The sequence below is a fragment of the Mytilus trossulus genome, chromosome 8 (genome assembly GCF_036588685.1).
Source record: "Mytilus trossulus isolate FHL-02 chromosome 8, PNRI_Mtr1.1.1.hap1, whole genome shotgun sequence".
Lineage (NCBI taxonomy): Eukaryota > Metazoa > Mollusca > Bivalvia > Mytilida > Mytilidae > Mytilus > Mytilus trossulus.
In genome coordinates, this window is record NC_086380.1 from 11,376,543 (window position 1) to 11,505,093 (window position 128,551).

The 128,551-nt window shown below is 31.8% G+C and overlaps 2 protein-coding genes and 1 long non-coding RNA gene across 3 annotated transcripts; all 3 read right to left on the reverse strand.

Annotated features, from left to right (window-relative positions):
• Positions 1-20,483: 20,483 nt before the first annotated feature.
• LOC134727335 (uncharacterized) lies at positions 20,484-22,266 on the reverse strand. The gene is made up of 2 exons (XM_063591713.1): positions 21,865-22,266; positions 20,484-20,926 (listed from the first exon to the last, which is right to left on the reverse strand). The coding sequence occupies exons 1-2, from the start codon at positions 22,244-22,246 to the stop codon at positions 20,484-20,486; spliced, it is 825 nt and encodes a 274-aa protein (XP_063447783.1). The 5' UTR covers positions 22,247-22,266.
• A 7,718-nt stretch (positions 22,267-29,984) lies between these two features.
• On the reverse strand, positions 29,985-31,437 carry LOC134681651 (uncharacterized). The gene is made up of 3 exons (XR_010100652.1): positions 31,305-31,437; positions 30,655-30,834; positions 29,985-30,353 (listed from the first exon to the last, which is right to left on the reverse strand). It is a non-coding gene; the product is annotated as an uncharacterized LOC134681651 (long non-coding RNA).
• Positions 31,438-64,289: 32,852 nt separating this feature from the next.
• Positions 64,290-121,568, reverse strand: LOC134727336 (nitric oxide synthase, inducible-like). Its single transcript, XM_063591714.1, has 23 exons — positions 121,023-121,568; positions 102,568-102,701; positions 100,241-100,403; positions 99,186-99,277; positions 98,508-98,649; positions 96,620-96,759; positions 94,889-95,063; positions 93,294-93,395; positions 92,559-92,753; positions 91,648-91,739; positions 90,649-90,793; positions 87,818-87,922; positions 87,347-87,396; positions 86,405-86,633; positions 85,689-85,833; positions 82,043-82,212; positions 80,698-80,929; positions 79,983-80,064; positions 79,381-79,514; positions 78,468-78,619; positions 76,831-77,022; positions 75,630-75,707; positions 64,290-64,502 (listed from the first exon to the last, which is right to left on the reverse strand). Exons 1-23 carry the CDS (start codon positions 121,566-121,568, stop codon positions 64,290-64,292), a joined length of 3,708 nt encoding a protein of 1,235 aa, XP_063447784.1.
• Positions 121,569-128,551: the final 6,983 nt, after the last annotated feature.

Sequence of the window (128,551 nt, forward strand, 5' to 3'; positions counted from 1 at the left end):
TAATATGAGAATTCTGTCACAACAATATTTAAAAAAAATTATAACAAATGAACTCCTAAACACAACATGAAGAATATATTATCAAGTTAATGATTTTGTTTGTTTTGATTCTGTCGATCAAACTACATTTTAAGTCTGGCTTAAAATAGACCTATAAGTAGTAAACTATATTTGGTGTATGAATAATTGTAAGGTGAGCATGTCTGTCTGGCAAACCTTATCTTACCCTAATCTTATTTGCATCTTTCATTGATCAATGTATCAATTTTCAAATACGTTACACATACAGAAACGAAAGTCATTAATTCTCAAAGATAAAAGTGTCAATAGGAACAATGAATTATTAACTGGTAGGGGATTGTGTCATGAAATACTCTCAGATGCTTGTTTATCCACATTTACATGGTTCAATGACAGACATGAATATTTTAAAAGTTTCTTAAATTTCTGTAAATTCCTATCTAAATTAGAATCTCAAGCTATTTAAGTTTGATGTATGTAGTTTGACCTTGAACTCACAAACCTTCAAATTTAATATTCACTCCTTATCATTTGTCAGGTGTTGCACTTTTGTTCATTAATATTATTACTCTCTTTATGCATAACCATTGTTTACTTATATGTTAAAAACTGTTAACAAATGTTGTAAATAATAAGTCTTCTTATGTTTGTTGACATTTGTTATCATGTTAGGCTAATGTAACAGATGTATGGCTCCTTTTAGCCTCTAGCCCTTCTTTTCCCTATAAAACCTTAGGAGCATTTGATTCCCTGCTTCTTTTGTGCACCTGAATTGCAAACAATAGAACATAAATATTTAATTCTTATAAAAGCTTTCCTTAAATTATTATGTATGTAACACCTTTGTAACCAATGTTAATCGTAAAAAAAATTACTGTAAAGAAAATGGCTTCATAGTAACATGAAATCTTTCTGGGTCGAAAAGGGCCTTATAGCTATGAAATAAACAACAAAACTCAAAATTATTTTTATGACCCACCTAAGATAGTAGAGGGGCATTATGTTTTCTGGTCTGTGTGTCCGTTCGTACGTCCGTCTATCCCGCTTCAGGTTAAAGTTTTTGGTCAAGGTAGTTTTTGATGAAGTTCCAATCAACTTCAAACTGAGAACGCATGTTCCCCATGATATGATTTTTAAAATTTTAATACCAAATTAAAGTTTTTACGATCCACTGAACATAGAAAATGATAGATGCGAGTGGGGCATTCGTATATTGGGGAGACATTCTTGTTCTGCTTTAGTCCATTTCTCAAATACTAAAAGCGGAAGAGAATGAAGAGAGTATTAAGCAACCATTTTAAATTACTTTACAAGTTTTCAAATGTTTACATGACATCACATATAAAATTGAATTAATAGTGTTGCAAATTGTCTTTCTAATGTGAACTTTAAAAATAAAACCTACTAAAAGCATTAATTCCTAATAGATAAAACAGCTTGATTCACACGAGTCCCACTTGATAATTAGAATATCTGATACTTTCACAACATATTTATGGATAAATAATTTAAATTAGCTTACACCTTAATGATTTTGATTGCAACTAGCGTTGAAGGATTACTAGACATCAAATAAACAATATAAAATTGAATATCATCATACCAATACTATCTTCTCTTGTACTCAATATTTAATAACATTCTTTTTACAATACCTAGATATTGCACATAAAGAGTTAGCACGCAATATAATATAAGCGCACATGTTGAATAGTTGTCAAAAGTACCAGGATTATACTGAAATGTCTCCCTTACTTTGCTGACCATTAATTTTATGTTGATTATCCTAAATATAATGTATACTACAAGAATCCCCTAAACATAAACACGATCAACGAAAATGAGGTCAAGGTCATATAAATCAAGCCGGAAATACATTTACACCTTACAATCATTCCATATTTCGAATATGATTGTCCTTTTTCTTATAGAAACATAACAAATCATTAAAACTATATTGACAAATGAATCATTAAAATGCTGTCAGACAGACAGTATCTTTTATATATTCCGGAGTTTAGTATGGCATCCATTATCACTGAACTAGTTTATATTTTTGTTTAGGGGCCACATTGAAATCATTCCTTGCATCAAATAAATTCGAAAAAAATGCTTATATTATTTTGGAAACAAACTTTATCAGGAAGATTAACATTGACCAATGAACCACGAAAAATAAAGTAAAGGTTAGATGACAATGTCAGAAAGACATATGCATTTACAATCATTGCATACAACAAATTTAGTTGACATATTGCTAATAGTTTAAGAAATACCGACCAAAACACACAAAACTTATCTTTGAGCAAAGCACTATGAAAGCGAGGCCAATGTCAAATATAATTTCCAGTATAGTCCAGTCAAACTAAGATTCAACCTCAAACTAATTGCAACAGAAAATGTTTTAGTTCTAATCTATAGTATTATGCCCTTTATATACACAGAAAAAAGTCCCATAAAATCTAACTTGAGGAAAACTCAAAATGAGCATTTTAAATTTCCTATGGAAATTAACATTGGGAGGGGAGATAACTCTTGCTAAAATTAGTCTTTTTTTGGTCAGTTTTTGGTTGTTTTTCTTGAAATTTATGTATAGTATGATACTTTGATGGGGTTATAAGTTTGTATTTGACTAAATTATTATATTTTCTGTTCATGAAATGTACAAAACCGAAGTGTTAATGGGTAGTTTTATTTTTTTCGTACATTTTTCATTAAAGAAATTGCAAATTTGAAGCTTTGTAACCATTTTGAAAAAATAATATGAACATTTGGTATTATTTATATCTGTATATTATATTTTTTCAGCAAGTTACTTATCTTAAGAAACTTTAAACCACAAAAAGAAGAATACATGCTTAATTATTTTTATTAAATTTGAGATTCTTTACCTTGACATGTTGAAAAATTCAATAAATGGTCAACTAATAAATTAAGAAATCTAGATTATAGCTTGATAAAATATATGAAAACACCTTAAGAGTTGTTTGTTATACTCTAAAGACCGCTAAAAAATCAAGAATCAATACATTCTGATGAATAGAAGCGGAAAAGTTATAATTTTGTATCAATTTTTATTGATATTTCTGCCTTTTTTGCAAGAGTTATTTCCCTTTTCAATGCAAATCTCCATAGGAATTTTAAATGGTAATTTTTTTAGTTTTCCTCAAGTTTGATTTTATGGGACTTTTTTCTTTGTATATTTGGGGTAAAATGCTTAAGATTAAAACTTAAAAATCTTCTGTTGCAATTACTTTCAGGTTAGGGTCAAATTTATGCTAGATTGACTGGACTAGTACTGACATGTACATCTTAAAATAGAAATAATTGATCTATTGTATTGAGTATTAGGAAAAAAGTAAAAATTCAATAATCCGGTTAAAAATTTTACTTTTTCCTCTGAACCCTGTGAATGAAGTCAACAAAGGTGACACCTGCCACTTGGACATACGCACCTTACAATCCTTTCATACACTAACATAAAGTAGATCTATTGATAATAGTACCTGATATTAGGACTTAACTTGGTTACTGATCAATGAAATGAGTACTAGGTCAAGTGAAAACTATCATGGGGACCATGCAAGGAAGACACATACCAGATATAATTGTCCTGTACTAACAATAAGAGAGAAATTAACATTACCAAAAAAAAGGTTTTTTTTCCATGTAGAAAAAGAACCATAAAAATGAGGTCAAGGACAATGGACGGACGGAAACTTCTTATTGTAAGGCTTGTACATACAAAATATGGCATATACCCTATTTCCATTCTCAATGTTATGCATAATACCTCTGAAACATTAAGCTTTAAAGTCGTTTGTTTGAACTGTGTCTGTCATATATCTATCCATATTCCTCGCTTTATGTTATAGGTGTCACTGGCTTGACAAAATAAAAAAGGGTGATGGTTTATATATAAAGCATTGATTCCTAATAGATAAAACAGCTTGCTTCACACGAGTCCCACTTGATAATTAGAATACCAATATCTGATACTTTCTGATACTATGTTTTTCTGTTTGTCTTTTTCATTTTTAGCCATGGCGTTGTCAGTTTGTTTTAGATTTACGAGTTTGACTGTCCCTTTGGTATCTTTCGTCCCTCTTTTTTCACAACATATTCATGGATTTATAATTTAAAATAGCTTACACCTTAATGATTTTTAATTGCAACTAGCGTTGAAGTAAGAAATTATTAGCAACCGTTACAAAACAAAATTGAGAATGGAAATGGGGAGTGTGCCAAAAAGACAACAACCCGACCATAGAAAAACAACAGCAGAAGGTCACCAACAGGTCTTCAGTGTAGATAGAAATTCCCGCACCCGGATGCGTCCTTCAGCTGGTTTGCTTCGCGTATAATCGCCATGTTTACTTTAGGAATGAGAATGTGTAAATTTGTAATTATAAACCATATTATGAAAGTCAAACTTTGTTTTAACAACTGAAATTAACTAATACACAGATATATTATTAACACTAGAAACTGTACAATATTTATTCTTTATTTTTCGAAAATATTGCAAATAAACCTATGTAGATTATATCTGCAAACATATTCCTATTGTTTTTAATCCTCTAATCAGGTCTATACGTACAGGTGTCACAATATATTCCAAGACAGATATATTATAAAAAAAAATACAATAGTTCTTTGTAATAAAAAAAAAATATCGTGTACATCTCCTGGCAAATTCCTAAATCCCCAGTCTGATGAAAATAAATCGAGCGTTTTCTTTTTTTCTTGTCTAACACTTGACCTAAACCAGAAAATGCTTCGAATTTGTTTCCTTCCTCCTGTAGCAAAGAAAAGTCACATTTAAAAAAATGAACTGGATTTGGATCATTGCTTATTTGTACAGTTTAGATTGTCAACAGAAATATAAATGCAAGAATTTGTATGTTTCAGTAACTGATTTTTCGTTTATTGTTTTTTTTAAATACCGTTTAAATCAGGCCGTCGATTTAATCGTTTGCATCATTTGCATTATGTCATGATTGGGACTGTTATAGCTTTATATACAGTATAATATGTTGCTTTATAGTAAACAAGAATCTCTCCCCACAATTTTCTATTTTCAGTGGACCGTGAAAATTTGAGAAAATCTCTACTTTGGCATTAAAATTAGAAAGATCATATCATAGGGAACATGTGTACCAAGTTTAAAATTGATTGGACTTCAACTTCATCAAAAACTACCTCGAACAAAAACTTTAACCTGAAAACTGTAACCTGAACCGAGAGAGACGAACGAACAGACGGACGCACAGACAAGCAAACATAATGCCCGTAAATGGGTCATAAAAATTGTTATTCATGTAAGTCAATTATAGAAATTTTTTAATTCTGAAATTACCAGACCTAAATCATATACAGTGTAGCATCTACAGTAGTTGCGTTGCAAAAATTAAACAATTATACCTATAACTTGAAGTTTCAGGCCATTTCTATAAGAAGCTTTGAAATTTCTTGTACAATTTATATTTAAAACAGTAATCATTAAAGCATAAGTGTATCCTGTATTTCTGTTATTATACGAGATTTGAATTAAAAAAATGTGAGTTATAATATATGTATCAATTATACTAAAACCCGAAAAGACATTGAAATAGAAACCCGTTACCTCGAGTTCTTATAAATGATATGGTGTCATTCTTATGTTTATAATTCGGGATTCCTCTGAAATAAAAAAAAAACCCACCAGAATAAATGTGAATGCAACAACTATTGTCCGTTTGACTTCTATATATTTGCAGAAAAAAATTCTTAAAAATTCATTTTTAAAAATTAATAATTTTTTTCTGGATTTGTGTTGATATATAATACATACGAACTCTGACTATTAATTTCATAATTTTTTGTCGATAAATAAAAAAGTTTCCCATTAGGTCTCTATGTTAATTTAATTTTTTGAAGTGTTGATTACCTGATGGAGTAATTATAAGTAGTGTAACGGCCTTCCAACCAAAACAAAAACAACATACATCTGCTTTTAAAGTTTGTTTATTTGTACCTTGTGACTATACCAATTTAAATATTAAAGTACACCAAATGAAAATAATCATCACTTTAGATTATTGATTTTATATCATTATATAAGTTGACTATTAACTTTACACAAACTTTTCATGCTTTTAGCATGGTGAGTTGCATAAAAAGACAAAGAGGCTATGAGAAGTGTTATTTAAAAACAGACTAAAGTTAATATACATTAAGGTATTCATTAATGTGCAAAATGCACATCTAGGAAGCAAACAATTTAGGAATATATTTTTTTTTTATAGTTGATAAATTCTGTTTTATTAACATAACATATGAAGGTAAACATATAAAACAATATTCATTTTCATATCCTCTGCCTATAATGTACTGTTTTACAAGTTTGTACTATTTCTAATGTTTTTTAAAACAGAAAATGGAAAATGCAGAATCTATCATACATGTCATATAAAGAACAATCACATGACATGAAATCTTATTTTGTTTGTTGGTCAGTGCAGGTCATCTTTATATTCAAATATACAAAGTCACATGGTACAAATAAACACTTTAAAAGCACATGTATGTTGTTTTTGTTTTGATTGGAAGGCCGTTACACCACTTATACTTACTTTTATTTAAACTAGTTTTTATAGCGCTAAACCTCTCACTTGTATCGCATCAAATTCCAAATAAAACATTATAATAACTAACTACAGTCATTGGACAAAAGTGAGTTCCCACTCAACAAATGTCCTATCGTTTCAACTAAAATCAGTAGTTTTTAAAACATTATTACCATGTAACTACATGACTGATTTATATCAAATAAAAACCTTAAAATGTAGAAATGTTTAAAGTTTTATATTTTTTTTAAGCCATGATATTATTCATGCTCATTTTTATTTTTCTGATGAGGTGTACACAAAGAAAATTATTTTCTTGAAAAGTTTGCTATGTATTTTAACCAAATTAAAATAGTAAAATTTTGCCTTTGTGTTTCAGATAATGAAAACAAACCTCACAAAATTTAAGGCCAAATAAACAATAAAACGTAATACATTTCTGCATCTTATGGTTTTTATAATATAAAAATCGCCCATAGGATATTTGGAAATAATGTTTTGAAAAATATCGATTTTAGTTGAAATGATAGGACATTTTTGAGTGGGAACTCACTTTTGTCCAATGACTGTATATAATATAATATACTACAACAGTCTTGTTTATCTGTATATTTCAACTATATAATTACACTTTGAGTTTTAATTGTATTTTTATGGTAACTACTTTAAATGTCTTATCTAGATATTTTACGTGACTACTCATCTGTTTTTGAATACTTTACATGCTTTATTCAACAGAGAAGCAAAAGGTGTTTGTATTTAACCAAAAAATTTAGTTTTTTTAATATTGTTATGTTTTTTTTTTTCGAGAGCAACGGTGAAACCGTCAGGTTTTATTAAACAGATTGTCTGGGTTTTGTAATAGTATTTTAATAAAAACAAAAGGTATTCTTGACTTTATTATTTATTTATTATTTTTTTACTGTTATTTGGTGAAGATCAGTATTCCCAATAAGCCAATAAAAACAAATAAAATTGTTATACATTGAGGGATAGGTGCGATGGATAAAAACCCCGACGGACGGAGGCGAGACGGTTATACATGAAGACACACCGTACGATGAAGTGTAAAATTATCTTACACCCGATATGCTAAACCCCATATTTGTTTATATTGAATATCAAATGACAAAGAATGGATAATCTTTTTATTGACATTACCGTATCAAATCATGATCAATAGGAATTTTATTATTTTAAATGAAAACCCACTAGTAACCTTACTTTGACATTTCATTCAGTGAGTTGCATCTTCATTCAGTGAGTTGATTTTACAAAAGTCAAAGTTGACGTTTTGCATATTGCCGTTTAATCTATGTGCTATTATGGATCATCAGGTTAAGGTTTGCTGTATCGTGCATTCTTACCAAAAACAATACTTCATACTCATGTATGTAGTTGTCAATACGGACGGGTATAGAACGGACGACATTTTGAGTCATTCGTTGGATTTGGAAGAAGATACTGAAGACAACGTTAATTCAATATTTATAACCCAAGGTGTTTACATGTATCAGTTTAATAAAGGTAATCATACATGTAATTTACATGTTACTGTTGTATAAAAAAGATCCACCCTCTTTTCAACATTTAACAAAAAAGAGGCATACGTGCGTTTGGATAAGGAATTCGACGACCGGACATGCTTAACATACAAAAATACATATTGCATGCATATGTAGGAATCCACCTTTTAGGGGGCAATCCAAGGGGATTGGGGTCCTGGGGCTGAAAACCCCCTTTTTACGATCAATGTTGCCGAATGGGGACATATAAATGAAAACCCCTTTTTATCTTTGGTTGGCTACCCCTTTAAAAAATGTCTGGATCCGTCCCTGGGTGCCATCATTAGTCTTCAACAATCCAAACTTTATATTTATTTTATCATTACGACTTAGTTCGAATAAAATGCGTTGAATGTATAATTCAAATGAAAGTTCTTTATATATAATTAAAAAACAATTGTTCAGAGAACCATTGGTGGTCTTTCCACCAGTAAGGATCTTTTTTAAATAAAAATATTAAAATTCTTTTTTTTTTTAATTTTTTTTTAAATTAATAAATATTTGTAAAAAAAAAAAACGTATTGTAATAAATTTTCTTGTCAAAACCTCATTTAACGGCCTTTTAATGGTCAAAGAATCCAGCGCTTGTCGTGATCTTTGATTTTTAATGAGATACCGGTCACGTGATCGTGATGACGTCAGTGGATACAAGCCGAGAACATGTCTCAATAAGGACAAAGTCGATCATATTTCTGCATAATTAAACAATGGTCAGTGTTGACATCAGTTTTCAAGGCAACTCTCAAACTTTAGATATTCGACCGTATCAGTGTGAGCCGTTACTTGTAGAAAAAATCAAGTAGAAGATATAAATTCGTCATCCGACATTGACGATCTTTCAAGCAATGCCGATATAATATATCAATAATAATTTCACAAAAAATAAAGATACATTTCTTAAAAATGTTTGAGTTAAACAGGTAATTGAATTACATTTAATAAGAGAAAAAGACAGGTCATAAAGAATGTAGGACAAAGGTCACAGGACAAAAAGTCACAGCAAAAAAGTCACGGACAAAAAGTCACAGTACAAAAAGTCTCAATTTATTTTCGAAATTATTTTTCTAATAACAAGAAAAAAAATATTTGGAAAAATACAAAATTCTTGATTTATTATATATGAAGTAACTTTGTTACTAAAAATTATTCAATAGTTATCAATAATTAAATAATTAAAAAAATAACATGCCAAAGTGGCTTCGTATCTATAAATGGCTTCATTTTGGCATCTGACAGTTATTTGCATGATTAAAATTTAATATTTTTTTCATTAATCAAGCTTCATGAAAAATTTCATAAACTAGCAAATGAATAAATATAATAAAATAAAATATTTCAAGATCATTGTCTTATAATTTAAAAACAATTTTCAACAACCGTCATAAATTACCTATCACCTTACCAAGTATGACGGGTGTAAAATTTGAATTACTAAAGCTGTCACCAATAAATGTGTAATAGGGGTATTAAAAGTTATATTTTAAGAAGTTTAAAACAGTGAAATATCCATATGTCTTTTTCTCCTCCATAATAATCCCATTGAAAATGTTCTATCGAGTACTGACTTATTTTGTTTGATATTTTTTCTGTGTGGTATATCTTCAGTCTATAAATTGTTTTGTATTTTGTGACTAGTCTCTAACTTCGACAAAGTTTGGCTTAGGGGCCTTATATGTAAAATGAAAGCTAATGGTATCGACGAAAAATTATTGAATTGGTTTCAGGACTATCCACACGACAGAAAACAGAGAGCAGTAATGGATAACAGAAATTAAAAAAAAACAAACGATAGGCCATTATGTAAAATAGAAAGGTCTCATTTGTACGGCCCAATAACGCAATTGAGATGTTCCCCTTCATTCTTAAACAATGATCTATTTAGAGCTAATATTATAAATGATCCTTCTTGTCATTGTGGGTCATATATTGAGGATGTCTACCATTACTTCTTTGTTTGTCCAAAATACACATTATGTAGAAAAACCTTATTCAATAGTCTTAACTGGCTATCTGAAAGCATTGTTTTAGATACAAAACTATTAATTTGCGGACACATAGAACTTTCGAATGAACAAAATATTCAGATTTTCAAACATGTTCAAAATTTCATAAAATGGTCATATATCATATGACTTTTCAAACTTTCTTTTTTCTCTTTTTTACGTATGAAGGCTAGTATTATTCTATAAACTGTTTGCCTTATATGTATGTCCATTATATCATACCATTATAATTGTAATTTTATATTGTATTATGGAGAATACTTCATAAGTATGATTTACTTGTGTCTAATCCATTTTGCTTTAATTCAGCAAATAAAATATGTTTCAACTAGCTCAGTCTGTAATTATACATTATCTACTACTCCCAGGTCTGTATCAACTGGATTTATTTGCATTATTTAAGTTAAAACTATGTTATTCAGCGTCATGTCTTATGCAATATAAAGACTTGCATACATTCACTAGCCAAAATATTTGTTTCTCATTCAAGTCACCTTTTGCATTTAATTTTTCACCACAATAACCCTGCATCAATGGTCTGTCATTTTAAAAGCATCACTTGGCATCTCTTCACAATTATTTTTCATTAAGAAATAAAATGATTTTTAATAAATAAATAAAATAATAAGGGTAAATACTATTTAATTCTCTATTTATTTTGCTTATTTACTTATTATTATTATACTCTATTCTTTACAAAAATTCACAAACCCATTATTTTCTATCCGCCCCCTTTTTTAAGTTGCACTGTCAGTCCTTTTTTCTCTATTCTGTAAAACCCCATATCCGACATTTAGGTATTGACTATTGTTTATTCAAACAAGTTAAACATATATACATTAAGTAATTTATATCCGTAACAATTTCCAACCTCACCTGTGAACCCAGTAGGTGATCATGGATGTACACAGATTCGTCGCATGTTACGCAATAGTGCGTATTGCTGATGTCTTATATATCACCACCCGGGGGCATGACACCTACAGCTTTCAACTTCAAAGGTAAACAAAGCATTACAGAGAACGTGTGCCGCATACCTGTAACTTCTGATCGATGTTGATGACTTTTAATTTATTATGTCCAATTTCAGTGTACACACCTGCACACGTGAACAGGTAGTGAGGTACACACAGGAGGTACACAATACCAAATTTCAACATTGCGATATATTTGGCTATACAATTGTACACAAATATGACTAAACTAGATATATATTATTATAAAGGGACGCAAAAAAAAATTGCGAAGAATTTTTTTTTATTTTCTTCGGCTTTTCTCCGCTTCTCATAAGCTCCCTGCGTAGGTATAGGTGGCCTGGGCTTAGCTGTTGTTAGTTGTGTCAATGGAATGTCAGGTACTGCATTTGGACGGAGTTTTTGCTTCATGGTAGGACATTCCTCGAGATTCTTCCTAACTTCTGGGTCACAATCGTAACAAACATTTGTAAAGTGGGCGGAACAAAGTCTATGACTAGTGCTTGGTAGGAAGTCCTATCTCTTCCTGGGACTAGCCTGCGGGTTACTCAGAAAACGAAAAAAAAATATCAAACTGTCCTTATGCCTATTATTTTTTTGTTGCATCCACTAGCAGCACACAGAACCATTTTTAATCACTGTCATGGTTTTTTTGGAAGATATTCGAAAATGAAATTGCGCTAATTATGCCTATACACCCGTCAGTCAAATATGATTGATGTAACCACTGACGTCACAGCCTCGTTCTGAGTGACTTCCGGGATTGAAATATGCATAATTAGTAGGACGACAGATGGATACATTTAAATTCATTATTTATCCATTTACACGATAATTATATTGCTTTCGATGTTTTTTTGGGGGTAATTATGTATAAATAAATATTTTTTTACAAAAAAAAAAAAAAAAAAAAAAAATCATGTCATATCTCCTTTAAATGTCAATTTTAGCGTCAAAAGACAGCTTATTGAACGCTGATTCAAAACATAAATGGCTTCTATACAAAAAAGATATAAATACGGTTTGAAAGATTTTACTTCCGGTATGTTTTGATAGTTTACTTGACGCTGATTCCAAAAATAGATGTTTTTGTATACTTTTACTTTAAATTAGTACAAAAAATGGCTACTTCCGGTTTACAAAAGGTCACTTCCGGTTGGCATTTCAAAGGTCACTTTGCTTGCAACCTATTACAAAAAGTCCTATGGCTTTATCATGTATATATAAGAGCAAAGAGTAAAGATCAAAATCTAGAACGTTGAATTTACCTATGACCTTCAGCTCAATTCCAAGGTCATCAACCAAGGACGTCAAATCAAAAGACTCTAGACCTCTACTTCATATTGGTAATGTGTTATATTACCATACAACTAATATTAGGTATAAAAGGGTAGAAAACTCGCATTAAATGTTACGTACCCTTTTAAGTAAAATTTACGTGTAACGACATGTCGCAACTAACAATTGTCTGAAAATATTTTGTCGATATCTTGTATGATTTCTGAAAATAAGAGATAACAATCAAAAATCAAAACTTTGAACATGACCTTGACCTTTGACCTTGACCGTATTTTCATTTTTTTGGACCAAGGACCTCAAATCGAAAGACCCTAGGCCTCTATCACTTATGATTTTCCAGTTACAAATTTATTTCATTTATTTCAGTATAAAAGGGGAAATGACTCTCATATGGAGTCTTCGTAAAGCTTCGGTCAAAATAAAAACTAACATCCTTTAGAAAAAAATTATTTCAAATGGGATAGGACATCCTTATTTTTACGGAGATTCTGATTACCATGTCCAGAATTTAGAACCGGACCTGGTACCCTTATTATTAATTCTTTAATAAACATATTGTAAACGGTGATCAATTCAACATTGTAATTAGATCATTGTATATTGTGTTTATCCATACTAATATTGATTTTGTTATCAGTAAATTAAAATCAAAGCATATATCATTGTTATATACATATACACATTCATGGATCTACAATTTGTTGATACCTGTATCATGCCATTGCGCAAGGTCATGTTTTACTTTGACTGTTTATGGCGTCTTTACACTGAATCTATTGTATGTTGGATGTGTACTGATTGATAATTTAGTCTTACTTGAATGTCTATTTTTAAGGTTGTTAGCTCTTTGAACAACTGTCAGTAACTGCGAATACTCTCAGATCTGTACTTAGTGTCTTTTTGTTGTTGGGATATACAAGTACCTGTTTACGTCCACTCCGTGTATTTGTTAGCTGTGTTTTTATTTGTTTACATCTGATAAGTTAAGCCTTTTTCAACTGATTTTTATAGTTCGTTCTTATGTTGTAATGTTATGCGAAGGTCGGGACCTCGCTGACATGTTTAAACCCAACACAGTATGTATGTTTCTGTATGTCCGAGTTCAGGCGCCTGTAATTCAGTGGTTGTTGTGTGTTGCTGTGTTACATAGAAAAGAGGGGGCCAAATATATCTGATTGAAATTCTCATAAAATAAACTGAAAACGCCATAGCTAAAAATGAAAAAGGCAAACTGACATACAATAGTACTATGAGTACGCAAAACTTCAAATAGCGAAATAAAGACTATTTTTTTCCGCTTATTTATTTTGTAAATTAATTGGGCTGTTAGTTTTCACGTTTTTTGTTCTGAGGTCTTTCATAGCTGATTAAACAGTATGTTCTTTGCTCATTGTTGAAGCCCGTACGGTGGCACATAGTTGATTATTTCGGTGTCATTTAGTCTCATGTGAAGAGTTGTCTCATTGGCAATTACTATTATTTTTTATATATACCTTAATTAATTGGACTAATGCGTGTATATTAGTAAAAAATAGTTCAATAAGTCCAAGATATAAATAAAGTCAACAGTATTAATGAGCTGTTAAATTGTCATTAATCTATTCAGCGAAAACCAATTCAAGTCACAAACCAATACCAAGGAAATCACATCACCTTTAAGTGGGAAAAAGTGAAAAAAGAATCACATTATTTCTAAATTAACAAATAAGGGTAGGAACACTGTCTCAGAGGTTTGTCAATGATGACAAAATAGACAATCTCTTAAACAATACAAGGAATTTTTAGTCAATAAGCCAGCCGGTAAACGACGATCGTGCATCCTTAGTGCTGATTATATTCCCATGCGGTACGTATGTTGAACTGGTTCGTACGAATACAACATCCCCCTGGACAAGTACTAAGACAACAGTAAACGAAGACGACCTCCATTCATTTGTTAATGACGCATCGACGAAGAAAGATCCTTGAATGTTGGCATTTTTCACGAGTTCAAACGATGCATAGTGATGACCCATTGTTATGCTAGTTGCAAACGCATAAAGACCGCCTTGTGGTGCCGTAAAGAGACCAGAAAAGGGGTTGTAGCCATTTCCAACGTTGGTTTTCTGAATATCAAAGATGATTGTATGATGCTTTCCAGGATTGTCTTCGTTTTGACCTAAATAGGCGTAAAACCCTATCTTTGTACTTTGCATCACAGTGGGTTGGACTAGAAGTCGTTTTCCTACTAAAAGAAAAAAGCTAGAATATATTTTATTCTAATGAGAATAACCTTCGGAAACAGATAATGAAAACATCAACTAGGCAGCAACATAAATTTGTCATTGTTTGTTGCGTTTCAGGAATGGTTTGAGGACTGTTCCAGAACATATAGCCATAAGAAGTTTGAGTTAGTTTTAAATTATCACATCATTAATTGAAGTATTACACATTGTTGCTTGAACATTTTGTTTTATACCTGTACACAGTAAACTTTTATAGTTTTTAGCTCACCTTACCCGAAGGGCCAAGTGAGTTTTTCCCATCACTTTGCGTCCGTCGGTCGTCGTCCGTCGTCCGTCGTCCGTCGTTGTTAACTTTTACAAAAACCTTCTTCTCTGAAACTACTGGGCCAAATTAAACCAAACTTGGCCACAATCGTCATTGGGGTATCTAGTTTATAAACTGTGTCCCGTGACCCAGCTAACCATCCAAGATGGCCACCATGGCTAAAAATAAAATATAGGGATAAAATGCAGTTTTTGGCTTATAACTCAAAAACCAAAGCAATGAGGGCAAAACTGACCGGGATCGAATTGTTTATCAGGTCAAGATCTATATGCCCTGAAATTTTCACATGAATTGGACAGCCCGTATTGGGTTGCTGCCCCTGAATTGGTTATTATAAGGAAATTTTGCTGTGGTTGGTTATTATCTTGAATAATATTATAGATAAAGATAAACTGTAAACAGCAATAATGTTCAGCAAAGTAAGATTTACAAATATGTCAACATTACCGAAATGGTCAGTTGACCCCCTTTAGGAGTTATTGCTCTTTATAGTCAATTTTAAACAATATTTCATAAATCTTAGTAATCTTTTACAAAAATCTATTTGCAACTCCTGGGCCAAATTAATCCAAGCTTGGCAAAATCATCTTTTGGGTATGTTGTTTAAAAAATATGTCCAGTGACCTTGCCATCTAATTAAGATGGCCACCAAGGCTAAAAATAGAACAGAGGGGTAAAATGCAGTTTTGGGCTTATAACTCAAACCCAAAGCATTTAGGGCAAATCTAACCTGGGGGTCAATTTGTTTATCAGGTCAAGATATAACTGCCCTGAAATTTTCAGATCAATCTGACAATTTATTATTAGGTTGCTGCCCCTCAATTGGCAATTTTAAGGAAATTTTGCTGTTTTTGGCTATTGTCTTTAAAATTATTATAGATAGAGATAAACTGTAAACAGCAATAATGTTTAGCAAAGATAGATTAACAAATAAGTCAACATGACCGAAATGATCAATTGACCCCCCTAAGGAGTTGTTGTCCTTTATAGTAAATTTTTAACAATTTTCATAAAATTTGTAAATTTTTCTCACATTTTCCACTGACACTACTGGGCCAAGTTCATTATAGATAGAGATAATTGTAAGCAGCAAGAATGTTCAGTAAAGTAAGATGTACAAACACATCACCATGATCACCAAAACGAAATTTTGTCATGAATCCATCTGCTTCTTTTGTTTAAAATTCACATTATTATGTCATAGACCAAGTTTTTTTTATTATATTTATTAATTTTGAAAGGTCACTATTTATAGAATTATTGCACATTTATTATGTATTAAAAAGTTCTTATGTTGTAATGTAAGAACACTGTTCCATGTTATAAAGAGAGTTAGGATCCGGCTAGCATGTTTAACCACTCCACAATCTGTATCTATGTGCCTGTGTTACATATTTCATTTCCATTTTTGTACATACACCAGTCCGTTATTTTCTTGTTTACATTGTTTAACATTTGCTTTTTTATAGCTCACTAAGCGATATGGGCCTTGTTAATTATTGAATGCCGTACGGTGACCAATAGATGTTTATTTCTGTGCCATTTTGGCACTTGTAGAGAGATGTCTCATTGGTATACCACATCATTTTTTTCTATAAGTAAGTAAGTAAAGTAAGTAAATTATTCATTATAGTGACATGTGTTTTTTACAAATTTATAATACATTGAGATATAAAAACAATAATTAGAACACCCGACCCTTTGGGTCTATAAGTCACTTTAAACATAAATGTCAATGGTACGACGAACAAAAATAAATAAAATGTTATTGAAAATGTTCATATAAAAAGTTTTTTCTCTTATTGAAAGCTTGCAATAGATATTTAGCAGTTTTTCTCGGATTTTGACATAGTAAATATCTTAACTGTTTTTCATTTGATAATATACATAAATTGTCTATTTGAGAGAAATGTTGCAGTCGCAAATTGTTATAAAAGTTACAGTTGATAAGGAAATGAAATTCGTTTTCCACACAGTTATCGCTACACATTTTACATAAACATGTCACATTCGTCTTCACCTACAAAACGACCAGTTTCTAACCTGAGTGGAAGAATACCACACCTGAGTTGCGCTATTATGGATCTTTCAGTACGGTTAAGATTAAGTTCAATGTATTGTCCACAGCGGTATTCAGATTTTATGAGCCTGTATGTTCGTAGTTTCGGAAAGTTTGTTAAACCTTTCTGCCAATCTGCGGAGCATTTATCTTTGAGCAATGTTTTAATCATCAGTGAATCACAAGTGTTTTTTTTAATAAAATTGCTCTCTAGTCCTATAACTGACATAATGATTTTCACTTCGGATGACCAATTATTCTTGCAAATTTCGTAGTCCCAATTGAAGACGCGTTTACATATACGAGTATCGTCCATTGATATAAAATTGTTCCAATACCTTATCATATTGCACCATCGTTTATAAATTAAAAACAATACCGACCTTTATGGAAAATTTAAAATCAAAAGAGTTATGTAAGACAATAACAATATAAACCAAGGAGTAACAAAAGACTTACAAAACCAAAGGACATTTACACCAACAGTTCTATATAATAAATAAGAAACAACTTGAACTCCACCAAAAACCGGGAATGAAATCAGGTGCTCCAGAAGGGTAAGCATTTCCTGCACCGTATACGACACCCGTCGTGTTATTTCTTTGTTCAGTTCGGTAATGATTGATGGTCATTATGACTGAGGAAGAATATCAGATATGATTTCTGACACACTTTTGTCATAATGGTCAATCAGCTCATAGAGGCGACCGTAAAATGTCTTGAGTGATGACCTTACTTTGAATGATTCATGGTCCTATCTTAGCAACTTTTGAGAAAGCAGTATTCCTCGTTCAACGAAATCAACGTACTTTGAGCTAGTTCTATAGTAACGGTCTCCACGCGGCTGCTTTTAACCAATCATATTCTTAGAAATGTATAGGTAATAAGATAATATAATTTATTCATTTCTCTCTGAAAAGACATTTCTATTACCTGTATTAACATTATATATATTTCTCCTAACTGGTTCATTTCCCAGAACAATATGTCTGTCCTTCAATGTGCTATCTGTATTCTGGATAACGGAATGTCTCACCTGCAAACCAAGCTCCTTAAGGTTCCACCAATTCGCCTTATTAAATTTCTGGTCATTTTTCGTCAATTTAGTCTCCATGTTATTTACTCTCTCAGTCAAACGTTTGATATGCACTTCTTGTTCGTGAATAGTGTTTTCCATATCAGAGATTCGCGTGTTCTGATTTTCGACTATTTTCACAAGTTTCAAAAATTGTTCCTCTGAAATTGATTCGTATCCTGGAAGGAGCAAACAGGATAGAGCAATCGAATTCATAAACAGAACAAGGAAATAATGCATGCTGACTTAAATGTATAGACGCATTTAAATGGTCTTATTGAAAGACAACAGAGATAAGATTATCAATGTAGTTCACATAGATAGATAGTAAATATTTCATGCAGGAAAAGACATATTTTAATGTCTTGTAAAGTGATTCCACTAGAAATAATGGTCTACACACACAATAACCTAAGTACTACATATCTTTTAACGTTTTCATTTGAATTTGGTTTTTCATTTTTTTTTAAAGAAATATATGTCTCATATATTGCTGAGGGTTATCACCAGCACAGTGGTCAGCACTTTTTGAATTGTCGTTGATATGGTCTAAGTTTGAGATTAATTCTTTACAAAACTTAATTCTTTTCAAAATACTAGTGAGTTTGTTTCCAAGTTTTAGGTAACATTAGCTGCATTTGGTTTACATTTTGAAATTTTGGGTCCTTAATACTTTTTTATTTTCGTACTTTATACGGCCATTGCACTTTTTCGGGCGTAACTGGTGTGTCGTTTGTACACGAATCTCGTGTCTGCAATACGACATTTTAATCCTGGTATCTATGGTTATTTTATGCAATATCAGTAGATGCTGAAGTACTTCTATTATTCTCCTTTTAAATTTTCTTTAAGGATAAAAAAAGTTCTTTGATGAAGGTTTATTTTTACCTTTTAAAATTCATCTTCATCAAAATGTAAAAAAAATATCACAAAGATGATGATGGCAAACGATGCACATTTATCTAATATTAAAAACTACTATCGGACAGAAGTGAAATTCTCCGGTAAACATGAAATCATTTAAAATATTGTAATATTGTAATGTAACATCAATTTACTTTTATTAGATATTCTCCCTGGAAACCTAATAACTAATATATCAGGGATACTTTGTGCAATGCTGTACACTAAGTAAATTGTTAACAGCAATAGAGTGCAAGTATATTATCCACGTTAAAAAAAAATTCCACGGGTTTGTGGCCTCCAACATGTTAGTGATCCAATGCATCGTTTCCACAATCGCTTCAATGTTCATATCAGCGATATCTATAGAAAAGGGACAAAAGACACCAGAGGGATAAAGTTGATAAAATTGATTTCAACTTCACCATTTGGGACTCTTGGTTTCATAGCTTCCTTGGTAGCAGCAATGCTCTATCAAGTAAATCATCATAGGAAATACAAGCCCGGAAATATCGTATCAATTGGGAGACATATACTCCGTATGCAGGCGCTGCTGGAATGTTGCTACATAGATCACAATTGGGAAGCTGAAATGGTCTCTTTTGCCGTAAAGTTTTGTTTTCAACCGACACTAATTATCAATTTCTAGATGAAAGTCAAGATATGAGGCAGACTTAACTGTATCTGTAGTATCCCTCTAGTTCGATCGAAAAACATAGTCACCAAATTTGTATTATTTATCATATATATATAGCGGAACGAAAAGTTAAAGGATATTGCTAACTTCTTATCTTTTTTCCTAAGAAGTTCCTGTATGAATTCAGCTTCATAATAATTAGGAAACAAGACGGCAAAAAGGGTAGCACAATTGGTTCCCATTGAATACCGTTAGTCTGTAAAAAAGCACGTCCTCCAAACGTATACCTCCGCCGGTATTCAGACAGCCGGATCAGACACATTTGGAAACGCTTCCAGATTAGTCCAACGTTGTTTCATAAAAAAGGATAACGAAGAAGCGAATATATTGCTTTAGGAAAGGAAAAATCATAAATCATACAGTGTGGAAAATACTCAATCTTTTTCAAACAAAACGCTCTCTAGAACTTATATCATCATGATACTTGATGTTTTGATTGACATTATGTTGTATGTTACGTTTAGGGGACGTGTTTTTCAACAGATGATCGGTATTAATAGTGTGTCTTTCTTCTGATTGACTTGTTCCTTTATCGATTCAATTTTCTAAACAGCTTTAAATATAATGAAATTGCTCAAGAAATGTATATAATGATAACTAATATCTTTATCATTCTTATATATTATTGTTTAGTGTATATGAGTTTCAAATACGGTAAAATCATAATTATTTGCGGTCTTTTTATTTTTGAAAAAAAAATGTATAACGGGACAAAGACAGATAGATTTTTTATTGAATAAGCCAGCCGGTAAATGACGATCTTGCATCCTTAGAGCTGTGTATATCCCCATGAGGTACGTATGTTGTACTGGTTCGGACGAATACTACATCCCCTTTGACTAGTGCTAAGACAATAATCGATGAAGAAGACCTAAATTCACTTTCTCCTGACGCATCAACGAAGAATGATCCTTGTACGTCGGCGTTTTTTACGAGTTCAAACGATGCATAATGATGAATCATTGTAATACTGGTTGCAAACGTATAGAGACCGTCTTGTGGAGATGTGAAGAGACCAGAAAAGGGATTGTAGCCATTTCCAACGTTGGTTTTCTGAACATCGAAAATTAGAGTATGATGCTTACTTAGACTGTTTTCGTTTTGACTCATATACGCATAAAACCCTATTTGTGAACTTTGCATCATAGTAGGTTGGAGGAGAAGTCGTTTTCCTACAAAAATAATAACATTGAACGAAACTGAATTATACTAGAGGCCTGAAATCTAAAAAAAATAAAAAATAAAGTACGACGCAACATACAGTTTTCATTGTTTGTTGATTTTAATGAATCAATGTTTGAAAATAAAATCCAAGTTATACAGTCACTGTTATTGAGTGAAGTTTTGAATAATTCAACTAAACTTTTGAAATTATTAATTGAAATTATTTTAACTATTTCTTGCTTATTATACCTATACAAAGTTACTATTTAAGTGTTTTAAGACGTTTATTGATTTGTCATTATAACTGTGTTTTTTTTATATTTCAACATTGGTTTTGCAATTTCATATACTGTTTAAACTGTTGAAACAGTATTTATTGGTTATTTATATCATTGAGAACGATATACAAAAACGTTCGTATTGTTGTTAATCACGTTGTAGGTAATTGACATGTCCAATTTGAATGAGTAATACAAAGATTTGAATATAGATAAAGTCCTTTGTTGTTTTAATGTATTTTGAGCAAAAAAATTAACAGATTGAACAGAATCGTTATCTGTTTCGGTTTACATGAAACGTTGTACGATGTAGGTTACCACATATTCAATTGTTTAAACCCGCTGCATTCGTTTGCTCATGTTCTAATTCATGATCAAAAACCTGTTGTTCAGTGGATGTAGTTTGTGGTTCATACGTGTTTCTCGTTTAACGTTTTATTTATATAGATAAGACCGTTGGTTTGTCTGTTTGAATGGTTATACACCGTCATAGCTTACAGTTCGGTGTGAGTCAATGGTCCGTGTTGACGGCCCTACTTTGCTTATCATTTGTTTCTTTTTAAACATTGGAACTTGGATAGAGAGTTGTCGCATTGGCACTTACACCAATTTTTTCTACCAATGTTTGGAATATTTAAACTTGTATTTCATTGCAATATTAAACTTACTTGTATTAACATCATATTTATTCCTCACAACTGGTTCGGTTTGTTCATTATTGTGTTTTTCCTTTATTTTGTTGTCGTTATTCTGGTTAACTGAATGTCTCACCGGGAAACCAAGCGCCTTACAGCTACATAAATCGGGTTTATAACAGTTCAGTTTATGTTTCTTCAGTTTAGTCTCCAGATGTTTAAATCGCCCATTCATTAGTTTAATATGCACTTCTTGTTCGTTAATTATGTTTTCCATATCGGAGATTCGCGAATTCTGATTTTCGACTATTTTCTCAAGTTTCAAAAATCTTTCCTCTGAAATCGATTCACATCCTTCAAGAAATAAACAGACTAAAACAATCGAATTTATAAACATAACAACGACACAACCCATATTGAATCTGTAGACGTATAGAAATGTTCTAATTGAACGACAACAGAGATAAGATTATTAATGTGGTCCATATAATACATAGATAGTAAATGTTTCAGACAGGGATAATCATATTCTAAGTTCTTGTGATCATGAACGCCATACTATACTATAAATTATACACAAAAATGTTGTTGGTTTACACACACAAGAACACCACAGATCTATTACCTATAACTTTCTGGGTTTCTCTTTTATTTAATTTTTTGAAACAAACAATCGTGACATGCTCTCCGATGACAGCACTAGCCTATATATCTAGAGGTCAACACTTTCGCACTAATATGAATTTTAGTAAATATTATCATAACGGAATTAGTTTGTATTAAATCTTAATAAACATGATAAACCAAAACTTTAAAATTTTCGAAATACTAGGAATAACCTCCCTTAGGATAGATAACCGTAGCTATATTTGGCAAATCATTTGGGAATTTGTGTTATTAATGATTGTCAACCTCGTATATTATTTTGCCATCTGAACCATTTTCATCCGAGAGTAACTGATGAGTCTTTTGTAGACGAGACGTGTGTCTGACGTACATAATTTTACTCCTTCTATCTATGATTATCTGATAAACAATGTCAGCAGGTGTACTTCAGTCTGTAAATCTTCTTTTAAATGTTGTTACGGATTATAAAACCGTGCATTGATAAATTTTCAAATTTACTTTGAATATTATTCACAATATTATATAACTCATAAGGACTGTGGCCACAAATATGATGATGAGTCAAGCAACCGTCTATCCCAGAAGCCACTGTTCTAAGTTAGCCATGACCAGCAGTCAGACAGTCGAATCAATAAAGTGAAGATTTTAAGCGCATGACAGACCTTGTTATTGCACATTTATTGAGTTATTCTAAGCTAAGAAGTCGGGACAGCTACTGGATACAGGAACTAAATGTCCTTCATCTTAATGTAATCAAAAACAATTCCTAAACAAATATATATATATGTAGAACTCAAATCTATGGTGGGTTCCAAATATATGGCAGATTCCTAATCTATGGTAAATATGACGTCATGCCATCCCAAATCTATGGCAGATTTTTTTAAATCCTAATCTATGGCAAGTGTTGTCCTTTCCTAATCTATGGCGGATTTTATTGTTTCCAAATCTTTGGCATTTTTTTGCAAATGCAAAACAATACAGTACTTATGCGATCGACGACTTAGAAATATACGACAACGAGACCATGTCTATAAACATTTGTGAAATAAATGTTCCATAATGGTCAACCAAAAAAGTCATAAATTATACATTCATATACCTTAATACAGACTTCAAGATGTGCTCTTTAAAAAATAAACATTTTTTCATCTGTGTAACCCATTCATTAAACCAACTTATAAGTCCTTCAACAGACAAGAAGACCGCTTTTTATAAAAAAAATAAAAAATAAAAAAGTAACAAGTCATATTTCAATTATTTCAGCGAAATTGTTAACTCATCTTTATAATTTGATGTAGATTTAAACAAATATTATCCGGTAATTTGATCTTTCACTTTATAAACATTGCCAACCGTAGACTACTACCAAAACTATTTTTCAAAAATATGCGATACTGAAAACAGCGGTGCCCTTTTTCATCGCGGGCATTGACCGGTACAGCATATATTGTCCCATTTCAGAATAGTAGGTCACATCTTCCTTTAAACCACCGGCAAATTTTTGTCAGAATAATAACTTTATCTTGAATGGTGTTCAAATCTATGGGTTCTGCCATCGTTAGCGGCGGCGAAGATGTAATATAACGGTATTCAATTGTGACGTTATATGTTACTCTTTCCCCCAAGATCTGCCATAGATTTAGAGAAAACAAAAATCTGCCATAGATTTGAGTTGTTTGGCGTTTGTAACGTTACATTTACCATAAATTAGAAATCTGCCATAGATTTGGAACCCGCCGTAGATTTGGGTCCTACATATATACTAGTTCAGTAATAATGAACACCATACTAAACTCCAAATTGTACACAAGATACTAAAATTAAAAAAAAGTAATACAATACTAACAAAGGCAGGAGGCTTCTGACTTGGGATAGGCGCAAAAATGCGGCGGAGTATATATTTGAACAAACTACTGCATTTTGACAATTTATGATATAGACTCGCAGCTACTCTAAAGAGCTTTGTTTTATTTTCTTCATCCTGGCTCTTAACCGGGAAAATGTTTGAAAAAATAAGTCCAACATTGCTTCATAAAATAATGGCCATTGAAGATGCAAATACCTTGATGTACGAAAGGATGAACAATTAATCGTAGAATGTGAAGATTGCGCAATCAGAGATCCGACTTATTACGTCGTGCTGCTTGATGTTTTGAAAGACAAAATGGTATATGTTAAGTTTTCAGGACGTTTTGTTTTCAACAGCTGACTATCGGCATTAATATCTAAACCAATTGTAACCCACTTGATCGACGTGTCTCTTTCGTATGAGGTCGACTTTACGCCACGCACTACTTTTGTAACTTAATAATCCGCTATAAAGATCGTTACCTCTTATATTTAATACATGTAATTCACTATGTGGTAACCATATTGATCACATTTACAAATATACCTCTGTGAACTTGGAATGAAGATACCAAAAGACATATTTTAGTTTGCTTCGTGTTTCAAAATTGATTTTATTAGTATGGCGTTCATTATTACTGAACAAGTATATACTTGTTTAGGGGCCAGCTGAAGGACGCCTCCGGGTGCGGGAATTTCTCGCTACATTGAAGACCTGTTGGTGACCTTCTGCTGTTGTTTTTTTTATTTGGTCGGGTTGTTGTCTCTTTGACACATTCACCATTTCCATTTTCAATTTTATTAAATATATGTACATATACGCAAAAGTCAATGCTTGGACTCCCTAGCAAAACAACTTAAATTTTACAGTAAGAAGTTATCTAATGTACCAGGCTTATAATTTGATACGCCAGTCGTGCCTTTATACAATTTTGCTATACATCTACGTATTATACGAAAGTGATTATTTGAATAAATTAAAGATTCGTCATTTTTTTTTGGGAACAAATACAAAACAGAAAGAAATTGTCCTTCTCCATACTAAGTAACTTTACCTCGCAAAATATTCATTTAATAAATAATCTTTCCGTATAATGTTTGTGTGTTGTATATTTGATACAATTGTTTCCCATTCGTTTGATGTATTTGAAGTTTTGATCAAAGTAAACGTACCAGCTTTGGTTTAATGTTCATTGTTTGATTTCTTCTATCTTGTGAATATTACTATCAATTTCTTTAGGATAAAAGAATAATACCTTCAAATCACATAATTTGTTTGGAGAAAAGGTTACATAATTAAACCCAAAAGACAATTTGAAACTGAAAATCCATAAACAAATGGGAAAATCAAAAGCACAAACACATCAAACATATGGAAGCATAAGTTCAAAGCGGAGTTATACAACATCAACAGTATTTTATGGTATATGATAATTTTATGGAAAGTCATTTTCTATTTTGTGGAGATTTTAATTTTCGTTTATTTGTTCACGTAGGTTTTTAGTGTTTTATTTGAGTGGTATCATATCTTAGTATACCAGGTAGATTATTTTTTAATTATAATTCTGACTGAGCTTAATACAAATTGCAAATATGAATAGATAAAAATGTTAATTATAAGACTTAATGTGAACGGATCTGTCATGTCCCTGGCTTGATACTCGCTATTTGATATGACTTTGGAATATCGTGACTGCTGATATATGCATAGTTTGGCTTAATTTGCATAGTAACGGGTATCATTCCTTATTTGACTTGATTAATTTTTCTTGTTTAAACCATTATGTTTGATTTCATAGTACTAAAAACCAACTTTTTTTGTGCACATCCTCTTTCGGGATTCGGTTTATATTGCTATTTTGCAGTGATTATTTTTTTACTTTTTGTTTTACTGAAATCAGAAAAGAAAATCTTTATCATCCTTAATTGATCGATCCCTTGCAAAAGAGGCCATATAATGTTTATAATAATAATGTATAAAAGGGTGTCACTACTTGATCACGAACTGTTGACCTGTTCGGATCAATCCTGAGATCTCTCATGGTTTTAAAAAGTTTGACGAAAATTTCCCATGTATAAGGACTTTTATATAATTTCAAAAGATCGACAAACAGGAAGTGTCTGCACGGTCGATTTGAAAACTGCTTACAAGCTACAACTCATCATTATCAAGCTGCAAACATAAATCAAACCATCGTAAACGGTTATTAGAACTAATTTCGCCTGCAGCCAAGCAGGTAAACATGCAGGATTTCAACAAAGCCTTAAGGGTATACGATACAGTTTTTATCCCGTGTTTACAGTTTGAAGAAAAATTCTATATAGGCTTTTTTGCCTGATTAAATCAAATATGTAATAAAATATATACCTTTATGTTATACTTTTTGAGTTAAATGAGGTCGAAATTTTGTATATTTGTTCAAAACTCGGATTTGTGGCCGTATTTTCCCTTTCGAAAGAAAGCTATAACATTTTTGTTTTAAAAGATAAACACAAATTGTTTTTTTGTTAAATAATTTGTAATATTTGTATCATATAATTAGTATTCTAAAAATTTGTTAATGTTTATTCAGAAATAGCTACTATTTATCAAATGGTCATGATTTTTTTGCTGTATATTTATCAAAATTAAAAAAAATCACTATTTACATTTTTTTATATAATCTTTCTGCAAAATGAAACAAAATCTCGTTTTAAAAAATAGGGGTCCATGCACTTGTTTTCAAATTAAATTAGTTTAAATGATAAAAATCAATCGAAAATGCATCTTTTCCCGATATGTCATAATTTGACGCCGCGAAAATAACATTTTACGTTAGCAATGTCATTACCTCCCCTGTAACTGTATCATATGCCCTTTACTAGCAATATCGACAGAATTTTAGACCATAACTAGTATTTAATTAAGGAGATGTGGTATGCTTGCCAATGAGACAACTATCCACAAAAGTGTTCATAACTGTTTATAGTAGTGCATTTATTTTTATACGTTTATCAAAATTTAAAACAAACTCAATGTGAATTCCGATTAAGACAATATTCAGAATTCTGATAAACCTTTACGATAAAGTGCATTCAAATGATGCATACGTTTCATGAATTATACCTTGATTTACTGATCATATACGAATAATAACTCAAAGAATTGATGAAAGAGTTTTAATAAGGTTTCTACAAGGATATAAAACCTTAATATTTGTATCAAAATACTAATTTGGTGAAGATTTTACGTAATTTATTGTCACACAATCCCTTATTTCACAATTAATATGTTTTACAGTTTTATTACACGGATTGTTTATTTTTTTGTAATCTTAATATACACATGGAAAAAAGTATTGCAACACCTTGATTTTTTAAAACTTGAAAAATCAACCTCTTGTTTTGGAGTAAATAGGGTAAAATATTTGTATAATATTATTGAAACATAGTTTATGATAACATTGGCATTTAAACGAACAAAAAATGTTTAAAAAAAAATAAATCATATAACCACAATTTTGATAACAAAATGAAGTGTTTTTTGTACAAAAAAATGCATTTTACAACTATTACTGTAGTGGAACATTACAATGTCAGACATTTTAAAATTAATCTTCCGATGACTGTTCACATCATGAGTGATCGTTATACGCCAAAGAATTAGTACTTTGTGCGCAGCCTCCATTCAAACGGATAACCGCATCATAACGTCTTCTGATTCCTGTCAAAAAATCTACTAATTTGTTTCTAAGGTAGCAGCAACCATTTCTGATGAAAGGCATTGTTTATTTCATGATGTGTTTGAACTGTGATGTCCTTTCGCGCACTTTACGCACAGTAGTGTCCCATATATGCTCGATATGGTTCAAATCCGGCCTACAATCGGACCAAGGAAGATGAACCGAATTCTAAAGGAACAATGGATCTTCCTCCACGATGCTAATTTTCAACTTTGGCGAGCTCTGCACTACATTGGATACGGAAAACTGTGTGTCTGCTCGTAAGCAAAGGTATCCAAAATGGTCTTATCGCACGATAACCAGTAGGGATGAGTCGATCTCGAAGAGTTCTTGTTAAAAGGCTCCTGTATACCCACCACCTCTCTTTTTAGGAGTGTATTGTATGCAATGGATTTCCTTCTGACCAACATTCATTATGCCTAATTTTTTCCTAGCAAATGGTATAGGGGGTCTACTTTATCTCGGAAGGTCTTTAACAACGTTTATTGCCTGATTTTTTTTCTCTCAAAACGACTTATAATGGAATGGTGATGACCAACAATACATGCAGTTGTTTCAGCGATATCCCTGCTTCGCTCATGCTGATAATATGCCATCTTGCTGCAGTTTCGAGTTGTCGAGGACCCATTACAAGGTGTCAATAACATAACCTCAAAAACTTGGTTATTTAAAGTGTTGAAAACAATGAGGATTAAAACACCTGTTTTGCTGTTAACGGGTACAGTAGCTGCATGTGCAGATAAAAAACTTATCGAGTCAATATTTATTGATTAAACTCAGTGGATACTTAAAGAATGTTTTACTAATTCTGTTTTACCCAATTATATCACAAAAAAATAAAAAAGTGTTTTTTTATTTTGAATTTTAATTTGGTGTTGCAATACTTTTGTCCAGGTGTATAGTTATCAAAGGTACCAGGATTATAATTTAGTACGCCAGACGCACGTTTCGTCTACATAAGACTCATCAGTGACCCTTAAATCAAAATATTTATAAAGCCAAACAAGTACAAAGAAGAGCATTTATGATTAAAAATTCCAAAACGTTGTGCCAAATACGGCTAAGGTAATCTATGCCTGGGATAAGAAAATCCTTAGTTTTTGGAAAAATTCAAAGTTTTGTATACAGGAAATTTATAAAAATGACCACACTATTGATATTAAACCTCAGTACGGACACGCACATAGCGACAGTGTTGGAGACAAAGAGGCGCAAGAAACGTCACCGTCGAAAACTTAACATACGGGAGAGAAAAAAACTAGTTTTCGTGTGTTCACAGTCATCAATTTTTGTCGCTACTTATGTTTAGTTTCATTTTAAAAACTGAAATATCGAAATATAGAAAAAAACCAGTTATTGCTGTTTATATTTGATTAATTTGAAGTTAGCTATATAAATAGTTACCTTGGTTAAATTTTGACAGTTTTATTTAAGAAGTTTTGATTGTTTAAAGCCAAAAAACCACTAAAGTAACAGTGATTATAATGAAATTGTTAGATTGAAATGAAAAAGGGTTCATGGTGCTCAAATTTAAGGGTTTTGTTCACCGTTTTGTTGACTTTATCTGTCTTTCGACGTCTTCCTTTTTTGTTATGGTGTTGTCAGTCTTTGTTGTACTTTGAGATTTAAAGGTCTCCTTCTTATCTTTGACCTCTTTTTATGCTTATTTTCACTAAAAGTTACCAACTATGATTCATAAGAATACTGGAACAAGTCTGCTATAATAGGGACATGATTAGTACTCATAGGAATACCTCCAACTAGTGTATTTTTATTTAATTCCGAAACGTAAAAAGATGTTGTCAGGGAAAAAAAGCTATAGCTTAAGTCATCTCATCACAGTTGCTGTAAGTATATTTAGCATGTGATCTTTTTTGTTACAATACATCGCTTACTGTTTATTTAAAGTAACTTTAGTAAAAAGAGTTTTATAAAGAGTTGTGTAAGGGATTTACATAGAAAATAATGAATACTACAAACACCAATGCTACAATTCTTAAAGAATATGGAACGTCATTTGTAATAATTAAGTCTTGCTTGTACCCAAAAATATGAAGCTTTAGATATACGTAATGAAAGTCTAAGAAAGTAGTATTTCGCATAAAAATGCACCTTTAGCGGTCACCGGCAGGTCACGCCATTTATAACCATCTATCTTTCTCATTCCAATGACTACTGTGTCATTTAGGGTAGCAGTGGTATAAGGCTGTGATTGGTACCAGTCAAAGTAAGTGATGATTGATCCATCATCATATTTCCAATGATTTTCTGCCAATATACGGGAACCTTGGAACATAATCCATCCAAGATATGTGAACTGATCTGCAACAAATGTTCAAATAAAAACAATTAAGCGCTGACATAAAAGTTACGGAAATCTTGTACCTCATGATACGTAGATGTTTCGTTTCGAACATTCATATAATTGACTGTATCTGAATAGGATTGTGCAGAAATGTTTCTAGATAATTGTTTGTGTTAGGCAATGAAAAAAGTCATTATGGTTATTTAAACAGATGCAAACATTCAAAGTTTTGCGAGGCTCGGAAAGTTAATAAACACGATTCCATTTATAAAAAGAACACACAACCGCATTGCCTTGATACAATAAATACATAATTACCAAGAAATGAAACAATGAATTGCTGTTTTTCTTTAGAATCAATTTTCATCAGCTCCCCTCCTTCCTCGTCACATTCTTTGTGATAGTCTGCATACTGTAATGTAGTGTTTTTCCTATGGATTCTAAAGCAAATTTGAAACACCTCACTGTAAAAGTATTGACGTATTCGTGGACATCGACCTGTAAATATTTTTTTTTATTGAACTGTTAAATTTTTTTTTTTTTTTTTTTTTTTTTTTTTAACTTACATGTATATTTATAACATTCAAATTGATTGGAACCATATAAAATTGATTACTATAGTAATGTGTGTTTTATCCCTTACTTTATCATTAATTTTTCATATGGAAGATTCTTTCATCGAAGACATAATTGAATTTTTAATACCCCTTTGTGTGAGGAAGATATGAAAAGGTCTGTACCAAGTCAGGAATAGCACCCGTGTTATTTATTCGCTTGAACTTTTGATTTTGCTGTTGATTATGGATTTTCAGTTTGACATTTTCCTCGGAGTTCAGTATTTTGATTATTCTACTTTTAACCTTTTAAAATAATCAAAGACGTAAAGAAGATGAGGTCAACAACAAATTAAAATGTACAAGATACTAGAACAATAAATATTTTGTCATTATAATAAATAAACATCTTACTGTCTAGTACCAGATGATAGGTCCAACCAACACTTTGATATCCTTTTACATTGAAAGACTGTTTGTATCCTTCTCTAATGCCTCAACACTCATTAGATACATTAGAATGTGAAACTGACATGCATTCTATGACATGATTACAATGCATAACACATTCTAAAATGGCACATTTAATTTGGAAGATCACTGTCTGATTAAAGTAAATATCGTTAAGCTGTGAATACTGTTCCGTAAAACCTACTTTTACTTTTAATGCAGCAACTTGATACACTAAAATAATTATGATTATTTTATAGAGAAATGCCATTTCCTATAGATATGTGATAAGGCTGGTATTAAATATCAAAATGGCATAGCTTCATATATCATCGATATGCAAGGTATTTCTCGTCAGTTACGCATGAAATCGTATTGATATCTTTTTCAAATCATCCAATTATATCTGTTTTATATGTTTAATCTTTTAAATAAGTTGTTTAGGCAAAATGACAGCAAAATATATGATACGAACATTATGTTCTATCATATGATTTGAAGCATAGTAAATATTGTTTAAGTCGTTTTTGGCACAACTTTGTGTATTATATATTCAGGTTTTTGATGCACTTCAACACGTATTTCATTTTGTTTCTAACTGTTTCGATTCGAGCGTTACTGATACCTCTATAGTAGAAAAACCGTTGTGTACTAAATTACAAGTTTGTTATCGGTGGTGCTTCGTAGGCATAATTTACAGTTTTAATTACGTTGCCTGAATATTCTAAATAATGGAAGCAAAAGATTCCTATTATTTCTACCTCAGGAACAGATTCCCTGAGTTATTTGTGGCAAATGTTTTAGGAATGTTTGGTCCGCAATGATCTTCTACTTTGTACTTTATTTGTTTTTTTGAACATTTTTAGATTAAAGCGTTATTGATGAGTCTTTTGTAGACGAAACGCGCGTCTGGCGTTAATAAAAAATCAATCCTGGTATCTATGATGAGTTTAGTTATTAATTTGGTACACAACTTTTGAATAAAAAAAAAATTACCTTTAAAAGTTTTGTTTTTACAACATGCTGGTTAGAAACATAGTATCAAAATCTCATTCCAAATTGCAAAGGTTGGCACACATAAAAACTTGTAATGAATTATTACATTTACCAAGCAATGTTGCAATAAAAAAGTGAGACACTTTTGCATATAATGTTATCAGCTTTTGTGTATTAAATTCATAACAAAGAACATACCAAATATTTGTCATTTCCTTTTGTAGGTCATTTGAGAAAGATTCTTTATAGTTTCGGCTCAAAAACGAAAAATATATTATAAATGGAATATAAAACTAGAGGATATATTTAGAAACTTTTGATTTCAATTACTAAGTTTTACGGACCCAATCACGAGTTGATTGACAGTTTCAATGATGAGAGCGGATATTTGTCTAATGTCATAAATACAATCCCGTACCCTTTTCCCGAATGTGACCTACAAAATACGACTTCTTATCAGGCTTGAATTAAATGAGTAAAAACGACAGGTGTCACATTAGAAACTGGATCTGCTAACCCTTCCGGAGCAACTAATATTACCGCTTGTTTTCGAAAGGCTTTTCGTGTTGCTCAATCTGTAGTTTTCTATGTTGTGTGTTGTGATCTGTTGTTTGTCTATTTGTTTTCTGTCCTTTTTAGCAATAGTTAATTTCGACTTATGAGCTTGAATATCAATCTAGTATCTGTCTAGTATCTGTCGTCCCTTTTTCAAAATGAAATATACAACTTAAGTTCAAAGTCGTGACGTATGGACACTTAAAATAAAGTTGAAGATTGTTTTGAGAGAAAAGTTTAACTCCTGGTATATTGATTCACACATTTAGCAAATACTAAATTATTGGCAAAACAAAGAAATTGCGAGCTAGTCTGCAAATTCAATGTCTGTCTTGTAAAGTTTACGTCCTTGAAGTAATAGTTTATCATGATTTATAACTGGGATCGACTAAAGGAAGGTTCAAAGAGCAATACTAGAATGTATATACGATTTAAATGAAATGTGGATTTTTTTTATATCAAAGTGGTGCTTTCAGTCCTTGTCACACCGTATCGGATAGATCGAATGGACGCCAAAGAGAATACTGCGAGCTAGTCTGCAAATTCATTGTCTGTCTTGTAAACTTTACGTCCTTGAAGTAATAGTTTGTCATGATTTATAACTAGGATCGACTAAAAGAAGTTTCAAAGAGCAATTCTAGAATGTATATACGATTTAAATGAAATGTAGATTTTTTTTTATATCAAAGTGGTGCTTTCAGTCGTTCAGACGTACCGGATAGATCGAACGGACGCCAAACTGAATACTTTGTTTTCAATCTGTTCATGTCCATAAGACGTCCAATCTTGTCCGATAGACATCGGGGGTTGGCAAAGTACTAACCGAATGGGAAAACATAGTTGGGCAAATTAGGGCTGATCAATACTCCAAGAAACTAGTAATACTTGGTAACATCTTTTTTTATTATTATTATAATTCGATTTAAAGGGCTTGACCGTTAAATCGCGTCATCAGAGGAAGGCAAGACTTGTGATAGTCCATGCACAGGTCAATGTAACGCGCATGTCTTAATTTGATTACCCGGCATATCAATTTTAACAGCTATAGCACTCCTCACAATATTTTGAATGCACAGTCTGCTAGGAAGTAACTGAATATATCTAAGGTCAGATTGTTGAGTTTATTGTACGCATAATTAATGTAAACTAACCCATTCCTCCTCTTTTAGTTTTTCGATACTGCTGTTTTATGATTTATTTTACAGATTTCTGTTTGTTTTTAACCTCAACATAGAAGTCCTGTCATGGCTTCTGGATTTACAACTCTTCGACAGTCTATAAACACAATTAACCACATTAAGACGTTATGTTATGACAGTCTTTTAGCAGAGTTCATCAGTAGTAGGTCCGACTTTATAGGCTGCACCAGTACCGATGAACTTGATTTATCAGTCACTGTATTATTATTTAATATAGAACATTAATCCATGTAATCTTTATTTTTACCTCAAACGAAATTTCTCATGTTGATTTTGGACATCTGTTGCCAGGGTTCAATTCAGCACCCCATTATTTCAAAATTTCATTTCATTTTAAGTTTTTATTTGAATTTTTAATTTTATTTATCTAATTTTTTTTGCATTTAAATTAGGGTTGCCCAAAGACACTTTGTTTGTGGGTTGGTAACCGACAGAAGCCATGATCTAACTTCGCCAATAAAATATATTTTGACTTTAATAACGACTTATAACACAAAATAGTATAGACGTGTTGTAGTTTCATAGCATTATAACATTAATTAATTTTACACAGAAAATCATTGCGAGTAGTTTCTAATGATTGAAAACATTCAATTTCTTCCTTTCTCTAATCATTCTGCGTAATACAAATTTTGCTTATAATGCATTTTATTATACATTGTTCACTATTAAGCATATTTCAAAAATTCAAACATTGAAAAACATCCTTTTGTTAAAGTGTTTCAATGATTATGAAATTTGAAAAATAAGACAATCATATTGCTACATAAATACAACAAAGGAACAATTATTACCACGTGCATGAAAAGGCTTGCTATTGTTATATAAACAAATCTGTGTTATAATTTGAATAATTACTTATTAATACCGGTGAATTTAATAGGTTTTTGTGTCCTGTTAAATTGTTCCTTTTAAAAGTTTTGGATTCTCATAAATTCTATGTATAACTTTTGGACTAGTTTGAATCTCGGTCTATTTCTGTAATTTATCCTTACATACTTTTGATTTTTTAACCCTGTATGCGTTCATTGCCTATGTAAATTTTAAAATTGTTTATAATCCTGGTACTTTTGATAACTATTGTATGCACATGGAACGACAAATTTATGTGACGTATATAATTTTTCTGACGTCAGACACTCAAATCAATCCATGTGTTCGTAGAAAGTGGATGTTTTTGTGTCCTGTTAAATTGTTATACGATGATGACTAATGTACCCATATTTTGACTATTTTATTAATTGTGACTGTTTATTTAACGCATCATGTAAATGTAGCGGAATTTGATGAGACTGTTATTAAAGTGAGAGGGTTAGCGCTATAGAACCAGGTTTAATCCACCATTTTCTACATTTGAAAATGCCTGTACCAAGTCAGGAATATGACAGTTCTTGTCCATTACTTTTTGATGCGTTTTGTTTTTTGATTTTGCCATGTGATTATGGACTTTCCAAATTGATTTTCCACTGAGTTCAGTATTTTTGTGATTTTACTTTTTATATATATATTACTGTGAATTTGTATAATTAGGGATGACGTAGAATTCATGAAACAAACCGGATTATGTATAATCAATCACTGAAGCATGTCTCATTTAATACGTAACGATCGTGCATGTTTACAACCTTTGGAATTAGTTAACATGGTATTGTTGACTTTATGGGTTGATTTTGAATACATACAAAGTAAGCAATGGATATGGTTGTTAATTCAAAGATGCTTTTTTTGTTCTTCTTTATAAAATATTTGTTTGTTTTTGTCCTAAATCCCCTGTCACAACAGATCGTACGATTTTTTGTCGTGGAACATCTATAAAATAGTGGGCGTGGCACTGTCATGCAAAATGTCTAAAATATATTTCTAGTGGTACATGGCAAATAAAAAAATGCACTTGTACTGTCGTCGGTCTGTCGTAAATCGGTCGTTCGACAATCGTGAGTTGTTTTGGGCTTTTTTCAGTCTTTTGCTATTTACCCCACTTGGTCGATGCAACTTCAATTTCAGCCCCGAGAGTATTATCAGCCCAGTAGTCAATTATCAACAATGTGGTCATTTAAAAAAAAAAATCCTGTTTACAAAACTTTGAATTTTCGAAAAGCTAAGGATTTTCTTATCCCTGGCAAAGATTACCATAGCCGTCTTTAGCACAATTATTTGAAATTTTTGATCCTAAATGCTCTTAAATTTTTTACTTGTTTGGCTCAATAAATATTTTGATATGAGCGTCACTAATGAGTCTTATGTAGACGATACGCGCGTCTGGCGTACAAAATTACAATCCTGGTACCTTTGATTCTTACTATTCGTATCAGTTTTGTGATTATTGAGCAAATATAAACCAGGATGCCCCAGAAAAAACAAATTAACAAAAGAAAGATGGTACCAGGAAACGTGAATGATGTTGACCAGGCAGATGATTCCCTACCACAAGCTGAAATATATGACGATTTGGAAACTACTGGATACGACTCTGCTGATAATGTTGTTACTATAACGTGGAACGGGGACGAAAATATGTTGCACGACGAACGTATCACCGTCGTACGACAGACAATCAATAGTGTGTGAGCATCGTATGAAATTTGGTATTCGTGAGACAATCGTGCCGCTGTATCACGAGTTCTTTGTGACAGTCGTGAGATTATCGTACGATTGTTAAATATTAAAGTGATTTATGTTGGTAACCACGACAATGTGTTTATCGGACTGCAGTCGCACGGCTGTGGTAAGACACTGTCACGACAGCCACAAGACAGTGACAGTACAAAACAATCGTAGAGCTAAAAAGGTGCATGTACAAATTTCGTCCTACGACACACGACATCGACACGATACTCAAAATATCGTACAACGATCACAGATGACTCACGATTTGACCAAATTTCATGTCGTAACACTGCATAGCTGTGTGGTAGGTTCTTTGTGACCAGGGATTAATTGAGATTGTGACACGAGGATGACTGATGTACCACTTTTTTGACAATTTTACCTATTAAAAAGTTATCAAAAGTACCAGGATTACAATTTTATACGCTAGACGCGCGTTTCGTCTACATAAGACACTATTAAGTCTGTTTTGATAATGCATCGTTTTTAATATAATGAAATTTAATGCGACTGTCATACAAATGAGAGGTTTAGTACTATAAAACCATGTTAATTTCACCATTTTCTACGTTTGAAAAAGCCTGTACTAAGATAGGAATATGACAATTGTTGTCAATTCGTTTGAACAATGATTCTTATTGGCAAATCACATTGCCTGATCAATAATCATAATTATCAATAGAATGCTGTCAATGTGTGTTTGAAGTCATCAATCTAACTGATTGACCATTAACAGATTTTTTTTCTTGACTGGCTCATCCAATAACGACTGGATTTATATTACTACTCATTGGGAACAATTTGTTGCAAGTTCATTTTCTTTCATATAGGTTCTTGTGTCATAATATATGCGTTGAGTGAATTTTACAAATTATTACGAAAATAAGGTTTAAACTCGCTCAAGCAAAGTTGACCACTGACGGAGTTAAATATTACTGTAGGTGCATTTGTTCTCATAGATATTAAACTGTTTCGATAAGTTATGTTATTCGATTTTGAGAACCTACTAAATGCAAATACAGAAAATAACTAATTAAAGTGGTAATTTCGTTTTTCGTTTTAATACTTGTGCTTGTGTAAACCCGAGATTAGTTTCCTCAGACTTCTCATAAAAAACCCATAGAAACCGTTTTAACGCATGGTAGCTTTTCTGCTAGAAATGTTTCTGTCTAAACTTGTGTTCTACTTGTAAAAGTACCAGAAGTTCACAATTATTGTTATTGTCATTTATATTGTCGTGTAAAACTGTGTAAACACAGAATACCAATTATCTCTTTGTTATTTCTCGATGTATTTTGCAATTATGTTAAAATAAACTGTTTTTCTGTGACTTTACATGAAAAACTCAAAGCCTCAATTTTCTGGTACATGAACAAAGCCAAAGTGTGGAGTGGACGGAGAGCCGAAAATTCGGTCCATGAAATTTTCTCCCCGGAGCAGGGATCGAACCAGTAACTTTTGCTTATTGATCCGATGCACTAACCACTACACCACTACCGTGTTATTATAGAGGCATTAGAAGTACTCATAGAAATACCTACAAACGGTGTATAAACTATAATGTCGACACGTACATGATTATTAGCTAGGAGAAATTGATAAAATGTCATCTCATCACAGTTGCAGTAAGTATATTTTGTATGTTAATCTTTTTTGTAACAATACAGTTGCTGTGATTATAATTTATCCATTGTAAATGAAGTAAGAAAAAGTAAAATAAAAGGGTAATGTAAGAGATTTATATAGAACATATATAATAAATAAAAATAACATCAATGCTACAAAACGTAAATAAAAAGTATAGAACAATATTTGTAAGTAGGCATATTTGTACCAAAAAATATGACGCTAGAATTCAGTTAATTTAAGTCTTAGAGACTAGTATTTCGCATAAAAATGCACCTTTAGTTTTCACTGGTAGGGGATGCCATTTATAGCTATCCGATTTTCTCATTCCAATGACAACTGTGTTATTTAGATCACCAGTGGTATTAGCCTGTGATTGGTACCAGTTAAAGTAAGTCATGTACGATCCATCATTATATTTCCAATGATTGTCTGTTAATTGACGGAAACCTTGGAACATTATCCAACTTGCCAATTGAAACTGATCTGCAAAACAAAAAGAATTTGGATGACTCGTAAAACAAAATATTTGATCTCGTTAACAAAAACTGCACTTTACCAAGTAAATATATATAGCCGCATAGTAAATCAGTTATATTTGTATGTCAGGATAGACTGTATATTACAAATGACAGAAATAATGGAACACAATAACTACACAATTCTGTTTTCATTATTTAAGAGTTCCAGCATGTCATTCTTTAATTCAAAATTTTGAATCGTAATCAATTTCAGTAGTTTAAATACCTTAGGCCGTGTTCACACCAAACGCCGTGTAGAGTAAACATGTTACAATTAGTTTAGTGTAGTGTACACTGGTTTCACATTACATTTGTTCACATCTATACACCTTGTTTAGCTACCTGTACATAAGATTTGTTCCCTCTTGTAAACTATATGTCATTTAAATGTTCATTACGTAGAACTGAATTCAAATTTTTTTGAAAATTTTTATAGCGGTAAGGGAACAACCGTTTGACTTAAAAAGGGGGGTGGGGATGGGAATGGACATATTCCGATCCCCAATTTGATAAAAAAAAAAATGGTCATACAGATGATAAAAAAAAATATTCTGAATCAAGAGTTTCCCCATACATTATATGCGCATCTGGTGCAAGAAAATTGGTACCGTTAATTTTATTATAGTGTTAAATTTTGAAAAAAAAGTATTTGATCACCAGCATCGGAAAAAAAGGAATAAAAACGAACGCGCGAAAAAAAATCTGACTCAGATAAAAAAAAAAAAAAACTCCTCCTTTTTTTTTTTAAAGTTTAGTGGTTGTTACTTTATGAAAGCCATTTTTATATAATTTGCAGTAGTTTGAATATACTAGAGATGTCTCGATAACGCATTAGAAAACGTTAGCTGCAACAGCGTGCTTACAGCCGAAAAAAAAGGATTGAGATATTAGGGATCACTACATTTTTATTTTTTCTGTTCGTATCAAATGGTATTTCTTCTCCAAGGAGTATTTGGTAAAGGAATAGGGTAACGGTTTTTTAAATTTATTTTACGTGTTATTTAACGGAACTGAGATACTAGACAAACATATCATTTACCTCACACTTTTTTAGTCATGCATTTATGCGTGAATCGTTTTTTGAGTAAAGACCAGTGGCGAATATTTCTGTGTACGTCAAGTCGATTCGGTAAGACCTTTTCAAATGTATTAGGCAGCAACTATTTACTTCATTTTTTGTGGAGGGGGAGGGGGCGTGAGCTATTGATGTTTTTCAGGACAAATTTTGGTGACAAGTCGAAATAAATTTTAGCATTATATATAGTGGCAGCTTAGGGTGAAACACACATTTTTTTCAGGGCCAAAAACTGGAAACATTTTTTGTTTCCAAAACAAAATCCATAGCTCACCACCCCCACCCCCTAGCCTTTATGTTTTATACTCGACTATAATAGCCCCCACCCCCAACCCCGAAAATCAATTGGTTGCTGCCTTATGGGTTCGGCAATTATGCTGCTTTGAGTCTTGATTAGGGGTTAATAAATTACGTTAATTTTTTTAACAAAAAAATCTGTTAAATTTGGACAACTAATAATTATCAAAAATATCAATTTTACTCAAAAAGAGTTTCCTCCTTAAATATATACACGATAAAACTAATGTTCTAAATGCCTAGTTTTGTGTACACTCAACCTTCACAAGGCCTACATTGACTATCGACTGGGTGTAGGTAAAACATGATTTAAACTACATGTAAACATTGAGTTTTATCAATTGGAACGCATTGTGTTTAGTTTACGTGTGAGTTAGACTTAGGCCGTGTTCACACCAAACGCCGTGTAGAGTAAACATGTTTACAATTAGTTTAGTGTAGTGTACACTGGTTTCACATTACATTTGTTCACATCTATACACCTTGTTTAGCTACCTGTACATAAGATTTGTTCCCACTTGTAAACTATATGTCATTTAAATGTTCATTACATAGAACTGAATTCAAAATTTTTCGAAAATTTTTCTAGCGGTAAGGGAACAACCGTTTGACTTCAAAAGGGGGTGGGGGATGGGAATGGACATATTCCGATCCCCAATTTGATAAAAAAAAAATGGTCATACAGATGATAAAAAAATTTATTCTGAATCTAGAGTTTCCCCATACATTATAGTGTTAAATATAAAAAAAAAAGTATTTGATCACCAGCATCGAAAAAAAAGGAATAAAAACGTACGCGCGAAAAAAAAATCTGACTCTAACCATCCCCCTTGTTTAAGTTAAGTGGTTGCTACTTTATGAAAGCCATTTTTATAATTTGCAGTAGTTTGAATATACTAGAGATGTCTCGATAACGCATTAGAAAACGTTAGCTGCAACAGCGTGCTTACAGCCGAAAAAAAAGGATTGAGATATTAGGGATCACTACATTTTGTCTAATGGTATTTCTTCTCCAAGGAGTATTTGGTAAAGGAATAGGGTAACGGTTTCTTTAAAATTTATTTTACGTGTTATTTAACGGATCTGAGATACTAGACAAACATAGCATTTACCTCACACTTTTTTTAGTTATGCATTTATGCGTGAATCGTTTTTTGAGTAAAGACCAGTGGCGAATATTTCTATGTACGTCAAGTCGATTCGGGAAGACCTTTTCAAATAAATTAGGCAGCAACTGTTTACTTCATTTTTTGTGGAGGGGGAGGGGGCGTGAGCTATTGATATTTTCCAGGACAAATTTTGGTGACAAGTCGAAATCAATTTTAACATTAAACATAGTGACAGCTGAGGGTGAAACAAAAAAATATTTTTTCCAGGGCCAAAAACTGGAAACATTTTTACATTTTTTGTTTCCAAAACAAAATCCATAGCTCACCAGCCCCACCCCTTGCCTTTATGTTTTATACTCAACTATATTAGCCCCCCCCCCCCGAAAATGAATTGGTTGCTGCCTTATGGGTTCGGCAATGAGTCTTGATTAGGGGTTAATACAGTACATTATTTTTTTTTAACAAAAAAAAATCTGTAAAACTAATAATTATCAAAAATATCAATTTTACTCAAAAATAGTTTCCTCCTTAAATATATACACGATAAAACTAATGTCCCAAATGCCTAGTTTAGTGTACACTTAACCTACACAAGTCCTACATTGACTATCGACTGTGTGTAGGTAAAACATGATTTAAACTACATGTAAACATTGAGTTTTATCAATGGGAACGTAATTGTGTTTAGTTTACGTGTGATTTACACTAACACAACACCGAATTTAGGTCAATGTGAACACGGCCTTACACAACACCGGATTTAGGTCAATGTGAACACGGCCTTAGACTGACTCGTTTAACAAATCTATTTGTTCGAATCAACAAAAACAGGCCATATTTGCACTTTTTAATGTAAATCTTATAGTCGCATAGTAAATCTGTATTATTTTTATGTCAGAATGAACTATTTTATGCAATACTATTTTGTCCACATCAATTTAGAGCGCCATCATTTCCATCCTATATCCATAATAATGAATCGGCACTAAAGTCAGTAGTTCGTGATGGTTTATATATTTAAACAAACTATTTAACGGCAAAATCCAACACTCACATGACTGAATTATATACTTAATGTTGAACAGTGTGATAATTTATCTTCTTGGAATGGTATACTGTTAATTTGTTATGTAGGTTGAGTAATTTTGTTTGTAGCCTAACATCCAGGGGCAAATATTTCATCCATGTTCAAATCGAATGTATTTTTCAGACGTCCAAGATATCATGTACTCTCGTAATTGATTAGTCTGTCTAAATGTTACTTTCTACATACTTATCTATACATCACTTTATCAATATTCCTATATATACATTGTGCAATGTTTGTTTTACCATTTCGCAAAACAGAACCTTAAATTATGTAACTTCAAGGCAAATAGATAACGATTAAAAATACTTGTAAAAGAGTTATATTTAGGAAGAGACTGTCAAAAATGGTGAACGAAGCAACGTAAACAGTTGTCAAAGGTACACGGATTTTTATTTTAAACGCCAGACGCCAATTTCGTTTACTCGTTGGATACCAATTTTCGTGGATTTCGTGGGAATAGGTGAACCACGAAATTAAATGTTCAACGAACACTAAATTTTCTATAGGCTTGTATGCAGATTTTGGCAAAACCACGAAATTAAATATCCACGAACATGTAAATTTTTCTCAATCCACGAAAATTGGTACCCACGAAAATAAATGAATCCACAGTATGTAAGACTCACCAATGACGCGCAGTTCAAAATAGGTATAAAGCTAAACAAGTACAAAATTGAAGAGCATTGGGGACCAAAAATTCTAAAAACAGTTGTGTCAAATACGTCTAAGGTTATCTATGCTCGGGATAATAAAATCCTTGTTTTTTCGAAAAGTTTTTTTTTTGGCAGGTATTTATGAAAATGACCATTTTATGTTGATATCCCATCGTATAAAAATATTTTTCCGATGTGTTGGATGACCTTTCTATCAGCCTCGTTATTTGTACATGTAACTTTCGAAAATAAAATATAGAATATCTGCTACTTAGAATGTTTTTGGAACTATTTTTTTTGTAATAGATATAAGTTAATATTTCGAATAGATCTTGTTTGAAACACGTATACATAAAATATTAAGATAAAAGTCGTTTTAATCACACAAATGTACAAATAAACACAAAATTTATTTCTCATTTTACACAATTAGTTAATGCGAAAGTAAACTTTCAAATGTACGTAAAACGCCCGTTTACTCTGGTAGGCACTGACTGTGTAAACGTCATAAAATTGAAGTTTACAAACAAAATTTGTGCACACGGCGTTATATTGGGTTTACTTTCTGTGATGCATGGTCTGCACCCAACTGTACACATTGTCATATCAAGCTCGGATAGTGGATAATATACTCGATTCCATTTATAAAAAGAATAAACTACTTTACTTGCCCTAAGACAATTAATAGATATAGGAAGATGTGGTGTGAGTGCCAATGAGACAACTCTCCATCCAAGTAACAATTAAAAAAGTATATATTTACCAAGATATGTGGTAATGAGATGCTGTTTTTCTTCAGAATCAATTTTCATAAGTTCTGCTCCGTCCTTTTGACATTCTGTCTCAAATTCTGTATACTGCAATAGCAGTTTTGGACTATGAATCCGAAAGCAACGTTTGAGAACCTCACTGTAAACATATCGACGCTTTCGTGGACATCGACCTGTAAGTGTACAGATTTTCGTATTGTTTGGTTGGAGTTTTGGTTTTAACTTACAAGATGTATAATATCATAGAATTCAAATTAGTCATTTACATATAAAAACTATAGGAAATAGTCCTTTTGAAATTTCTCTATCAATAATTAACCACCTTCTTGCTAAAGCAAATTAAAGAAAGAAAATAATTCTGTTGAAAATAAGAATAATTACATGATGGACAATTTAAAGAAAAAACATTGATAAGACATGAATAAAAATAAAACTCTGCAGAGAATACACCCAGTAGATATATCTTGTGAGCACATACAAATGACACATTCTTATGACAGTTCTAAGTCAGGATACCGAAAGGGTTGACAGGATACGTATCCCGTCCACCAGTTAAACATTTGCTAAGTAGGGCTTCCTTTTGACCTGTGTGGAAAGTATAAGTACACCTCGTAGATGCTTAGTACCAGAATAGATTCAATTATCTATATGCAAAGAATACTCGAATTCAGGAATTACTAGCCTGCTAAAATAAAAAAAATGATTGTCTAAATTATAATTCATAGATTTTTTTAAATAATTTGCCAAAATGTAGTTTAAATCATCCTTTTAAAAAAAACAAAAATAAAAAGAATGGACAAACGGGTTAATTTTCATTCTACACGGTATGCCCAATTTTCTGCAACAAAGCGTAATCTACATCATAGAATTTTGAGATAACATGTCAGAAGATGGCTTCAATAGTCTGCTTTCAGTTAAGAAAAAGAAACAATGGGGTTATCAGACCCGTTTTCTTGCTACATTATACAATAGGTAAATTCCTAACACATTCTATTGTGAATTATCAGCCCTTGCATTTGAGTTGCCTCCCCTTATGTGGCAAAGTTTGAAAAAAAATTCGAAGAAAGGTACCAGTATTACAATTTAGTACGCTAGACGCGCCAGAAAAAACATGTCATTTTCTTTATCGAAGTGGAAGTTCTTGCACATGAATTACCTACTACTCTAAAAATTTGCATTCTATTTAAGATCTAGACCTTGTTTTCTGGTATTTCCAAATCTAAGATGGAGGAAGACACCCTATCTACCTTAAGGATGTTCGCTATTCTGTTTTAAAATAACAAGCTTTCAAATCTAATCTAATAGTATATGAATAAATAAACTAAAAATATCTAACAATAAAGGTCCGTATGTCTGTTTTCGAATTTTAAACCATTGTAAATCTGGTGGGAAAAAATTCTCACTAGATTTTCCATCAATTTAACATTGACACAGTTTTTCTTTCACAATCGATGAAAATAACAAGGATTTTAAAAGATTTTCATTAATCTTAAACAATATGTATTCAAAACATGGAAAGAAAAGTAGGGGTTTGTGGGATTGTTTTAATGCAACATCAGGAGATTCTGAATATCTTGCAAAATTTCATCAGTGACGCTCAAATAAAAACAAATAGCTACCAAATTTATTAAAAAATGTAAGATTATTGAGGATACAAAATTGCTTTCGTCTTGAATATGCATGAAATATTTGCAACTCTACGAAAAGCAATGAAAGCGTATCAATATAGGATTGGAATAGTGTAGGTAGATACAATTTTCATTGCTTGTTAGTTCCTATTTCCATTGCTCAAATATCCTATTTCTTAGACCTCTTTAATAACCAAAACATTATAGATACAGTATGAATAGACAATAATAGTGCCTTGACTTGACATATCAACGATATAAGGATGAGGCTTAGAAACGGGGAAATGCGAGGCTATGCCGAACTATTTCCCCGTTTCGGGCCGAATCCTTATATCGTTGATATGTTAAAAGTTAAATATGTAATTCTAAAAATAGTAAAAACAAGAAATTTAAGTCGTTCCACTTGTCGTTGTATACATTAAAAATAAGAAAAGGTTGAAGAGGTCGTATGAATAATTAAATATATTTTCGTCAACTGCGATTTGAATATTCATGAGGAAAAGTGATATTTGGTCAGTAACTGTATATGACATAGAAATATACAGTCAACGCATTTTGACTGCTCAAATAGAACGAGTGCAGTATAAATAAAGTTAACATGCCACCCCGTTAAAAGTGTTTTAGAGTTTATATCATTATGGATGTTTTCAACGAAGACATATTTTAAAATTTGGATGCCCCTTTGTACGACGAAGATCGGAAAATGACTGTAGCAAATCAGGAATGTGACAGTTGATTTCCATTCGTTTGATGTGTTTGAGCTTTTGACTTGATTAGGGAGTTTCCGTTTTGGATTTTCATCGAAGTTCAGTATTTTTTGTGATTTAACTTTTTACCTTTTAAAGTAATCAAGGAGGTTATAAGTCATTGGTTAAAACAAATTAAATTGCTTCAATGGATACTAAAATAAAAGTAATTTTGTCGTTAAAATAAATAAACATCTTACTGTCTAGTACCAAATGGTAGGTCCAGCCTATACTAGGATATCCAATTTTATTGTTTGGTTTTAAGTATCCTTCACCAATGCCTAAACAGTCATTATATGCAGTAGAATGTGAAATTGACATGCATGCTATGACATTATTACAATGCATAACACATTCTAAAATGCCACCTTTAATTTGGAAGATCACTGTCTCATTTAAGTAAGTGTCGTTAAGCTGTGGTGGCTGCTCCGTAAAGCCTACTTTTACTTTTAATGCAGCAACTTGATACACTATAAGAATAATGATTATATTATAGAGAAATGCCATGTCCTATAGATTTGTAATAATGTTGATTTCAAAATTTAGAATGGCACAGCTTCATATATCATCGATATATAAGAATGCAAGGTATCTTTCATCAGTTACGCATGGAATCGTATTAATATATTTTTCAAATCATCCAATTGTATCTGTTTTATATGTTTAATAATCTTTTAGATAAGTTTTTAAGGTAAACAGATGACAGCAAAATATATGGTACGAACATATGATTCGAAACATAGTATATATTGTCTTAGTCGTTTTCTGCACAATTTTGTGGAATGTTCGGTTATTGATGCATTTCAACACGTATTTGATTTGGTTTTCTAACTGTTTCCATTCGAGCGTAGAAGTAGAAAAACTCGCATCTTGAGTACTAAATTACAAGTATGGTATCGGTGATGCTTCTTATGCATAAGTACGTTGCCTGAATATTCCAAATATTGGAAATAAAAGATTCTAATCATTTTTACCTCAGGAATAGATTACCTTAGTTGATTGTGACAAAATGTATAGGAATGATTGGTCTTCAATACTCTCCAACATCGTACTTTACGTAGGATTTTTTAACATTTTTTTACTCGAGCGTCATTGATGAGTCTTTTGTAAACGAAACGCGCGTCAGGCGTAAATAAAAACATCTACCCTGTCATCTATAATGAGTTTATTTATTAGCATAGTACACAACTTTTGATTGACAAAAACTAATTACCTTTTAAAGTCTTGTTTTACAGTATACTAATTTTTTTTGTTAAAAACATTGTACCACACTCTCATTCAAAATTGTAAAAGTTGGCACATATCATAAGATGTACTAAATTGTCAATTGCTTTTATTAGAAATAAATGTTTCAATAAAAAAGCGAGTAACTTTTAAATAGAATGTCATCATTTTTTGTATAATTAATTGATAACAAAGAAGATATCAAGGATTAGTCATTTTTTTGTATTTCGTTTGAGAAATATTCTTTATAGTATTTACTCAGACCTGAAAAATATATTATTGAAGGAATGTAAAATTAGAGGATAGATTTAGATTTAAATTCGTAAGTTTTACGCCCCCAATCATGAGTCGATTGACAGTTTCAATGATGATAACGGATATTTTTCTAATGTCATAACTACAGTCCCGTTCTCTTTGTCCGATTGTGACCTACAAAATTTGACTTATTACCTGGCTTGTACTATCATGGGCAATACGACGGGTGTCACACGAGGAGCAGAATCTGCTTATTATTCCGGATCAACTGATATCACCGCTTGTTTTCGAAAGGCTTTTCGTGTTGCTCAATCTTTAGTTTTATATGTTGTGTGTTGTGTTCTGTTGTTTTCTATTTGTTTTCTTAATAGCGTTATCAGTTTTTTTCGATTTATAAGCTTGAATATGAATTTGGTATCTGTCGTCCCTTTAAAAAAACCCTGAAGTTGCTAACTCGTGACGTATGATCACTTAGCATAAAGATGACGATTTTTTGTAGAGCAACGTTTAACTCCTGGTTCACAAATTTAGTGAAGACTTTGTGATTGGCAATGCAAAGAAATTGCGAGCGAGTCTGCAAATTCAATGTCTGTGTTGTAAACTTTACGTCCATGAAATAAAAGTTGAATAACTTGAATCAAATAGATATAAATCAGTATTAAAATAACTTTATACAAACTTTACATTTAAATCAATAAAGAACACGTTTTTCAAATCAAATTGTTGAAAATCAAAATGATAGAGCCAATGTGCTGTATTCTATGAGTATAAATGTAGAAAATATATTAAAGTATGATTAATCAGAGGTAGGTTCACAGTACAATAAAGGAATGGATATACCATTGAAATGAAATGCTGACAGTTTTTTCTCCTTTAAATTAAGAGGAAAATAGAGGATAACTTCTGTTTTTCATGGAAATTCGAGTTCTCGGTTTGGCCAAATATAAAGAAATCTGGTATAATTGCCAATGAGGCAACTCTATACAAGAAACCAAAATAACACAGAAATATACAACATAGGTTATCTTACGGCCTTCAACAATTAAAAGCCAAATGAAAAACAATTCAAACAAGAAAAATAATGGCCTAATTGAAGTAAAACAAAATAAACGAAAAACAAATATTTAACACATCAACAAACGACAACCACCGAATTACAGGCTCTTGACTTACAAGCATATACAAAGTAACATTTTAATTTAAGAAGCACTAATGATGATGAACCAACAGTTTAAAGTTACTATGATATAGCATGCAAATCAAGAATTTGAAATGCCATGGCTTTTACATGTTTGGCTTTACAACTATTTTGATTTGAGCGTCACTGATGAGTCTTATGTAGACGAAACGCTCGTCTAGTGTACCAAATTATAGTCCCAGTACCTTTGATAACTATTGCAAGCTTTGCTTTGTTATTTTTTCAGACAATGTAATTAAGATCGACACATAAATAATGGGTAGGAGTAACAGTCTGTTTACTTTATGAATCAATTTTATTGGACAATATACATAATATTATTCCAGTCATATAAGAAGATGTGGTATGCGTGCCAATGTGACAAATCTCAATCCGAGTCACAATTTGTAGAAGTAAACCATTGTAGGCATATAAAGGATATACAGAAAAAACGAAAAGTCAGCTAAATGTGGAGCAATTTTAATCGTGTTTATTGTATACGAAAAGTTTATTGCACACACTTGCTTCATTCTTAATATTGGAAGATGAAACATGACCATTTATCATCATCAAAGAAAAATATATAAATACATCGTATACAGATTACCATTGTGAGTAATTTCTAAAGGATTGATAACATCCAATTTCTTAATTTCTCCAATAATTCTATCTAATACAAAATTTGCACATTTTATGATTCGTTGTTAATTTGTTTCAATAATCCAAACATTGAAAAATATCTTGTTATTAAAGAGTTTGAATGAATATGAAATTTAAATGATAATACAATCATATTGTTAATGTATGACCCTAGGGAACATGTCATGAGCACTTACAGAAAGGAAAAGGTTGAATTTTGTTGTATAAACAAATCTGTCTTATAATCTGCATAATTACTTATTAATGAGAGATCTGAATTTCTAGAAGTAAGGATTATGTAGAATCCTTGAAAATTTCTGGGATTATGTAAAATTACTGGTTATCAATGAATTTGAAATACCACCTTTTGAATGATTGAAATGAACCAAGTTTAATATGACCAGCAGCCTTTGAGAAAGGATTTTACCTGATACACATGTATATTATAAAAATAATGACAGGCAATTTATATTTAATCATCATTAATCTTTGAATAGTCAAATAAAAGTTTTTAAAGAGGTTTGTTTTTGTCTGTCTGAAATTAGAATAGATTGTTTCAAAACCGTATACAAATCATATTTTAAGTATTAAAAATAATTGCAATTTTCATGTCCATAAATATACCGTCATTTGTTTATTTTCAGCACATATTTGTCACACCTTTTGATTGTGCTAATAAGATAAATTTTCAAATGTAACAATATACCTCATCAACTACCAATACCCAGCGCCCATATTAACCCCATTTCGAACAAAGCCAAATAATTTCACTGATGTCTGATTAGTCTAAACCTCTTCATATCGACATTGCTTTCACATATTTTGACATTCCAGTTTGATATATAAACGAAGTAAATAAATTAAATTGAAATTTGTATTATATACGTTTGATGTTTTAACTGTCATATAATCACAATGTGTTGTTAATCTCTACAATAGATTCAACACATATGTCGTCAACATAATCTCCTGTTAGTAATGTTGATATTATCCTCTGTGGTGTATTTTTCGTGCGTAATATGAATCAGTGCGGCTCTTCACAAAATAAAATTTTGCATTAGCTTAAAGAAGGAATTAGTACATATAACTCATCCCTTTATAGAGTTTGTAAACGATCTTGGACTTGAGTAAAGATAATAATAGATTAAAACGTGAAACAATAAAAAATGATTCAGTTAATAAAAAAAAGAAAACGCCAAGCTATGAATTTGAAAACACTTACTTGAAATGTTCTGGTCTAGTATCTTTGGCAGATAATGTTATAACTGCCACACGTCTGGTGGATTGTTAGTTCCAGTGGAAAAACCTGCCCAGTTAGCAGTTCTTTTAGCATGAATATAAACATATGTGTTTGACTTGAATGTGCTGTAAGAAATTTTCAAAATCTTTTAAAATACAAAAATATGAGTACACCATATCCTTTACAAAGAAAATACCTTTGGATAAGCGAGTTGTACACAGCAATTCCCTATGGATGCAATGAAAAAAACTGATGGTGTCTCGTCCAAGGTGTAGTACTGTCAATACTTTATTAATTAAAAATTATTTTATATTTCTGCTCGACATTATAGAGGATATGCACCACCTGCTGTGAACACCATGACATTTGAAACTCTGTTTACATCTGTTCAATTAACTTAAGGAAAACACTATATCAGAAAAAAAAATATTCTCCACTCTATCATCTAAACTTTATTAACCCTTTCAAGAGGCCCAAACATACTTCTATTATTGATTCTTATTCTGTTCTGTATAGATTAGTTGCAATAATCATGAGCATTGCTAATTATAGACTTTTGAAAACCGTATCGACTACAATAAAAAAAAAAAAATGCAGAAAAACGTATTTGTTTGAAGATGGAACTCACCAATACAGGTTTATAACCCTGGTACCTTTGATAACTATTATATGCTATTAATAATAGTTATATTATCCATCAGAAATCTATAAAAATCTACCTGATTACTTAAAAAATATGCACCTGCATACGGGGTATATATCTTTCAATTTATACGATTTTCCCGTGCTTGCATTTCCTATCATGATTTTCGTGTTAGAGGGGTGCTGCTTACAAAGAAGCTATTAAACCAAGAGTTCCAAATGGAAAAGTTAAAATCATCCCTTCGTAAATTTTACGGACGCCATCACGAGTTGGTTAACCGTTATAGGATAACCGTCTCACAAATGATATCGGATATGTTCCTTACGTCGTATCTATAATCCCCTTCCCTTTCATGAATGTGACCTACCGAATTATACTACATGTATTAACTGGATTTTTTATCACATAAGAAACACTACGGGTGCCACATTTGGAGCAGGATCTGCTAATCTTTCTAAAGCACATGAGATCACGCCTACTTTTTGCTGGGATTCATGTTGTTTATTCTTTAATTTTCTATGTTGTGTCATGTGTACTTTTGTTTGTCTGTTTGTATTTTTAATTTTTAGCCATGGCGTTGTCAGTTTATTTTAGTTTTATGAGTTTGACTGTCTATTTGGTATCTTTCGATCCTCTTTTATAACTGGCGGCCTTGGCCCCTGGTATCGTTACTAATGAATAACTTAGAGAGTTGTTAGTATAGGGACCAACATATATAGTTCATCAGCTCATCAATTGGAAAAAGAACTTCAAGTAACTAATGGATGCATATGATAACAATGCAAGAATATGGGTAAAGCGCAAACCAGACGAACCAGAGCTGGACGCTTTGTCTTAATGGATCAAAGCTATTTGATTATTCATTCAGAAGCGCATTCAGAAACAACGATGTACTATGAGCACAAAGTTTTCTTATTCTTGCAAGAATCTGGAAGTTGTGGTTGTTTTATATCATCTTTGCATGACAAATCGTTGTTCCAGCAGATAAAGCTTCCAATAATGTTCTCTTCCTATGTAAAAGCCATTTTTTGCTATGTCTCACCGCATAGCTTGGAATAACCAGCACAACTCTTGTAATCCATCATATTTTTTTTTTTACAAAGGATGAAATTTTACAAAATCATAAATCTGTCCTTAATTCTTTGAGTATCAATATCACAGAAAAGGAAGAAAATTTACCATCATTATACTGGGTACCAAAACTTCACAAAGCTCCATATAAGAACGATACATAGCTGAATTATCAAAATGTTCGACTGAACATCTTACTAAATTACTGACTGCTATTCTTTCTACATTAAAATATGGCCTTCAAAAGTATTGTGATATATTCTTCCAGTGCTGTTAACCAGATATGGATTCCCAAAATTTTTAAAGATCTACTGCTTAATCTTTAATCGTAATCTCTACAATTTTGCAGCAACATTAAGACTATTGATTTATCTACGTTTACACAATTATACACCAAGCTCAATTGAATGATCAACTTCACCATTTCATTAAACAGAGATTTTCTATCAAAATTGGTATCGTAGGATACAAATTTCTTGTTTTTGGGTTATAATAATTCTTATTTTGTAAAGTACAACATTGAATCTCCCAGAAAATACTATAATGAGGATGATTATATTAAAATGCTGGACTGATCGACCAATCATCAGATATTTGTTAAATTTGGAGGATTAACCCCTTCACGTTCCCATCGATACTCTGGTATCGATGGGCTATGTTTTGGGGCAACTAGCTTGCGTAAAGTATTGAATCTTTGACATTTGTTTACGTACAGAAGTGGTTGATGGCTCAAAACAATCCCCTATATCACAGCTGTGTGATTCATGGTGTCTTAAACTGCTTCCGAGTACGGTTTGGTATTAGATCGCCCCGAACGGATACCAATTCTCCTGTGAAAACCGTGTTTTTATTTTTAATTTGAACACAATATTTCTGTAGAGTATGGAAAAATATTCTGTTGATTTTGGGGGCAATATAACTTTTTTTATGAACTACGCCGTGTATTTTTGAGGTAAACTGTTCATAGTATGATTAAAACTTGTACTTAAGTGGAATAAGTTATTGTAAGTGTACCACCGCAATCATTAACTTGAAATGCACTCCCAATTTGTGGTCAGTTCTTACCAAACTAATTGAAAAAGAGACAAAAAAAAAAAGACAAAAAGACAAAAAGACATGAACATTTTTTTCGAAGTTGAAATAGATGTAACAGAACATTTTTTCTGAAGTGCCTGGTTATGGATATGCCGAAAACACTTTTGTTGAAATAAAGGAACCGGTAAAAGTTTAGAAAAAAATGGCAGACTAAAGTATGATATCATCCTATATTTGCTCAAAATGATGGGATTTACAACAATTATATGTTACTTTGAAACTTTAAAATTTCTAAACGAAAACAGGCTGATTATGTGTTTACTCTCTGACACTTCGTTAATGGAAGAGTTAACTATTAAAATTTCAATATTTTAAACTGGAACTCTAGTGGTTCAGAGGGAAGCTGTACTAGCCCACAGCAGGAAGATTGCAGGTTCGAACCTCAATGCCGGAGGTGAAAAAATAATTTCCTATATTAAATGTTTCTTAACTTAACAATTTCAAAAAGAGAGTCATGAATACATACAAAACTCAAATTAAAAACAATGTTTGTATGTTTTTAAACAATGTGTGTCATAATTGCACCCCCCCCCCCCGCTTTTTAAACTAAAACGTCATAGGCCCAAAACACCAAAGTAATTATTGGCTATTCGTTGAATCTTTACTTTAAAAGTCAAAATTCTATGAGCTGCTTGAATAATCATAATTTAAGCTGAAATTTGTGTCAAATCTAAGAATTTTGACGAAAAAACGGCTGAAATCCGTTATTTTGCATGTTGCGATGTTGATATCAAAACTATATCCTATTAGCCATTATAAAAGTCTCCACACGACCTTTTTTGTATTTTTGTATTTTTTCTGTGACTTTTGTACAGATAACACGTGACTTTAAAAAAACCAAATTTTAATTATCAATCAAATGGACCCAAAACGACCTTTGTGTAAGCTTCAATGCGAATGTTATATGCGATTGAACTTTGATAGTGTCTTTCCATAAGTTTGCGTCCAATCTAGCGGAACGTGAGGGGTTATGCATTCTTAAGCATTCTTAATATTTCAACACACAGTCGGTATTCCAAAGGGTGCTTGTTGTGAACTCCTACTGGTCGATTTTTTTTTGTACTCGTAAAAGAAAAAGCATCTTTCAAAATTGTTAAATTTTACTTTCAGATAAATTGATGATTTAATATCACTGACTTACCAATATTTCAGCCAATTCTTATATCTCATATATCCCAGTGAACTTGAAATCAAGGATACTACTGATACTAGAAGAACTGCTTCATATCTTGATTTTTCCCAATATGAACGACCTCACACTAAAGTCTTTGACAAACTGGAGGATTTCAACTTCCCGATTATCGATTTCCCATTTCTCAGCAGTCACATACCCTCTGCCACATCGTATGGTGTTTACATATCTCAGTTGATATGTTATATCTGTTTATGTTCACACCATACGGAACTCATATACAGAAGTGTGCTGCTTATACACAGAAACTTGTCCAACATAGTCAAGAGGGAACTATTACAAATGACACTCCTCATATTTTATTGACACCATCACAAATTGGTTGATCCGTACGATGTCTCTGTGTCTAAACTAACTAATGACATTTTGACCACCTTTTTGATTGTGCTTTACCAATGACGTCGTCTGGTCTTAGAAGTACCGAACATGACCTATTCCTGAATATCACTGTTTTGTTGAGTGTGAATTCGCATTGTTAAAAGACTTTTCACGGTACTTGGTTATCCAACATTCATGTATTTTGTTTTGATGTTGCATTTGTTATTTTTTATTGGATATTATATAAATAACACATAGCTGAGAGGGTGATAGAGCAGATTAATACCCCGAGAAAACATTGCCAACCGCGGCGAAGCCAAGGTTGGCAATGTCTTTTCGAGGGGTTCCAATCTGCTCTATCACCCTCTCAGCTATGTGTTATTTAATTTATTATACTGAATGTCCTTTCATTATTGGCCTTTACAGATTACTTTTATCTTTAACCCTCTTGCTGCCGGAGGGACACATATGTCCACACCGGCAGTGCCGAAGGGACACATATGTCCATGGTTAAATTTATGCAAGCTTCTCATCATTGCTGTAATTCTTTCAATTAAAAGACTGAAGATTAAACATCATTATGTTTTTCTCCAATGGGTCCCAAATGTAACGGTCATTATGTCGTGATGTCATATACCAAATGACGTCGTTGTTTGGCGTGTTACGTCACAAACGTCGAACTGTCGTAATTAACGGCATATGAAATGCAACCTTGAAAAACGGTCGGCAGCAATAGGGTTTTAAAAGTATTTTCTATGACGTCACGTTCATAACAACGTTACGGGCATTAGAAAAAACAACACAAGTCAAGCAAGATGTTTTATTTTATTTCAGTCGATAATAAAATCTGAGCCAAAACATAGAACTTAAGCATTGTATTTAATTCTTTGATGTACATTCAATTCATTGTTCTTTGAATTCTCGATTTCTGATTGGTCTAGACGAGAGGGTAACATTAAAAAAAATTGTCACCCGCTCAGCCATGTGATAGAGTAAATTGACACCCACGTCTTACCCAATCAAAATATAGCATTTTAACGTGAAGTATAATAGTGTTAAATGTCTTATCGTTTGTAGTTTTAAAATTTCTATTTGCATGTAAATGTAAGGATAATTAATCACCTGGTTCATTTATAAGACTTTTAAAAAGTTTAAAGTAGTGGTGTCAAATTGTACACTTATCGTAACCGGTTACTCGGATAATCGTTCGACCGATTAACCGGTTAACCGGTAGTTTAAGCTAATGTTTGAAAACCAGATCAAACTTTACACATAGATAAGATGTGGTATGAGTGTCAATTTGACAACCTTTCATCCAAGTCATAAGTTTACGCTTATGGAATTGAAATTTGTCCTTTGGCATTTATGTAAGGATTATCTGTGAGGATTCCTATAGAATTTTGACTTTTACTATCAAATACACCGTATCAAATATAATAGTGTTTGTACCAACTTCAGATTTGTTCCAAAATGACACAGAAATGAACAACTATAGGTCACCGTACGACATGTTTCTTAACTTTGTTTGCTTGTTTCTTTAAGCTTGTTACTCGTAGTATCACGTATACATTCAGTACATTGGTTTGCATTTCACAATTTTTTAGTTTGCTTTTCTGTTAAAGTAAGTCTATGCCTTGCACTACGGAGGTTGTACATTTGAATGTAGATTTACACAATATGAGACCAAAAACGAAATAATGAAGTAATTAGTAAAATTTAATCCCATTACTGATTAAAAGTTACTGTTAAAACACATGTGTACTAATTATGCTTCTTTAATATCCTGCCCCGAATTCTAATTAATTGTATGTTTTTATAAATTACAATAGCAATCAATATAATGGACAATTGATGTGTCAAATTAATTAAGAAAAAATCCCGGTTAACCGATTTGCGTTTTTGGTATTCGGTACTCGGTCGTTCGACCGGTTAACGCTAGTTTAAGGCAATTATATGTACACGCTTTATTTATTTTACAGTTCATTTTAGAAGACAAAACCGTCTTACACAAATGTACATGACGCAAGATAAAATAATTAATTTATTACGAACACAATCCTATATTAGTATCCTAGTAATTGTTAAGAACACCTTAAATAATATATGCCAAACCGAATTTTGAGTTATAAATTTTTTTTAAAAATTAACTTGTGACGTCACTTTTTGACGTTGTTTTAGTCGTCTTACAGATAGTTCTTGGTTCTATTGTTCTGTATTTGTGTTTTTCCTAGGTTGTTTTACGTGTTTGTTTTCATTCTGTTGTTAGCATGTCAAAATGAACTATTGTATCATTTTTTTGTGTATTTCTCCATCTTGAAAGCTTTCACATTTATTTGCACTGCATGACTGTCATGTAATGTTGTCATTTTTTGTGTTATATTTAACAGTGCCATAAAAGCGCTAGGTTTGGCTTATCACAAAATCAGGTTCAACCCACCATGTTTTCTTAAAATTTTCTATAACGAGTCAGGAAAATGCTAGTTGTTATCTAATTGTTCGTTTCTGTGTGTGTTGTGTTGTCGTTTGATTTTTGTCGCACTTCAGTCTTTCTGTTATTTTGTTGTTTACCTCTTATAGTTGATGAGTTTCTCTCGGTTTAAGTTTTGTTATTTTTCAATCGATTTATGACTTAAACAGCAATATACTACTGTTGCCTTTATTCATACAAAGATCCGATTCCCTGTCAATGTTTAGATTTTCTTATGGTTCATTTTGTGTTTATTAGCTGTTCCAAGTTTGTATTAAGTTATTGTCTCAAGCTTTACTGAAGAAACACGAAAAATGAGCTGTAATATACTCACGAGTCAATGAAAAACTGACAATACCATGGCAAAACAAAAACCGAAATACGACAAGGTAATTATAAGTGTTGGTTGGAACTGCACCTCAAGAAATATCTGATTAATAGTTTAGAAATCATAAACATACGTCTCTTAACAGAATATTTTGTCAGAGACAAATACGCATTTCCAATCACCTCATTCTTAAAACATCGAACGCAGATAAAAAAATCAATTGAGGTACATATTTGTCAACTCATGAATTCGATATACACGTATGCTATTGGTAATCAGAAAGGTAGTAAGATAGTTTTATTAAGTTTATTTTATTATGTCTGATTTATTGAATGAGCCAACCAGCAAAGGAAGATCTACCATTTCTCCAACTACTGATACTCCCATGCGGGGTATAAGTTGAGCTGGTTCGTACAAACACTACATCACCCTGGACTAGTGTCAATAATAATGTTATTGAGGAAGATCTATATTCATTACTGTGTTGTGCGTCTATAAATAACGTTCCTTGAACTTCATTGTTCTTCACAATTTCAAATGATGCGTAACCGTGGTTCATTATAATACTAACCGCAAAAGCATATAATCCGCTCTGAGGTACAGTAAACATACCAGAAAATGAATTATATCCATTACCAACGTTGGTCCTTTGTACGTCAAATATAATTATGTGATGCAATCCAGGATTTATTTCATTTTGACTTAAATAAGCATAAAATCCTATGGCTGTATTTACTGTTGATGTTCCTTCGAGTAGTCTTTTATCTTGAAAAGAAATAGAAAGTTATAAATAATATGAAGAAGGAGATCATATACAATATAACTTGGATGTAAGTAGTTCTAGATCACCTTACGGTCTTACGGTCTAATGTACTTGTTTGGCTTTATAAATATTTTGATATGAGCGTCACTGATGAGTCTTATGTAGACGAAACGCACTTATGGAGTACTAAATTATAATCCTGGTACCTTTGATAACTATTTGCTGTCTTCAACAGTGAGACAGGCAGTTATAAAACATGAAAAAGACATAGAAATGACAAAATGTGAACAATTCAAACATTAAAACGTATGGAATAATTTCTAACAATTCAAACATTAAAACGTATGGCATAATTTCTAACAATTCAATCTACAAAAAAACAAACACAAACCAACTACAACCACTTGTTAACAGATTACTGACTTGGAACATGCATACAAAGGACCAGTTGGGATTAAACATTTGTAAGCACTTAACCATCTTCTAACCTTATGTTTCCGTCTGGATTGTAACTCTTTTGCTATTTTATTTTGGTAGTTAAAGTGTTGGTTGTTGAAATTCTATAAATTTATCGAAGAACGGTTTGCCACTTATTTTTTTATTTGCATTTTTTATATTGGCACACGTGCACCTTCATGTTCAAATAATATGAAAAATCATTTGAATTGAAATGAATACTTTCCACGGGTATTCCTTCTTTTAATTTCAAAATTAATGAGAATCTTAGCAAGAAAACATAGTTTCAACTCCATCAGGCAAAGTTTATCATAGATAAATTTGGTTGTTAGAATGTCTTTTTGGTGGTATATATCTTTAACAATTTTGGTTCGTTTACATCCTTGGCTTTCTTATATTTTTCATTGAGCATTCCTGTTGAAGGTAAATCAAGAAAAACGTTACGGACTACTGAAATTTGTAACGTGTTGTTTTCATTTCTCTTATTAACACGGCTTTGCATTCATTTAACATGTAAGGCTGCTTATTGGTCTTCAACGTTTTAACTTACGCATACATAACTGTTGACACAAAATCGAACTTTAATGTATGGATCCATATTGATTGAGAGTAAGAAAGCCAAAAAGTATAAATTATTTAAAAGATACATGTACCTTTCCCATTTTCTCTTCGATACAATCTGTTGGGAACATAATCCTGTTTTATGTTCGGTTTCTTAACAAATACGTCCGTCGTCCGAGGATTTTGCGATTTGTTTCTTCTTAAAATGTTTTTCAAAAAATTTAAACCTTGTTCCAGAGTTCGCATTTTGGGGCTGAATCGACTCATTGCCACTTTTAGATAATTTATTTCCGTATTTTGACGCAAAATAGTGCCTTCTAAGTGCGCTATCCTGTTTTCGTGTGATGTCACAATTTTCTCCATTTTGATAAATTTGTCTTTTAAAAGTGAAATGTCGGATTCATGCACGACCGATGTGGCACAATAGGCATAACTTATAGTAAAATAAAGTACCAATCCAACACACATGATTTCGTCAGACTATTTAATGATCTTATGAATAAAGCTTATCTTTATAGGTATAACGTACCGTCTGAAGTATTCAGGTCATGCAGTTATCTTGCTTGAAATGTGAACTTGACACATGCACTGATCACATCTAAAATGTGGGCTAAAGTAGCTTAATTTAATGCATTTTTTTTTGGTAAAGAAAGAAAACGATTTATTTTAATTGCAAACGTACCTTCCTCAAACATGAAAATGTCTATACAGCAAAATATATGACTTTGCTTTTGTAATTAAATGATTTTTTTTAATTAACAGGACTTCGTACATATCACAAATGACGATATTGAATTAAATTCTTATAACACTTACAGATGTGTATCTACCTTTTCGGACTCCGAGGATGTAATAGAATTATCTGTTATTAGTGAAGATATCAGTTCATACTGGTAAATACTTTTTTCTGACTAATAATGCTTAAAAAAAATGAATTAATTGTCGATACCGATTCTATGTCGTCGATATCAATTCTATATCGTTGATATAGATTCTATAACGTCCATATCGATTCTATATCGTCAATATCGAAATCTACATATGAACCAGAACAACTAACTTTTATTCATGACGTAGATAAATGAGGATTTAAGCAATCACTTGAAGATCGAATTCGACACAAACAGATGAACCAGAGCAACTGGTGAAGTAGATGAATGTGGTACCTGTACATGTATTTAGTGATTAAGTTAATATTGATATCGATATGATATCGCTGATATCGTCGATATCGTCGATATCATAAGTACACCGTGTTTTGAACATGCATACCATGTACCTCATATTCGGTCATTCCTACCGTTAACGGATTAACTGGTTAATCGTTTACAACACTTACTTTGAAATACTCTTTTGTTTTCAAATTTCATTTGTGTCTTACACTTTCTTATGATGACTATATATTCTCCGGGTGCGAGAATTTCTCGCTACATTGAAGACCTGTTGGTGACCTTCTGCTGTAGTTTATTTTACGGTCGGGTTGTTGTCTCTTTGACACATTCCTCATTTCTATTCTCAATTTTATGCCAGTGAATTGAACACTGAAGAAGTAACAAATGTTCAAACTCTTTTATTGTTTTAATAAACCAGGGGTAATTCAACACTATGATTTAACCATGTTAAGCACCATGCATAAACGCGGCAATTGCATATAGCAATTCGAAATTGAATATGCTGAGATAAAACCCGATTTTTGTTTGGGGTTCGTGTTGCTCAGTCTTTAGTGTTCTATGTTGTGTCTTGTGTACTTTTGTTTGTCTGTTTGTCTTTTTATTGTTTAGACATGGCGTTGTCAGTTTATGTTTTAGCCATGGCGTTGTCAGTTTATTTTTTAGAAATGGCGTTGTCAGTTTATTTTTTAGGCATGGCGTTGTCAGTTTATTTCCAATCTGTAAGTTTGACTTCCCTTTGATATCTTCCGTTCCTCTTTTGTATAAACCTTGTCGCTTTATCGGAAACAGCGACGCTTGACCTTAATTTGCTATGCCGTAAAACCATCGCCTTTTATTTTTGTACTCAAAGATTTTCTTTTGTTGTGTTAAAATTACCAGAACCACTGTAATGGCAAGTAACAGCGAATAGATAGCTTTAAAGTCTACTATTTGTTCACCTAAACACTATTGTTTATTTGCCAAAAAAATAGATCGCTTTGATTTTTTACTTTATCTCCACATCTTGAAATCACATTTCAAGTAATATTGTAATTTTGTTTGATGGTCGTACAGTCAGACATTTACCTTCTATTGGTTATGTATTTACAAAAATGCAAATAACTCGCTGTAAATTTCTTGCGTCCGAAGCGCTTTTCTGGATTTGACCTTCACCAGGAACTTTCAAAGACAAATATTCGAAAGCTAGATATGTATAAAAACCGCACCAGTTGAAGAGCTATGTAATCAAATGATACAATCAACCGTATCCATCAAAAACTAACTTTGACTTTGCCTCGGGGAGTTTAAATATACATGACACATCAAGTTATACAATCTTAAATGTGATGTCCACTTAACAAATACACCAAATTGCAAATTTGTTGTCTTTTTCTTTTGTCATTTCTGCTTTATACAACTTTTCAAAAGTGAAGATAGAAGGACATTTGTGTAAGTTGAAGTGCTTGGTCAATATATAAAGTCGGCTGTTGGCCAATTATGGAATAGCTAAGTTTCCGTTGATTGATGTTTTCTTTCATCATTTATTTAAATGAGCTCGGCTTTATATAAATCTGTTTGTACTAGAAAAAAACACTCAGAGCTTTTTTTATGCAATCTCAATATAGAGGTACATTTTTTAATATAGCTTCCGGTTGTCTGTTTTTCTTTACACAAGTTTTTATCAAATCTTGGTGCTGAAGTTTTATCATCGCGATCTTTTATGTATCGTGTAAGTTCAAAAAAAATAAATATGTCTAAGATGACAAAGAAATGGACTTTTCTGAATACGCATATATTTTTCTGCATACATTATGTTGTTTCTCTGGCTGAATGATGTAACTCAAAGATGATAAGGGATATTCCCAAAGATCAGTAAAACCCCTTTTCCTCCTGTTTCAGGTTAAACTATGTTCATTCTTGTTAGAAATAATAAAACCATGTCCATATGAATAAAAGTGGATATAGGCTCCGTGTTGAAGGCCGTAATTTTACCTAATAATATAATGGTTTACTTTTATAAATTTTGACTTGGATGGAGAGTTGGTCCATTGACACTCATATCATCTATATGGGGTAAAGGTCAATGCCACGTTAAACGACACAAAACATCAAAAATCATGTGTATATGTCGTGTACAAGTTGCGATTTTGTACAGGTTATAACATGTACAAAAATGTTGTACATGTTATAACTTGTATAATGCAAAAATACAAGTTATAACATGTACTAAAGTATCTCATACATGTTATAACCTGTACAAAATATTGCTTAAAAATGGTTTTAACTTGTACAAAATTTAAGATTAATCTTAATGAAGTCAAAAATACATTTAAATTCACCAATGCATAAAGAACAACTAAAATAATTTTTCTGTAGAGGACAATGATCACAAAATTTCAGAAATATATGTTTCATGAGTTATGTTGTCAAAATGTGTTTTTATGTAATTGTATGTTTTATGCGTTCCATCATGGCTTAAATAAGTGTGACACTATTTACTAAAAGCTTGCATTTCCCCAATGACAATTTCATTATATACTACTAACTAAATTCATCCAAAAAATTTAAGAACAATGACTTATAATTTTGGGTAAAACTCCTCCCTCTTCTTTTATAGCATGCAAAGACTAAAACAATTTCTCATATGCTTACTCTGTAAAAGCAAGAGAAAGCTGAAATAGTTTAATTAGACCACGCTTCATTGTCAATATACTTGGATCTACTCTTCAACATTTTTGGCCTTTAGCATGACTTATGTAAATTTGTAACTCAATTTTTATTTTATAAACTATGAGATCATTGCATGAGACGAATGTCATTTTGATTGTTTTAAATATATATCCTCTACTTTGAAAGCATTTATTTCTGGCCTTTGGATATTGTCTGCTCCATCAGCGTTTTTTTTTTTTTAGACACATACCCCATTTCCATTAATTTTATTTGTAAACACATCTGTCCTGGCTATCCTCAGATATATATATCTTATGACAGGTCTTAGCAATGTTTCAAAATACCGACCCCTGGACATTAACTGTATATAAAAAAGGGCAAAACACACTAGCATGAAGGAATAATAAAAAAGTTATGAAAATATTATTGAGGTTAATAACATCTGTTGCAATAATAGAAACATATCCTTATTTTTCAATTTTGTACAAGTTGAAACCATTTTTCAGCAATATTTTGTACAGGTTATAACATGTACGAGGTACTTTTGTACATGTTATAACTTGTATTTTTGCATTATACAAGTTATAACATGTACAATATTTTTGTACATGTTATAACCTGTACAAAATCGCAACTTGTACACGACATATATATGAAGTGTATTTTATGAGGCTATTTAAAGCGAGAAAAAGCTTATCTCTTGGGTGAGATCAATTTAAGATCTCAAGAAGACTAATGAATTGTATAATGATGTTAGGTTATTGTATTATTGGCGTATACACCACGCACCATTTTACTCATCAAGTACATTGTTATAATTTATAAATCTAAACGATGCAACTCTTTATCCAGTCAAGGTCACAATCAGATGACTTTTCGTCGTGATACCGTGACTTTCCGCCAACTCTTACTCCGACATAGTACAAGTGAGCAAACGCTCTACAGATTCTCCTTGTAAGGAATTTCTTTGAACATATAGATAACATATCACCACGGAAAAGCTGGTCACAATACCGTCTACTTTCACTGAATACGGCAGCCTGAAAATGAAAACATTATAAAATGAAGCAGAAAAATCGAAGAAACTATTTTCCAAATTTAAATTATACAACACATATTTATCAATGACAATAACGGACATTAAAACTAGATATTTAAATATGATGAAAACAGAAACAATACATACGTTTAACGACTGGAAGTATTTTTGATAGCACAAATCATTTCAAGTCCAGTATTAAAACTATGAAAAAACTTTAAGCTCACGGTGTTAGTATATTTAGAGCTATTGTGGATTTTTAGTTGTATGCCATTGTTTGTGCTTTAATTGCTGAGCAACATTTTGAAAATTTTATGCATTTTTAAAATTTTTGGGTCCTCAATGCTCTTCAACTTCGTACTTTTTTTTGGCTTTTTAACTATTTTGAACTGAGCATTACCGATAAGTCTTGTGTAGACGAAACGCGCGTCTGGCGTATTATCAATAATACCGATACCGTTAATAAATATATATGCCAACAAACAATTTAATTTGTTTAATTTAGCCGGAAATACGATGAAAAAAGGTATCAATATTATTTTGACTTTAGTCCTAAATATTAAATCACCAATTACTATTGTCTAAATGTTTTAAAATAATTTGAAAAACAATATTTCAAAAGACAAATAACAACAAACAACTGAATTAAAGAACTATCAAAAAATTATACAGATAAAATTTAGGAAGCTTGTTAAGGACCTCAATAAACTCGAGATAACGAATACAATAAATTGAGCGACATCTTGAAATCATCACATAATGAATATTAATTGTCATTGGTTGACTCGTGGTGTGGTAAAAATTATTTCTGCTTTAATTACTTGGACCTGTTAGATTGTTTTAAGGCTCCGATTTCGTCCTCCGTCAATATAATATGAACAGGTCCGTATATACTAGTAACGTATTGAGTGCGTAAAAAAGTTTATAATTGATAAATACGTCCTTTCTAAGCCAGGCTTATGTAACAACAAATGAGAAAAAATGCACAAAGGAGATAAATAACATATTTCCCAAACTAACAAAACCATGATGATCAGAGCTTATTTAAAAAAAATGATATAGTGAAACCCTGAAACGCTTTTAAGAAACATAAGAAAAATATGTTTGAATGCATAAAACAATTCGTTAATAACACATCGACTTGATCTAATGTATGTTGATTCAGGTAAATAGTTTAAACTCACATATATAGTGGTAACATATGTCATGACGAGTTTCTATACTTACACAGCCATGTAGATCACATCTTACTTTAAGGAATGATATAAAGCGAAACCCTCAAACAATTTTAGAAAGCTAAATGTTGTTTTTACATTTAATATTGGAATTCTTAAACAGTTTTTAGATAAAATCCAGATTTGATCAAACGAATGGTGATATCAGGTAAACTCACAGAGTGGTACTCATATATCATGACGAGTTTCTATACTTACACAATCATATAGATCACAGCTTACTAAAAAGAAAAAGTGAAACCCTGAAACGCTTTTTAGAAAGCTAAAACTTGTTATTATATTTTATGTTTGAATGCATAACAGTTCATAAAAAAAAAATGCAGATGTCGATTCAGGTAAATATTTATACTTACACAGTGGTAGCATATATCATGACGATGACAAGCTGGCATGAACGTCTTTTTATATAAAAATTTCTTCAGTACTGGAACACTACAGCCGTTTGCTAGTATGTCGTGTGATTCGTAACAACGTTCGTCAACACCAAAACAGACCCCAATTACAATAAGAACAACAAATATTTGTCTCCTCATTCTATAATGGAAGTGTTGGTTTTTTAAAACTTTTAAAGTAAAAATAAAGAATACACAACAATTAAAAGAAAAGAAAGTTTGCTTTGCTTTAAGATCCTTATTGTAATTTAACGTAAAACTGCCAATTGCATTTTATTTATCAACGTCCTATATACTAAATTCATTTACGTATGAAAAAGGCCTATTTATAGGTCAATGTCAAAACAGGACAGTTATACAATTGTACATGATAAGCATTTTAACTTATAAATGTCGAAATAAATGTTTTCTAATTGTAATATCGTTACAAAGGAATTCTTTTGTTGTAGTTAGCATAAGTTGTGGTTAAACATATTTTATAAATGAATACCTGTTACATCAACCTTCAATTGTCCAGGTAAGCAACGAAGGGGGGTCCTATATTATTTTAGTCTCAATTGTCGGGAGAAAACAATCACATTATAAATAACTAACATATATTTATATAATTTAATTGCTTAATTGTTATTTACTTTTGTTGAGGTTTATTCGAGTAATACTTTGTATCATTGATCTAAATATTTCCATAATAATGGTAAAATTTGTATGCACTTTAAGTACAACTTAATAAACCGTATACAATAAGAAATGTAATGTGGGTTGAAAATTTAAATGACTGTCACTGGCGAAGGACTATATTCTTGAAGGGTCCAAAATTTTTATGGAAAATGTTATCAATGGAACTACAAAAAGTTTTTGCAAACATTATTGAGATACTAAAATCGACAACACTGATGATCTGATTGTAAACTGCCTTCGTGTTTATACATTCAAACGAACATCCATCCAGTCAGACATGGATCATTCTGGAGAGGTTTCTCTTCACTTATTTGTATTTATAAGTGACGTCATGTTATTTAAAAAAAAAATTGTTCTACAATTTAAACAATTCATTTCTGTAGTATGTGTGAAGTATAGAAATAAGTAAATATGGAACTATGATACTATTGCACGAAACAGCTAACCACCAAGGTCCCTGTGAAGTAGAAATAAGCAACCATAGAGCAACGTGCGACTCTTTAAACAAGGATTATAAATATATGAAGGCCTCGAGCATCACTGAAGAGACATTTATTGTCGGAATCCGCTTATGTTGCAGGTTAACCTTTTTACATTAGAAATAGACAATATCAATACTGTAAAAGGCCCTGATATGTAACAAATCAAATAAAAATATAACGACCTGATTTATGTCAAAAATAGTGTCAATTTTGTTAGATATGATTTTAGGCATCTTATAGTTTGGGCGTTTTAAACGTTTAGTGTTAAGTTTGGTTGCTAAAGGTGGTTGAGATTATCACACGAAAACCATACGACGATAAATATGAACATGGCATTTCGAACTTCTTTTACCATATCAGACTAATTAAACTACAAAATGTATATAGGATTTAAGCAAAACACATTAACGTACTATATTGATCTACGAACAGTCAACAGTGATATGTGCATGGCAAAACTCTATTAGGATTTTTTGCAACATTTTGCTAACCAAGAATAAAAAGTGCCATAAAACCAGTGCAATTCAAAAACGTGACCACAATCAAAGCATTATGTTGACATGGTCAAAATAATAAACATATAGTTTTCTGTTCACAATTTTTTTCCTGTACAATTCTGAAGCCTTTATTACATATTAAATATAAGGTCTTGCGATTTGTTTGTGCGTATAAACATATATGCAAAACCAGGGTGAAAAAGGTGCAATAAGAATATATATTGGTTACTTCCTTTTTTTTTTGAGTTCCCCAATGATAATTAGCTCTCGTTTGTGTCATATTCATCATATAACATATGTCGTCTTCAACTCTAATTGAATACAGTTGTATTTCTTGTATCATAAAACTTACCTACCTGTCATGTAACATATCCTTAAGATGTTAATCGGGAACAAGTTTTTATACTATGTGAGTGAACAATGCGACATTTCTTTACAAACGTTCTTCCTAGTGGAATTTTAATCTCATTGGATGGATATAAAATACGACATTTTGCTAATTATAGAAATGCCACATTGAACAACAAGTATGCTAATTCCTGTAAATATGTCAACCTTGTTCTTTAATGGAAATTAAATAGTGCTATTTTACATGTGTTGCATTTTTGTCAATGTAAATGAATTATAACAAACAAATAAGCTTCTTAACACAGCTAATGGGCAAAACTAAATACATGTTTATTTTAGGTGATTTACCACTGCACATATTTGGTAAAACGCGTCTTTATATTCAAGCGATTTTTGTTTTCGCTGCTTTTTGTGTCGTACATAATACATATGTACTAACAGGAGGTCTGTACCTTTGTCCGATAGGTAATGAACAATTTATGACAATACTAAACTGATATGTTTTTATTGTAAAGTGATTGCGCTCAGTAAAACATTTTTAAGGTTAAATTTAGTTTATGTCTTGTAAAACACAATGAAGCCTGTGACATATTCTGTTAATCAAGGTTTGATCTAAGGTACGTAACATCCACCCTGAGTATGGGTGAGGTAAGCGATGCGCTGTCTTAGTTTTGGTGAGGTTAGCGATGCCCTGTCTTAGTTTTGGTGAGGTTAGCGATGCGCTGTCTTAGTTTTGGTGAGGTTAGCGATGCGCTGTCTTAGTTTTGGTGAGGTAAGCGATGCGCTGTCTTAGTTTTGGTGAGGTTAGCGATGCCCTGTCTTAGTTTTAGTGAGGTTAGCGATGCGCTGTCTTAGTTTTGGTGAGGTAATCGATGCGCCGTCTTAGTTTTGGTGAGGTTTGCGATGCGCTGTCTTAGTTTTGGTGAGGTTAGCGATGCGCTGTCTTAGTTTTGGTGAGGTGAGTGATGCCCTGTCTTAGTGTTGGTGAGGTTAGCGATGCCCTGTCTTAGTTTAGGTGAGGTAATCGATGCGCTGTCTTAGTTTTGGTGAGGTTAGCGATGCGATGTCTTAGTTTTGGTGAGGTTAGCGATGAGCTGTCTTAGTTTTGGTGAGGTTAGCGATGCCCTGTCCTAGTTTTGGTGAGGTTAGCGATGCCCTGTCTTAGTTTTGGTGAGGTAATCGATGCGCTGTCTTAGTTTTGGTGAGGTAAGCGATGCGCTGTCTTAGTTTTGGTGAGGTTAGCCATGCGCTGTCTTAGTTTTGGTGAGGTTAGCGATGCGCTGTTTTAGTTTTGGTGAGGTAAGCAATGCGCTGTCTTAGTTTTGGTGAGGTAAGCGATGCGCTGTCTTAGTTTTGGTGAAGTAAGCGATGCGCTGTCTTAGTTTTGGTGAGGTAAGCGATGCGCTGTCTTAGTTTTGGTGAGGTAAGCGAAGCGCTGTCTTAGTTTTGGTGAGGTAAGCGATGCGCTGTCTTAGTTTTGGTGAGGTAAGCGATGCGCTGTCTTAGTTTTCGTGAGGTTAGCGATGCCCTGTCTTAGTTTTGGTGAGGTTAGCGATGCGCTGTCTTAGTTTTGGTGAGGTAAGCGATGCGCTGTCTTAGTTTTGGTGAGGTTAGCGATGCCCTGTCTTAATTTTGGTGAGGTTAGCGATGCGCTGTCTTAGTTTTGGTGAGGTAAGCGATGCGCTGTCTTACTTTTGGTGAGGTAAGCGATGTGCTGTCTTAGTTTTGGTGAGGTTAGCGATGCGCTGTCTTTGTTTTGTTGACTGTTGATTGTCTTATTGTGGTTGTCCTTTATTGTTATTATAATATCGTTTTTTTCCCTACTTCTACTATTTAAATGGTCATTTGGGGTCTCCATTTTTTATTTCATATCACGTGCCGAACGAATTAAATATTTCACTGGATCTATCATTTATTAAGTGATTATTGAATGTTTCCACTTCTCAAAAACCTATATTATCTCACTGTAATACGCCTGGTCATGATTATCTAGGCTAAGCACGCTCTCTTTTAATATACAATAACCAGCAAAGACACCATCCCGTATCAAATATGTTTCCTCTCTAAATATTCTTTAAAGTTTCATCTACACAACCGACAACTGCCAAGATGTTGGTGAAAGGTTGAGTCATACATATTGACAGTTCATAATTCTGAAACCATATCAGCGAATCGTTTACCTTAGTCGTATTTGGCACAACGTTTTGATTTTTTTGTCCTTAATGCTCTTCAACTGTATACGTGTTTGGTTTTCTAATTTTAATGATATGAGCGCCACTGATGAGTCTTATGTAGACAAAACGCGCATATGGCGTATCAAACTATATAGCTGGTACCGTTGATTTCTATTTACATCTGAAAATGTGTAATTTGAGATTTTCCGGGTACAGCTGTAACCCTAGAAGGCATCTTACACGTTCAACATTTTATTAAAAAGTTTGATGGGCTAGAGAGGACTTAAAAATAAAGTCGAAGATCAGTTCAACTTGTTCAAGTCACCTTTTTAGACCCAACCAGCTTAAAGTATTCAAATATTCGATTTTTGGTGATTTACAACCAAATTTATATCAATTAGCTATAGTAAATAATTGCTACACATTTAGATCAGTACTGGAGTCTCAGATATTATCTATGGTTATATCGAAACATAACTTGTTATTACTTTATTATTTCTTCATCAACTATCAAGAAACCATTATCAAACATGAAAGACTCAATAGTAGAAATCAAATCATTCGACTTTAAAAATGCTTCTTTTTTGTACTCTATATACATGTTGTAGTTATCAAAAGTACAATGCTTATTATTTAGTACGCCAGACGCGCGTTTCATCTTCATATGACTTATGAGGGACGCTAGTATCACAATATTTATAAGACCAAACAAGAACAAAGTTGGAAAGTATTGAGGATCAAAAATTCCAAAAAGTTGTGCCAAATACGACTAAAGTTATCTATACCTTGAATAAGAAAATTCTTAGTTTTTGAAAAGTTCTTAGTTTTGTAAACATATAAGGAGTAGTCCGGTAAGACCCCTTTTTGGCCCCAAATAAAGCAGTTTTACCAAATTGTTAAAATGTAAAGTTTCAGTTATTTACTGGAAAGAAGAATGCTTCTGCTACATAAATATGGCTGTTTTTGACAATGCAATTCACATATATCGGCTACTATCATCACTAAGTCATGCTAATTTACTATAATCTTCACAATTTTAGCATTTGAGTTAAGTTTTAGACGTTTTCCGAATGAAAGTGGCCGCATTTGTTTTCATTCTTGATATTGAAATGTAAGTTGTATTTTATGATTATGTCTAACATATATAAAGGTTGAGGATGAACATGGATGCGGCTACTTTTATACTTGTCAAAACCCATCTGAAAAGTGGTGCGTTTTTAATGACTGAAGGTAGATAGGGTGTCTTCCTCCATCTTGGTTTTGGAAATATCTGAAAACAAGGTCTAGATCTTTAATAGAATGTGCATTTTTTGGTAGAGAAGTAGGTAATTCATGTGTAAGAATTTCCACTTCTACATAGAAAATGACATGCTTTATCATATTCATGATCGTATTTTACAAAAAACAGAAAAATTTTGTTTGAACATTTTTTTTCTAACTTTGCCACATAAAGTGAGGCAACTAAAATGCAAGGGCAGATAATTCAGATTTAGGAATTTTTACAATATAATGTGTTAGGAATTTCCCTATTTCATTATGAAACAAGGAAACGGGTCCAGTGAACCATTTTTTTCTTTTTCTTAACTGAAAGCATTCTATTAAAGATATCTTCTCATATGTTATCCCAAAATTCTATTGTGTAGTTTACAAAATTTGACAATTTTGACCACCGTGTAGCAGGAAAAAAAGCCCGGTGACCCATTCTTTTTAATACTTTAAAAAAAAAGCATTATATAAACTTCATGATGGCAAATTATTAAAAATCATATGGATTATAATTTAGACACCCCATCTACCTTAATCAGTTTAAATCTTTCACCATCAACTGAAATAGACACTTAAGTGTTTAAAAAGTATCCAAAATCTTTCGTTAAATGAACCTGAAACTTGAGGCTAAAATCGGCCCTTCTTGAAATTCTCCTTTATAAAAATGACCACATTATTGATATTCATGTCAACACCGTAATGTTGTCTGCTGGGCTGGTGATACTATCGGGGACGAAACGTTCACCAGCAGTGACATCGACCTAGTGGTGACAGCAGTTATACAATTAGCCAATATCAATTTGTCTAAATTGAAACAAAAAAGTATAACGGAGCGATGTCGAATCTTTTTTTCATGAGCAAAGTTAGAGCACAGGATATGTAGTATCATTTGATCGTTGCGAAATTCATTATAGGCATACTGTCCTTTATACGCGGTTTTGGAAGTATGTCGGTTTGTTAACCAAGAAGATTGAGAGCATGAACTACTTTTTCATCCGAAGCTGGACTTTAATTTTGATTATTTTAGTCGAAGAAATAAGGGATTAATGGCAATATTGATCTAATATGACCAATTATCATTAAAGAAACATTAAAAATCACAATTATTTCAAAACAACGTTATTTAATGGAAATTTCTATTGTACAATGTTATTGTATAACAATATAATAAAATAAATTTAATAATAGATACATACGAATTCTATATCAAATCTGAACCTAAAATCTGTAAAAGAAAATTCTTTTTTCGTTGAGGTCAATGACCTAATAAGGTAAAATCGGCTAAGAGTTTTTCTTTTTCGTTGAGGTCAACACCTAATAAGGTAAAATCTGCTAAAAAAATTGTTTTGTCGTTGAGATAAATGACATAATAAGGTAATATCTGCTAAGAGTTTTTTTCTATTTTCGTAGAGGTAAATGACCTAATGACCTACATGCAAATAACATAAAAGGCAAGATGTACACAAAATAATCACCACTTATATAATAGAAGAAAATATCTCTTTCACACTGTTCAATATTCTAAACGTGCACATATCATTGGTTTGTATTGATTAACTTGAAACTCTCCTAAAACATAGAAATTCGCAGGCAATGTTGTGCTGTTTTTATGTTTTTCATTAGATGAAACTAAAATGATTTGTTTTAACATAATGTCGAAAAGGGGGGGGGGGTAAACAACAGCTAGTTGTAAATAACCTTTGTTTCACAAAGTTTGATAAACAGTTATACAACTACTAGATGTTAAAAAAGATGATTTTTTTAATTCCGACTTGAATTAAAAAATGTAACACCACTTCATAATATCATGTGCATGGAACGGATGTTCTTGATTTACTTTCATCAGTAACGTTCAAAGTCGAGTATTCATGAGATAGTTAAACCTTAGTTTCTCAAGTGAGAAACGAATAATTAATGAAAGGTTTGTTAAAACTCAAGTCCATATCGAAGTACGGACTCCTTACATGTCGCATAGTGAACATTTCTAAAACTCTGTAAAGAGTTAAATAAATGAATGCAACATGTTGTTTACAAATACAATTACAAGGTGCAACACAGTTTTCAAATTCCAGTGATACATATGAAAACAAAATATATATAGACAATATAATCATGTTAGAAATAAAAAGTAGCCATATATTAGTAAAAAAAAATATCATCATAAAATAACATCCTAGAAAGGGAAAAATCGGGCTTATGAATTAGTCCATTTCCAAGTAACCGACTTATGACTCCGGAATTTATATTTTTCCAAATTTCATCTTCTCTGTGATAGTAAATTTTGGTATACGATCAAGCAACAGTAACTAAAACAAGTAAGTTCAAGATTTTTATCGATACAATTTCAAAAGAAAAATAACTGCTAATTACATTATATACACGACTAAATCAACTGAAAACGGACCCCTCCCCCTCCAACGTTGCAACGTTTACAAACTGGATTTTACCATTGTGGTTTCTCGTTTCTCGTTTCTCCACAAAGTAAGTAAAATGTTGAAAAATTGTAAAGTAGTCAAATATCTGTACTTGATAAATGGGCAATTGAAAAATCAGTTCCAATGTTGTAGCATACTAGTACTTCCCTTTTATTGAATAATTCTTTCTATGAAGCTAGATTTGATATATTGTAGCACCAACAATACAACAGACACAGCAAAATATTGGTTTATCTTACATATACGTATATGTGAACATAATTATCTGATAAACATAAATGTTGTGAGCAATTTACTAATCTCGTTTCTTTAAATATAGATATTCATGACAAAAAAAAACAATAACAACATTTTAACAAATGTATCAAACTCCAAAGTAAATACACAAAGCGGAAGTCAATAAAACTTGACAAAATGAAACGATTGACACAATCAACCATCGGAAGGAATAAACAATAGTTTTCATATATTCCTGACATAGTACATACATGTTTATATGTTTCGAAGAAAAATTACAATGATATATAAAAAAATACTCAATGGATTACAATATTAATGAACAAAAAGAATATTGAATAAACAAATCATTTTTCAAATACAAAAATGTAAGGCTCAATAGTATGACTGAGTATAAAGTATAGTCTTGATGCCCTAATCACAGTTTATAATCGTCGCAGAGTCTATGTTTCTAATTATTGCAGCTCGTTCTACTGCGCAACTGTTACTTAAGTTCACTATGTCTCTTTAAAAAACGACATTCTTGGCGTTCGATTTGGTTTCTGAAAATGAAAACAAAGCAAAATTTAATATATGTAAAAATGTCTTTTGATAACTATGCCTCGATAATACAGGATACACAAAAAGAAGGTGAATGAGAATAGCATAAGTTTTCAATAGAAATATGACCGTGTGGTTTTAATCATTTCCGTTGAATATGTATCATTTTGTTAATAACATTATGTTGTTTGTTTTTTATCAACTGTTAATTGGCTAGAATTAAATATAAGCTGATGCAGAATTTCGAATTACATGGAGTTTTGATTAATCAAAAACAGTTACAATATGTGAAGCCTAAAGGATACGTTGTAATGTAACATGTAGACTATTTCACACGATAGAGAAAAAGCAAATATATCTTATATATATCATTTTGTAACAGTATGGCAAGACTTTCCGTCTAATATTACTGTTATTACAAACTGATTAGACAAGTTATTATATTAGCCGTGGCTCAACCAACAAAGATTAAGTATCATTTTGATAAGGTTGCACATTGCTGATATAAGATAGACATTTGTCGATAACAATATGATAAATAAATAAAGGCAACAGTAGTATACTGCTGTTCAAAACTTATAGACCGATAGAAAAAAACAAATACATGTAACAAACTATTACTAAGGGAAACGCATTAAATATAAGAGGAGAACAACGGCACAACATAAAAATGTAACACACACAGAAACGAACTACAATGAACTAAGCATTAGACAAAATCCGATGAGAATAACAAATATAACATCAAAACTAAATACATGAATTTGGAATAGAAAAGTACCGTGACACGTCTTAAAGTAATGTGAATCCAAATATTAAAATAACATTAAGACAACGTATTTACCTGCTCAGCAGTTTTTGTCCTTTCTTTAAGCTTTTTAACGGCTATTCCGAATATATCTTCATGCAGTCTATTTTCATCCTACAAAATCATACGTTTGGTATCATAATGCGTGTATATAGACTTCAGTGTCCGTAAGGTAACTAATCAAGACACCAAAATGTACAATACTAGTATGTTCTATAGTCTTAAAAGAAAGTTTACATATTACGTTATACATATTTCCTTTATTGTATGCAGGAGCCTTGGCATAGATTTGGGCGTAAAGAACATACAATTAACGATTAACACTAAGTCTTCTATTTGAACCGTTAGTTGGAAGATAGTCTAAAAATTCTCATAAAACAGTGATTTTATATTAGATTTCAAAGTTAAGATACAAATGCCTTTTAGTAGATCGTCACAAATATTTGTAAAATATCACATTGACTTAAATCGAGCGTTGTCGTGTTTAACACACACCAAATCGTAATTCGAAGTATTAAAAGAGGAGGTATAGGAATCAAGGTCGTTAACGCTAAACAACTAAGATTCTGGCTATAAATGAAGCTGTTCTACTCACTTGGACTTGGGAAAAGATATACTTTCCAGTTAATACTATACAATATGGAATCATCATAGATACCAATTCAAAAAGTAAAAATGGTCAAATAAAAAACAGAGCCGAAGAACAAGAGAACCCCAAAAGGTTTTCCCAAATACAGCAAATACATAATGTTGCTTCAGTAGAACATCCTTAGTATCTCGAAAAATGTATAGTTTTGTTCACAGTTAATTTACAATTAAGACAATATCTACAATTATTCAAGGGTGCTGACTAATTGCGATCGCTTTGACGTATCAGTAGGTCAATAAAGTTTTGATTGTCGTATAGCAGGGTTTCTAAACATAATGTTAAAAGACAATTTAGACAAAGATGCAAATGACATCGAATAATTTTCCGTGCACAAAGGTAAGGGCTTCTGTATATATCATATCATTTAAACCTGATAAAGCGTAAGTAAGTTGTTTATAATAACAATGCATTTAGTGCAACTGTAATCCGATTATAGAAAAAAAAATGTTGATCCAATCGCTTAAGGTACATGTCATTTGCTTAGAAATCAATGGTTGTAATTTTTTAAGTTTAATTATAAAACAATTGCTTTGAGTTCTCATTGATGTTTGTTTCTATTCACATTAACCCTGCGAAAATAACACTAACCTTCATTTTTTCAATATACTCGTCTACCTGGGACTCTGATTTTTTACCCCATGATTGGATCACACGTCGTAGCATCTTTTTTACGTCCGATGCCATTTGGATGCTTCCACAGATATATAAATGACCATTTTCTTTTACAATCATTCTGTATACATCTCTTCCATTTCTCTTTATTAAATCTTGTACGTATGTCTGCAAAAAATCAAGCGTTGAAGCCAATGTGAAATTAATGCCAGAGTTATGCAGCATAATATCAGAAAGTTAAATCATGCAACAATTACATTTCAAAGACATTTAGATTGATTCATTGTGATGATGACCTCTAATCTTTATTCGGGATCTTATGTATTTAAAATGGAATTCAGTTTTTGATCTGATTTTAACAGTCTCCTTAAAATAGAACTATCTTTTATTATTGATATGCATGCATAATAATTATTTCTGTCACATGATTTGGGGTTCGTGCTGTTTATTTTAGTTTTCCATGTTGTGTCATGTGTGCATGTACTATTGTTTGTCTGTTTTTCTTTTTCATTTTTAGCCATGGCGTTGTTAGTTCATTATCAATTTATGAATTTGACTGTCCCTCTGGACCCACTTTTAGCACACATTGTAACTATTAAAGATCGTCAATTTCCTAACACACTTATCACAACTCCAATAGAAAATATTTTATCAAACAACTAAAAGATATTATCAAAAGTCAAATATTATTCTTTATTTTATATATGATTTGCACTGTGAAAAAAAACCACATATAAAAAGAAATAAAAAATACGGAACGCCAACTTCAATTCCAAACGGTGAGTCAATAAAAACTGACAAAATCAAATGTTTTGATTTAATCAACCCACGGAACAAATGAAACAATTGACATGATACTGACAGCCGTGAGGGTAATTTATACCTGTTAAACCCTATTTCATACCTAGCTTACCTCCCACTTGTAATATGTTTTTATAGTTATAATGACAACATAGACAAAATCAACACATGTTTTCACACAACATACTAAATAATAGTTATTGATACATGTAACAACAGCTTGGGCGTCTATTCAACCTAAAAATGGTTTTAGCTTTTGACTTTTCCATATGTTACGTGTCTTTCCATTTTGAATTTTTCTTGGAGTTCAGTATTTTACTTTTCGTAAATAATACGTTTCAAAGTGAACTAAAATAATCTTATATATATTGAAAAAAGTTATAGAGAATAACAATTTTGAAATAAACGCAATAGCATCACAACTATTAATGATTTTTAGATGATTGGGTATATTAATTAAAGACAAAAATCAGTGAATGTTATCCGAAAAAGTAGGAAACATCTGAAAGAATGCTACAGGTAATTATATACTTGAAAGCATGGACAATTTCCAATGCAAATGAATGTTACAACAGGAACAAACCAAGTACATGCTAACTAAGTGTGGTCGGTAAAAATAGAAACTAAATTTTGCAATTATTTATAAAAAATGATATTTTTTGACGGTATACAAGTCAGATAATGCATATGCAAAGGGTTTTCCTGTCGTATAACACATCTCCCTACGGTCGGACGTTCAACTGATCAATCCTTACACCTCTCGGTGTGTTCTACGACAAGAACCCTTAACATATGCATTATCTTTAACGTACCTTTTTAATACCTGGTTCTCTGGAGAATGCGAAAAAGCATTTTGTCAAGATCTTATCTTTCTCACATTGACGTATCTCATCTCTATAGATATTGTCTGCAGTAGTGTTATGGCAACCAAAATATAAGTACATCTCTCCAAAATGGCGTTTATCTTAAAATATACAAGTTTAAATATATATGCATTTATTAGCTATTAAAATATGGACTCACTAATGAGCAATTTTAATCATCTGTAGCTTTTAGAACTAACAAATCTTTGCTGATACCGAAGTTGAGAAATAAATGAACCCCAATTTGTTACGTTAAAGTAGAAGACATTTAGTTCTATGAAGAGGGCTATCGTTTCATTACATATACATGATTAGAAATGTGCGTTTTAAAATTGTTTCAGCTTTTTTCTAGAAGTAGCTGCAAACATGTATATTCCACAAAATTATTTAACAGTATTTACCAAGGACTGAAAGTAACCATTTGTATAAAGTTATAAATATGAATCATAGTGTGATCATCCGTGTTACGAAAAATATATAGATATGTATTGTGCGTAGAAAATTTCTGAAATCCTTTAAAAGCAATGGTTACTTGATGTTGGACGCACGCATTCAGTAAACATGGTTTTGACAATTTTGAACATATATACTTGTTTAAACAGATCTGCGTGTTAGATGAACAAAAAGTGCTATCTTCCTCGATATGGCTTAGAGATAATAATAGTATTTGACATAGTATCAGAAATGTCTCTATTCACAGGCATTTGATCAAATACATTACGATTATAATATATGAAATAGTAAACGAAAAATCTCATAGTTATATTATCATTATGATAAAACACATGCAAATATATCAGGTGAACACAAAACGATGATAATGTTTAAAAAGTAAAATATATCTAAATAAATTAGTACATACTTCTAGCTGTGAGTTCGTGTTCAATATCTGTTCTACGTTGCAACCAAAACCCTCTAAACGGTGCAATTCCTGTACCGGGACCCACCATAATAATAGGAACATACTGATCATTCGGCAGATGAAACAATGGTGCTCTGAAAAAGTTTAGTAAATCAATATTGATTCGCTACATATTTTTATGCATTAGCATATACCTATGCAATACATATCCAAACGAGGAAAAAACAAATATTTTTTCTTTCAAGGGTACGAGCAATTTATTTTCATTACAGAACTTTACAATTAAATATCTTAAATTGTGATTTTTTTTATATGAAAAAAGCGTTACAGAATCTTGGTATTCATGTAACAAACAAGTCTCACTTTTTCCATAAATCGGGTGATGTACCTCTTAAAACGTTTTCATCTGGAATCATATTTAAAAATAATAATTCAGAAACTTGTAGGAAAAGTACAAAAAGGTTTGAAATATTCATTACATCTTCTTCTACAAAATGATCCATGTTATTGCAGATAGTAAATACTTAGTTAAAATGTAATGTTCATTGAAATCGTCACTAATTTTAAATCTATAATCTATGAGTTGTCATACAAATACGCACTTTCGAACATTACAGTATATTTCTTCTCCAATTTCCAAGTTGTTAAGCCAGTTACTACAAACACCTTGATGTTTAATGCCATCTGAAATGTTAAAGAGAGACACAAGATATCAGAGCAATATTTGAACTCTTGAGTCGAAAAAAAACTGAAAATGCCATTGCAAAAAATTAAAAAGAAACAATTAACAAGTAATTGTCAATAGTACTAGGATGACACACTCTAAATATCATTGCCTATGTTCAGTGGACTTAGGATTAAATCACTGATTCGACATTCAATTAGAAAGATCATATCGTATGGTACCTATGTTCTATGTTTCAAGTTGATTGGCCTTCAATCTCATCAAAACCTACCTTGACTTCAAACTTTAACCTTAAGCGGGATAGACAGACGAAAAAACGAATGGAAGGACTCAAAAACAGACGCACAGATTAGAAAACATAATTCCTCTCTACTGTCGTAGGTTGAGCAAAATATGATAAAAACTGAGCAACACAAACCCGCCTAATCCCGAGGTGTGATCATATGTGCTTCCGAAGGGAAGGCAGACCATGCTCCACTTGTGACATCCCTCGTGTTTCTCGTGCTAGTAAATTACATAATTTGTAATTTCATTATTATATGCTTCTAGAATGTTATAATACAGATATGATTCTACGAAAACCACAAATACAAATACTTCAAAAGATAAATTAAAAAGTATTTCCTTGTAACTGTTATGTTTATATTTTTTACCTGGTGTTTGATATTCTAGAACATCTGCTGTAACATGAATTTCGCCTGGAGCTGCATCTAATGACGAACTTATACTATAATATCGTGGTAAAAGAAGTGGAAGCTGTGATATGAGGAAGGCTGGTGTCAATTGAATTGAGGAGAATTGTTTCAGAACATCAAGTATCGTTGGCCTTCCATTGTTTTTCCATTCATCAAATATCCTCGTATTCTGAAATCATTATGTTTGATAAACTTGTATTCAGAATCATTATCCAATTATATAGGACAAGTGGTAGAACATTCGCTATTCATCTTTCCTATTCTATTTAGACGTATACACTCTCTCATATCTATCACATTAAAAAATAAATTGGTTTACAAGTGTGGTCTAGTATTTTTTTGTGTATCAAGTTTTGATATCATCTTAAAATAAAAAAAAATCAATCGCTTATCATTCCACAGTTTTATAAAACAAAACATGCGATCACTAATGAGGGAGTTTAATCATTAAATAATCTAAATACAAGATTGTGTCAGAAATTTGCCTATTGTAGACTCATTTATTTTTGTGTGTATCACTTTTCGTCGATTGATGAAATTTTGCATTTTCGTTGACATTTGATTTCGTGGTTTTTAAACGGTCTGTCTGAATATCCAGTAGTGTTTTATGAAAACCTTATTTCTTCAATAACTCAACTTCCAAACTTTTAAAACATGTCCTCAGGATAATTCTACACTGATACGAGTATGAATATTGAGCATATGTCAAGTTTTCAGTGGTTTTTCTACCGGCTTGACTTAGGATATTCGTTTTAATTAATACGGCAAAAAGACCCTTCAGTGATCAATCGGTATGTTAAAGAAAATAACAGTTATTTGAGGAAAATAACGGAACACACAAACACTAAACTGCAAATTATATCTTCACAGATAAAATAAGTGACATGTACAAGAATATGAAATTGAGATTAAGTTTGCTAAGTTGAATGCAAAGAAGACCTGGATATGCATCGTTGTACGTCAGGATTGTTGTGAAGTTTAGGTATCAATAACTGGGACAAGAGATTTTATCATCCTCTATAATGTTGATTCCAAATACAGAGCGATTCGATTTGTGAAATTTCTTTGTCAAGAATGATGTTAATGTATATGTGATATATTGTGCTGTAAATTTCAAGTTCTCTAGAAAAACAGTCCAAGTGTGGTTTTTGCAGATAAAAACAATACAGTTGTTCAAGGATTTATCCTTTGAGAAAGAAATGTATTGAGAGTAAAGTGTTCCAATCCTTGTGATTCGAAACCAACCGCCTATATAAATATTAGGATCTTCAAATTTCCTTACATTTACTAGACGTTTTATTTGGAATTTCTCTTCTGTTTTAACTGCTTGACTTGACAGTATATTGAGTAGCTCCTGTGATGGAGGAGTAGAAATGTCAAGATATCTTGTAAGCATATCTGTCAGAGTACATGGCGGATATCGACCCCAGTCATTCCACGAATCATGGTTTCCTATAAAAGAAATTAAAAAAATGACATTAATGATTGAAAATTAAAATTTAGTCAAATATATTTAATACTAACATAAACAACAGGAGAGTCCCAAATGTGAAGCAATATTTGCTGAGGCTTCCAGAGCACTTGAGATCACCTCCTGTTTTAGTAGGATTCGCACTAACACGTCTCAAAGTAGTTTTTTTAACTTTTAAGTTTGTACGTTTTTGTTTGTCTGTTACTCTGCTTTCTTTCGCCTTTCTTTTATGAATGAAATTCAAGTTTAATATTGTACACAATTAAACATTAAATTTAAACGCGCGTCTGCTTCTTCAATAACTAATATAAAAGTAAGTTTGATATAATACATTCGTAACACTTTCGTCAAACGAGGTCTTTCTTTTGTATGGTGTTATTTTATGTTTGTTTTACATTATTTGCATGCTTATACTTGGTACTTTTGATAACTATTTACACCACTGGGTCGATGCCACTGCTGGTGGACGTTTCGTACCCGAGGGTATCACCAGCCCAGTAGTCAGCACTTCGGTGTTGACATGAATATCAATTATATGGTCATTTTTATAAATTTTCTGTTTACAAAACTTCGAATTTTTGAAAAAACTAAGGATTTTCTTACCCCAGGAGTAGATTACCTTAGCCGTATTTGGCACAACTTTTTGGAATTTTGGGTCCTCAATGCTCTTCAACTTTGTATTTATTTGGCTTTTCTTAACTATTTTGATCTGAGCGTCACTGATGAGTCTTAAGTAGACGAAACGCGCGTCTGGCGTATAAAATTATAATCCTGGTACTTTTGACAACTATTATACAATGAATTAATAAGAATCATATATCAATAAACTACCGTTGGATCTGGTATAATACTACATGATAAGCTTTGATATATACTATATGCTGTTGTTTATTCTATGGTCGGGATGTTGTCTCTTTGACACATTCCCCATTTCCATTTTTCTAATATTCGTGGGATTGCAATTTTCGTGGATTTCGTGGGTAAAGTTTTACCGTGAATTTAGACTATCTTGAACATTATTCAGGCTTATATGTAGATCTAGGATTTGACCAAACCATCCAATCAAATATTCAGGTAAGAAAATTAATACAAACCATTTCTGTCGAGCCTTGAATCACCGGATGTATTGCGTTGCAATTGTAAAACTTGGTCGAAATCTGGGGCATCAACCAACCGGTCAATTATACCACTGACAATCGCTGGCGCATTGTTTGGAAACAACAATATGTGATCACCTGGACTAAACTTCATGCTATCGATATTGGCGCTTATATCTATCTTTGCAAGAATTGTCTGTTTACTTCACCAGAAAAAAGAAGAATAGATTTACTACATACGGTTCATGTGACATATTGAATAGTATCGAACAAATTATATTCATATTTCGATTTAAAAAAAAACAAAAAACAAATGTGAGTAGGTTTTAAACTATTAAGATATTTAAAACACATTAAAACACCTACAATAGCGGATTTCTTTTAAATAGTGATTATTATGCGAAGGAAATCAATTCAGTTTACACTAGCTTGTATTTCTATAAACACAAAATGTTTCAACGAGTAATGTTAGATATGAATGTTGTTGATGGGAACATTATTTTTGAATATTGTACTGCAATTTTTCACCGAAATTTTCTTAATCTATACTATATATTTTATTCGGCGCAATAAGTTTACAACATTAAACATGTGTTGAAACAAAACTTATCATGTTATATACTTTGTTTAGCCTATTACAAATATATTTTTTTAAATACTATGTGTTCAAACTATATTGAAATAATTCAGCTTATTTTAGTCGCCTTGATTGGCTAATTAAGTATTTGCTTTCTTTCTGTATGTTTGTAAAATTATATATAAGTGAGCAAAACTTATTTATTATTCAGCCAATCGGAAACCATATGATGTAAGTACTAGTTGGTGGTTCGCCAACTTGTAGAATACAAGTTTGACTCTTGCATATAAGGAAGCCATGAAGACTTGAGGTAATGCTCATAAATTCAGACAATGCTTATTACTTCCCTGAATTTTCATATATTTTAATACCTAGTTAAATATTTCACTTTCGTGTCATCAAATTTAGCCTATTTCATACAGTGTTACATGCCTCATGGGACAAAAGAATTCAAATATCATGGACACATGTTTTCTATATGTTTAAAAAATATTTCAGTCAAAACTGTTGATTTCTTGACAAAGCTTAAATTTCCCTTTCATTGTTATATCAACTGAACATTACTAAATGAAATAAACGAACCTTATGCAAATGAAATGACACATTGTAGTGTAATAGTAATTACCTGGAATGTCTTTTCTCCAAGTGAATCCGTTCTGTAAGTCGACTTCTGAACACACTCTTCTTGTGTACCTTACAATACTCTTTATAAGAAAAAATAGTTATTTGTCAAACACACAAACAAAAAACATACCACAAACAAATAAAAATTCTACCACTGCAACAAGTGTGTTACAAAATTTTTCAACTGGATACAGTTTAACATTAAATATTTACAACTTCACTGCTGAGAGTGGAGAAATGTCGTGGTTCACGAGATAGTTGTGGAACCTGATTCTCTTTTGATTTTAAACAATGTCTAATCAAAGTTTCTTTTTTTCTTTCCATGTTACGCCATCAGACATGTTCGCCTTTTTTCAAGATGACAATATAGGATCAACAAAAATCTAGAAAATTCACATCATAATTTTTCTATTTAGATGATAAATATTTTTCTCACACCAACCGAGAAATGTAAAAAAAAAAGGCATCAATAATAGAGAAAAACATTATCACCGATACGTATCTTAATTGATTTTTAAGGAAATAAAAATTTTAATTGTTGTTAACATGTTTTGGATGAAAATGGTCAGGGTAATTAATTGCGTAATTCTTGATACAAGCTCATACTTTTGATAACACAAAGGAAATTATTAGCAAAATACGGCAATTAAGCAGCAAACAATCAAATCGCAATCAAAAATAAATGAAGGTAGCTATAGATGTGCTTCCGTACGAAAGCGGGGTACTAGTTCTATACATATTAGATTACCTTAAAGAAACATCGTGATGTAATAATAAGATATGTTATGATTGCCAGTGAGAGCGAACTATCCACCAACTAACAGTATCACCTGCATGAAACAATTCAGATTAGAAGACTCACAGCCTGATTAAAAACACAACGATTTACGAAAAACAAATATGACAGACATACACCACAGACAACCCCTGTAATGCAGGATCATGACTTAGATAATATTGGTAGCGATCTACCCGCCCCTAATCTTGGACATTAGTTTTCCAAACATAAGAACGAACTCTAAACATCAGTTGAAATGGGCTTATCTCATTAGATTGATACAAAGCAGAAAAAAAAACATATAACATCTTTAAATTTTTAATAATTGTATTAGTTAATTCCTTTGAAGAGAATCCATAATAACCTGGAAAATATACATACCTTCACCAAGCGAAAGGCGGTTTTCTGTAGGTACTTCTATCACTCGGAATGTTTCCGGACGCCAGATCGTATCCGACTTTTCGAGTACATCGGATGCATCATTCAACCCTATTTTGTTACCAACATTGAAGAAACCACAAGCCACCTAGGGTAATGAAACAATTATAATGCATAATACAATACGAAATGGCTATTACTTTTATAAGCAAATGTCAAATATGGAAACAAAGATATTGATAAAATATAAACATATCAACACGTGTTTCAACTATGGTAAAGAGAACTGAACGAGAAATGGCGCTAACAATGAAGAAACGTGATATGTTCATCATAAAATAGTAAACCATTTTTAAAATGCAGACGCTCGTTTCGTTTGCTCAAAGCAAATGAAATTACACTAGAATGAGAAAGATAACAGGCCACATACAGTACAAGGGTTAAGAACATCAAGAACTTTCAATTGTTTTTTTAAATATATATAAGGTTATCTATTTGTCGGTTAGAAATCCGTAATAACCTTGACATTCTGGTTTTTTTAATAAACTAATTTTAAGATTCAAGTTTTAATTTTTCGAATTCTCTTGAATTTGTACTAAATTTACTTCTGTTAAAAATAACCTAGAAATCCTTCATTTCAAAACGTTTTTTCCCCGTCATTTTTATTTGAGAATTATTTGACAGACCTTTAATGCATTTGTTCTTTTTGCACTAATTACCTGATAAACCTTTTTGGCCCAAGTTTTGAATGCTTCTTCTTGACCGCATAACTCGTCTCCATCTCCAATACTATAAATCCTGGTAGCTCCTAATCCCTCCATTGTTTTGTCAATCAGATGACTAAATGCACAAAAATTTGGGTAAGCACTAGACCCAAGTCCGAAAACGGAGAATTTCAAATAACTTAGAGGACTGTTTTTGTGGCCGTTTGTGTGCCTCTGATTGCCACTGTAAAAAAAACAAAGAGATTCAGTCAAGTTACAAATTGTACTAGTACAAAGCAATGATCAGGCGATCTTAATTTTGCATCTACAATCAAAGTTAAAATTGGCGTCATTGTTTAAAAAAAAATATTTTAGATTTGCAGCCTCGTGTAAAGACAGTACAGGTAAATAAATATGATTTATATACAAGTGTTCAGGGACAATATAGTTTAATACGAGTCTTAATTTTCAAAAGTAAAACTATGTAAGGTTCCAGAGTATTTAAAGCTAAACCAACATACAAAGAACAATTGTTCAAATCTAGGCTTTCCTGAAGGCTTAGTTTCACCTAATTTTAAAAAAGAAGTATGAGTTGAAAATTTACTCCGGATAAATATCATTAAAATTATACCAATACAGAAAATCCTCTGCTTATATGCGAATGGTATCACTATTTGTATCAATCCAGCTTCAGTTCAAACGTTTGCTAGGAAAAGAAATTTCGACGCTGCAGTTCAAATATATCTTTGAATGGTATACAGGGTTCCTTAACAGTTTTGAATATAAAATGCATTTTATGTTCATAAATCGCTTATGTTAATCGTTGACAGAATTTTTTTAGCTAACAATCTAAGACTATTAAAAACGTAGACTATTTTTTTTTTATCTAAATTGCAAATAAATGTTTCAATTTATAAAAACAAGTTCCACAGTTAGTGAAATAGATGAATGACTTACTTTTTCTGCAATGGCAATCCTTTTGCTGTCGTTAAAGCTCTTGCAAGATTCTAAAATACCCAATGGTAACTGTTAGATTTTAAAATCCTAATATGTCTTTCGTCCAAGAACGTTATACATACTTTTAGCCTGAGAGAGTTGAACCCTTGTTCCTTTATAATTATTTCAATTGTCGGAGACTACTATTTGTAACTTTTGAAGGTTTGCAGCCGACTTTGAGCTTGTCTAACAATTAAATCACAGATGATCCCATATGTTAATATTACTTTTCTTGTTTCCCGTCAAATGAATTTTAACAAATGTGTATTAATTGTTAATTTTAAAATAAGTTGAAACACAAAGCTGACTTCTTACTCTGACTACGTATTTTCAAACTCTCGTCATAATTTGTAATAGATTTCTTTCATGATCCAACACATCATATTGACTCATTTAAAAAAACAAAACTCAACAAACTGTTTAAACTGTTACCTTGCCATTTTCTGGTGGGTCGCCATTCCCAAATGTGCTTGTTACAAACAGTATTAGCTGTTCTTGTCTGAGTTCACTTAAGTTGTAACTGTCCATATTCAACACCTAATAAGGCAAAACAAAGATCGAAACCGTAATAACAAATTATTGATATAGATATAGGACGATGTGGTGTGAGTGCCAATGAGACAACTCTCGTTCCAAATAACAATTTAAAAAAGTAAACCATTATAGGTCAATGTACGGCCTTCAACACGATGCCTCGGCTCTTACTTAGATTTAAGTAAGGTTCGTGTTGCTAAGTCTTTAATTTTCTATGTTGTGTTTCGAGTATTATTGTTTGTCTTTTCCCCAAAATATCCCAAAATATATAAAAAAATAATTTTTATAAATAAAGATTACGGCCATCATTACGAGATCTTGATTCACACCGAACTGCCGTTTTTAAAGGGCACCACAACGACTTTTATAATACTTCAAACAGGAAACCAAGAGTTTATCTATCTAAAAAATGAGACACGAGAAACAACTATGAACCACAACCAATGACCAAAAGGCCCCTGACTTAGGACAGATGCATAAAAATGCTGAGAAATGAAACGTGTTACTAGACGTCAACTTTCGACCTAGCCTAAGATACTAGTGTTACATTTTAACACAGACAAACTAAAACATATCAATTATAATAGCTTAACTCGATCAAAAAGACATTTTAACAAAAGTCATGTAAACATACACTGAACAAATTAGTTTAATCTATGACACAATAAAACAAAATATTGCTTACTTAACATAGACATGATAGAGTTATATGTATTTATACAAAGTGGGGGCATAATTGTGCTACATTCCATGAAATCGATCCAAGGCAAATTAGGTATGAATGACACACATAGCATAGTTTAATTTTGTGAAATGAGGTTATGTTTGAAGTATGACTTTTACAACACAAATTCAAAGAAGGCAATTACGACATTAAAATGTCAGAGGACCCTTATGTAACTTGTGATGAAAGATATGTATTTGTCATGCAGTTTTGTAATACTTCTATGTATTTAGTCATAGTTAACTTGAGTTTATGAAGATATCCTCTGTTATAAATAATCTATTCACATGAACATTGTAAAACCCTATAATTGCCAACATTGAAATCATTTACACGGCAGGTTTATATTTGTTTAAAATTTTAAATTGTGTAAATATCATTATGCAATTTCCAACAATCGAGCTTGGCTGCACTTTATTGCAGTAAATAAATACACATGGTTTTATTTATACTCACTTAAACTTCTCTAGAATAAGCAAATAGTCTAGTACACGGACTGGTATTATAATCATAATATATCTTGCATTCTCTATTGATAGCATTGCATTATGTTTGGTTTAAAAACGTGTCGGAGTTTAAATAAAATGGTTACGCTTATAAAACGGTACACAATCACGCGATCTGAAACGTGTTTGAATGGTGTCACTTCTGTTTCAAAGAAATAAAAGATAAACATGGGTTGCTTTTTTGTGACTTGTTGACAACTCAATTTAATGCAAAATAGATTTAGCTCCCTTTAGCACATTACAATATAGTACATAAATTTGTATATACAAGTTAATAACTAAGTATTTTTTATATATATTGCAACCTTATAAACAACTAGATTTCGATCTTATTATTTAAACAAAAAAGAATTTGCTGGTAGAAAATGAAGTGAAACCTGCTCAAGAGTTCACCTATAGTAAGCAAATGCCTCTGCTAGTTTTTGGTAGGGTTCGTGTTGTTTATTCTTTTGTTTTCTATGTTGTGTCATGTGTGCTATAATTATTTGTTTGTTTGTCGTTTTCATTTTAAGCCAAAATTTTGTCAGTTTATTTTCGATTGAGGAGTTTGACTGTTCCTCTTGTATCTTTCGTCCCTTTTTTAGAGGCTACTATTGATAAATATTTTATTCAAATTGAATTTTTATTAAAAGACCAATTGTGTTATGAATCACTTATTTGCTCCCCCTTAGATGGTCTCTTAATACAGGTTTTACTGTATTTAAAAGTATCTGAACGTAAATCTTTATTACAAACGGACATCAGGAAAACTAACATTCTTCGGTAATACAACAGACCAACTTGTCTCGAAAATGTACAGAAAAATATTTAACAGGGAGCCAATAAAAGACGTGTGATGTATTCTGATTTTGGATCTGTTCGTCAACATCGTACTTAACAGGGTTAGCACAGTCAAATTAAATAACTTAGTTGGTGTTATTAACGAAAACTCCGCAACTTTCAAGGGCAATATGTGTTTTTTTACTATTAAAAATATATAAAACCTATGTAAATCCTTCAAATTTAAAAAAAACAGCATTAAGAAGAAAGAGCAGAGACTGGTTGGCCGAAAGTCAGAAAAATGTGTCCTAGAAGTGTGATATGCCTTATGAGGAATACTACCTTGTGTAACATCAGAATAAGCGTTTCAGTCTCAAACAAAGCAGGGTTTTTATTCATATATCATTGTCCGGTTCTCATCCTGATAATGCATTTTATTTTGGACTTGATATTTACCAGCTAACTATTAATTTATCTAATTTGTTTGTATATATTAATTACAACGGCAATATTGATAAATTTGACTAGTTTTTACATTTAATCATAATAGAATCTGGTCTGAAATGATATTGCAAGCTGCTTGTAATAGAGAAAAAGATTATTTTATTGATTATTGTTCAACATATTTTTCTTTTAATTATAGGTTTATGGTAATTATAAGGATCTCCGTAAGCAATGTAAAACCGGTTCCCTAATCAAAGGTATGATTTGTATGATATCGTTAAGAAATATATACATACCCGTGAATTGAATGCTTGTCTGAATATTTTATGCAGTGTATGTGCATATCTTTCCGATCTCCCTGTCTCTGTTGCAAACAAAATTGTGCATTTAACACGCTTGGATAATACTTTCATCATTAAGCTTGTCCATGAGAAAATAACGCTGAAAACATAGATAATATTGGCGTAAACATATAAAAATGTTATATGAAGGAGTATACAAAAAATATTACCGCAGTTATAATTACTGACAAAATCTGACGTTATCAACTAACGTAAGGGGTAGAAAATTTAGATTCCATCACTGTGATATATCTCTACTAGAGACATGTAAATAGTAATAGTTAAAGTGTTTGAATCTGTTTCTCGAATCTTTTTAATCCTTCCTTTTAAATAAATTGCAGAAAGTTTTGTTCTTTATATGTGACGTCATCGGCATAGTTACATTTTTTTCAGGACGTCTCAATGGGAAATTTAGTAGAAACTAAAAAAAAATAACGTTATAATTAAATTTCGACCAATCATTTTCTAAGAACAGATTTTTCACTAGTGCTAAAAAATATTTTTCCTACAACGCTAAAGAATTGTCAGTATAGCACAAACATGAAGAAACAGCTGTCCCATTTCTGACTCGTTACAGGGACCTTTCGAGAAAAAAGTCACCACATCCATTTATAGTTGTTTCCAGTTTCGTAAAATTGGACGGACATCCCAATAATATATACATGGGTAATATGACAATTATTTGGACCCAGCACCACCTTGGAATTTTTGCTGTATCGAAGACCCATTTGTGGCCTTTTGTTGTTTTCTGCACTTTGGCCGGGTGGTCTCTTTGACACATTCATTATTTCCATTCGCAATCTTAGCAACAAAAATTCCATTCTGAGGAGTAAAACTTGAACAAAAACAAACAAACAGAATTCCCTTTCAGTATTTATGAATAACAAACAAGTTTTTGATCACGTCTAGAGTATCAAATCATGAGTCTTGTAATATGATAACTATTTGTCTTACCTTGCAACGCATTTAAAACCTAATTTACTTTGATGCGATTTAGGTTTTTTTATTCTCTCCTTTTTCCTAACATATGTTCTCCATACTTCGTCCTGTAAAATTGTTAAATGTTGTCCTCATAAGAAAAAGAAATATTAAAAGCAAGAATTGAAAATATATAAAATTATGTTGTCGGATTGTGATGTGTAGATAACCATGACAGACGGTTGCTCATCATTTCAGAACTATCCCAATAATTGTTAGAATTTTTTGATTCATAGTTGTCATGAGAACATAAAATGTGCAGATAACCGGAGTTTATTTATATCCCGTTTACTGTTGAAGTGTTGCTGTTTGTGTATCTTAGGGTTACCTTTAGTTGATTTTAGTGTCTAGTGCATCATGTTTTATTATTGATTGTTTTTTTGGCGTTCAACTAACTGTCAGTAACTGCGAGAACTATAAAATCGTTCTATTCTTGTTGTTTTTGCTAGTGGATACTATTTTAATGCTTTTTTTGTTAATTACTCATTCAGGGTTAAATGTCGTCTATATATCAGCTTTGATAAGTTCGAAGCATAAATTTTAATTTTTTTCGTACTATGAACAACACAATTGTTTATTTTGTAAAATATATTTCCATTCACCGCTTTTACTGTATACCGTAGCACAAAATAATTTCCATTTGCCTGTATATATTATTTTATATGACGGATTTTTGTTCAAGGTTATTTTTTGTTGTTTTTTTTTGTTAATTGTTTTGTAATTTCTCACAGCGGTATACTACTGTTGCCTTTATTTATTTACCCCTTATTTTATTGGTTTGGTATTGACATCGTATTATAGATCAAATTTATTCACTCTTTTTACAAGGAGATTGTTTCATTTTTAAAATAACCCTCTTCAAGAAATCCAACTTTAAGCTTACATACCTGATATTCATACGAAGGTTTCAGTTTAAACATAACCATTTCTTGATGAAACACTGGCGTTAAACTGCCACTAATTGGAGGAACTAACCATACCCAGTCAGCAGGACAACCGCCTCGTTGTTTGTACTCATTTTGCATGAAGATCATGAACGAATCGGAAGCTGTATGATGATCAACTATAGTAGCACCAATCGACTTCAAAGGTAGATACAAAAAATGGAATGGCCATTAAATTAAATGTAATTACTATTGTATTATATCATTCACTACTGTGGCTTTGTAATTATACATCCTGTCATTGTTTTGTTGTCCTATTGTACATGTTTGTATTATTGTATTACATTTTTGCTAATAAGATTTGTCTATATGCCTTTGTGTGCTTCTTTGTGGACTATTTGTTTGTTATATTATGATTAAGACTATAGCAATGGTGACTGCGGTATCCCTTTATTTAGCATGTATACCTGTTATGTCTGGGTTTTTTTTTCTTTCCACATCGTTGTCAATACAATTGAACTTACACAGCTTTCATACAAGTGAGTTTTAACTAGCTATAAAAGTAGGGTTAATCCACCATTTATACATAAGAAAATGCATGTACAAAGTCAGTGACAGTTGTTATCTATTTGTTTGACGTTTGTGATTTTTTGATTTTGATATTTGATTTGATCTGGGACTATCCTTTTTGAATTTTTCTCGGATTTCAGTATTTTTATGATTTTATTTTTTTCTTACCTGAAAGCTATGAAGAACTGCAATATTTATCTCAATTACTGCTTTGTCTTTCCATAGTGACGCGTTATTGCGTGTATCCATTCCTAGGTTTTGAGCTATTTTCTAAAAGAAAATATAATGCTTACTAACAAATACTTATATGTGTTGCATTAGATTGCTTAAATATGACAATCAAATTATATACAGCGTAAAATTCAGATACAAACAGCAAGGATTTTAATTTTAAACTTACCAGTTTGATAATAAGAATTAAATTGATTTATAACAGTTTTTTCTTATAAAAAAAAGTATCAATAATGTTAAGATTTCTATATCTTGGAATAAAGACGGGATATATTTATGTTTTGATTTGTTTTTGCCTTCAAATTCATGTTTTGATTTGTTTTTGCCTTCAAATTCATGTTTTATTTGTAACATTCAATAAAGCAGAGGTAGAGTAATCATGATAGGGATTCTTCTATTGATAAACAGTCTTAAAATCTCAGGTTGACGTTGGAACTGAATCAATCCTAACATGCATAATTGGATCTCGACATTTTAATGGCACTCTTTACTCTTTCATTGAATTATCCTCATTATCAAGGTTAAGGGGTTAAGTCCGAATATTTAAATATAATCAAGCATCAATGTTCTCTCATTTCTTGTTCTCTTTAAATGCAAGTTCGTTAGATCAAACGTCTGTCCACACTATGAAAATAATACATTTTTTTTGGGGTATGCCCATCCAAGTATATAGTATCTTTTTGAAATACCAAGACTTTTCTACCTCAGGCATAGATTACCTTAGCTGTATTTGGCAACAATTTCGGGAATTTTGGATCTCAATGCTCTGCCACTTCTTACTTTATTTGTCGGGTTTTGTTTATAATTTTTTTGGATTCGAGCGTCACTGATGAGTCTTTTGTAGACGAAACGCGCGTCTGGCGTATATGTAAAATTTAGTCCTGGTGTCTATGATGAGTTTATTTTTATACGTATTTTTTTTTAAAAGTTTTTTGTTATTAAATCTTAAATACTCATAGTCGGTTTTTTGTACCAAGTGAGCAAAATATTAGATGTTATCCATTTGTTTGATGTGTGATAATTTTTCATTATGCAACTTGCTCAAAGACTTTCCAAATAGAATTTTCCTCAGTGATTGGTATTTTTAATTGAGATTGAATTCCTTTGGGTCTTTTAGAACTTATTCGTCAAGTGAAAAAGAAATAAGAGTCTTCTAGATTACTCTGGATATAATCCTGGTACCTTTGATAATTTACTAATTTACAAACTTTTCATCTTTGGGGAGTTTTCTGCAATATTTACCATCATGCTTTGGATCCATTACTGCTCATTTTTAAAGAGGTTAGAATGCCATTTTTTTTTTATATATAATATCATATTCAATCAAATACCTCATCTTCAGTTATAGTACTTGGACGATTTTAATCTCTATAAAGCGTGTCCCTGCAAAGTGAAAGAAATAATAAAAAAATAAATGGCTTTGAAGGTCAACAAAATTGATTGGAGCACATGGTTGAAATCCATTAACAGTCGATGCAGATGGAAATGCTATTTCATTTGTGGAAAAAATAACAAATATTTCATATCTTTACCTCTACTAGATTGTATCTTTGTTTATCACAGAGGTCCCTACATGCAATCTCAGTGCTCATATACCAGCCACTAAATGGACAAGCTGTGAATTCCAATCCACCACAATCAAACATCATACTAGAAACGGCTGGCACACAAAACCATCTTAAACCAAGATCAGCAAGGCTTGGATATCTACAAGACATCAAAAATGTATTTATAAATTACGCATGTAGCAAACGCTATGGTTAAAATTTTAACATTAGACAATTTTTGTCTAAAGTATTACATATATAGAAAAGTTTAACTCATAAAAAGCTAAATCTAACACTTTATGTTCGATGCTCAAAGATCTATGGTCCTCAAATTTCAAAGCATCGTCAATTTGCTCTCAGCTGAATTTTACAATAAGAATTTAATTGTATTAATTACAGTAAAAAATAAGATGTGTTATGAATACCAATGAGACATCTCTCCATCCAGGTCCCAAGTGTAAATTCACAACACATCTTCCTATATCTATAAGTTGTAATTTTTTTTTAAAGTAAATGTTGGTTTAGAAGCAATTAAAAGCCATACTTAAATGATTTTACAAGCCCTTTGGACATTTGACAATTATAACCAATAACAAAAGATAATTTTGATAATAATGAAATACATTAGTATATAACGTATAAAGGAGTGGTTGAAATATCGTGGAGTATACTATTCTAGATAGTTCAAATTTCGTACATTAAAGCAATCGTAGGTTATAGTATCGCCTTCATCAATGAGAATCATCGCATATTGTATAGTCAGCTATAACAAGCCCTCACTTGACAAAATTAGAAACCATTCAAAACAGATGTAAAAGCAGCAACCAATGACAACAACTGACTTACATGCTCTTATGTTATTCAAAAGACTCATACATAATATGGCGGACTTAAACATGTTTGTGAGCGGTTATTGCTGCACTAAAATTGGATATTGTGTAGCAGTAAAAATTAAAAACACACTGCAAACATCAGTAAGAAATTGCCTAGATCACCAAATAGGAACGCTACACAAATATAACAATGAACATAAAGACAAAACAAACAAAGTTATCGAAGAATAAGTCAATATATATGAATTTGATGCGACTGTCATACATTTGAGAGATTTGGTTAGCTTTTAAACTATGTTAAATCCACATTTTTTTTTACATAAGATAATATCTTTACCAAGTCAGAAATATAACAGTTGTTTGTTTGCTTGTTTGTTTGATGTGTTAGGGCTTTTGATTTTGTTGTTTGATTAGGGACTTTCCATTTGAATTTTCCGCGGAGTTAAGTATTCTTGTGATTTTTCTTTTGACTGAAAGCTAATTAAAGACAAACCTATTTTAAAAAAAAGTGTAGCATAGCTTTCCCCCTGAAATAAACGGTATGCTTTGTCTATTTTCTATATTCCTAGGTAAAATATACCTATTGTTGGTCTCCATTCATTATTGAATTATATCACTTTGTGAATTGAATAAAGAGAACAATAAAAAAAATACTGAACTCTGAGGAAATTCAAAACGGAAAGTCTCTTATCAAATGCCGAAATAAAAAACTCAAACACATCAAACAAATGGATGATAACTATCATTATACTGACTTTTTATGTAGGAATTTTCTTATATAGAAAATGGCCGATTAAACCTGTGACTTGTATGACAGTCGCATCAAATTTCTTATTTATACGTTAGTAAAGCAATATAACCTGTAATTATAACCAATACGCACGTGGGGTGAGTAATGAGTACCTCCATTATTAAATGTGAAGGTAACTCGAACAATTCTGGATCACCTCCGTTTGCCTGAAGGACTAGTGGAAGAACATCAAACATGCCGTTCTTCCCTCTCCAACCCATTTCGATACAAACCTGAAAAATTAATCTTATATAAGATATACAAATAATATCATACGAAGAACTGACATTTGATTAATTAAACGTAAACAAATTCACCAACACGGAAATATATTTTTTCATGTCAGTATACCGTACATTTCTCATTTATATGTAGTTGCAATATGACCATTCATTAAAAATAAGAATCCTTCGATCCAAATTACCTAGCAACAAAAAGTGATAATGTTGATATTAAAATTCAAGTTTAGAAAGGCACACTATAAGATATCAATTGAAATGGCTGATGAACTCGATCAGTAAACATAATAACAAAAAACATGGCGATAGAATTGAATTATGAAACAATGTAAATTCAATATTTATAAAAAGAGGAAAGGGGGGATAGATGTAAAACCATATAAAAAAGACAACTATAACCTTGATAAATGCAAATAGTTTTGTTGTAAGGAGGAAATTGAATAGGGAAATGTTTTTTACAAAGTAATTAAATTTGTTGATCGTCATATTGAAAATTTATCAAAGATTGTACAAATCAAAAGTGGTATATAGTATACTCTGGTTAGACAGCAAATGCAGATATCTGTGTCGAACAGGTATTGATTCAATGCTATATATATATATTTTCATAACAAGGAATTCTTTTTGCATTTCTAAATAAAACAAAACCCCATTTGTATCAACGTGGCGTAATATGTATAAAAAAAATGTTATACTTTCAAAATTTTGCCATTTACAGTTTATTATTGCTTTATTATAAATACTTTCAATACTCATATAACGGTTTATTCTCTGATTTGAACAGTCTGCTTTATAACTATCGAAAATTAATTAATTAAAATATATTTTTGCTTTTTTTATAATTATACTTTATATTACTGTGTCGTCCTTGTCAACTTGATAATATTTTGGCATCTACAAAAAGTTGTGTTTACATGTGTTTTGTATCTTTCTTCATGTTTATACAAATGATATGATGGTATTATTTATTTGCTAACGTCATTGGTGGCCTTTACTGTTTTTAATTGTGGTAAGGAACAAAGATCTTTTTGAATATCGTTTGAAGTAAAGTGAGAACAAGGTACTACACAATGTCTTGAGAATTTCTGTAACCCAGAATAAACAAATACTTAAAAATGACACGTTTTAACAACCCATGGATTTTACAATTATATGTGAAGTCAATCAATGAGTATTTTTACCTTTGTGTCAATAGAATAAATAGTAATCATTAAAATCAAGATCCTTTCTTTGGCATATTTATTAACTTTAATATGTTATATTTCAATGATATTTCTGTTAAGAAAACGGGTTATTATATTTTTTTAATCTATTTTAAAAATGGATGGGAGTAGAAATAAAATATGTATGTGATAACACAAAAGAATCTCTCAATAACAGACTTCTTAAAAATAGCCAAAAGGGGTGAAAAAAGATAGAATGGAACTTTTAAGCAAACTTTTATTTCTCGGAAGTTTATATAATATATTTTTGAAATGTCATCTGAAAAATGTTAAAAGTAATTAATGAACTATCTGTACACCGATTCGATGGGTTATCTCTCACCTCACTAGCGACATGTTTTTACGGTCTTCTATATTTTAGACACTAGGAGAAAGGTCTTATTCTTGGTTTTGCTTTTTGACAAGTGATGCATGCATATAAGGGACGGACGGACGGAGGACTGGACAGACAGATGTAAAACAGTATACACAAATCTTGTTTAAGCAGGGGTATACTGAAACATTAAAACATAATCTTACAGATGTAAAATCGACATTTATTGGATCTCCAATGACAGAACCATCTGACTGTTTATAACCAGCGTACGTAATCAGTTGTGAATTCCATACTCTAAAATCATGATTCACGTCAGTTCTTTGTTTGAAAATTGTTATGGCTGATCTGGTCAAAATGTAAAGGATAGATTAAGTGTCATAATAAAGTATGCACGTTTGTATACATCATTAATAAATAGGCATCCAAAGCGTGTTGTTATATAGCTAATATAATCATTCTCTAAACTTTGGAAAAGAATTTGAAATCTGAAATTATCGATAATAGATTACTGCTGTTATCTTCTGGTATTGACACGGATCAGAAAATCAGACTACTGCAATTTATTTTCGGTTGCTGCATTTTGGTTTTTTGAACATGGCGGTACGATTAAAACTGAGAATGGAAATATATAAAATAGACAATAACCCGACCAAAGGGCAGATAACAGACGAAGGCCACCGATGGATCTTTATGTTATCAATCATTTAATAAGCCTTTGAAACTTTCTAACCGCATTGTTATATCTTATATGCGAAGTTCCTTATGATGTTGATTAAAAATAATCCAACTACTCCTAATAATTAGTTCCACATTTGAATACGATAATCCGTAGGACAGTGTCAATCGAACAAATAAGACTACACAAACGATAAGATATCTACCTTATTTTCCCGTTGTTGGTTGCATATTTCAGATGGTTACAAATACTGTGGAACATTCCTCTAGCTGTCTTAACATCACGGGCATCAAATATCTGTAAAATGAAGGGACAAAATATCTGTAAAATGAAGGGGAAAAAATATCTGTAAAATGAAGGGAAAAAAATATCTGTAAAATGAAGGGACAAAAATATCTGTATAGTAACTTATTATAATACAAATACATGTAGAGATTGAATTTTAAATATAAGATTTCTTTAAACTTGTTCAACATAATGATTTATTTAAATTTTCCACAAATTGTTTAGTACGGTAATGAATCAACAACCTTTACATATCCGATGTTCTTACATTTGTCAAGGAAAATTGATGCAAATATAAATTTATTATTGTTATTTTTTTTCCATTTATTTCTATCTATCGCCATTTCCAATAATATCGGTGATACCAGTGGCCATTAAAACTATGGATTTGGCAATCGTGATTTTGAACTGTGCTACATTTACTGCAACGATAGACTGTAGGCCGTACTTTAACCTATAATGGTTTACTTTTTAAATTGTTACATGGATGGAGAGTTGTCTCATTGGCACTCACACCACATCTTCCTGTATCTATGTAATATTGAGTGATGATTAAACACAATTACCTTTACACATATGACCATAATATAAAATTGGCTTTGCAGTTCAAAGAATTATAGTGTATCAGGCTTAATTTGAAAATGTTATGTTTTATGTTAATATTCCCCCTTCCTTTATACCGACCCAGAGTTGTCAAAAATATTGATATCTCTGGTCGCCTCTTAAAGAGTGATAATAATACAACAGGTTAAATGAGAATAACTCACAAATAGTTTCTACAGATATGATTTTAGAATAGATATAAATGACTTTAAAAATGGACATTTGCCTTATTTTTAGTCTAACATATTAATTGTGAGTAACATACATCGCAATTATATTGCAGAATCAGTACGGTGAACCGTTCTACAATTTACAGCCAATGTATCCATACAGTTGCATTGAAGAGGTATTCTAGAAGACAAAATATTATACCTGTAAGTTTGACCATTGAATCCGTCCTATACATCGAGGTGCATTTCTCCAAGCCTGTTTCGAACCAAAAATCAATTCCTTCAATGTAAGATCGTATGTGCCTGTGTTTTCAATAGAACTCTTCACTTCTGACCATCTCTCCCTGTGTTCTATCGTTTCATTACTACCAATACGATGGAAATAATGATGTATATTTTGTAGGTAGGATTATAAGATGACTTAGAATATGTGATTCAATCAAGACATACCAATACTTATGATATATCTAAATTTTGACTTCGTATTTACCTTTTTATATATCATCCTTTATTTTGGTAAGGTAGGTGCTGCTTGCTCTTTCTTTATTATGTTATGTTTTGCGTACTTATGTTTGTTTGTCTGTTTGCCTTTTGTTAAACTCGGTGTAGTCATTTTATGTTTAATTTATGAGTTTGAATGTCCCTCTGGTATGTTCGCCCCTCCTTGATGATGAGGCAATTATATTAAACTGCACTTGTATTTGGCAATTATTTTTCTCTAATTCTAACACGATTTGTCATTTTCTTTAGATTATGTACATGTTGATAATTTTTATTTAACCAACGAGTGTTCTGTTTGATCTGAGTTCTTCATTGGTCAATATTTGGTTATGACGTCAAATTTCTTGCTTTCCTCTGATTTTTCTATTGTCAGTCAAATTTTGAATAATCATAGCGCTCGGCAAGACTCGGGACGTAAATTTAAAAATTTAACCGTCTTCAGTGGATACATTTCGTAATACACTCGATGAAGTAATAGGAACTATAAGCAAATGCGTCATCTTTCAATATAACGTTTCACCAAAGTTCAAATAAAGTGGATGTACAAAACAATCGTAAGTGTGGATTGCTTTCCGTATATTTTACACACCAATACTCAGATTGAATAATATTGATTAAATGAGAAAGAAACTCAAACATGCAAACGTTGTCTTATTTTACAGACACATTCTTAATTAAAACTGTATTTTGGCCTTTAACGGTTTCCTTTTACATATTGCGACTTGGATGAAGAGTTGTCTTATTGACACTCATACCACATCTTATATCGATATCGTTTTTTGTTAAACTGCTTCCTACAAAGACGATGTTGTTATTGTATTAATTCATATCATGCCATCGGGTTATGTGTAAGTCATTGTTAAATATTTCTTTGTGTACGCACAACGAATGAATCACAAATAACCAATATTTGCTTAACTTGAAAATGTAAACTAAATTAAAGATTTATAGAAGGTGCAAACTTTAAAAAGCAGTGATCCATTCAGTCTTTATTTGTTATTTTCTTGTCTTCAGTTAGATATTACATTGATCAATGTATACTTGAGAAATAGTCTAATAGTATCTATAATGAAATTATTTACAGAGATCCAATAGAAGTTCTGGAATCATTGAATATGGCTAATGAGTTGATATCTATGAGTCTTGTCTCCCATAACAAATTCTGGTTATAATTACTATTGACTTATGTCGAATCCCAAATTGAGTTTCAATGAATTTAAGGATATACCTTTTTATGATGAAAAGCACTGTAAATATATGGTTATGAAATTCTCAATTTATCTTATCGCTGGAACCCAACTCCCCACTTGTTAGCTTTAATGGTTTGTCGAATATTTAGACCAAAGCCAAACAAATAAAAAAAGAACTACAAATATACTTTCATTCATGATAATTCAGAATAAGGAATTTTCCGTAAATTATAACTGTATGTAAATATAAGTTAGTTAATTTAGATTTTAACCTTCTCCAAAGGATCACTCTAATATAATAATTAGGGAATATAAGATTCGTTCCTACCCTTGTTCTCATGAGTAAAGAATCAGTCCTATTATTCTATCTACATTTGTATTTACATAGATGTCCAACAATGCAGATAAATCCCATTTTGAAGAAGATATTTACTTAATAAGATTGTTTCAAATAGATGTTAAAATCTAAAACTTTTAGTTCATGAATGGGACAAACAAGCTACTGATTGGCTACGGGACAGGCCTGTAAGTCTTTTAATGTGCAATTATGGTTTTAAGTGTTCTAAGTAATAGACAATAACGTATGAATAGCTGTTTGTTTTTGGGTCTTAGTACTTCGTCGGTAGATTTATATGTCTAGTAAAAGAATAGATATTAATCTATTGTATTGATATCTTTATAATGAAATAGCTTTGTGATATTCTTATTCAAAATGATTCTCCTTCGTGTAAATTCATGATCTCATCAAACATGAATATATGTGATATAATAAGTGATCGAATTCGTTCAATTCACTGTTAACTTAATCATGTTAATCAAATCTGTTGATAAATATTACCTTTTTATGGCCAAGTAATATTGTTGTAAGAAATCTTTGGCCTGATGTAATAGTTCTTCTTTAGAGCGAACACCTGGTTTATTTGAAAGAGTTTCCATTAGAGACCCTACACACTTATTTCCACATGATATATCCTGTAAAATAAAGTATTTCTTTTTATACCAACATATTGTAGAAATAGGTTGTCTCTATGGAATACGAAACTAACAGGATTTTGATATTTCAAGTTTTAAAGGGTTTTTTTGTACAAGAAGACATTATCATTTGTAAGTCTATTGTATGTTTCGACTCAGAAATTGTGTTTATGTTGGTCTCTTCGTCTGAAGTTTTAAAGTTTTTTCTTAATGAACTAAATGTCAAAACATTTCCATCTTTATTGACTTGTTTTGTCATATCGATTCTATTTAGGCCATTTTTACAGGGAGACATGAGCTCGTTAAAGACTTTTGTAAGGGTGGACTCAGAAATGATGTTTATGTTGATCACTTCCACTAGAATTATCATAAATTCCTTAATAAACTAAATATTTAAACATTTTCATCTTTATTGACTTGTTTTATCATATCGATTCTATTTAGGCCATTTTTATATGACAGTTATATTGTTATATGAAATATTTGGCCTGTAGTAATAGTTCTTCGTTAGGGCGAAGACCTGATTTATTTGAAAGAGTTTCCATAAGAGATCCTACATGTGTAAGTCTATAGTATATGTGGATTCAGAAATGGTGTTTATGTTCATCTCTTCTACTGAAGTTTTTGTATTCTTTTAAGGTGGTACCTTACACTACAGGGAGATAACTCTATGAAAATCAGCGAAACGTTTTAATCGCGCTGTACTGTAAAGGGAACATAATTGTAACAGATGAAATTTTTCTAATGAAGTGGTTGGTTCATTTTTTATTTTTTATTTATATATTTTTGTCAAAGAGTTGAAAAAAAACATTTGAATTTTATAAAAATTAAAAGAGCCAATTCAATATTGTAGTCGTCCTATGTCCGATCCCCCTTGGGACGAAGTAGACTAAGCCAAGTTAAGTCAAATCAATATTAGTCAAGGTGTTGCGTACCACCTTAATGTACTAAATATTCAAAAATGTCTAACTTTGTTGACTCGTGTTGTCATATCGTTTCCATTCATTGTACAGTTAACCAATAATGCATTTGTATTTAAACGTCATTAGTAAGTTTTTTTTTTATTAAGTCTCAATATTGACTTATATAATTATATAAATAGGTGGGCATTTTTCTATATACTACGCTAAAATTTAATCACACAATTTCAATAGCTCGAACAAAAAAAATATAGTATATTTTGTTTGATTTTGTTTAACGGGACTGGAATTCAACATCGTCATGTAACATGACACTAGGCTCTTGCAATGAGACATTGACGTTAAAAAGACTTCAATATTCGTTTTGTGCTAGATCAATTAACAATTCAATACCCTGTAATTGAAATATGAAAAAGAGTAGGTATTACAACTCCAACTTCTCATTAAAATTAATAAAAAGCAAATAAAAATTTTGGTTTACATAGATGTCCAATGGTGCAGATAAATTCCAACTGGCAGGAGACATTTATTTACAATACGATTGTCTCAAATAAATGTCATAAACTAATAGTTTCTGTTTATTAAACGGACAAATACCTTACTGCGATGATTGTTGCTCGGACAGGCTAATACTAATCTTCTTTTTTTATATTTTAAATCTGTTAGCATTCGATGCGGCGTGTTATGTGAATTGTTCTAAACAATGGACAATGACGCAGAGAGAGTTTTTGTTCAATTATATAATTACCTCTAATGGAAATACTAATAATATGATAAATTGATTCTTCTCTCATATCCATTCCTTAACTAGTCTGGTGAACAAATACATCAGTGTTCGATTTAAAAAAGTATCGAAACACTTTTAAACTGAACGTTAAAGACAGTTATTGTAAAAGAAAAAATACAAAATTGTATATTATGACGTTGACTAATGTGAGAGTTGATCACTGCGAAACTATATAAATGTCTTTGTGTATGCTATATAGGGAAAATGACATGATTCTGAATTTCTCTGATCAAGGTTTAAGTTTATTAGTTTGAATAGAATATCCCGTCGTTTAAATCAGGAAAACTTATAAAAAAAAAGTATGGTAACTAAGTTAATATGCATAAGGTATCTGTATCACATTGTAATACAAACTCTTGCAATTTCTGCAAGATTTTTATGTCAGTGATGTCATTTACAATAAGATTTAGATTGTAATTGATTTATTACCACAACATCCATTACATTGTTTCTTTAGCAAGTCAGGCAAATAAATAGAAGACCTTTAACCAAGATATCTCCATGTATAGATATAAAAAAAAACTCAAAATGTATATCCTTTAGAATTATGAGGGAAACACTTAACCAGTTGCTATCACTTTCAATTGATTTACTAAACACACTTTGATTTAAGTTTTTTTATTTATAAATTTCATAAGCTTAATGTTTATCAATTCTATAAAGAAACTGAGCAAGAGTATCGTATATATAAAAGCATTGCAAAAGATACCAGAGGGACACTCAAACTCATAAGTCGAAAATAAACTGAAACTAAAAAAAGGAAAAATAGACAAACAATAGTACTAAACATGGAAAACTAACGACAAGATAAGCAAACAGTGCAAAATATGAAATTTTATTAAAAAAAATCAGTTTTGATGAAATTGATTATTGACACAGATTATACATGTTATACAAATTGTTAAAAAAAAATCGAAACCAAGATTATCCGGTCATGGAGGCGTAGGATACATCCTATTGTTTCAAGAACTATTATTGTATTAAAAAAACATAACAAGCCATTTAATCGAACTATACATGTTATTAAGATTAAGATATGGCAACATCGAATAGACATATATAAACTTGTACAGCTGTGCTGATGAGGTATTAGTTTTCAGATATCAATTACGATTTCGAAAACATCCTTCATTTTCTAACAGGGAGAGAAGATCTGGGCTCCCAGTGGTAAAACTTCACTCATTATAACATGTGTAATCGAAACACCAGATCCAGTATTTAGACTGGTTAGTTTCTGAGTCCAATTCAATCAACTGGGCTTCAAATAATTATGACCACAAGTTCACGTTTACGTATTTAATACTCGTATCATAGTATGCAAAAGCCAGATGTGTGCACTGTTATGGGACAGATTAAAAACAAATGCCCAAATCACTTAATGTCACAAGCCCTTTAGTCATAATTCACCAAGTACTTTGCAAAAAAGTCAAATCACCAAAATACTGAACTTCAAGTTAGAGGAAAATCCAATCGGAAAGTTCATAATCAAATGGCAAAATCAAATAACAAAATACATAAAAACACGAATGGACAAGAACTGTCATATTCCTGACTTGTCAAGCCAACTATATGTATTCATCATTGAAGGCATCCATAAATAATGAGTCAACTGTAAGGTATTTTTCTTTTGTTTAAAGTATCAGCATTTGGCTCTTATAAATATAAACACCACACACCGGAGAGACCGTCGTATCCTCAAACCCGATCTGCATATAGAGCAGACTTTAAACAAAGTATTATAGATTATCGTGGATCATCTCAACGAGATTGATTTTTATCGCTTGAGCTGGTACAGCGAAAGTGAGAAAAGCAAGCGAGTTGAGATGAACAATGATAATCTATTTATCGCTATTTTACCTATGACGACGTTGTCAATTTCATCATGTTCATGTCAATTTCGTTAGCAACGCCACGTGGCCTCCTTAGTTTCTAGTGATAATTATTCCATCTCAAGCGAGTAGCATGATATGAAAATTATCACAAAAAAAGATCAAACGAAAAATGCACAAAATAGCGATAATATAAATTATCATTTAAATTGATTTTTATATCACTGTATATAGATACAACGAAGATAATCTCCTGCCAATAATAACATAGAAGTCAAGGCGTACAAGTATGATACCAATGAAAGTGAACCATACATGTATCTGAAATTAAAATGTGGTAACCTTGAGAACAAAGGATGTGGAGCAAAATTTTGTTTTCTTTCTGGGACACAATTCGTATACAAAATCGATAGATATATACTTTAGGTCAAATTTTTTTTCAAAGGTCAAAATATATGGCTGTACTGCATATTTTCAACGTTTACATGCCCTGAACTTCTCAGATTTTAATGTTCTTAACTACCCTTACCTCGAATAAAAGGTTAACACAGATTTTTAATGTAAACAATATACACACGTAAATTTACTGGTAACATTCCCAAGTAATGTCTCTGTGAGATGGAATACAGAGAGCATAACTGGGAACCAGTATGTAAACAAAATTATTTTTCTATGAATATTCAAGATCTCCCCAAAAGAGGCGTGTTTTAAGAAACAGCTATATTTACAAAAGGCAACCTATAATGCCGGAAATACTTTCTTAAACTATTTAAACACTGTATGTCGATTTCACTGTAAACTATTCATTCACACATTTTAAGAATTAAATATAAATTGTGTTTACATATAATCCGGACATTTATTTAGTTTATAAGGGCATTGACCCAGTTTATAGAACCTTATTAATCCTTTCATAATCGTAAATCATTGTTTGCAGTTCACAATATGTTTTATATAATATGATTGTATCAATGTGACCTTAACAAAATAATTTTCGTACAGTATCTTCCTTTCCATTATACTGCCAAGAATTTATTATACAATTATTTGAGATTCAAATTTAGATTTCTGCATTGGACCTTTAATAAGCTCTAGGCCGTACGGTGACCTATAGCTGTTAATTTCTATGTCATTTGGAATCTTGTGGAGAGTTGTCTCATTGGCAGTATATCACATCTTCTTTTATATATATGTTACAGTGAATTTGAATAATCAGTGATTATGTAGCATCCTTAAACGTTGCAGGAATTATGTAGAATCACTGCTCTGTTAAGGGATTTTTGTAATCACTAAAAATTTCAGGTATGTAATCCCTTATTATACAAATTCACTGTAACATATATACACAACAATAGCTTTGGATATTTCATAATTCGGTAAGATTTATTTTCATAAAACAAACACTCAATATCTTTTTGATTTGATATTATCTAAGAATACTTTGAAAAAGATGTCGTTAAAGATGGCACAGGAGTATAGCCTGACCCAATGGGGTGATGATATAGATTCCTACACTGCAACAAGTGTATTACGATATTTCTCCACTCGAGACAGTTAAATTTTATTATTTAAAGCGCGAGGCTTGCCAATTGCGACTAATCATTTGCCGAGAACAGATTGTTCACTAGTGAGGAGAAACACTTTTCTCATACCAGTCATGAAATGTGAAAATAGCACAAAAATTAGAAAAAACAATATTCACCACTCTCAAACACTACCAATACTCTACATACACAGTTAACTTGACTACTTTCATTAAAATATTCAGAAATTAATTTGAATATTTATCATTACTGTTTACTTTTTTGTTTTGCTATCTTCAAAAATAGAAGGACACTAGTGTGGGTGTTTTTTTTTTATCATGCAATGAATAAAAAATCTCAAAAATTCTTAAAAAAAATAGTTTTCATCTGTATGTAATTTTTTTTTTAACCTGACTGAAGTAAGGTACAAAAAGGACTAAGCTCAATTTCGGAATGCAAATATTACAATGCCACCTAAACAAAAACATTACAAACTAGAAACCAGTCATGACATCTATGATACAAAGACTTCTTACTAGGAAACATATAACAATAAAGAAAACTTGTCTGTACTTATTTCTTACCAAAACAAATAAAACATTATACCCGTACCCCAGTTTGCAGATTTTCACTTTTTTCCCCGATCTTTTCACTTTTTCTTAATGGGTGAACAAAACTATAATAGATGAGGTATCAAATCAACACAGCCGACCGTGCAAGGGCTGTATAGCCAGTCAAGGTCGTTAAAAACTTCAATTTGTTGTAACACAGAAGTATGCCATGGTGATTCAGGAGGAATTATTGGATTGCCAACTCTGACTGAAAAAAAAACCATTTAAAGTAACATATCATGAAAAAGATAGTTAAGTCAATACCGCATTTTGAAGCAGGCCGTACATTCTTTTGAGGATTTCAAGACTATGTAGTCAACACAACCAGATTCTTGAGATGGCAGTTCACTTTATTCTAAAAATCTTTTTGATAACACAAGTACTAGAATGTACCTCTAAGTTGACTGTTTATTTCACATGTATGCATTACTATGTTAAATTATGTCCCGAACTACCCCCCCCCCCCCCCCCCCTTTGGACAGTTTTTGTCTATTCGTTTTGATGTGTTAGAGCTTTTGATTTTGCCATTTGATAAGGTACTAACTGTTTTGAATTTTCCTCGAAGTTCAGTATTTTTGCGATTTTTACTCACTATTGATTCAAGAAAGCTTTGTATTCTGAGTTTGAATAAACATGTATTAGTTATGTAATAATTCTGTGTTATCATGACTAAGTAATCTTTACAAAACGTTTTCTAAAAATAAATAGTGATACAATGTTAAAAGTATTGTCGCTAAAACAAATTTCTATCAAGATATACATTTAACTATTCGTAGAAATGTACTTTTATTGATATTTGTATTTTTAACTTTTACGATATTCCCGTGCTTGCATTTCCTATCATGATTTTCTTGATAGAGGGTTACTGCTCACATGGAAGCTATTGAAGCAAGAGTTCCAAATGGTGAAGTTGAAATCATCCCTTCGTAAATTTTACGGACGCCATCACGAGTTGGTTGACCGTTATGGAATAACCGTTTCACAAATGATATCGAATATATTCCTTACGTCGTAACTACAATCCCCTTCCCTTTCATGAATTCTACCTACCGAATTAGACTATTTACCGGATTTGTAATCACAAAAGCAACACGACGGGTGCCGCATGTGGAGCAGGATCTGCTTACCCTTCCGGAACACCTGAGATCACCCCTAGTTTTTGGTGGGGTTCGTGTTGTTTATTCTTTAGTTTTCTATGTTGTGTCATGTGCACTATTGTTTTTCTGTTTGTCTTTTTCATTTTTAGCCATGGCGTTGTCAGTTTGTTTTAGATTTATGAGTTTGACTGTTCCTTTGGTATCTTTCGTCCCTCTTTTAAACATTAGACTCATCAATGACGCTCAACTCAAAATAAGTATAAAATTGAAGAGCATTTAGGGTCCAAAATTCTAAAATGTGCACATATGGCTACGGTAATCTATGCATGGGATAAATGAAATACGTAGAATATCGAACAAATCATACTTTAACAAAATTTATTAAAAAAAAATATATCCTCATAAACAAAACGTCCACCAGAAGTGGCATCGACCAAGAGGTGTACAAAAGTTATCAAATGTACCAAGTTAATAATTTGCTACGCCAGACGGGCGTTTCATCTACATAAGACTCATCAGTGACGATAAGATCAAAATAATCAAAAAGTCAAATAAGTATAAAGTTGAAGAGCATTAATGACCAAAAATTCCAAAAAATTGTGCCAAATACGGCTACGGTAATTTATGCATGGGATAAGAAAATCCTTAATATTGCGAGTAATTCATACTTTTGCAAACAGTTAATCTGCAAATCATATAACTGACATGCATTTATTACCGAAGTGCTGAGGGACAAAAAGACAAACAGTTCACAAAACACCTCAAAGAAAAATAAAGACCAACTGCGCATGTAGCACCGGTCGTGTAGCTCATATAAGTACAACTCTGGTGATAATTCTTATTCGGTAGGTCACATTCGTGATTAGAAGTATAAATCAACCTTTATGTCAGTCATAATTTCTAATCAAAATTACAAAACATCTATTCATCATTTCATGATAATTCAAATCTACAAAGGATTCTCGGTATCCGAGTGGTCTAAGTAGTTATACTACTTTAATCACTAGCCAGCCATTACTGAGGTTGTGAGTTCGAACCCCGCTCGTTCTGGTGCACTCGACTCCGATCATAGTTGACTAGAATTGCCAGTTTTCCTATCGAATGTCGGCGGTTTTCTCCTAGCACAACGGCTCCCTCCACCAATAAAAAATGGCCACCGCGATATAGCTTAAAGCGGTGCTTAAAAATGGCATTAAAACACAGAAAATTGAAAATCAAATCAAATCTACAAAACGTTATGCATAGTTTATAAAAAGGCTTAGGTTACAATTGTTATTGTATTTCATATTTCAAACTATGCAGAGGGCGATTATTTCTTTAATCAACAATGCATTAATTGGTTTTCGAGCACTTCTGTCAAATAAATGAAAGATCCTTGACCAAGGACTCTACATTCAACATAAAATTCAAAACAATTCTTTACAATTTTGAAAAAAGCGAGTTGCTCTCAGTGTCAATTATTCCCTTGACAATCTTTATTTTTATTTACCAACTTTTGAATACTTTTTTTTTATTTAAACTCCTCAGACTCAAAACGTTTTAACTACTAAAACAAAAATGCTGAAATTCAATTCAGAAATTTATTCGTCGTTATGGTGGCACAGTAGTAATTCAAGACCCATATTGGGATAATGATAACACTTTTAGATTTTACACCACTTTCTGCACTGCACACAATTCTACATACAAAGTTCACTGATGAATATGTAAAAATGATCGTTTACTTTTGTTGCTATCTTTAAAAATTTAGGTAAACTAGTGCTCTTAGATCTTTAAACAAAAATCTCAAAAATTAATGTTAATCGTATGTAATATTATTTCGTATTTTTCTACGTCTGATGTGTCCTTTAGTTAAGGAAAGTACTTTTAAAGATACTTTTCTCGTCAAATTTCAGATACATTGACTATAGGCGGGTACTCAAATGGGCAACTTAAATTGAGGAATGTAAATATTACCGTGCCACCTATAAGAAGAGTTCTGAAAGTTGTTTATTGTCCTGTCCTATTTAGATTATCATGGAAATATACGTGAACAAAAGTTCACATAGGCTTAACGACAATGATACGGCTAATTACCCAAGGCCAAAAATAACCATTGGCTTACGTGGGTTCTTTTCTTGCAATATTGAATCGTGTTAATCTCTTGCTGAGCTTTACTTTAATATGTAATTCAAATGTGTTTCTATGGAATATGTTCCAATATGGACAAAAAGGGGTGTTAGGATTGACAAAGACAGTTATATGTAGAGGTAAAGAAGGTTTAGTTTATTGGTAGTCAAAATAATGCAACGTGGGAACTAGAGTGTATTGGGAAAGTACAAGTGTACCAATAACCTGATGTGAGGTCAGGTAACAGTATTTTGGGCCGTGTCGCAGATTTCCGTAAAATGTTGCATCGAACTCTGGCTTGATGAACTACAACAATAAATTTAAAAAATAATGCAATTATCTCATTTGTCATTTGAAATATTACTGCTTGAGTTCTTTCAAAATGGGTGAATATGTGTAGAGGGCACATAAAATCGGCGAAAAACCTTTAATATTTTGTTTTCAAGTCATTAAATCTGTAATTTCTACTCACAAGATTTATCTTAAAAAATTGTACGTTGTTGTCACTTAAAAGAGGGACAAAAGATACCAGAGGGACAGTCAATTTCATAAGTCGAAAATAAACTGACAACGCCATGGATAAAAAGAAATTATTAGCACAAAACAAATGACAATGCAACATAAATACATAGAAACATGCTATTAGATAACAACTGCCATATTCCAGACTTGTTATATGAAATTTTAAGACAAAATAGAGGGGTTGTGGCTAGCCAAACATCGCGCTTTTTGGCAAAAAGTGTTTCATCCATAAAATTCACAATTATCATTATTAAGACATCCATGAAACAGATTTCCTTTAGTATCCTAACCCAGCGAGTATTTATTTAATTTGTATGCGGAAAACAAAATGTATAGGAAATGCATTCAAATTTTGAAATATGTCATGGATATTTACTAATTAAATTACTCGTTTCTTATCCCGTTTTTACGTTTACTCATAAATTCTAGTATTTCAGTTTCGTTTTCAACAATATATGCCTATTGTTTGAGGAGTGAGTTAGGTTTTTCTACCTCAGGCATAGATTACATTAGCTGTATTTGGCAACGTTTTATGGAATTTGGATCTCAATACTCTCCAACTTCGTACTTTATATGGCTTTTTTAAACTTTTTTAGATTCGAGCGTCACTGATAAGTCTTTTGTAGACGAAACGCGCGTCTGGTGTATATATAAAATTTAGTCCTCGTATCTATGATAAGTTTATTATACTCTTTTAAGTTTATGCTATACAATGTATATGTACCTGATAGAATAAGAAGAAAATCCTCTCTATCAACCGTTCGTAGTATTCAAATTATAATATGATAAAGTCAGAGATTTGTAACTGTTATGGACGAACTTAAACCAAAATATAAGCAGGTCAAATTTTAGGAGATAGGATACAAGGACTGATTTGCATAAATCAACTAAAGTGAATATTTGTTCAGAACGGACGAACTTGTCTACACGTCCTCCGATAAATTAGTACATTTTATACTACGATTGAATATCTTCACTTCAGTGGTTTTATGCCTTCATCACTTTTTGTAATTATTCATCGTGTGATGGAAAACTATTTCGTCATGCCAACTATTTAAAAATTTTCATTGGTAATACCAATCATTTATGCATCAGTGATACAACAATTTTTAGAGAGGTCACTGCAGTTGACTCTCGTCAATTTAGATATAACAAACGAGAGAACTCATCATATGCAAAATAGTTATCAGAGTTACCTCGCTTATAATTTAATACGTCAGACGAGCGTTTCGTCTACATCAGACTAATCAGCGCCGCTCACATCAAAACAGTTATAAAGCCAAACAAGTACAAAGTTGAAGAGTGTTGAGGACCCAGAATTCAAAAAAATTGTGCCAAATACCGCTTAGGTAATTTATGCATGGGATAAGACCACAGGCACTTGTCTCAGAAAAAAAAATCCTATATACCTTATTATAACACAAGGTACTTAACTTGCATTTTAGAAAAATGTTGGGTGGTGACGAAGTTCCGTTATATGCCGCTTTATAGGCTGTTAATCCCACTAAAGCTTGTTTTATCGTAAATCTGAATTAATTTATCTTTACAATGGTGTATAACATGCCTACATTTATTGTCGGAATCATCCGTACCAATCCTACCAAAGTATGTCAATCGTTATAATTTTGCAAACCGCTGAAGAATTGGCAATAAACGCGTCATGCTCCTTGTATATCTCGGTTAGTGCATCGGACTACTAACACAAAGGTTTCTGGTTCGATTCCCGTTTGGGATGAAAATTTCAGGAACTCAATTTTCGGCTCTCCCTTGACACCATTTGCGAGTATGGTCTTGAGGAAACGATGATAGTCCGTCGGACGGGGACGATAAATGGCTGACCCTTGTTAAGAGAGAGCCATATCTCTTGCACGTTAAAGACACCCTTGTAGATTTCGAAAAAGAGTAGGCTAATGCCGCTACAAGGCAGCACTCGCACCCGCAAAGTGGAGAGGAATTAATATAAGTTGCAAAACTTGTTTCCCAATCCACTATAAATAAATATGTTTAAACTATATCTCGGTTTCCGATTGGTCAATTCTATGGGAAAGTCTAAATGATTCTCGGAGTTATCTGATCTTGTTTCATTTCATACGTAAAGTCAAGAGAGAGTCTGAAAGACATTGACGTCATGGGAAAATTTGTAACTTATTAGACATACCACAAACAACACTTGTTAGATTTTTTTCACGGTGTATCATACAATTTAACTAACTGTATGATAAGTTCTATTCATACGAAAACTAACAGGTTTTTTTAAAAAGATTTTTATAATAAATCATTTACTGCGGCCGTTTATTGCCAATTCTTCAGCGGTTTGCAAAATTATTACGATTGACATACTTTGGTAGGATTGCTACGGATGATTCCGACAACAAATGTAGGCATGTTATACACCATTGTATAGATAAATCAATTTAGATTTACGATATAACAAGCTTTAGTGGGGTTGACATCCTATAAAGCGGCATATAACGGAACTTCGTCACCACCTAACATTTTTCTAAAATGCAAGTTAAGTACCTTGTGTTATAATAAGGTATATATAGGAATTTTTTTTCTGAGACAAGTGCCTGTGGATAAGACAATCCTTAGTTTTTCGAAAAGTTCAAACTTTTGTAAAGCAGGAATATAATATTGACCATATTATTGATATTCATGTTAACACCGAAGTGCTGACTACTGAGCTGGTGATACCCTCGGGGACGAATAGCCCAACAGTAGTGGCATCGACCCAGTCGTTTATAAAGGTATCAAAGGTATTATATAATTGATCCACTTACAGCGCAGAACAACGTAATCGCGCACAGTTATAATTTCACCTGATTTCTTGATCAATGGAATAGAACAGCTAATATTAGTTCTACTTGATAATCATTTGAGACTAGAGTTTGAAAGCTGCAATTTAAGTTTGTGATTTAAAATGTTAATATTCCAACATACTCTTCTTCATTCCCAGGTGTCTTACCCCTGTTCTGCACCTCATATGGAAACACACACTGAATGACTTTTCGGTTCAATATTACCTATGGTTATTTTGTAAGAATTTGAATGTCGTTAAAAGAGTATACAGGTTTCATTGTCTGTGGAATATTGATTCAAGGAAATTTTATATTACGAATTTGAAAGAACATATATTTGTTATGTCATAATTCTGAGTAACTTAATTATCCTCACAAAGCGTCAAGTCTTATATCTAGTTCAAGGTACACTGTAGTTAGTTTTTTTTTTAAATGTTTGCAATACCGAACAATAGATGTTCAGCAAAAATACCTAATATAAGCATGTCACCATGTGTTGATATGCATTCAAATTTGATTATAATGAATTACTTTGGTTTAATTGAATGTTTAGGACTAATAAAATAGTCCACCAAAGTATAAAACAGAGTATTTGTATTGTTCATATAAATAACCTCTTGCATAAGGGAGGTCCATTTTTCTTTCTTAATCATGTGCAAGGCTGATGACGACACAAAATTTAATAAAGGAATAGCTAATTTTCTAAAAGCATATATTAGTACTTATTGCCATGGTGCGTGAGTACTGTACTCAAGATCAATTGCTTTTTTTCTGTGATATGCATGTCTCTTTTGTTAACTAATTTTCTTTACAGCATAAAGGGGTAGCTTCAGTTAGGTCAAAGTTGGCGGCCCAAACTAAAATATTTAGCCCATGAAACTCGTAAAAAGGTTTGCTCGCCAAACTTCGATTGACGTTATTGTTATGGTCACACAATAACTAACTTCAAAGCATGTACCTGCCTGGGCTGGGATTAATTATTTTTACTTTTTTTTTATTAAAACTTTGATTCTGAAGTGAATTCTGATAACTTCTTTGATAAGGGTGAAATACGACAAACGAATAAAAACATATACTTATATCAAAAGACGTGATCATCGGTTTTTGTAAATGAGACCATAGCAACTGTTTCCGGAAAAAGATGCCACATAAAAAAAAATCAGAACTAGATCTGCTACTCTTATGCTGCTTAATAAAAGTGCAGTTTATAGTGCAGATTATAGTGCAGTTTTCAGTGGTTTGAAATTACACTTACATAAAACAGAAACTATCTTGATAAGGTATATGTAAAATTTATATCAACAGTAAAATTAAAAACCGGTACAAATTGCAGTTTTACATCTTGTACACACAGGTTTATAAATTACTTATAAACTTGTTTCCTTCTGCTAAGACGGGCGCAGGACATTTTAGCAAAAAAGTACTAGGGAACATTTTAGGGAAAACTTTAGAGCCTAATTTAGCGCAGGATTAATCCGTTCAACTGTATTTTCGTTTGCCCATTTTAGCGAAAACGTACCTGGTTGAAAAGTAATCACCTTACAAAAACCATGAACAGTAATGTATTAGGGCTAAATGTTTAAGTTGTTTATGTGTTGACTTTGGTCACCGCCAAATTGGTGTTCATGGATAGATGTTGTTGAAACGAACAGAGGAAAGAACAAAGTTTTGTCTGGGGTCGTTCCAGCTGTTTACCTTTTTCTTGATACTATCATCAAATTGCAAACATCAACGAAAATAGGAAAATATGAAGTATAGACGAATTGTCATCAAAATCCAAACAAGATGTAGAGAAAAGGCAGTTCTTAATGCAATTTTATGAACGGTAATATTGTACAAGGGTTATATCCAGAGCACATCATGTACATTTTCTAGGATATAAATTCCAGACTAGAACAAATTTTTAACATTTGATTCAACATTTTAGACTTCCAGTGCTCTATTTTTATGGGCATGATATTTTTTTAAATTGTGCTGTCTTGATTCTATTTAAAACATCTATCTTTTTTTTCATTCATTATGGATTAAAATATAGGTCACAATTTTGGACTTAATGTGCATTAATAATTTTAATTTTCGTTTAAAAATCTTGTGCTTAAATAGGTTTTACTTTGATGCTAAAACGTCCAATTTTTTCGCTAAAATGACCAACGCCTAAGAGACATACAAATATATAAACAAATACTTAAAATAAAGGATATGTGGTATGAAATTAGAGGATACAAATTATACAACCGAGTCAAAATCAGGCGGATTTAGGCAACTGTAGATGTGAGCGTACCGACGTTACGCACGGTATTCGGTCTATGTTTCATTTGACCATTTCTTGAGGCATAAATAGGACACAAACCAATCAATTCAGCGTTTATATTAAATAATTACTTGTCTTGATTCATCACTTGAATCGAAATTAAATAAAACCTGATTTTAATAAATGTTATGTATAATTACATAATTAAGCAAACATTCCGTGTTCATTTTGCTATTTTTGCCGTGTAAGACGAAACAGCAATAACCAGCCATCAAAATATAAACGAAGAAAAAAATACTAACTACTGAATGGATTTCAATGAAATTTGTACAGGTGGGATATACTATACTCATATGCATGATGCGAAACGGTCACGACAAAAATTATGTCAGTTCGCAATTGAGCGGCCATTTTTGAATTTCCATGGAGCTGTAAGATTTGAAAATTTAAGTATACAAAAATGAAAGCAACTATTTCGATATTTCAATATTTTTTACATAAATTATAGAAAAGGTTCGCCACCTCTACATGAAAATGTGATTTTATTGAATTTTACGAACACATTTCTATTTCTAACATAGCTTCTCTTTTTCCCCCCAGTATTTTCCGTGTCATCCTTAAATGTTACCATAGAGCCGTTATTCAAGTTTTTTAGTACCATGATAATTTAGGGGAATTTCAAGTTAGATAATCACATATATATTATGTACCATCGATAACTATTTTTTACATATTTCTAAAATTTACTAAACATGATAACACAAGACTGAATACAATTAAAATTTAGTCTTTCATTGTACCATAAAGTCACCTATGCTGCACATAAGTGTATTTAAAATTTGTAACAGACAAATAAACTACCAAAACAAATGATACTACTGAAATGTGATTTTTTTTTTAAAGATTCGTTTAAGCCTTCAATAATAAGGAAACACTATTTTTTTCATGAATTTTAATCAAGTTGTCCGTGTATCCCCAAAATGTTACCACGTCCAAATTGAACTTTTTTTTTACACAGAACGTCAATGTAACGTAATATATTTATAATTTTTCCATTGACTGAAAGTTTAGCATTGTAGTGTTTTTAGCATTTGACCAGATCTCTGGCATTTGACACTTTCTGTGTAATGATATATTTTTTGGAGATAATTCTTAATAATTTCTTTCGAAAGGTAATAAATCAACAAGAAAATTTGATTCCATCAAAGTTTTGTAAACCATGTGCAAATCTTAAAGGCGTCGAAGATTTTGATAAATAATAAGTTTTCTTTAATACCGAACCTTTCGACTTTGGAACCCAGTAACATGTATGTGTCTGCTAGAACGAATGTTTGTTGCATGTTTACTCTAACAGTCATTTCATCGCATCCGACAAACAGACCCATGTGAAAAATACTCATTCGAATTCAAGGACTGTATATTTTAAATTTTAAATAAAATGAATAATTCCAAACTGCCGTTTTCATTTAAAAAATCTGAAGATGAAATTGAAATTATAGATCAAGTAAAGAGGGGATATAAAGTAGCTGTTGCTGTCATTGACCCGAACAAGGATTATTTGTTTATTTATAATCTTCTTAAAAGACACACGTTTGAGATGGTGATCGTACGGATAAAAATACCCTAAATTATTCGATAACTGTAGTTCGAAAACTACAGCTGAAGGCGGGTTGACAACATTTATCTCTTAAACCCCCTAAACAGCTTTGGTACTGGCTGTTTCCCAGCGATATATATTCCCAGACTTAGATATTTGTGATGACGGAATCCTGAGCATCATAGAAGATAAGCATTTTGCAACAATTGACATGCTTGGGCAGTGACAAATATTTGAAATGTATACTTTCAGTAAGTTAAGGAAATAAAGTTTATTTGTCAAAATATACAATCAGTCATGTTAACAGTCTATTTTTTTAAATGAGTAACTAAACATAAAAATGTCAGCTGTATTGAAAATGGTGCAAATCTTTGACGTTTTGTATAGAAGTCGGTTGAAAGTAATTGAAAACTACGTCGAGTAACGTTACCATTACTAAACCGAACACTGTGCGTAACGTCACAGTTGTGGCATTCAACAATAAGAAAATCATGCCATATAGTCAGCTATAAAAAGCGTAGACATGACAAAATGCGTAACAGCTCAAACAGAATAAAATACACTCGTTACGGCTAATACTATGACAAGACAATAAACCAAAAACAAATATGACAGACATAAACCATCGAAAACTATAATATTATTGGTTATTGACTTGGAACAGGAATAAACATTATTTAGATTTGTAAGGACTACATTGGAAATAGTATTATGAGTTACATAATACAAATTACACTGCGCCCTGTGCTCATTTAGAACAATTAATGTCTCGTCCGTGATGCTCGACTTAAATATTTGAAACTCCCAAAGTTGATACAATCTTCTGAGAGTTTCCGTAAGAAAATGTCTACATTTTAACCTTGCTACACCACAAAAGTATATAAGATGTAACAGGAAAGAGATAGAAAATGTTGATAGGCAGGGAAATTAAAAAATAACTATAATTATCTTTGCCCGATATCCTTTCACAAAATTTAAGTAGTCACAACTTAAGCATATATTTTTACTAAGCAATTATATATAAAATTTTAAATCTTATTTTAAATTAATTAATGGTGCCAGTTATTGAACCTGCATAATTATCGAAAGTCTCTAAGGACACGTATAATGACAACTGCGCCGATGTCCATACTGGAAAGGTGTCACCATGGGGTTCCTGTTCATGTCATATCTTTGATACTGAGATGATTTAATGATGTTCGCTACTTTGTTTCATAATAACAAGCTTTCTAAAAGACTGCTATATATTGATAGTACATAAATAAAAAGACTTAAACAAATTAATGGTCAATGTTTTCGAGAAATAAGTCAATGAATATTTGGTGGAAAGTAATTCTTTCTAGAAATTTTATTTGACTTACACTGGCTTTTTCTTTAAAAAGATGTGAACAAGTATCAGGATTTCATAGCATTTTAAAATGAAATATTGTTTTTTAATCTATTATATGTAAAAAAAAAAAAAAAAGATATGAAAAGAAGAACATAGGTAAGTGGGGGGAATTATGTAATGGCACTACATATAGATAAGACCAGAGAATTCCGAATATCTTTCAAAAATTAAAATTACAAGAAGAGCGATATACTCTTTTTAAATTATTCACTGTATGAATTACGAGTGTGTTTGTTATTGAACTTCAACTAATACAGATTTATACAGTAAAAACATTTTTAACTGATCGGATTTTCCCGCTACGAATTTGGACATTTTCAGGGATAACCGGGCTCAGAATATTTTAAATTCCAAAACCTAATAATAACGACGAAAAGCTGATTAAACAAATAAACTAACCCAGAGATCTGAAGCTAAATGATTAAAAAGATTCAATCCGTCGAATTTATATTGATAAGTTCATATACTTTTAATATTCAAATATCTAAAGAAATACACATCAGTTACTTGTTCAATTTTTTATGAGGTGGTTTTTGGAAAATTTTATGTAATTGGGTGTCGAGAATGATAAAGGAAAATTTTAATGGTTATTAATAATGTATCTATAATGCCCATACCCAAGGGTAATTAAAGAAAATCAAAACAAAAGTATTTTTATTTTGACCCTCACTGTTCATTGCGAAGGAGACATATGCAATATACATTGCTAGTGTACGTTTGCTGTTGCGACATTTATCCATCAGACACAAATGGATGAATATGAAATACTTATGGATCACTGAATGGCCTTCAATAATGATCAAAACCCATTGTACACACCGTAACTGCATTGACAACGTAGTGTGTGTACCTACATGTATAATATAACCTTATTTGTAAATTCTCACCTCTGATGTTTTATTATGTAATGTATCTGTCAAAACTATTTCCTTGTCTGCTAAATTCTTCAGTTTAACCGGTTTATTAAGAGGATGAACAGTGTGTTCTCTGCTGCTTGGGCTGATTCTTTCTTCTTCATTATAATGATTACTCCTATGTCGTGGTGCACTCCTATGATGAGCCACTTTGTCACTTTGTTCACGTTTCACTCCCGATTTTACTGTTTTATGTTCAGTATGATTGTGTTTTGCATTTCCGAATAAGGAATGTTGTTTTTTAAGCGTTCTATATTGAGCATCTAGGCTGCGATGCAAAGGAAACATACCGTTTTTCTGCCCAGTCGTCTTTAAGATATTTCCATCCATTAATAAGTACTTGTAGTTCAATTCTACCTTCGAAGTTAACAGTTTTTCTTTCTTTTTTAAAACTCTAGATGAACTGGGTGTCGGTCGGAAAGCTTGTTGGTTTCGTTGTCTGTTAATACTATATCCCCTTACACTCTTATCATTGTTACTTCCTAAATCCGGAAGCTTTGTTATATCTGAAAATTCCATTTTGTATTTTATATTTGAAATCAGTTGCACTAATGTCAAATTTTCATGTATGTATATTTTGGAGTCGTTGACATTTGAATAAACCCTACTTATTTACTGAAGAATCAAAATACTTTAATCCATTTATACAATAAAATGAAAAGGGGTGGGACGTAAATTTTACGTTTTGATAGAGACGTGCTTGACATGAATATTCAGCGTTCAAATCAGGTCATTTTTTAACATTGCTTTTCAAATTAATTCGTCTCTCCGCGTGCTTTGACATTTACATAGCATGAAAAAAAATTCATCCAATTAAAAAGTGTTATATGATATAATTAAATAATTTATATTAACAGATTCGTCGTTATTATGCTATTAACAAGACATTTCATAAGGTACAATGTTTTCTTTTTAAAATTGGAAAAAAGGTGAAAAACAACATAAAATAAATTCATTACCCGCTATGAAACCGTTTTAAATTCCAAGTGTCTGTTCGTCTTTCAACACCACAAATCGATTTCATTTCGAGTACGAGACTATTAAATAAACAAAAGTTAAGTCATCAAAAGATTCTTTCATGCATATTTCAACAAAATACTATCTGGACACTCCCATCACATAATACATCGATTACAGAACCATGTTCAAAACCAAACACTTTCAAATAGATATATTTGTGGGATAAATTAGATGTATTTATTGACGAGAATGTGAATTATTCTATCTGGAAAAAAAATGTAAGGTTTTAGAATTATTTTAATATTTGAATTTGCTGAGCTACAATGTATGTGTATAGTTGTTTGAAGTTTTTTTTTATACTAGTGACGTCTTACAGTTTGTTCTACAAATGAAGAAGCCGTACAATAAAATTGAGAATGGAAATATGGAATGTGTCAAACAACCCGACCAAATAGCAGAAAAAACGGCCCAAGGCCACTAATGGGTCTGCAACAAAGCGAGCAAATACCGCACTAGGTGTCGGACTTCAACTGGACCTAAACAAATATGTGTACTTGTTAAAAGAAAATTGACGTCACACTAACTTCCGAAAAAAGAAAATTGACGTCACACTAACTTCCGAAAAAACACACCCGTGGTTGTCGTTGATTTTTGTGGGGATCATAAGTATTTCTCGTTTCTATTTTTTTTTATATAAGATTAGACTACTGGTTTTCTTGTTTTTAAGATCACAACCCTTCCCCTTTACATCTAGCCAATGTAGAATATTTTTTCAAGAACCACCCACTAATATATATGCACAGTACAACTTAGTTTGAAGAAGTCCAATTCCGATTTCAGAATAGGTAACATAAGTAACTAAGCAAACTTTCAATGATACATGCATTTTGGTCTCTTGTGGAGAGTTGTCTCATTTACAATCATACCACATCTTCTTTTTTTATATTTACATAGGACTGCTAGCCGTTACTGACATATAAAAAATACCCTGTACCATGTACGCGGATGAGTTCTGATGTACAAATAGTTTGCAATTTGCATGCAACATCAAGAATCATAAATCACCAGACAATTACAGGTTAAAGTCCTAAATATGATACGCAATTACTATGCTATTATAAGTAATTCAGGTTCACAGGACAATTTGAATATGTAATCCACTAACGAGTTTATCCTATTACGCCGATCATTGGCAATTATTTTATATATATTTAGTAAGTGCACTATTTGTCTGGCACACCGTCAATCAAGGACATTATTAATCTAGTTCATCAAATAACGCCAAATTTCATTTATTCCAGTTAATTAAAAAACGTTTTATATTTGACTACCTATAGAGTGTTAGCCTACATCCGTAAACAAAAATATGTCAAAGTTCTTAATTTCAATAAAAGTTGATAAACAATACAAACACGTTGCTTTCCCCGTTAACATTTGTGTCCGGGTTCACTGAAATCGTCATATTCAGACTAAGACTTGGAATAAATTCGTTATCGACTTATTATATATATATATCAGTAGATATGGATATTTCAACACTCTCGATGCAGTACCCTGAATCTCTTTCGGCTTCCGTGCATCGTACAAAATGTGCTTTTGTCAACGAGGTTTACGCCCAATAAAACTACACCAAGAAGCGTTTAGTTCTTATTTATAATACAACTACTAATTGATATGTTTGTCTTAATTTGACAACAGTTCTTGTCCATTCGTTTTTGATGCGTTTTTTTTTTCGATTTTGCCATGTGGTTATGGACTTTCCAAATTGATTTTCCTCTGAGTTCAGTATTTTTGTGATTTAACTCTTTACATAATGTATGTATTGGGTGAGAATGGCTGTAAACACTAGCGTCCAGTGACTGCTATTCCTTTCAGATCTGTAATAGACCGTGTCATTTTTTTTATTCGAGCGTCAGTCACTAGTGAGTCTTTTGTAGATAAAACGCGTGTCTGGCGCAAATACAACATTTCAATCATGGTATATATGATGACTTTATTTTTGTATCGACCAGATGAGTTCAGCCCTTTTCAAATAAGTATTTTTTAAGGGTGGGGGATGGGGGGGGGGGGGGGGGGGGGGGTGGCACTAGAAAACAGGTGTGACTGTACCACATTCAGTATATGCCTATCCCAAATAAAAAGAAATGCCTGTAATTTTGTTGTAGTTTGTTTTTGTATATCATATTTGTTTCTCGATTTGTTTCTCGTTCATTGTCTTACAGAAATGAGTTTTCTGGTATGACTTGCTAATAACATTTTTCATTTCGTTTTACACTAGTAATTTTTGGACCCTTTATAGCTTGTTGTTCGGTGTGAGCCAAGGCTCCGTGTTGAAGGCCGTACTTTAACCTATAATGGTTTACTTTTAAAATTGTTACTTGGATGGGGAGTTGTCTCATTGGCACTCACACCACATCTTCCTATGTCTACTTTTAAAGCTTACTGTACGATATTGTTTTTTGATCATTACTGACCGTACTCACTGTGATCTATAATTGGTTTAATCATCTGCGTAATTTGCCTTTTGGTTTCCGGTGAAGAGTAATCTCATTGGTAATCATACAACATCTTCTAAGGTTAGCTTTTAATTGCGGGGGTATAAAAAAGATAACAATAGTTGTTTAAATGCTTCGGATTTTCATTTTATTTTCAATTCATCAAGAAATGGTTTAGTTGTAACGTATTATTTGTAATTGGACTGAAATATACGATGAACAAAAACCAAGTACGAACTGAATAGGTCTCCTAATACTAGCTTTGAACTAAATACCTCAGATTTTTTTCCTGTTTTAGCTGCGATTTATTTAAGTGACTGATAGATAGCTACATACCGTTTTCTGACTATCACATTAGAAACAAACAACACTAAATATCATTGCCAGACTGCATGATGGAAGTTAATATCTACCCATTCAGCCGCCACACAGATAAAGTAATTAAAAAATGAAATTGAGAATAGAAATGGGGAATGTATTAAAGAGACAACATCCCGACCAAAGAGCAGAAAACAACAGAAGGCCACCAATAGGTCTTCAACACAGCGAAAAAATCCCGCATCAAGAGACAGGACACCAAAACAAACATGTGTACTTGGTCAGTGAAAATCTATAATAATAAATCTGCATAAATTAAAAACAGCAATACATAATGTTACTTATTATTATAATGAAATCAGGGAGAATATACACATGATTTGTTTTAGTCATTAGCAAAAAAGTATATCTTTCTAGATTCCATCATACTTTTTTTATGTAGTATAAAAAGTCTTTAAAAGTGCATGCCTTCCTCAAAGTTCAAAAGCTTTATAATGATTTGAAATAGTATCTAAAAAAAAGTGGGTATTTTTTTACTTTTGTCTGAATATGTTTTTCCACGCAAACAATTAAATTCTAACACTATAATAAGCTATGCTGAAAATCTGGATTCAGTATATTTCTATTGTCATCTGCTTGACCACATTATATTTACTTTCTTCAAATTGGGGATCACAATACTTTTTTTTAGGAAAAAACTGTCCACCCCCTTTCCCCTTAAAGTTTAATAGTCTTTTCCTTACGAAAAAAGGTAAAAGAAGTACACATATGTTTATTGAAATAATTGACGGAGAGAATTCCATAATATAAAATAACTGTTCGTATTTGAATTAGGTTTGTTTGTTCTTTAATAATTTTACTATTTCTCAATCCGATTGAAATGTTTTACATTTACTTATTTGTTCTTTTGTAGCAGTTTGAAACATGATGCTGTAGTTAAGCGCCTTTATACTACAAGGCTTACTCATGAAAAAGCAAGGCCTTCAATACACATGGTACAACCAGTCATAATTATTAAAATCTTACAATAATGAATAGCTTTTAAGTATAATTAAAGTGTGATAAACATTTGAGATGAATACAAATCAAATCGAAGTATTTGTATTGGACTAGATTCCAATTTGCTATTCAAATATACTCGAATAACTTAACAGAAACTATCTATGAATATAAACTTATGCACATGTAATAAGTGTTCCACACAATACCAACACTCTTACATCATTTTTAAATCTACACACAGATACATATATCCATAGCAATACATAAAAAAATCATTGTATAAAATTGAGAATGTAAATGGGGAATGTGTCAAAGACACAGCAGCACAAGCAAAGAGAGGAAAGGCCACCAGTGGTCTTCATTGAAGAGAGAAGATCGGCAACCAGAGGCGTGCTTCAGCTGGTCCCTCGACAAAAAGTTCACGCCGTCTTTTGAAATATGGTAAACAGTTGTCTCATTGACAATTCATATCACATCTCGTTTTATTATTCAATTTTATATATAAAAAAAAGAAGATGTGGTATGATTGCCAATGAGACAACTCTTCACAAGAGACCAAAATGACATAGAAATTAACAACTATAGATTACCGTACGGCCTTCAACAATGTGCAAAGCCCAGACCGCATAGTCAGCTATGTAAAGGCCACGAAATGACAATGTAAAACAATAGACAACTTTCGAGTTCGATGCATTTCCGTCAAAAACTCTTGTTTTAGTGAACGTCATTTGTGCGTTTAGGGGCGTCGTTACTTCCGTTCCAATGTTGAGCGAGTGGTTGGAAAACTGTAATTCTATATTGTACGAATTATTCGGCAAATTGAATTCTCAAAATTGACAATTAGCATTGCTGTCATTATGGAGTTGTCATTAAGTACCTACAGAACAACCATTATTTCTAGTTTATCCTTCACAATGACGATCACTGAGACGCTTGATGAACGTAATTAGTGCAGTGATACAGGCGACCCCCTCTATCTGGTAAATGACGTCATTTTGTTACTTGGATGGAGAGTTGTCTCATTGGCACTCACACCACATCTTCCTATATCTATATAAAGGCGCGTATAATTGACGAGTTTTTTCCGGTGACGGATGAACTCGAAAGTGGTATATTCAAACGATAAAACAAACGGCCTTATTTATTTTTTTAAAAATGAACGAAAAACAAATATATAACACATAAACAAACGACAACCACTGAATTGCAGGCTCCTGAATGATAAACCTACTAGTTATATATAAAGGAAATAGCGTTTATCCATGTACAAGAGTTTCAACAATCTTATGAATAAATGGATGAACGATTGAGTTGCATTTAAACTATTGTATACTTGTCAACCAAAGAAACGATACACTAGTTTGAACTCAAATGTATCATACAATATAATAAATCGGAAAAAAACAACCTGTTAAATCATCAAATGACAAACATTCATTTGCAAGGCAAACGCGTTTGATTTAAATAATCTAACCAAATTGGAAAGTTAGAAAATATCGTGTTATTGATCACCGGGTTCAAATTTCTTTTGCGGAAAAAAGATGGCAAAAGTCAGCACTAAATTTCTATGGGCAAATATTTACCTTTGTATTAAAAATACAGTGTATCAAATTACATTATGTATGTATATGGAAAATACATTGCCATGTATCGTTTCTTTTGTTGACTAGTATATGAACGGTAGGGAATTGTGTATGATCGATAGACTGATTTTGAGCGACAGATAGTTAACACTTTGAAGTTCTTTTACAGTGAAAAGCTACATAGTTCATGTTCACCACAGATTTATAAACAAACATTTGTGTCCTTGTATCTATATTTCAATGAATACATTTTAATGTGATGGGCGTAATATCAAACTGTTGAATATGAATCCCAATTCAAACCTTGGTATTTTATTGTTTGAGTGTCAATATGTACATTTAATCAAAGGCTCTGAACATTTTCAAAATCTTTAAATACATAAATGTATATACAATAAAAACTTATATTTAATAACATGCAGCTTCAAATAGTCAAAATAGGGAAACATCAAACGTAAAACAAAATAAATAATGGAAATTGACAAAATGTTTCATTCTGTATTGAAGACGACATGCGGGAGATAAAAATATTCAAAACGTCGGAACTTAAACTTGGCAGATTTTCAAATAGCTTTTTGTAAATCCCCATATGATTAGAGAAAGGTTAGGTCTTGATATATATATAAAAAAAAAATGAAGTATTTTTTTTAACAGCAGAAGGTAATTTACAAAAACTTCAACATTATTAAAGTTATGCAAATAGATATCCAGTCGAAACTATCTGAGATCCTGTTTAAACAATGCATTATGCATGCAACTTTTCAAAGAGAAATGTTTTACCATCATAAACACTTCAACCAGTTTTCGGCGTTTTTTTGTGGTTTTAATTCGTGTTTTAAATAAGTGGATTATAATATATAATTTCATTATGTCCGCTTCCTAACATTTTCCCTCCTTAGCTTTAGAAGTTGCAACTTGCTTGACCCAAATATGAAGTTGTCTAATTTACGGACTTGAAATAAAAATAGCGATAAGGTGTATTGTAACAGTTAAATAAGAAATAGATATAAGTAAACCGTTGTGTCATTCACATTGCCAGGCTCAAATACCAGACACAAAAACGCAAAAATCCCTTCCTTTAAAAGTCTTTTAAATAAGGACTAAAATCAGGTGTAAGAAAAAATAAAAAAATAAAGTCTTATGA

Excerpts from the sequence above, each read along its gene's own strand:
- LOC134727335 (XM_063591713.1), bottom strand. The coding sequence starts at position 22,246 with ATGGGTTGTGTCGTTGTTATGTTTATAAATTCGATTGTTTTAGTCTGT. Across the intron at positions 20,927-21,864 it reads TAAATATGATGTTAATACAA|GAAAACGACTTCTCCTCCAA; the intron begins GTAAGTTTAATA and ends TTATTTTTGTAG.
- LOC134727336 (XM_063591714.1), bottom strand. The coding sequence starts at position 121,568 with ATGGAATTTTCAGATATAACAAAGCTTCCGGATTTAGGAAGTAACAAT. Across the intron at positions 96,760-98,507 it reads TAAATGTCGATTTTACATCT|GTTTGTATCGAAATGGGTTG; the intron begins GTAAGATTATGT and ends TTAATTTTTCAG. Across the intron at positions 78,620-79,380 it reads ACACGAACTCACAGCTAGAA|ATAAACGCCATTTTGGAGAG; the intron begins GTATGTACTAAT and ends GTATATTTTAAG.